We start from the raw sequence: 114,008 nt of genomic DNA, 5'->3' as shown, positions 1-114,008 counted from the left end.
CAGTCAGCATAGGGGAAAATATCCCCCTTAACCTACTTGGCCATCTGAGCATCTCAGACCACTAAATCAGCCAGTTTACACTCCAGTATTTACCAGCTGTGCAAGGATGCTCACCATCAAGAAAAGCGTTCCACTGTTACACTGCAAAAGAGGAAAATCAACTATTCTAGCAAAATCAGGTGAACATGGAAAGAAGCTTAAAGTAGACAGCTGAAACTCTCAAGGAATTAAAGACAGCCATGATGTCACACTAATGGTATTTGCATGAAAATACTGAAATACACTGTCAGGACCTGAAAAATAGCGTCTCTGGCATTGTAATATCATAACACTATCTCAGGGGGCTGACATGCTGCAGTTTCAGGGAGAAAAGAGCTGCTTACAGAATAAAAACAATTTATTCCCAGAGATTGTGTTTGTCACAGAGCTTCTAAAACAAGAGTGTCCCAGTGATCATTACCATGGCTGCAAGTAAATATTATCCTTTACTTTCTCAGGTTAACTCTGTCTTACCTTCTTCATTCTCCCTAAAAGTATCAGTGTGCCCTTCCTTTATAAGAAGTTAATTGGATTTTTCAATAGTGCTGAAGCACTGTCAATCACGAAGAAGAAAACAGCACTTCCTATAGCGAATGCAACATTTAAAAACTATTAGTCAAGAGTGTTTCACTTGCAAATTTCTCCAGAAAATACCCTCATCCTCATATATTCAAGAAAGAGACATAGCTGGTGGGAGATGAGTCAGCAGAGAAAGAAAATACTCCAGTATCTGCTGGACACAATTAAAAGCTTCCCAAAACATCACAAAACAGATGTGAGAGTTCTGAAGGTCCTGGTTTCTCTCTCATACGTATTTTTTGCTGCAGCACTAAACTTGGGTAACTCGTCAGTAGAAAAATATTCTGAGCTGAGACATCATAAGCAGCAAAGCTAAGAAACCTGCGTGCCCTACCACACATCCCTGAAACTGCCTTTCACATCGCTCCATTCCTCCCGTTGGTCCAAGTGGGCAATTGGAGCACCTGGAATCCCGTCACCAGGGGTTTTGTCTCCCAAGGCTCAATTTTTACAAGCATCTTTTGAATCCAGCCGGAAAAATAAGAAAAACATACCACTTGACCAAAAGGATTTTTAAAAGTACTAAATTATCAAAGTGGGTTCCTAAATAACTTTACAACTATGTGTCCTTTCTATTCCTGCATCTTGCCCGAGCGCTAGCCAAACAACAGCTTCTTTGCACTACTTTATGTGCTACAAAAACAACATTAAAACCAGAAGTTTAAAGAAGAGGATTTTAAGTAATAAACCACACCAGCCTGACTTGAAGGAGCAGGTACCTGAGCACCTTGCGTTCTGTGAGCGTACTGGAGCAATGGAAACACAGATTTCCTACCCTGCAAATCCAACCAGTGGGATGCTCTCTGTTGCAGTGCCCCCTCCACCCACACCTCACCCACTCTGCAGAAGGAAGTAGCAACTGCACTCACTAAAGAGAAAAACCTTCTCAGGGTGACTTCAGATATTCAAGGGGGATTTATTTGACATGGTCTATCATGGGAAAGTTTAGTTTTCTTCCATATTACACAAAGTTAAGAAATACACACTTATAATTTGACATGAAGAAATATAAAACGTATCTAAATTCACTAAGCTGCCAAGACTAGGGAAATTTTAAAAATAATTTTGCTACAACTTTAAATGACAGAAATAGAGTATTTGCTTTTGTCTTAATTCACAAGGAAATAAACAACTGCAATCCAGTTTGCTGAATTACCACGGCAGTGCTTTTTCAAGACAAACTAACTGTGCTCAGACAACACAAGCTGATTTTTCAAGTAACTTCTTGCTACATCATTTTGGTGATAAAACAAGCCATTAGAGAATTGTTTTTGTCTTGCTTTCCTTTAGTATCTTGTCAGGAAAAAAAAAAACAACACTACGACCTGTTTGCCACAAAAAGGGCACTGAAAAATGTCATTTGCCTTAATATGCTAAACTGCTGATCTAAATCCTTTGTAAACAACTGGTCAAATGCATAAATTACGTCTTTATGTTCAAGCGGCATTTTGTTTTTATGGATAATGTCAATAAAGCAAAGCCAAAGGGGCAGACACGTGCCCTGATGGTGAAGTATGAACTGAAAAAAGGGAAAAAAATATTATTAGGATTTCTGTCAGGCATACTGCAATGTAATTGATATTCTGTTGAGGAAGCTTTCAAATCTCATACTGCGTCCTTTATTATGCTCTTCAAATCCACCTGAATGACCTTAAGCTGATATCACTACCCGAGGGATTCAGCTTCTTTGCAAATGCAGCTGCTTGTTCAGTAACTAAGTGCTAGTTACAACTAAAAATGTATAAAAATAGCTTAAAAAGGAGTAAATAAAAATTTCTGACATAATAGCCTAGGGAAATACTGAACAGATTTTTATTCAAATTGGTTATTAGCTCTAGGTATCCAAATAGCAGTGTTGCTGCACAGAAAAATCTGTCCTTTAGTTTTAAATTTGTTATTACTTCACAAGGCAGAACACCACATGTAAGGGGACACAACGCAAGTGCAAACCTGTAAGTGTCTGCACTGATTTAAAACTCCTTCATCTGTGTTGTGATGATGTTTTTTTCACTTTGGTGTGAGGAATTATCTTCATTGATGTAAGCGAGGTTTGTAAAGATTGTATGATGAATTTAATGATAATTCTAAACCAAGCTAGGTATTCTTAAGGAACAGCTCAAGTACTGAGACCATCCTTTCTCACAGAATTTATTTTGACCTGCATTAGAAACTACCACTTAATGATCACAAGTGCTGTGCAATCAAAAGAATCACAGAAAATGCACCTGGAAAAAAATTTTAGCGGTTATCTAGTCCACCTAAGTGTGTCAAGACAAAAATAAAAAAGGTATACTTGTCCTAACAATAGTGTGTTTTGCTTTTCTTGAAAATGATGGACTTCATAATCTCAGGAGATAATCTGTTCTAGTAAGAATATATTTGTAGGTTCACAGGCAATACACACAAAAAAAACCCCAAAACAAAAGCTTTTCAAGATGTTTTCTTGCTAAATGGATTTTATCGCTTTTGTAAGGGATGTGGCATTAGCTATTAGTGTCACCAGTGAGAACTAGCAATACAGCCACCAGCTTTGCTACAAATTTCCGATATGACCATGAACAAGCCTCCTTTTTGGTGAGACTATGTAGACTGAGTTCTGCAGGAAAAATACTCAATACACATACACAAAACACTGTTGGATCTCCAACTCATGTAGAATCTCTATTCTTTACTGTTGTACAGTTAAAGAAGAGAAATGTTTCATTTTCAAAAGAGATACAGATATGCATATAAGGCACTTGATTGCCATCGAGAAGTTTGATGAACAGGGAAGGGGAAACATAACTACAATGTAAATCACAACTAACAATAATTGCTTTTGCAATTGTGTTTGCTCTGCAGCAATGACACAAAGATCATTTCATAGTTAATGCATCTATCACATGCTGATATCCACCAATGTACAGTTATAAAGAAGGCTGCAAACAAGTAAGTATAGTCAAGAGTGAGGGCGAAATGACTTCCAAATACGGAAGACTAACATATTGAGAGGCTGACTGAGGAACGTACAGCGAAGTTCCAGAGAAGACAATAAACAAGCTAATTTCACAGTGATTCATGTCCTGCTTAAGAACACGGCACAATCCAGTATTATGTTTGATACAGCAACAAGTATGGCAGACACTTACGACCAAGGCATCAGCTAAATTAGTGAAACATACCAATGACCTAATTGTTGCCATAACAATACAGGCATGATGTCAGCCTGGCTCTAGTGGTAAACCAGTGACTAATCTCACACTTGGTCTCTACAGAAACAGGACTCAACTATATCCCACAGTTACAAATACAATAACATCCCTAAAACGTACAAAAGCTATGAGGGGTAAAAAAGCTTATGCTGGCATAAACAGTGAAATTCCACTGAGCAATGTCACTGGACTACCACATGCTGGCATTGTAGTCCAACACAATTAACAAAACCAAAATATCCACCTGACTTTGACAGTATTTACATAAGCAACACCATATTCTTGTAACATAGACTTAGGGACATCGCTGCAGGGCCAGTAACTTGATAGGAAGGTTCAAAGTTGGAATGTCCATAAAAGTGTACTAGTCATTGAAGCAAAGCCTTACGACATACCAAGGATTTTACTCAAACCAGAATATATTAAATAACTAGTATTTCAGAAAAAAATCATTCTTTGCACAAACTATTTTTTCTTTCACTTACATTACAAATAACTCCCCTCCACCCACACTCCTCAGCTAAGGATGAAACATGTCATCAATTTTACAGATGAGTAAACTGAATCACATGGATGACAAGTTTGACTTGTTTCTTAAAGATGCAGATTTAAATAAAAAATTCTTTCTCTGAAATAAATGGACCTTCACTAGCACAGAAGTAGGGTAAGTGAGAAAATAATGGGTTTTTTTGTATTTTTTATCTTGATTATCATGGCAGTGGCAGGGTCAGTTACAGGATGAAGTTTTCATTTCTTTTTTCTGTCTGAAACAGATGTTCCCTCTGGAGAATTCGCCCTCAGACAGACAAATGAGAATCACAGCCCTTTCCTGTGCAAGGCAAAGCATCGAAAATTACACAGGTGTCAAGATACTTGTTGAACTCACACAACTCAAACATTCTGACATCTAAATTCACATATTTCCTCTGAGCATGCTTAAGAGAGAAATGTCATTCTCCTGCCCAGCAGATGTGGAAAACTTTAAAAAAAAAAACACCAAACCTTGGGCTACTGAAAGAAAAAACAGAGATTGTGCTGCACTGTACCAATGCTATTGTTTGTCAGCCTTAAGCAATAAAGTATCATGGGCATAAACATGCCATGGAAAGTTCCCAAGGAAAACCAGTCTGGTCTCTTAATGGTAGGAGAGAATATCAGGGAGGAGAACTATGAGCTCAATAATTAAAGCTGAGCATAGGCTTTTGTTTAAGACAGACGTTTCAAAGCTAAGCCCACATACTGCATCACGTACCTCCAAATTTCAGTCACATTGCAAAGATACCCCTGCCAGTTTTAAACTGCTTTGTTCAAGTACTGGTGCAGCTGCATCAGCACAAAGCTCAACACAGGTTTATTCATCCTGAAACACAGGCCCAACCTCAGGCTTTACTAAAAACTAGGCACACATTGTTGTAAGAGAAGTTGCACGCATGTGAAGCCATTAAATCAAAGTATTCCTGAGACTGGAACACACAGGAAAAAAACCCAACCTGAGAGCATGTGAACTTTACTGGCAAAAGAAACCCCATTATTCTTATTTTTCCTCCTATTCACTATGAGTACGCCTGTTTACTATTGAGCTGGAAATATCACTGAAGAAATGAAACTTCACAGTTTTTGAAAATTTTAAAACCCAGCCTGGGAACGCAATTGAACCTTTGTAGAAAGCAATACAACTTCTCTGGCTTCAGTGGAACTACAGAAGCTTATGTTTAGAGCCGAAAATAGTCCACTATAGTTTCTGCCCTTGGAAAGTGCTGTGCTGTGTTCACTTCAGAGGAGTTGCGTGTTTTAAGCAGGCACTTCAAATTTATTTGCAGTCAAGATGGTGGAAAATGACCATATTCATTTAGATAGTGATCAGTTCTATTGCTAAGACTGACAGAAGTCTTATTCTCTTTTTTGCTAAGCCCCTTTTATTTTAGAGGAAGCTGAGGATGTTACAGCTGCAGTTACATGAATGTCACAGGTTGTTTTGGATCCCAGCAATACAGCGATGGTCACTTCAGATCATTTATTCACTCAGAGAATTTCTACGCTTCATGTGACAGAAGGTAATACTTGATGGCTCAGTGGATGATCATAAATGTTGGTAGTACAAATAAATACACCTAATAATACTATGCTGCACATGACAGGCACATATGTTTCCTCCTACAATTCAGTTAGCCTTATTGCTAGCGTGAAGTATAAAGACAGGGGTAAAACCATTCACTCTCTTTTGACAGAAAAGCAAAATAAACAGTACATTCTACAAAGGCAGATTAACTCTTTTTTACTCATGACCTCTTAAAAGAATATCTATACTCAATAAGGTGTATTTTTTTTAACTTTAAAAGACTGCTCAGATATGAATGCTCCATTTATTATCAAAAGCATTGCTTACTATGATCCTATCTTCCTGCATGGAGGCATTAAAATGCAGTTCAAAATCCAGTTGGTTTCTATTCAGTGGTCTTTTTGCACTCTATGAAACAGATGCAAACTTCATCTGCTTACAGGAAGCTCAGTGTACAGGTAACTGAAAAGAGTTCTGAAAACACATATAAGGACAAATGCTATTTAGAAAAAGGATTACAATATGACATAAGACAGTAGTTGTTCTCATGACTGTTACATAATTCTGTATGGCTTTGAAACATCATTAACAAAGGAATTGTGCCTAAGGCAGTGGTCTACGTTTGCAAATAAAACCGGCTGTCAACACTGGCAGTTATACCCACTGCTGTCAATTCAATATTCAATAAGGAATACCAAAGAAACCTCTAGTGAACATCTAAATAAACTACCATGTTAGACAGTGTATCGGGGGCAGGGGAGGGGGAGAGGCTGGATGATGCTGGCGTTGAGCAAGGATAGAAACAACAGAATAGTGAATCCTCAGGTACCAAACCACACCGAGCACATGCTTCAGCCAACGTGTGTACCTGTGGAGTGGCATCTCCAAGCCACTCAGCTGTCAAGAGAAAAGGTAAAGAAACAAGACATTAAAAGGTTTACAGAGCTGAAGACAAGCAGTTAAAATTTCACCTGTGTATGAACTGGAGGCTGGTGCCACCTTTGGGTATTGGGATGCTCAAGAAGGAAAGAGAAATAAATTGTTGACTGAAGCCTTTACATGAATAAAATGCACTTGCAATAAATTGATGCTGCAGTATTCCCTCTCAAGGCATTTTGACAGGCTGCAGTAAGCATAGGTACACTCTGAGGTGGAATGCCCCTTGCATAAGCTAAAAATTAAGAGGTTTTTTGTTTGGTTTGGTTTAGTTTTTTTTCCAGAATATCTTCTGAGTCATAGGAGAACACTAAATTTTTTGGATGCTTTATAACTTAGAAAACAAAATAAATTTATAGATACTGAAGGCGTGGATAATAACCATAAGGCATAGGTCATACGCTCCAAATTGAGCACAATCAGTCAAAACTTTTAATGAGATTTGCTCCACACTTCAGTGTAATCAAGATACAGAGGTTTTGTTCTCACAAATTTTGGCATGGTGCCTTTTAAGATAAAGCAAGACCTTTTTATGCTCATCTGTAAGAGGTACTTATTGCAATTATTACATTACTACATTTAAGATAATAAGTATGATGTGAAGACTGCAGACCACTGTAAAAATCCATCAAATACATTGCAAAATTAATGATTAAACTGTTGAAATGCTAGACTGAAACAAACGCCCAGTAATGAATTGTTACTGACAGAAACTTTGCTTTTCACAACTCAAGTTTTCATCAGACAGATTATTCTAAATAACAAGAGCAAGATTTCTCATCTCTGAAAGCAAAGCTCCATTCTCTTATTGAAAGGTTAACTCTGAAAGCATTTGTGTGGGTGGGCAAAGCAAATTTTCATTTGATAAAATTTGATATTCTTTGTAGAAACACATAATTCTATTTAGCGAAAGAGAGAGAGGCATCCAAGCCTCCGTGATCACGTACTTTCCCTTGAATAAAATAAGGAATAAAACAAACACAACATAAAACATAGCAAACATAAGCTGGATTTGATTCAATTTTATGTTTTGGGTAAATCAGTCCTTCCCTGCCCAATCTTTCTAGCATTACCATCCAGAATGAAGAATATGGGAGAAAACTGCCTGTGTGGTATCACTAAACAGTAACTGGAAGTGGCTCTTCCTTCACAGGGCACTCATGATAAATACGAAAACAAAATATGCATTTCAGTGGTATTGGGACAGGAAATACCCCACTAAAGTTTTGTGACTGTATAATTACAAACCTAAATTTAAAAAAATAAGTTGTTGTTCTTCTTGACAGTTGTTGGACTTGGTTTCCAGTGAAGAATTCTCGCAGAATTGCATTTACTTTATCATGTTGCTAACGCATACAGGCAGACTTGTAGGACGAGCCCCTGTGCTTGGATTGCTTTGCTTGCCCTTCAACAGCTTGCAGTGCTGCTGAAATACACTCCCTGCACAAGCATGTTGCCGATGAGCTCACTCCCTGGCGGGTCACAGCAATCTCTTGTGCATATGGCTGTGAAGCTAAGGCATAATTTATTCTAATACTTAGAACATAAAGTTAACACATCAAAGCAGAACCGGACAGGGATCCTTTCCACACCTTCCTATGCCACACCTTAATTGTCTTAAGAAAGTGAATGATGCATAATGTGGTTCATTTCCTTTCCTTCTTCCCTTCACCCAAGCTGAACGTGTTATTTCTAGAATTCTTGCATATTAAAGCAGCCATAAGTGAGAGAAATTATGCAAACTTAAAAAAATTAAATTTGAAGTAACGAAGAACTCATCAAACTCTGTCATGTCGTCTAAATGAGCCTTCTTCAAAAGCACAGCCATCTTCCCAGTCCTTCAAGGGATGAAGGAGGATGCGACTGAGTCATTCTCCAAACCATTTGTGCCTTCTTGGGTAAAAGAATAATACCTAGTAGAATCTGCTAATAGCCAGCAAATCACTAAATGCAAGGCGTCAGCTTGACCAGTATTACCAAGGTACAGAGTTTTAAAGTGATCTTATTCTATAACACTTGGCACTAAATAAATAAATGCAGTAATAGGAACAGTTTCAGCAGAGTACCACTCACTATTGCAGAGTGCAATGTTTCTATGAAAAAAGAGATCTCCTCCAGTTTCTAACTGAATTATATGCTCTTCTTAGGCTGGGAAATAAGACATCATAAACCAAAATCGACCTGTATATATTAAAGCAAAATTGGACAGTTTTCAGGTTAACTCAAATCACAATCCAGATTTTTTTTTTAAAAAAGTGTTTATTACAAGCTGCAAGCAGTGTTTTTGTCTCACTGGGCAATATCTGTCCAGAGGACTGTATGGTTCTCATTTATTATTAAAATGAAACTGACCATCTAATTGGCTCTAGACTTAAAGCGGAGCAAAATAAAAACCAAAGACTGGCACTTTTCTGAAGCAATAAAATGGAGGGGGAAAAAATAATCAGAGGTTATTATCTAAAAGACTCCTCCTCTCCATTCTTTCAAATACAGAGATTATTGAAGGAGTTATCCAAGTTGCTGGAACTTGGGGAAGATATACTACTAAAACTATAACTACTAGAAAATTAATATTGTAATAATATTTTTGAAGGGCTAGTGGAATGACCTGAGACATGAATGGATTAATCTGACATTAGTGCAAACTAAACTAGAAGATGTGAAAGAGCTAAAGGGTATTAGCACCTCAAATAGCAGTCACACAATGTCACAGAAATGGCACCAAATGCAGCAGGTGTACTCCTTGATTCAAAAGTCCTATTACAAACCAAACACACCATCATATCCTTAGACTTTTGAAAAGCACTGGACCTAGTACCACCTGACATTTTTGTTAAAACAGAATGATGGTAGTGATTTGTATTTTAGCAGAAAAGAAACACAAAGCTAAATGGTTAGGTAAAGTCACTGCAGAATAAATGCATACATTTAAATTGGGGGGTAATTAGACACTGAGACAACCTAGCTAAAGGCAAGACAGAGTCATTGTCGTTTGACATGTTTCATATGGAAATGAGATCCCTGGAGCTGGAACTGCAGAGCTGTGGGCAGCTCAGGCAAACACACTACCCGTACTCTTCTCCTCAGTGTAGAAAACAATGTAGTTTGAGTATGTCCGCTCACGGCAGCTGCATCAGAGTAACATGGAGAGATTTCTTGCTTTCTCTCTTGGTTTGAGCATTATTTTACAGTAAGATATGTCTGGCAAAAGGCTGATATAAACTTTGGATCCCAAAAGAGAAATATGATTTAATAATTAATGCAGAAATCCTAACCCAATTAATTTTGTTGTTGAGTCTGTACAACATGTTGATGATGTAAGAACTACTATAAATAAAATAAGGTCAGATAATTAGGGGATTCCAAACTGGGATTCAGATACTCCACTGGGGTAGGGTAAAAAGTCCACGTGAGAGAGAATTAGATTTAGATAAGGCTGAAGTATTCTTGTATGATTAGAAGGAGAAATATTACTGACTATAGTGTTAGCATGAGAAAAAGATTCAACAGATCAAAGGAAACTGAAGCTCAGTCAAAGTCCTTGCCATATATACAGAGCCAGAGAGGGCTACTTGAAATTTGGACCAGCAACCAGCAAAACTACCATAAAAAAACTGTTTATAGAAAATAATCACAGAACAATTGCTCATGTCTCTGTTCAGCAAAAATACAATTTTTTGATATGAAGATTTTGGAACTTAAGTATGCAGAAGGCTTAGAATTGTTTTTCATCAAAGGTGTAAAATATTGAAAAATTAAAAGACCATCAATGGCTCTGTTATAAGAACATGAGAGATGCAAGAATAAGCTTTAATGATAATATAGAATTTGAAGCCACCACAAAAACAGAGTGCTGGGTATCATACGTGATGGATCAGACGACCCTCAGAATTTCAATAACAGAGATGAAATGAAATCCAGTACTACTCAGTGAAGGGTCATGCATCTGTAGATGAATCAAAAATAATTATGCTATCAATCAGAAGACATTTCTAAATTTGAAGAATGACAACAAAGGAAGGATTTGAATGCAATAGTTGATCTCATGAAGACTATAAACTGTCAGTACAACAGGACTTAAAAAGTAAAATGTGATCTTTTGAAGTATCAGAAGAAGTATTTCCAGTAAAAGATCAGTATTACCAAGCATTAATTTAATACTGGCAACAGCCCTAACAACCCATGCTGAGAAAAAGATTAATTTGCTATGTAGGAAGTGCAGAGAAAAGCTACAGATTGACCCGGGGAACAGAGAACATACTACATGACATGAGAGAAGAAAAGCTTGGCTTGTTTATAGGGATAAAATAAGGACTTGAGGAGGTCATAAATGTTTTTTATAAGTATGCTATTAGAGAAATGGACACAAACGCCATGTACACTAGTAAAGTAGACAGTTCCAAAGCATTAGCTTGACCATTGCCCTGCTGCTTAACTACCTGAGCAGTGTAAACACAGTTAATAAAAATCAGTAAATAGGAAGCGTCATTCTCATTTAAAAACTTTCATTATGCTCAAATTAAAAAGGTACATGTGAAGCAACCTTAGTACTAATTTTCTTAGCTAAAGAAATCAAGTCTTGGCAATAGTATTCCAAGGGTGGTGACAGGAAGGGGCAGAGAGGAGGAAAATATCCATGAAGCCATTGGTTGCCTTATTCAAACTTTTCCTTCTCCTCCTCGAGCAAGTAAGAAAACTTTGAACTATCACAACTAATTTTTTTAGAAACTCTCCAACTACCCCTTGGTTTCCATTTCTTTGACCCATTGTGATTAAGATTTAGTGAGATATAATTTGCTGTACAAAACAATGAGCCAAATTTAACTTGGAAGTAACACCAGGGACCAGTGTCCGTCACCAAAAAAAAAAAAAAAATCAGTAAGAATCAGTGTTTCATGACACTTGAGTGTCATTGAAGGAGAAAAGCATAAAACCAGGTGGGTTTTTTTATTTAGTCCTAACTGTCAAGTAAAAGCCACAGCTGATGGATCATTACACGCTCACAACTCATAATTAATTTACCCAGGATACACCAACAATGTTTTTGAAAAGACTCAACTTTTGTTGTCTACACTGGCACTACACTATCAGATACATCTGAGAACGCTTCCCTGCATCTGTCAAAAGTAGCAATAATAAATAAATAAATAAATAAATATGTATTAAATATGTAAAACTACTAGTGTCATGAGCCTTACTGCCAAGATGCAAGCAAGATGACAGATTATAATTTGTAAACTGTGACTTTATGCCCTGTGGTCAAGCACTCTCTGAGAGTATTCCCAGTGTTGGTGTGTAAACATGTTTATTCTGTAAACACATATTCTTGCCTACGTGAATCCCACAGGTGTATCCATACATTCTTTAATACAGCTTTACAAATGCTCTGGCTGCTCCCAGGATTTACACGTAAATCTTTCTTATTTAAATGGCTTGTTAAAATTAAGATTTACACCAGAAATGGAAGAAGGTTTTTTTTGTTTGTTTTTTAATTGCAAAAATTAAAATGAAAAAGGCCTGCTAAAACAAAAAGTTTGTTCTTGTTCTGACCCTGCAAAACCTTTTATATTCTTAATGTCAGAAAGAAAAATAAAAACCAAGTCAATTTGATCATCTTCACGTTTTGACTATGAAATACTTCTCCAGAAATTGTCTAATTACTGGCTGCTCAATTAACACAACTAACACACAGAAAGACAACTATATCACATATATACTATTAGTTATGCACGAGTACTGGAACAACATAATTAGCCCAGAACAGAACAACCTTGGATCACACTGTTTGCATTACATATGATGTTTTCTGCATATACCTGATCACGTGTCAGTGTAAAACAGATCACACCAAAGCCACAGGACCCTCAATCTTTTTTTCATGACAATGAAATAGCACAAAATATCCCATCCAGAGACTGCAGGTACAGAAGAACTTCTATCTGCGAGTTACTAGACTGTACTAAGAATAATACTCTGCTTATCACCCTACGGAACAACTGATACAAGCCCCACGCAACCCAAACGCATTTCAGTCTCACCTAACGATATACCCATGAAATTAATAAGTACAGGCACAGCATGACAAGTGGCTTCTATCACCCAAGCTTTCTACTAGCTTTTCTGACTCAATGAGAATGTAAATTGAGGTAAATTCTGCCCTTTTTAATGAGAACAAATCAGATACCAGGAGATGTTCTGAACAAGCAAGCTCATTAAAGACCTGAGCTCTACCTGCACGGACATTTCTGCAACCCGCCAACACTGCACCTCTGCCATTTTGTTCAAGGACAAAGCTGATTTGCATCATTTGAGATACACACAGACGGATTGCAATAGCAGAGACAATTATCCATGCTCACAACATTAGCCAGTGCAGCCAAGAGATATCAGATTTAAAATAACCATTTTCACTGCCTAACCCTTGTCTAAGACACGTTGCACCAACACGTATGCAGTGCTCTAACCATGGGCTAAACTGTTGCCACAGCTGCAAGCAAGCTACAGCACTTTTGACAGCTCTCGTTCACCTTCTACTCAGAAATGTGTTGTTGCTCCCTTACTCTCCAGGGGAAGGCTGGGAGAGCTCCGTCACCTTTAGAAGGTTACAGTGACACCTGAATGAAGCGGAATGACAGGAAGGGAGGATGACTTCCCCTCTTTCTCCCAATTTCTGTGTTCTGAGTACTATAGTTTTGTTTTTCATCATCCTTCTTACTCAGTTCCTTTTTACTCTTGTTGCTAATCAGACATCTCCACTGATGAAGGACCCTCTAAATCTTCACGTTTTCTTCATGCAATAAAGTTGAAAGAAGGCTTGCATGCCCTGTTCAAAGGGAGTCCTATTACTGTCTTAAAACTATTTTAAAACTTTAAGCTAGCATTTCTTTCAACACTTAAGCATGGAGAACAAGATTAGATATGTATTCACTCTCTGATAAAAAGACATAGCAAAGGATTTATTACATCACTAGTTCATCTTGCAAGCTCTGCTTACAGCAGATGCTGACCCTTGCAGTCATAAATTCAACCCAACAACAGAATAGCAACTCAACTTTCTTTTTAATCAGACAGAGGAAAGTATCATTTCACTGGCATGCTGCTGGCTTGACAATTACTGAAGGAGCAGTTACCCAGTTGCTGAAAGTCCGAAGACTCTCTGGCTCCCCTCTTAATGGGGACTATGCGACATGAAAGAAAAAGAAGCCAAATTAAACAATGACATCTACCTCCCACTTTTATGCAAGGAACGTGATAATCTTCACAAGACTTCCTATTTATAACCTCCTAACTACCACGCAACCCCAAATATGCTACACACTATGCAACAGAACTTCACAGAAACCAGGGCCTGTGCCCTAAAGCACATACACTTTTCCAGCTGCATTGGCTAATATAAAAAGATTTTACCTCTACCTACAAATTTTATCTTCTTTATAGTCATGCAGCATATTTTGTATGCTGTTAACTATTTAGTTTGCCCCCAACATCAATATGTATCAGTCATCCTTTTGGCACATGAATTCACTCACACAACTTTTCTCATCACTGTTCAGGTTAAAAATCTAGCCTTGAAATTAAATTGAAAGTCTTATTTTTGCTAACCTTCCACCCTAATTACTCAAACCAGTGATGACTGTTAATGTTGCACAGCTCCACAAACCAGATCTATTTAATGAGTCACACAACTTCCTTTTTACATTTAAGGATTCTCAACAATTGACACACACACTCATCCACAATCCATTTTACATCCAGTAAAGAGCAGATGACTGCATGTAACTTCCCAAGAGCCTCCTCCTCTGAAGGAGAAAGTGCAGCTTGATAATAAGCCACCTCCGTATTTTATTCCAACAATGAAAGTTGGCAGGCGTGGGGGAACTGCTTAAGTTTGTGGTCACAAGCTGACAAACATTGGAGTGCTAATTCGGAGCAGCTCCTTGCATCCTGGATGCTAGCCTGCCCTAGCCAGAGTAACTTTTTGGGAGCGCTCCCCTGGTACAGAGGTAGTTAGCAAGCTGTTCATAAGGTGAAATGATACAGAGAGCAGACTAATCAAGAAAACCGTCTTTTTCCCAGCCAAAACCAACTCCTTGATCTGGTTCACTGTGTAGCCACATGAACAGAGGAAGAAACAGAGGGTGGAAACAAATAGTCATGTCTGCTTCAGCCAGCTTAAACAGTACTATATTTGATCATCAAACAAGAAATAAACAAACACCTGAACTAATAGTTGAAAAAACAAAAAAGGGAAAAGCAAATATCTTCTCCAGAATTGGTGAAAATTTATTTTGTGCAAGGGTCCTGCACCAGTTCACTATACTGGTGGAGTCTAAATATTGTTTGAGGGCATACTTGCACAAAGATTCATTTCATTTTTAATAGACAAGCTATGAATAGAAAAGCACAGAATGTAAATAAACTGGTCAGGTAATGGAGCTTGAAGACGTTCCCTCACATTTTAAATTCACCTTAACTACAGAAACAAAATTCATCAATGATGCCTGGCATCAGGTGAAGGCAGCTAGCCCATCAAAACAAATTTGTTACAGAAATGTTGCTGTGTTTCACATTAGACATGAAGTGCTGTTGACCAGGTTTAATTGCTACATTGACATAATAGAGGCTAAATGAAGGAGCTGAAGGACACAGGCAAGGTGAGAAACTCTCTCTCTACATAGCTAGAGGACTTTATCACATATTCTACATAAAGCACAACACAAAAAGGTCTTATGGTAGTTTTAAAGTCAAGTATGGAAACAGCAGACTTAACAGGCAACTCTATAGTGTAACAGAAGGGAAAGAATATAGGGTGCTCTTCTCCCCACTTAAGCCTCATCTCACTGCTTTCTACCACCGGGTGGAATTCCACAGCAACATCAGCCCACCCAAGAGAGCTGCTGCTGTCCCACCCTCAATCTTGCTCCCTTTCTGCAGTCCTGCCCCTTCCCCTGCCCCGGCACTATGGCTGGCACAGTCACACGCTGACCTAGTTCAGGGCACTGAGCAAAACCTAACCCTGCTGAAAGAGAATCCCTTTGTCGCTGTTTCAGCTTCTTAGAACAGCTTGCTGCTCAGCTGAAAAAACATCACAGCCAGCACATGAGAGTAAATGAGACAGTGGCAGCCCTGAGTAAGCTCAGCGCAAGCTAACAGGGACCAGCAGCCTTAGAAAGGATGTGTTTGTTAGTAAGATGTAGGTTTGGAGGTCTGCCAGCAGGCATATCACTCAGGGCTCTGCCCAACAACGCTTTAGTACCTCAGATTAAAGGAAGATTTATGTCAAGAAGAACATGCTAAGCACAGGTGATGGAAAATCAGAAAAACTCCTGATTTTCTTCACTCATTTTTTTTTTAAATGCCAATACGACTCACAGCTCAGAAGTTATTTCAGCAGAAAAATAGTCAGAAATAGCATTTTTGGAAAATAAAGCAATGTAGCTAAGAATTAAACCCACAAATTGACTAAACCAGCTGTTTTGCCTTTGCCTCTCAGTTCTGCCTGTACTTAATACTTATCACACCTTCTCATGGTAGACGCCAATTCAAAGAAAAGCTGCGCTATATTCTAACAGTAATTACAATAACCACCACTGTAAAATTAGTGTAAATCCTACCAGTGGAACAGACTAACAGAAGTGGGAGTTGCAATACCTTTGAAAAAAGTTAAAGACCCAAGAGGGATTTGGTTGCAATAGCATGGCTTGCAGCTGAAAGCAGCACTGAGAGATCAGAAACGCAGCTGAGAACAAGGGTGCTGGTAGAATACTTGTGGAATGACTGAACAGTCCCAGATCCACTTAAAAGCATTTTACTCAAAGCAAAAGAAACCAAAACATGAGCAGAACCTCACAGCAAGGAAAACAACAAGGTTTAAATAATGAAATTATATACAACAGGTCTGGTCTCCCTTTTGTACCATTCCTTTTCCAAATGAATGGTTCAAAAAAACTTGACTACTCCTCTATAGGTTAGATTCTACTCCATTAAAGGCAATGTAACATCTTTCTGGCTCTACTTTCAAAACCACTTGACTTTGATAATTTTCAAACTAAACTGTAACCCAGCAAGAATGTTAACTTTGTCTATGCAAATGAAGATGTGTAACTAGCAGAGAGCAATATTTTACCACACTTACAAGACACAAACGTGTTGTTATTCCAGTCATATCATAAAAGTGAAGGCCAGAAAAACAATAAGGTCTTTGGAGGGATGATGCTACAGACAATTAACGGAAAGAGATAAAGGACATCATAAAAAGCCGACAAAACTTGCTGCTTTAAGGGAAGCAGTCACTTACTAATGGCAAAGAATTAAGATCAATGCAACTAGGAGAATGCTGACCTGGTTCCTTAATAGAAAAGTTTGTCTCAAAAAGAGTTCTTCCTGCCCAGCGTTTCACCGTGCAAGATCATTACAGTACCAAGCACCCTTTTTCCACTCCCAGATCATGAGAAAAGAACTCTTCATTAACTCCTGTGAAGAGTAAAAATTTATGCGTCTGTACGGAGCCCCTTCTTCTTCGCCTGGTGTGTTGACAGCTCCCCCTTCTGTTCCAATCGACATCAACCATCTTTCAGAGCATACACATCCTGTTAGTAAAAAACTGGCGTATCTGCTAAGAAAGGGCAATCTGTATTATGCTCCATGCCCCTTAATATATGCAGGTTAAAATACCATGCCCACATTTTATAAGAGAAATACTGAGAAACCTGATGACGAACATCACAAACCATAATCCATTCCCAGAAGCACTATTTCTTCTATTAAAAGCTCTTTCAATTATGGCACCTAGTAGTGTTTTAGTACAAAAAATACTTCCTCTTTGTCCTCATTAACGTTCATATTTAAGTCTGCTTTCAAAAAATTTTATATTTCATATGAAACAGTATAAAAAGAATCCAAGAAGTCGGTAATAGACACAAAGAATCACCACTCTCAGCTAAGTGCTCCAAAATGCCATTGGTGATACAAATTAGTTACCATCTTGCAGTGCATTTATGTTGAAGCTATGTTACTATCCCAGTAGGTTACTTAGTTTGGCACTACAGCCCCAAAATCAGAGGACCCTCCAATGGGTTCCTCAAGCAGAAAAGTGAACTAAAACCAAGCTTTGCAGTTTGCTCAGCATGTGCTTCAGTAGTCTACTACACACAATACCACCATCAGCTGACAAAACCTCACTGGCCTAAGCTTTTTCAGGTATTTGCAGAAAAAACACAACTATGTACCTTCAAGAAAGGACTGGGAACTGAGGATTTAAAACTTCAGCTTGCACCTCTTCAGTGGACTGAACACCTGAGAGAAGGGGATTTGGGACAAACCCCAGTTGACAGCTCTTCCTCTCAGCTAGCTCTGGGCATGTTTCTCGTGCAGCTGCAGATTTCTCGGGGTGCCAGGTGAAGACAGTTGCTGTTCCCTGTGGGTAGTCTTTAAAAGACAGGGCAGCAGGCCACACTGGCAGTCTTGGACCTCAGTCCATCGCTGTTTCTAGCCTGTATGTCTAAGACAAACACCCTGAGTCCCCGTTACTAGACACTGTATCAGAGAAAGTACGATGGAAGAACTGCACTTTGTGCTCAATTGGTAAGGCAGTCCTTACATATCACCCTAAGGAGGAAGCCCTAAGGGCCTCCTCTGAAGGTATGGCCTTAGGCTTTTTGACAGTTCATCCCAGAATTTAGCCCAGCTATTTAAAAATAATAGCTAAGGAATAACAAAACCTCTCTACTGAGTGCAAGGGAGATACCCACGTGAGGGGTAGCACTGTTCCTTTTACTAGGAAACTTCACGTTCATCCACGATCAACCAGGGGCTGACCCCACCAGCTCGCTTCGGCCCATCTTCAAGGCCTGACGGCTTCCACCACGACGCCAGGGAGCCCGGCCCTCCCTGGGCCACAGAGCAGCCTAGAGGCCCTCCCTCCTCTGAGGAGAGAGTCCGGGAGCCGCGCAGGGCGGTCGGCAAGCGGGTATTTTTCAGCCAGCGGGCTGAGATGAAACAGGGAACCTCTAACGCCTCAGCGACCGCCGGACCCCCCACAGCGCACGCGCCGTAACGGCTGCCGGGGAAACGGGCACGCAGCGCCCTGCGCATGCGCGGCGTCTCGCAGCCCGACCCTGAGCGCCATTGCGTCAGACGCAGCCTCGACCTGGGGCGGGGCGTGAGGCGGGGCCGGGGGGGGGTAACGGCGCGATTTTTCAAAATGGAGGCGCCGGGGGAGGGGAGCGGCCGCCGGGCCCGGGAGCGAGCGGGCCTGGGCCGGCGGCGGAGGGCGCCGTGATGGGGAGCGGCGGCCCCGAGGAGAAACCATAGCGGGACGCGGGGAGAGCGGCCGGCGCCATGGCGACCTGCATCGGCGAGAAAATAGAGGTGGGGAGGCCGGCCGCCCCGCCATTTGTCCCGAGAGGCCAGGCGGGGGCTTGTCCCTCTCTGGCTTGTGGGAGGCGGCTGTGGGGCGACGGGCGCGGCTCCACCCAGGGAGCTGGCCCTGGGGAGCTGCCCCGGGGCCGGGCTGTGGAGAGCCCCAGGCGCTCCGTGGTGGCGGGGCGGGCTGCGGTCGCTGCCATAGCAGCGGGAGCCGGGGGCGGGTGTCTGTCGTCCACCCTGGAGCGGCGGGAGAGAGGGCGGGAAGGTGGCGGCGCCGAGCCGCCCCGGGGCGGCGGCAAGTGCCAGTGCGAACTGGCCGCTGGGGGGGGAGGACGATGCCGAGCCGCCGAGCCCCGGAGAGCTCCGTCCAGGTAACCCCCCCGGGGGCGCCTGAGCTTGGCATCGGCGGTGTAGAGCCCACCGTCTCTTGAAGGGAGGGGGGATCTGTATCAGGAGAGAGGCTTCAAAGCCTGAGCTGGGTCTGACGGCCATGGTTTGTTGTTGTGTTGCAGGATTTCAAGGTGGGGAACCTCCTGGGGAAGGGCTCCTTCGCCGGGGTCTACAGAGCAGTATCCCTGAAAACCGGTCTGGAAGTGGCTATCAAAATGGTAAGGAAGTCACAGTCTTCTGAGAGACTGAACAAGCAAATTGCAACAGGTTGGGGTTATGTGGTTGCCTGGATTGCTTGTTTGTATGTAACTGATATTTAGATTAGGATTCGATCCTACAGTACATCCAAATAGACTGTATTGATAATTAATAGAAATGTTTACAGGGCTATTAAAACAACTTAATCTCAAATGTTCAACATTGTCCATCTAATCAGCCCTGTAATTCTAATTCAGAAACTTGTGACCACAAAATCCATGTGGCTGGAGAGGTCATGGGAAAAAATGCCTTGAAAAATTTCCCTCACTGCCAAGACAAAATTTGTGAAGGAAACTCGCACATCACAGGTGTTTTCCCAAATTCACTTATCTATAGTACTTTTATTTATCCACCTTTCTAGTATTAACTATATGTAGTATATTTGCCTGGTAAAATCAGAATCAGGTTTGACTGATTAAGTGTTTCAGAAAACTTTCTAATTAGTGTTGATAATGTTAAACTTGTCTACTTTCAGGCAGTTGTGTGTTCTTCCACTTATCAATGATATTTGTTCATTAAAAGCATATAGTAGGTTAAACTATGTGAAAACTTGCTTATATTTCAAAGTCTTCAGGCAAACGTGCATTGAAGATCTAGAATTTCACGTTCACTTGAAACTAACTTGTACATAATCAATGTTACAGTGCTTGAAAAATATTTTGTGATCCATTTACAGATAGATAAAAAAGCCATGCACAAAGTTGGAATGGTTCAGAGGGTTCAAAATGAGGTGAAAATACATTGTCAGCTAAAGCATCCATCTATACTTGAGGTAAGAATTGTGTTTTTGTAGAGGAATGTATGTGTGACTTGCTGTGTAGTCTACAAAAGGTATTTTAATTTTTTCATTGTTTTATGTTCTAGCTTTATAATTATTTTGAAGATAGCAACTACGTGTACTTGATACTTGAGATGTGTCACAATGGTGAAATGAGCAGATACATAAAGAACAGAAAGAAGCCCTTTTCAGAAGAAGAAGGTGAGCTTCATTTCTGTGTAGCTGTCTTTATACTAATGTTTTGGCTTATTCAATAAATATTTAATTCTAGTGAAAGGATATTTAAAACTGCTAGCACTCTGAACCAGTTTGTATAGCTTAAAATCTTCTGATAAGTGATAATCTAGAGACTAATTACTATTGCACATGTTCACTTGAATTTCTGTATCCTTTTGTTTCTGCTTATGCCATTTTACAGTAGTTTGTGCTATTTGGGGCTTAAAAAATAGACAGTGAACTTAGAAGGTAGAGGTATATTGAAAGCAGAATTTACTTTTGTATGTAAAATTATGTTGAAGTATAGGTCAAGACTGGGAAGTTCCACGGAAGAAGACTGGCAGCTTCATATCCACAGATCTGCTTGCTTTGTGTTGCATTTCTTCGCCTCAGTATTACTGTATTACGTGTCACCAATTAGAAAGTCTTCTAGATGAGTTTGCCGTATGTAGTATTCTTGGAAATATTTACTGTGTTCCAAGGTGTGTGGAAATGAAGATAATACAGGTAACGGTGTTGCTGAAGGGCTGAGTTACCAAGGAAATATCCAATTTGACAATCCATCTAGAATTTTTGAAGGATTGGCAACTGGGACAAAATTCTACTATGGTTCTACTTCTGTTTCTTATGGAAAGCACTGAAAAATTCCATCTTTCCTTGAGAGCTCACTGTAAGAGTAATTCTAAAACTCTTGAATTGGCTACGTTATTCTTCTGAATAGTGTTTTGAGAAAGAAGTCTTGAAAAAAAATTAATTGCACTTATAAATTTACTAAGGTTTCATTTTCTTACAGTTGAGAGTGAGAACATGGACCACCGAAAGCCCAACTAGAATAGTGCAATTAAAAAAAAAATAAATTAAAAAGTAAAGACAGCAAAGCAAGCTGCTTTGTAATGTTTGAGGGCACAGCCAAACAAGCTGTTCAGGTTTCGGTTGATCTGGATTCAGTGGTTAGTGCCTTTACTGCTTCCAGACTTACCATGCTGGTCATTGCTTGTACAGTTCTTCCAGTTTACCAGCTTTTCTATCAATTTCTAATCTAATTCTGTGAAACTATTATAACATGGATTTTTTGGAACCTATATCACAGGACTGGCTTAAAGGGGTACAGCTATACAGGCATCATCTGTGTTTAGTTCAGATCTGCTCCAGAAAAATAGTTCATCGGATGGTACCTTAGTTCTAAAAGCTGATAAACCACTGAACTGGATAAAGAAGCCTCTTCCTTTGAGGAGTAGTTTCTACTAACATTTATTACTCGTCAGTCTTTGTCCTCTGATAAGAAAGAAGGAGGATTGTAAATTGTTTGCTCTAGAGAGAATCATTCTAAAAATTACTGTAATTCCAGCATCATAATAAATGATGCTGTTTCAGCCTGGATGAGGTTTTGTTATTCCTGCTGTAAGCTAAAACTCTTGAATATTCCCTGAGTTTCTAATATAATAGAACAGAAAGATTATCCCAGTATCGTGAACTTAGAAGTTTTTGAGAAATTGAAATTCTACTAGCCATGTCAGTTTGCTAATGATAAAACAGATACAGTCCAAATTGTTGCCTGGACTCTATAATCTGCACGTTAGTGAAGCTGCTTGATTTTGTGTATTTGCTGTTTCTGAAAGTGTGGAGCAACTTCACTTTTAAAATCCTTAAGAATCTAATTTTATAAAGTTTAGGCCAATTAAAAATATCTCCAGTCCTGTTTACGTTTTTCTGTTAGCAAAGAAAGAAATCTGATTAATGCATTTACAGAGTGTCTTTTATGAACTGTCTTAGAACATAGTTATACCATATTGCTTAAAGCAAAAAGCAGAAAATTGTCTCATTAGTATGACACTTAAACATCCTTGTAACATCTTTGTTATTTTAAAAAAAAAAAAGGCAAGACCAATAGCAGACTTCAAAAAGTCGTTATTTTCAGAGATACAGTTTCAGTTATGTGACTAAACCATCTGGTTTTGTGTTTTGACAGCCCGACACTTCTTGCATCAAATTATCACGGGTATGCTGTACCTTCATTCTCATGGAATATTGCACCGGGACCTCACCCTTTCTAATATCTTACTCACCAATAACATGAATGTCAAGATTGCTGATTTTGGACTAGCAACTCAGCTGAAAATGCCTCATGAAAAGCATTACACCATGTGTGGAACTCCGAATTACATTTCTCCAGAGATAGCCACAAGGAGTCCACATGGACTTGAATCTGATGTGTGGTCTTTGGGCTGTATGTTTTACACTCTTCTTATTGGAAAGCCACCTTTTGACACTGACACAGTCAAGAACACGCTGAATAAAGTAGTATTAGCAGATTATGAAATGCCAGCCTTTTTATCAAAAGAGGCACAAGACCTTATACATAGGTTACTTCGCAAAAATCCAGCAGATCGTTTGAGTCTTTCCTCTGTGTTGGATCATCCTTTTATGTCCAGGTGTAGCTCTGCTCGGAGTAAGGATTCAGGAACTTCAGAAGATTCCATGGACAGTGGAAATGCTACCATCTCTACAACCTTCACAGGCTCTTCCAGCATCAGTACCAGTGGTTCCTTGAAGGAAAAGAAGAAGCTGTTAGTTGGACAGCCACTCCCAAATAAAATTACTTTTTTTCCTAAAACGAAGAATTCCGGTGATGCTTCATCCGTAGATGGAAGCGGTTCTTTTCCTCAGTGGGGAATTCAGGGAAAAGAAGTTGGCATAACTTGCAGGGGAAGAGCCATGCAAGTTGCTGAAGAGAGACCGCATTCACGCTACCTCCGAAGAGCCCACTCTTCAGATAGGTCTGGCACATCCCATAGTCAGACTCAAGGCATGCTGAATGTTGTTGAGAGATGTCACTCTATGGAACTGCTTTCTAAGCCTAAAGTAGGAACACGGGAAAATACAGAATACTTTTCACCTGCCAACAGCTATACCGATATAGGAGAAATATTTAAGGAGAAGACTTCTAGTAGTTCTGGTTCTTTTGAAGGGCAAATATCTCCACCTGTGAAAGATCAACCACAGTAAGAATTAGTTTTTATTATGACAAAATTTACAGCTGCCTTATATGTTAAATGCATGACTTGTCCTGTAACTAAACTGTCAGAAGTATCTACACTTCTAGCTTGAATACCAAATAGGAGAGGGTGATAGTTGAAGCTGTTGCTATGTAGAGGTTTGTCTCCCTGCTGTTCCTATCTTAAAGTTCATAGATGCAGTGCCTCAGCTAGCTGGATCGTAGCTTTTATTTATCCCGGTAATACTTCATTATTCACTTATTTCCATGCGCAGCAAGTTAAGTATTTCCCTGCAGTAACTGTAGCAGAGCACCTTGTTAATTGCTCTTTGTAGAAGAGACAGATTAGTGTAGAAGGCATTCTGAGTGTGAATACTAACGTTTTTACTTGCTGCTCTGTTTTTGTTTTTGGTTTTTTTCTGTTATGCTTAGATAAGGTAAAGGAAAAGAAACAAATGAAATACAAGATTAGGTGATGGATTATAAAACTGGTGTACCAGAAAGGAAAATAACATTCAAAGATAACTGTCTGAAGCTTAGTTCTGTCCTTAGTTGTAGTTTCTGGGTGAAAATCCTGCCTTTTAATACATTGATAGACTTCCCCAGCAGATACAAACGAGCTCAGGTGTTACAACTACAAGTGATGCTAGGATGTTTTCTCTGTTGTTGAAGGCCTCATCTTTGCCCTCTGTGCACTGCTAGGCAACAAGAGCCTGCCTTTGTGATAAATTTAGTGTAAGCTCAGAAGTTTGCTTTTTTTTTTTCCATCAGTGGAATAACAAAGAGTGCTTTCCTATTTTGATATAAGGACTATTGCATATCTTGGTTCTTGCATTTCTCTCTACATTAAGAAATGCCAACTTTGTGTGATGGCTTCATATGTTCTTTTTGCAAATTAGTTCAGGGAAAATGCAAAGGAGCACTTTGCCCTGTAAAAAAAGTACATTGAGTAAGAAGGTTTTTCTTGACTATTCACAAGTGTTTGACATAAGTCTCTGTCCAGCAAGTTAAATGGGCAAGCGCATTCTTCCTAGCTTGAGAAATGTTTGATGAATCAAAAAAGAAATTATTTATGCAATTGATAACATAATGCTTATTTGTATTCCCCATAACTTCATAAAGATACGCTGAATGTAAATGTGACAGAATATTAATAAATATGGGGATTAACTGAATGGTTACCATTTTTTGTATGGTTTTACATAGGAGAGACTCTTACATCTATAGTTAGCCTGCACAACAATCTTAAATGCAAAGCTGTAAGACCTAAATTAGATGCTTATATGCTGTTGGGGTTTTTTTTGGTGATAACTGAGTCCTTGCCAATGCTAAAGTAGGGATCATTGCAAAAAGAAAGTACAGACAGGTGCAGGCTACCTCACAGGAGCTTAGTGTGAATTTACAACAGATCAGTGATTCTGCTGTAACTATTTTTGTGTGTGTTCTTTATTGTTCAACACGTGGATTATAGCTTGAGTTCATCTCTGACTACATACATGTCATTGTCTAAAAAGCTGGTAAAAAAAAATCTTATAATCTTTGGGATTGACTATATTTATGCAAACTCATATTATTTTAGGTGGTAAGATTGCCTACGTATTTCAGCTGCATGTTTGGTATGCTGAATGAGGTACACTGGGGTCATGGGTTCCCATCCCTGTGCCTTCTCTGAGGTTGTTTCCTGTACTGTAAATTAAGAACTAGGTGTAAGAACAGCTACTGCTGGCTGCATTATCAATGGCTTTTTTTCTTCATGTATGTCAGTTACAAGAGCCTAATAGTGAGTGCTAACAGTCTTAAATTTGTGCTAAAATTAGTAATAATTTTTCATTCCAGTTGGAAACAGTATTTTATCTTTTATGCTTTATCCAGTGAACGTTCCCTGTGAAAAAAGAAGCATGTTCTATGCTGTCTAGAGCTGCAAAATGCCGCCTGCATTTCTTACATGTGTTCTAAAAGTGTTGTGGTTTCTGCAGCTGTAACATCATAACTTCTGTTGATTAAGTGTCTTTGATGTAATCTTGATTACGTGTGTAACTTTTATTTTGCAGCTTGAATTATCTCTGCCCAATGAAGCCCCAGGTTGGTTTGCTAGAGCAGAAGTCCCAGGCTGAAACAATGCAGCAGTGGCTTGGAAGCATGCAAACAAATGGTGTGTTATGAATCAGTTGTGTGTTTTTGCACTCAAGTTGGAGTAATGACTTGTAACAATTTCTGTGGGTTTTTCTGTATTTTATTTCTTTAAACATGTGATAGAAGTTTATGGCCAAGTAACTGTGGTACCAGAGTATAATGCTGGCATCCTAAATAACAGCAACTGGATGTTAACAGAGGCTACTGTAAACAGACTTTTTTTTTCTGAATGAAAAGCATGGGAGACCCTAAACTGAGTTGTCACCGAAAAAAATTGACAGGTATTGACAGGTATTGACAGGTATTGACAGGTATTGACAGGGGCAAAATTATTTGTGGTATCACTAATCTGTAGAATCATTCTTAAGCAAGAAATATCCCATTGAAAACATTGTTTTGTTTTCTCTCTTGGACTAAAATGTAACACTTTAGTTTCCTGAGGTAGGAATTAATTTCAGAAGATTTTGTAGGTAGTGTTTCTCTTAAGCTTCTGGGTCAGTATAATGAACTGTATGCAACTGACTTCATAAGAATGAAGAAATCGTACATTGAATTTGAATTCTCAGCTTCCTAAAATGAGGTCATTCTGTTCTTTTAGTATGTTAGCAAAAAAAAAAAAAGAGAAAAACACAATTATAGAACCTGCCATAATTATTCAGTTGTGACCTGAAATGTCTAAATGTAAATACATGACAAAAGGTTGGCAGGTGACTCAAAAGCCCTGTTAATTTAATTGAGCAAATACACCTTAAGAGAAAATGGGACCTTGGTGAATGAGAAAGATAATAAGGCTGCAGAAGGAGGGGTGGAGGAAAGGATAAAAGACACAGAAGGGAAGGAGGTGTTCTTTGTCATGCATCGTGTTACATCATTTACAAATAATGTAATTTAATCATAAAACTAAATCACAAATCCATTCTGGCCTTTTTTGTTTTGGTATTGCTGGACTCCTTCCCTTCCTGTCTATAGGGAATTGGAATCCTATGACACATGATCTGAATAATCCTATTTAATTTTTGGTCCCTTCTCAACTGTTCTGCAACATGGCAGGAGGAGTGCAATACGACTGTGGGTTGAGGTGAAAGTTGATCAAGGGCTTAAATATCAAAACTAGGGAAGCAGTTATAGGCAGTTTTAATATAAAAAAATAGGTTTTTGTCTTTTAACAAGTGACTGGAAATAAAACAAGGGTTTGGGAGCGTGCATTTAACTATTGAGTACTAAAACCTATGGTTGATGCTAAAACACCAGTTAGATAAGCTGGAACTTAAATGAAACTTGCTTCTAGTGGTTATCTGAGTGGCAAGTAAACTGTGTTTCAACAAGTTAAACTATTTCTTGTAAACTTTTGTTTGAAATCTCAGTATTTTATTTATAAATGGCTTTGCAAAATGAATTGATATATGTTGAGACTGAAGGCCATCATAACTGAAATCTAGTAACAGTTTATTTTTAAATAGCACTGTAATTTTGTTAGCACTGATATTGATTGCTACTAAAGTCATAGCCTAATAATTTGCACTGAGGATTAAAGAAATCCTATTCTCCACTTAAATAAGCCTTCCAAGATGATATTTTTAAAAGCTTTTAAATGCATAATAGCTTTTTTTCTTCTGACTGTGACTCTGAATCTACAACGTACCTTTATGATGTTTTCAGTTCCACTGAGACCACCTGCAGATCTAACTGGCAACAATAATGCACACGGGGGCTTTCGGTATCATCTGGATGTGCAGCAAAATGCATCAAGAAATGCATGGAACACCCTAAAAGATATAAGGAATCATGATACATCTGTTGACTGTCCACGTTCTTTAAACCAGAGAAACCCAAAGAAATACAACCCTGGAGTTCTCTGCAAATCTGAGAAAATTCAACCATCATCTTCTACATGTGGCCTTTGGTCAACTTCAGAACAAAACCAAATGTGGAGCAAAGAACCACCAGCACATCAGAAACCTACACTGCGAAGTTTAGTGTCGCCTCTCAACGCTCACAGGCTAAAACCCATCAGGCAAAAAACAAAAAATGCAGTGGTATGTATCAGTTCCTAAAACAGAAACAAATGAAGTATTAAATACAGTGTGACTAGCTGTTAAAATTCACTTGGTAAACTAGAAGCATTTGTTTTTAGAAAACTTAATCTATAATAATTTAAAGTTATATTAGCAAGATGCATCTTAGTTTTTGTATGTGGAATACTCATGGTCACTTCCTGCAAATAGTGATGTGGCATTGCTTTTAGTTTACAATTGAAGAAAGTGTAGGTAGACATAACAAATATTAAGTGTATATATAGTTCCTACAGTTCTAAAACTATGTACTGCTTAGCTGTACTGTTACATTTAAGATTTTAACTGTCAAACACATCAGACACATTTACAGATTAGATAAATAAGTGGATTAGAAACTAAAACAATCTTGCTCTCAAGTGAAAACTTGACTCTTTTTCCTATAGTGCTACTTTTTCCCTGTCTTGTGGGTGGGAAAGCAAAACAAACTCCGTTAATCCTTACTGATCACATAGATTTTCTGGGTGGCTTGTTCCTGGTATCACCCTTCTGCCTTTTGTTCCATTTCTTATAGTCTCGCTTACCCTGCTGCTTTCCCCCTGTCCCCGCAATTTGTTTTTTTTTTAAAAAAAGAACATAATAGGGCTGACCTGTCTGATTGAGAAGCCACGCCCTCACTGACCAAGCTTATAACCTTCAGTCATGTTGGAGTGTTTTGTTTCAATAGCACTAATAGCAAGAGTTACGGTAAGAAGCATTTATAAGTTTGCAGTGCATTTGAGGAAGAAGAAAACCATTTTTTTTTAAAAGCATTTTTGTAAAAAATGGTATCTTACCTTGCCAAGAAGTAAAAGTCTTTTTGTTTAACTTGTATATTTCATATATTTTAGGTGAGCATTCTAGATACTGGGGAAGTGTGTATGGAGTTTCTAAAAGAACACCATTCACAAGAACTTGTGAAAGAAGTTCTGAGAATATCTTGTGATGGAAATGTGGTATGTCTTCAATTTCTTCACTGTTCTCTAAAGAGTTTAGAGTATTCTGTTCTTTCAGAGTTGTTTTTTTTTTTTTTATTTTCAGTTAAGTGATTATTTGTTTGGAAATGCAATGTTTGCATATGCACAGCTGTAAACTCCTTTTCTTGTGCCCCATAGTGCAGCCATACAAATATAGGTAGCAAGCAATTATTGGACTTGACTTTTGCAATAGGTGAAGTATTGCTGGAAAACTGCTGCTGTTAAATAGCTACTTAAAGTAATAATAGACCGTTCATGGTAAAGTATGATAATTAATTAAGCTGCGACTTATTTCCATAGTTGTTAAAAGTAGGGAGTGCTGTAGTAAGTTGCAACTGTAAACGCAGGTTTTTTCCTTTTTGTAGATTGCAGTTTATCATCCAAATGAAGGAAGAGGTTTCCTTCTTGATGACAGACCTCCTCCTCCTCCTGAAGACATCTGTATGTATAACTTTGACAACTTGCCAGGTAACCTGAAATTTATTTTAAAATTATGATGACTAATGTGACTTTTTTTTTAGGTGAATCTAGTTGGAGCGTCTTTAGCCACTACTTTTACAATCATTGTGAAGATAAAACTCCTTTCAGAATAAAATTCAAACTGCAGTTCAACTGGGTTCAACTGAAGTTCAACTTCAAACTGGGTTTACAGTGTAAGACGAGAAAGTGTAAATCCACAGGTTTTAATTAATTTTGTATGGAAGTTATAAGAATTCACTTACCCCTTTACAATGTAGTGTACTAAAATTAAAGCTTTCATAACTTTCTCCTCGTTCCTATTGGAAGCTGTTTAAATATGAGTGAAAGAATTATCAAGTCATTTTTAAAACAACAGCTTTACTTTGTGCTTCCTAACACTCATAACTTGGGGAGGAAGGGGAAAAAATATATATTTAAAAGCATTGACAGAGTATTTAACGTAGACAGCTAAAGAACAAATATAAGCTAACTATAAGTTCCTAAGAGACAAGCAGGCTTTGCTACTAATTAGAGATCAGAGACAGGTTTTACCTGAAGCCAGCTTGAGCATGGTATCTAGTTAAATGGTATATGCAGCACTTAACTATGTTGTTTAGGTTCTGAAATACGTTAATTGAAGCTATTGAAGATACTCACTTTTCTGAAAGTTGGTAGAAATAAGTCAGTTTCTTTGCACATACTTCTGTAAGGTAGTTAAATATTACTCGCAACTTCCAACTATCAAATACATATTTTAAATTATTTCTCTCCAAGCTGGTGCACGGTGTTTAATCTAATGACTTTTTGATACAAGATTTTAAAATATTCTTTTCCAGAAAAGTACTGGAAAAAATACCAGTATGCAGCCAAGTTTGTGCAGTTGGTAAGAACAAAAACCCCCAAAGTTACGTTCTATACAAGATATGCCAAGTGCATGTTGATGGAAAATTCACCCACTGCGGATGTTGAAGTTTGTTTTTATGACGGTATGTATTCACTTTTGCAATTATGCAAATAGTTATATCATGCTATTAAAGCTGCACTAAAATATTGCCAAACATCAAACAAGGAACACTTCAGGTTGAAGAAAATAGTAGAAACTTTTTTGCCGCTCTGCCTTTATTCTAGCACTTGCAGATCAGTTTATTATTTAATAATTCCTTACTGATATCTTCTTCAGGGGGTACATGTTGCAAAGGTGTTATTTAAATTATGCCTTGTTTTTATGCATAAGCTCTTCTTTGCATCTACATTTGTTAGTTAACCTACTTAGTGAAAGATGCATCCCTACTCCAATCATCCCTACATCCAAGAACACTCACTGCAGGAAGCAGTTTTCTGCCTTTTCCAATTCTGCCCTTCATAAACTACTCTGTGCTAATGATTGCTTTCTCACTATAGACTACTGTCCACTAATTTGATTTGCTGCATGCATAGATATACCCCAACAAAACTTATGACAAAAAAAAAAAGACGACTTAACAGCTCTGTGATTCAGTGTTGAGCTGCTATTGAAAGAATGGGCATATTTTTTTCTTTTTTAAAACCATATTCGAATACTCATAGAGCCTACTGAACCAATTTTTGGCAATACAGTTAGAGATGTTAATTTTATCTCAGATTAACGTTCTTAAAATATGTAATAAATGCATTATTCAGGCCATTTAAGTAGTGATCTTTGGCCACAGAGGGCATTCCGTTAACATCATAGTCCCAATTTAAGTGGCTTTTTATTTCTGGTAGACATATAGCTCATGCAAGAGTGGTTTTATTCTTGCAGTAATTAAGTCAGTGAGATGCACTTTAGTAGAGTAGAATGTAATGGCAGAAATATCTATTTTATAGATGCTGGTATTTTATACAATTCATGCTACAAATCTTCACATTTTTTACAGGAGCAAAGATACACAAGACGGCTGGTATAACTCGAGTGATTGAAAAATCAGGGAAATCCTTCACTTTGAAAGGAGAAAGCGAAGCAGGTTTGAAGAAGGAAATACAAGCTTATATGGATCATGCAAATGAGGTAAACTGTTTCATATAGACCTTTTCCAGCGCAAAGCAACTTTCTGAAAATTCAGTTTCTCTTTCACAAATGTGCTTCTGATGTTGCTTTTCATATTTTTCATTACACTAATAAGGAGGGATGATTGTGTGGTTTTTGGATAAGTGTTTTTTGGAAGAGCAAATATCAATGTAAAGGTAAGAGTAACAATGCCTCGCAATGAAGTCTGTTAGAGGAAATTCTTACTAGTGTGTAAAGCAGGTTTGCCTGTCTGGTGGAAGGATTAAACAGAACAGATGAAGCCGCTTTATACAATTTTAAAAAAAGGTGTTTAACTGGCCTGCCTGCTGTGCTTTCCATCTCTCTTTTTTTTTTTTCATGTCACCCAATTAGCAGTCACAAGAGTAATTTTTTTTTTTTTGTCTATGATCTTAGGAAACAGTAAAAATAGTACAGATTTCCTAATCAGTCTTCCTTATGTTCTGTTATTTTCCGGAATAGAATTCCGGGATCTTCTAGTCCCCCATGTAGCCCTGCTAGAAGGGGAGGAGATGTGATTATTAAGAGCGTAATTTCAGATGTGCTGAAGCTACGAGGGAGTCTTGCTGTAGTCCTGCTTTTGAATCACCTCCATGGCACATGAGTGCAGCTATTATTGCTATTCAGTAACATTGAAAAAAAGCATTTCCTTGTGTAGTCTCACCTGCCAGCTAAACATGTATGAAATAGAGTTCTCAATTAAAAACTTTAACAAGTTCCTTCTAATTCCAGGGACATCGTATATGCCTTGCACTGGAATCTGCTGTTTTGGAAGAAGAAAAAAGGAGTGAAAGTGTTCCATTTTTTCCAATAATTGTTGGAAGGTAATATTTTTCACTTGAAAATACTTTTGCACTTGAATGTTCACACTAAGCAGTCTTATGCAGCTAATGTTTGCAGAGCCAGGGTTGTTTAACAGATGCTTATAGTCATTAGCAAGATAAATAGTAACTTAATAGCATGTATGAACACCTTATTTTGGACCTGCAAAGCCCCCTTTGATACTAAGACAACATACACCTGTGGATTTAGACTAAACCAGGCTAACAGTTTGCATGTGTAAAACCAATTCTGCAGAATGCCAGTGCCATCAAGTGCTTTGTACAGTCTGTGGTAAACTGAAGGAAAAGCTACCTCTCCTCACTTGTCTTCTTTCTCCTTACTACTTCTTCCCTTTTGGATGGACTGTTTCCCAATTTGTTTCATTATTTTTCCAGAAAACCCGGCAATACTGAATCGCCACAGGCTGTAGCACCTCTGTTGTTGGACAATACCAACTGTTTGAAAGAAGTTACGGTGCTGGATAGAAATACAGCTGCCAGTTCTACTCCAGTTCAAACTCCAAACTCTACTCCTCCTGTAAGTACACAAGAACGTACAGTGGAGACTGCTGTCCAGTAGGAATTCAAATATTGCTGTTTTATTTCAACTAATGGGATTACATTTGTATGGACGTAGACTTTTATTAGCCATTTGTGAGCTTGACTTCAACTAACTTTTGGTGTCTGGATTTAAGATCACCTGAAAAATCAAAATCCTTCAAAACTTTACCATGAATGACTCCTTGGAACATAGTTTGAAAATTCCTTGCTTGTGTTATACAGCAGAGTCTTCAGCTTGTTTTGGAGAGCTCTGTGTGCCCTCAGGCCTGTGTATCAAATGGTAATCACAAAGGATATTAGCACTTGAGGCTACTGTTTTGAAATAATCAAGGGTTCGTGTGTATTTAAAAAAAAAAAAAGTGTAAGTGTAGATATACTTATGTCTAGCCAACAAGGTTTTGTGTGCAACTTCATCTAGTTCATTTAAAAGACCCCCCCAAGCTTTAATTGCTACATTACAACCATTCCCAGCTTCCCCAGCTGACTGAATTATACTGGGGTCTTGGCACACTGAGTTTGTATCATCTTAACTCTGTTGAATTTATGTGGGTCTGCATCTGTTCTTTGATTGCGGAGCACGTGTCCTTAGTGCAGAATCTGCCAGTTTTCACTTGACTGAAATGAACCTGGCAACGAAAATTCCTCAGTGCTTCAGTACTGGTGTTGACTTTTACACTGCCTTAAGGTTGCCCATCAGCGGAGTTCAAACTCAAGGGTTCAGCATTCAAACCTATTCCTTGTTTGCCAAACAGCAAACACTTAGGTCTTTCTAAGGCTTTCACTGTTTGCTTTCTCTTCTGAAGTATGTGTTTCTAAGCAAAATAACACAATAGCTGGTTGCCTTTCCATGTTACTCTTGACTCTTTTTATCAGTTTCTTTATACCTGAACTGGATCTGTATATCCTGAGATACAGCTTGTTGTTTCTTTCAGGTTCCTGTAATTATCTGGATCCTGATCTCTTTCCTGACCAAGCTCTCCTATTTCACAGACATCCCCTGACTGGCATCTTTTCATTGAACCCTGAATCTTAAATACCTCTAAGCACACCACCACCTCATCTGTCATCTCTGTGACTATGGGAGGAGGTATCCGAGTAGTAGAACTTGTATAGAAGCAGACCTGTTCCTCCTAGACAGTAGTGGTAGTGGTGTCCTAATGGTCTCCAATGTTTGATATTCTGCTACTCTTAATTCACCACTTGATCAGACTCCCTTTGTGCTGTGTAATTCTTCTAGTTATGCTTAATATTCTAGTTTCCAATTAATAGCAATGTCCATATTTTTGTAAAATATTAGCCCAGTGGTCATCTGAATGAGGGCTGATTTATAATCTAATGTGCGCTGAATGTTTTTCCTGAAGATGGACAGGGGTTTCTGACAGTCAGTAAGGAAAAATGGGGTTTAAGTAGAAAAAGTCCGCTTAGGGAAAGCAATTCCTTTGTGAGTACAGGGAAGCGGTAGAAAAACTGTCATGGTACTGAGAAAGTCATACAAAATCCTGTGGGGTCTTTATGATGTAATGCTGTTAAATGAAGTATATAGGCTAAATCTGTCTGTATGTATGAAAAGATTAAAACAAGTGGTAATCGACCACTGTAGTTGGTATATAATCAGTTGGATTAATACTAAGGCTGCTAATACTGTGCATTTCTGGGTTTTAGGTGGTGTCGTATGAAAAGTCTACGTTTGTGACTAACACTGCTGAAGCTACTTGCTCCTCTGTTCATCAAAAGGAATGCAGTCCAAATTCAGCCCAACTTTTAAAATCTGTCTTTGTGAAAAATGTTGGTTGGGCTTCTCAGGTGAGGAATGCTGATAAAGGAGGGAAGTCTGTTCTTTTTTTTTGCCATTAATCACTTAAAAAGATGTATCTCAAGTTTAACTTTAACCTTGATTTGTGAAGAATGCATTCAGTTGTGCTCTGCTGCAGTGTAAATCTGAAAAATGGTACGTGGAAAGAGCCTTCCAAGTAAGTGTCTTAAATAAATACCATGGTCAACTATGTAAGCAGAAGCTGACAAAATAATAGTTCAGCATTTCAGTTCTCACAATTTCCCCGTTTTTATTATTGCCGATTTCAGTGTCTTCTGTCACTTAAATTTGACTCTAGTAGAAAATGGAAGCTGTTAAGCTTCCGTCTGTTCACTGACATAGATGTAAAGGTGTCGTGACGAAGTGCCTTTAACAGCTATGTACCAGATTTGTACAGGAAGACTGAGTCTGCCTACACAACAGGAAAAGCTGTTTCCTTACGAAGAAAGTTTTCCCCTGCTTTTCTGTGGGACCAGCTTTAGAATTAAAAAATGGTTCTCTGCAATCCAGATAAAGTAAGCTTCCTGTCCTAACAGAAAAAAGTTTGCTTTATATATGAACTTCAAAATGTATACAGCTGTGAACTCTGACAAACAGGCCTCCTATTCTATGTTTGGTCCTATTTAAAATGTCTGTAGGAGTCGTTAAGCTAAAGGTACTTATTTAACTCTTGTTGAAAAAGATGACTGAAGCTGAGTATCTGAAACCTCAGGAAACCTGTACTTGAGACTGCCTGAGACTACTTACTCCAAAGTAGAATGCATTCTATCTTTATCTTTAAAAGACTGACCAAGGTACCTAAGTCACTTCAGCAATTCTGAATAACTTTCAGCTTCAATAATTAGAAAAAAATTTAGGTATGTAATATTGTATTTTATGTGCTGAAGCCATAATGCACCTTCTCTCATTAGCTGACCAGTGGAGCAGTATGGGTTCAGTTTAATGATGGATCCCAACTGGTAGCCCAGGCAGGTGTTTCTTCTATCACTTACACATCTCCAGATGGCCAGACAACGAGGTGAGTCTATTACTGCTAGAAAAATCTGGTTTACTGTCAGGTGAACTTTATAGCTGATGTTCATTTTGTTTTGTAAATATTTTAAACTTCGCTTTTCAATCACTTCTCAGTTGATTAACTTATATAAGCTTAATAAACAGAGAAACACCGACAGCTTTGAACTCTGGATAACAAAGGAATAAAAAAAACTGGGAATCCATCTGCTTAGTCTCCGGAATAAGCCACTATTCATGTATAGTACTTAAAAAAGGGAGGGGGAGAAAAATAAGGCTTTATTTCCCCCCTCCCCCAAGATACTGCTAGATTAGGGGGATAGCATGTCAACACTGATGCATAGACCTGACCTGCTCAGGTGAAGTTTTGCATATCTCTTGGACAGTGGGTGCTTTTCATACAAATATAGCTGCTCAGTAACATGCTGCTTCTGTGCAAAGCTTGAGACAGTAATATTCAGTCTGTTCAGATGTTATTGCAGCTTTAAACATTGTTTAGGTATTTGCTTAATCCGAAACACTTTTTTCAGTTAAATATATATAGGGAAGGGGGGGGCTAGATTTCAGCCATCAAACTCCAATTAATGTGTCTAGACGTACTTAACATCTACTTGACTTAGTGGTTTACCTATTTACAGGCAAGTTTTGAAATAATTATACTGTCCTGAAATAAAACAAATTATTTCAAGCATCTGAATTTTTCTGCTTATTTGCCTTTCTAGGTATGGAGAAAACGATAAGTTGCCGGAATACATCAAAGAGAAGCTGCACTGTCTGTCTTCTATTCTTGTGATGTTCACCAATCCAGCTGCTCCCCACTGATTAAAGCAAAGCAGGTGTTAGGACACAAGAGCTTAATAAACTCACTGTCTTTCAAGTGATGTGACTGATCTTACTCTGCTTATGCAGAAATTCTTCCAAAAGCTGGTAAAAAAGGAAGAAAAAAAAAAAGGAATGGAAGGGTTGCTCTGTTTATGTGTAGCAAATTGCTTGTAAAGTGTCATACAAAACAAGTTTTTCGTCAAAATGATGGATAAACTTGCTCAAGCAAAACTTTGAGCAGTTTAGTTCTAGCGAGCATCAACTTTTTGGAAATAATCTGAATCTGTTGGTTTTTTTTTTTTCTTCCCCCACTGCTTTCTCAGTGCCAACAATCAAGGAAAATGCATCTGTGCTGTTGAAGGTTTTGTATTTGTAAATAACTTATATTTTTACATCTTATAAGTAATATATGTAAATATGTATATGTTTTATAACTTTTGTTTTTATTTTTTGTAGCAGCAGCTTTAACTTCCCTGCACAAGCATTTTATACCAAAAAAAAATAAATGCAGTGGTAATTGTCCAGATTTATTTATTTGTTTCATGTTCAAGTGATGGTTTATTGAGAGCCCTTTGCTCTTAGTAAGTTGAGCTTAATGTATAACAGGAGCTGACTGATACCTTAGAGCATCGTATGTTGGGAGCTTGTGGAGAAACAGTGCAAAACTGCTGCACAAAGTTAACTTGAGATGCTTTTACCTTGTCTTACACATTGTGAATCACGCGTAGCACTAATAGTAGCTTACTTTTTTCTTTTTTAAGCATTTTGCTGTAAGTGTGTTAACATTCCTGAGGGTGCTTATAATGATACTTAAGGAAATATTCCAACTTCATTATAAGGTAGAAGAAAGGCTTAAGTTGGGTGGAAGAGTGGGGGGGAGGGTGAAGAGCTTCAAAGGAGCTGAAGGTGGCTTGCAGATAGGGGCTAGGCACCATAAACGTGAGCTGTAACACCCTCAGGAAACAGATGTTCCAATACAGCTTTTTCAAACCTGCAGCCTCAGCTTAGGGGTGAAATAGTCTTAACTTCAAGTCAGTTCTCCTTATTCATCTTGTCTCTAACAGAGACAATCTTGATTATTTTGTCATGTCGAAATCAAGGAAATAGCTTGCAAATAAAGAATTTGGCTGTAGGAATATCAAGAAAGATATACAAGTAGCACTAAAAAAAAAAAACAACCCTGAAATGATTCTTCAAAATGTATTTTTTAACAGCTCTTTCAGTCAAGAAGTGTACCTTCTCATGTTGTACCTTCATATGGAGATGGAATTGACTGCATGGTAAAATAACTATATTACAAGTCTTTGATAAACCAAGTAGTACGCAGAGCTCTTCTACAGCCTCTAAGGTTTTTTTTTTTACTATAGCTGTAGATACAAACATAAATACAGCTTTCTTAAAAGAAACATTTTGGTTTAGTACTTTAATCTTGAATCAACTGACTTTTAAAGTAGGAAGTCAACCTTGATAAGATGTGGGTCAGCGCTGCATGTTCAAAAGTTGCATTATCAGACACATTGATTATCTTCACTTCTGACATGATATAACCTAGTTTGATGGGTGAGCTAAACATACAAATAGTTGAAGAAAGCCTAAGAGGGAGACAGTAGAGGGCAGAGAGGCATAAATGCTTCGAAAGAAGAATGGCCTAGCTTGTAAGGAACAGTCTGACTTCAGTGCAGTTACATTCCAACATTGCTAACTGGAATAAAAAGGAAAACCGGAAGCCCTGCTTGTGAATACAAGAACGTTTTGTAAGAATGAGAGGATGACGATCCGTAACAAGCAAGCCATAGCTTAAACCACAGGTAACCTGGGAAAATAAGGAATGGCCAAGGAATTCCAAACCTTGCTTATTTTAATTATGTAATAGTTTTAATTCTTACACACATATTAAAGTGCATGGGCTACCCCTTTTTTAGGGTTATTCTGTATTTTACAGGTATTCAGTGCAGAATGGGAGACTTGAATCTAGTTTTATTCTTAACCCTTTAAATATGTTACAGCTAAAATAATCCCTCCGAGTACCCAAACATTCTCTCACTCTTAAATCCGAAGTTAGCTAGCCTGAAGAACAACAGTAACACAAATCCTACAACATACATATTTTCAGCACAGACTGAGTTGTAGAACGCAAAATCCTAACCATGTTAGCCATTTTGAAAACTCTTGCATTTCTCATGTTTCAAGTAACACCAATTGCTCATGACCAAAGTAACTCTTGGTTGCTGTAACTCTAAGCATTTCACCTTGGAGCCTGTTTTCACCACTAAAACACAGTGTTTCTGTTACTATTTATTATGAATTAGCATATAAAAGAAATGTTTATAGAAGTGAAGTCCTTTCTTATAACATTTTGTGATTCCACCACAGGAAAGCCCAAGAGAGAATAAAACCTCTATATATCCTTCAATCGGTATTGAAAAAATAATCTTTTAATTCAGTAGTCTTTTAGTGTTTGAACAATTGATTACATAGGAATACTTAATAACATTTAATAAATTCAGTAAGCATCAAATATTAGACACATTAAGCAGCAGCTCCAACTCTCATATTGGAGTTATTCCAGATTTTTTTTCTCCAGTAGTATTGAAACAGATAAAACAAACCCGTACAGATGAGCTTAGGCCCCGTTATGAAGGAAAATTATTTGACTCTTTTAAAATAAACCCTGAATGTTTCAAACATTGTAAATTCCTGGTTCTCGTACCATATTAGAAAAAATAAGTCAACAAATAATAGTCGACACCCAAGGAGCCAGTTTTTTCCTTTTTACTTAATTAACACTGGTTGCTCAGCCTTCTCACAAATGACAAGAGTGTAAACTATCATGCCTAGTATTTCCTTCTTGTAGTAAAGTTAAGAAAAGCTTGTAACTCAACACTGTGCAGGTTATCTTTCTTGCTACAGAAAGGCATTCAGCAAAACGGTAGAAGAAAAATTGCACGTACCATTCACTGTAGTTCAAGTAACAGCCACTGCGGCTGTGATTTTCAATGGCTCTTAACTGACTTAAATACCCAAATTCCACACAAACTGTTTGTGACATAGGCACCTACCTTCCTCTACAATTCTGTCACATTTCAGTTGAAATCCTGGAGAAGATGTACCGATACGTAACAGTTTCCAAAGTGAGACATGTTGTATTAACCAGTGCTTACAAGCTAGCAAACTGAACACCCGAACATTCACTTAGGTAGTGATGTTTCCATACAAAGTGCATGCAGATCAACTAATCTTGTAGTTACAAAAGAGTTACTAATCCTGATTCACAGAATCAAGATAAATATTTCTTTTACTTCTTTCTGGAAAGGATGCACATAACCTGTGACCTTCACAGCTGCATTTAGTACACAGGCGCATCATTTAAACTGTACACACTTCGAATGTGCCACTGTATTGATGTAACTTGTTCACATCCCTTCCTCCACTGCCAGAAAGGCAGAATACAAAAGCTCTGTTGCAGCAGGTGTAACTGTATACTAAGATATGATCAAGTTATGTGTTCTCTCAATGTGTAAGTACAGGTCTAGAGCTTTTAGTATACAGCCAATAAGGTCAGTGGTTAGGTACTCCTCATTAAAAAGTAGTAATAAACTAAAGTGTTCTTTCTGGTTGGTTTTACTTTTTTTTTTTAAATACATATTTAACAATTCTCTTCTTGCATCCTTCCATATCTGACAGAAAATGCAATTAGTCTCTTATATACTATCTCCAAGAGTAAGAGAGAGACTACAACTACTCCACAGATTAAGCTAAATGCCCAGCGTGGTCCCAGGTGAGTGTATATTTGGCTCACAAAAACAGGCCCAAGTATTCGTGCTCCACTTCCAGAGGCGGTTAACCATCCCATGTAGACACCCTACAGAAGATCAAAAGTTAGTGATACAGGAATTATTTGGCTAGCCAATCATTCCCATCAATTATCCTAATTAGAAAATTCGGAAGTGTTTAAGCGATTGCTTATCTTTCTTAACTCATTAAGGTACTGAGTACTTTGTTTCCAAGAGTACTGCTCAGCTTCTCTAAGCACTAATTTGAACGCTCCACTGAGCTACATACTCCATAGCTTTCTAATGAAAAGGCATTCTGGCCCAAAGCACTTAGTCTTTTACAGCAAAATATAACACGGAAAAAATGAGAGAAGTGTTGAAAAAGGAAGAAAATCTTTGTTAAGTGGTAATATCAGCTTGCTATGTGTTTCACCACTGTAAAGTGTCCATAACTGGAGGTACGCATCACATTTGGAGTCTTTATATAATATATTTAGTAAGAGGAACACGATTCCATACTGATATTGCAAATATATAATTGGTTGTCACAAAAATGACTCTTCCAGAACAGTTGTGAAAGTCACGAGCTTTGGGCTTAGTTGTTCAGAAATTTTCATGCTGTAAAATTTGCCATAAATTGTAGTACAAGCCTTGCTTTCTAATTCCTCTAGGGATTTGCCTTGCGTTTTAAAAAAGATTAGAGTTCCTGGAAACTTCTGCCCCAGTTGAAACATACTATTATTTGGATGATGACAAAAGGAATTTTAGCTAGGTCCCTCATTCTAATAAAGAGGGTACAAGTCCTGGAGAGCAAATGAAATCAACCATTTAGGCATCATGCTCACCTGAGGCTTTGGTCCTAGAATTTTTGAGTATAAAGTGTAGGACATGACATTGCAAACTGGATAGCCCAATCCTATTAGTATGTCGGAGCTGATGTACTGGGCCAGGTAGATCATGGGAGTATTCAGGCACCAGGACTGTGTGATGGGGCAGCCTACGGGTTCCACTGTGTGGTTGGACGGAAGCTGCAGGGCTTCCAAACTCCAGAAAGGCATTAACATTTCAGTGGAAGTTGTTCTGGGAATGGAGTTATTCTTTATTTCTGTAAAAACAAGTTATATATGCTGTTAAGAAAAAAAATACAATAAAAAGCTTTCAATAAAACATTATAATGATATTTTAGTATGACTTCCATTATACCTTGCCACTGGATATTTGGTAGTTTTTTCCCCCAAGGCAGTAAGATAAAGAATCCAACCAAGACAATCAGTAAGCCTCCATGGAGTATGGCACGCTCACCAGTCCTATCAAACAATGACATTACAATTACATATATAATTTAATTAAAGTAAAATTTATGAAGGTGCTAATGACATAGCCCATTAGTTTGTGGAAAAGATGCCTGACCAAAAGACCTACAACAAAAATTGCAAAATCACAGTAACTGAAAACCTGTTTTTCTTGTGATTCAAAGGTAAAAGACAGACTAGGAAGGGGGGTATTTTAACAGAATAAGGAACCACCACAGCATCATGCCTGTGTCAAATTTTAAGTACTTCATTGTCATAGTAAACACATGCTTATTAACAAGTAAAAGATTTAAGTAATGAAGATTTGACCTTGCCATAAAGCTTTTCCCATTTAGCTAATATGAGTAACAAAATTCTGATAAAGTCCGAAAACTTACTTTTTAGATAGCATTTTAACCACCATGAACACAATAACCGATTCAATGCCAACCACGCTAAGGATTATTCCATTATAAAAAACAGCTTCTTTCCTGGTCCAGGAATACATATCCATCGTCAACGGAGTAGCTATACTAAATGGACAGAGAAAATTACATCAGTTACAAAAATGCTTCTTCTATACAGTCGTTTCCATACATACCTTGTCCCAAACATCAAACATAGTTGTAGAGAAGCCTTTCGTCCTGACAGGGTAGTTATAAACTAATCCTATCATACATCATTTATTAAAACTAAATCCACTAGACAAAATTCACAACTGTATTACACCAGCCATGCTCTGAAACATCATTAATCTATTTCCAATAGTTAATGAAAATATGATGGAGTTAAAGCAAAGCAAGAGTAATAGAAAAAAAATCAGGCCCTGTGAGTGTAATATAAACATTTAATACTGTTTCAGTTTTAGCAACCAACCAGTCTCTAGGAACTCAGTTTTCTAAAAATAATGCAATTAAGAGAGAAACATATTGTTAAAATAAATTTTAGCTACGTTAGAGCTCAAAAAACTTACAAAATAAACCTTATATCCTCAAAGTATTTTATAAATTGAAAAAGTGAAGTATAGTTCAGTCTGAGGTAACATTGTTACGTTTTACTGATTTTCTTGCACACAGAAAATTTGTGACTGAGTAACTCTTTATGTAAAAGAAACAGTCATGTAAAATAGTGTATTTAAGAATACAATTGCACCAACTATATCAATCAACTGTTTTAATCATTACTGAAAGAAGAGCATCACTGGAGCTTTTGGAGCTAATCAGAATCACAGTAAGAAATTACACAAGATTAAAATTAAAAGTATAGAACAAGGTACTCAACTGAAGACATAGTTTTCTCTGAAGATTTTAGGTAGCCTAAAGTTAGCCTATTCTTTTTTTTTTTAACACTGAAAAAGTTGAGGGTATGGGTTTGCATCCATTCAAAAGCTTTTACATTAGTGTTTCATATACCACTAACTATATGCTGCATATGTTTAGCTATTACCGACCTTAAATTCATTAATCTCTATCAGTATACATCAATTTCATTGCATATGATCTTGGACTTCCATTTATGAAGAGTACGGTTAAAAAAACAAGTGCATCAGAAAAGCCTTTACCTGCACACCGAGTCTAACTACATTACATGTCTAAGCATTTTGAGAGAAAATAGAGAAACTTACGTTTCAAAGACAGCAAACACAAATAAGATGACAAAGAAAAGAAAATTGATTGCTACCACAGCAACATGGTCAACGTTTCCTTCTGCGTCCTGATCCAGACCACCACTTTCTGCAACAAAACAAAAGAATAATCCAAACTGCAAACTGAGCTTTTTTTACACCACTTTTTTAGAAATTACAAGCAGTAATGATTTCCTGACTCTGTTAAGTATTTAACAGGCAGGCTGGTGGGTGGCTGGGCAGTTATATTTTGACAATCTAAGAATAATCTTTTTAAATCAAAATGAAGTTGTTGAAACTTCAATTCCTCTGACAATGAGGGAAAATTATTTCCAAATTCGTTATACCATCTGTTGTCCCACTGTAATATTGAGACTGACAAGTCCTGAGTGACAGCAAAATAAGCAAACTTTGTTAAATATCCTAACAAAAGAAACCAAAACACTTTCTGTTCCTCTTGCAAGGTCAAAAGTACACAATAGAATACTCTTCCTCTAACCCGGGCACAGCGTTTTCATACACAAAACACCCATGTGTGGTGAGCACATACGGCTCCCTTTTATAACAGAAAATTAATACAATACTGAAACCAGTGACTTCCATAGATTTTAAGAGATTTACGATGACCTTGCATATACTTTTTATTCTTCAACTGAAAGGGATACTCACATACTTTAAAAATTTGATCTGCATAGAAAATGGGTATATATTGGACATAAGCTGTTGCATTGTATGTGGCAATTACTGTACTGTAGTCTCACCAACCAAATTTACTTATACAACATACACCTTTTAATAAGATGCTGTATGTGAAAGCTGATACGCAATAACAATATTACTAAGCATGATACAGAACAAAAAAGAAGTGTGACTGCAGAGTAGAAGTTAAGGGAGATTTCTTTATGTCCATATTTGCTTTATCTTGTCTCTGGGAAGAGATAGTTCCAGGGTGAAAATCTGGAAGGATCCATACAGTATTTTTGTTTTCTTTGCTACCAGACAGCGCTATGGACACATATGGACACAACATGGACGTGAAGCAATTTCCGGACCAGTTAGAAAGAGATGTAGCCTATTTTCTACATTGAGCTCCCAACACATCAGACTTTGGAATACTTCTAAATGCTTGTATGTCGTACTTCAAAATTATAATCACAGAATAAGTATTCAAGAAAACATAGGTACCTTCTCCTTCAGAATTGATACTTTTGCATTGCCGTCCCATGTCATCCACTCGATGCTCTCTAGAAATTTAGAACTGCTTTCATTAATCCACACATTTATTTGATCTACTATTTAGTCAAGTTTCTATTAAAATAATTCTAAATGGCATAATCTTATATTTTAATTATTCCCAGCTCCTTTAAACATCATCTGTGTAGTCTACATTTGACTGCAGTGAACGCCACCATATTCAGGAAAGGAAATATTATTGCGGGGGAATATCACATATCTGTGTGCATCTCTCGGATCACTGCCACAAATGGGATAATAACGCATAAAAATCCCCTCTTGAGACTCTTAAATGAAAGACACAAGACAGAGAGAACCGTAGAGACAAGCTAACCGTACTTCTCTTTAGAGAAAAAACATAGTCAGAAACCATCAAAATTGAAAATATATCAAGGCTAAGCTAATAATCTAACAGTTCTAAGTTTTTTCATCGGTTTACATTCTAGCCGTAACATCACTAAGATAATTTAAGAGCATAATGAAAAAGATATGTATCAAGGAAGGCAGAAACCCTGAAAAATAAATAACAGCTTATAGTTTCAGCGCTCCAGATTTCAGGCTTATTACACCTCCTTCAGAGCAGCATATTATTTGTTACACCCACAAAACCAAGGTAGAACATTTCTCTTTTTCGCCTTGACTACCTGAATATGGCAAAGATGAGAACAATATTAATAACTCCTAAGAGAGCTCCAAATAAAACTGGTGCCGTATACATATTCAGCTGAAGACGAATTAATTTCCATGTTATTCCTTCTTCTCCAATAAGTGTAAAACATGTCTGAAAAACTTAAAAACATAAACGCTTTAAGAAAATCTTGAGAATCATTAAGAAAATATTAGAACACATATAGAAAAAACATATAAAACTAGATAAACAAAAAGTTGTCCTAATTGCTAAGTGAAATTTAACTATTATACTTGTCAAACCTTTTAAATTTTGAGAATCCTATTCTAAATGAACTGATGGATACCAGTGGGATCTCAACTAGCCAGAAAACTACTTTGTTACATACAAATACGCTGTATAAATAACATCACGACACTTAAAGAACTGGAACTGAATTCTTAGTGTACCAATGGTTAATTTTCTTGGCCATGTGCAGACAGCTGATTTACTCTTTTTCCTCTTCTTCCTACATGGAAAACCTTGGTCCTGGGACTGGACTATCCCTCCTGCTAAGGGGAAGCTAGAGAGAAAAGAAGTTGTGGGGGGTTTTTTAATTAAAATTTAAATTGGTGCAGAGCAAAAGATTGTGAGATCAGGTCATTTGTTTACTACTGTCAGGAAACAGACTGAGAGGCCTATCAAATTAGGACAGGGAATTATCTAAATTTATACTCTATGCAAATCACACAAAGAATGCAGAGTTGTGTTTTTTTTTGCTGTAGGCCCTTTAATGCTCTATCAACAGCACTAGTAATAATCAACTAGAGAAAAAACTCTCAGCCCTAAATGTTCACCTCATTATATTGCCATACACAGAGCACTTCATCTCTACTAATTGGATAACCTTAATCTCCAACTATAGAAGACAAGTAATCAGTAGAGGCTGCTTAGAACAAAATTGCTGGTGTCTCTTTCCAACACAAGGCAAGTTTAATGCATTTCTCCCATGAAGCAGATACAGCATCTCAGGAGCCACAGTTATGCCTGATCTAACAAACACACGTTGAGCTATTTGCTCCCTTAGCTCTCTGGAATACTTGTGCTATATCTTAAAATTTCTGCCAATATGAAGATCTTGTGATCATCACTACAAGATCAGAAAGATCTGTTGGATGTGATTTTCTACAATATGTGAGGCAAGTTGAAATTTTCAGTCATTTCAGAAAGGCGGAATGTTTGCCTGAGTACAGTAATGTTAAATTCCCTTATCCATCAATAAAGCGCAATTGGTCATAGACTATTTAGTGGCTACTGGTACAAGAGAGCATCTTGGAACTTGTTTTTTTCCTGCAGCCAGCAATCCAAACCAGCTAATTTTTAACTACAAACAATTAGAATTTCTTCCGACTAGAACATTTAATTTATAATGGCATACACAAGCATATACAAGTGGATCCCATTTATTCAATTTTGATACCACTGACAATGGCTATGCCTTAAAATTCCCAACATACAGTTGCTGAGGATTCCTACTTCCAGTGCCCAATTTCATCCTAAAAACCATTACAGAAGTGAGAAAAGAAGATATGCTTTACCCGGTCCTAATATGAAGCCAACTGCTTGGCAGGCACTGGTATTGGCCATGGCACTTGTTCTTTCTGTAAGAGAAGTGGCACCTGCAATATACGATCGAACTACAGCCACGTTTCCTTAAAAAAAAAACAAAACCAAGAAAGTGTTCATGTAAAGACCAAGTTACATTCTTAAATTGTCCAGTGCCATTTATTTTAGGGGGGGGTTCTTTCTTATTTTGCAAGAAAATAAAACTCAGTACTTGCTCTAGTATTTATACACAACTGCACAATTACACAATTTTATTATAAACTAGTATTGGCCGACGCTGCTTTGTTAAGTAAAAAGTTATCATTCACATAATGGTAAATCTGGTACTAAAATATCATGTTAACTATCTTACACAAGACATAGAATTTAATAATTTCCAGAAATGTAAATTCTGCTGTGGTTACCTGCTCCAAATCCTACAAGAGCACGTGCAGTCAGCATGTAGTATTTGTTGTGTGAATGAGGTAAATGGACGTAGGCATAAAGACAATTAGCAGCTACTGAAATAGTAGTTGAAACAACGAGAGGTTCTCTCCTTGGCCTGTAATTGGACCACAAGCCAAACAGGGGAGAGGCAACCATTTGGCCAATGCTATATGAAGCTATAATCCAGCCCAAGAAACTCGCATCTGCTGTCGGATCAATCTGCAGAAACAAATTAATCAGTTCTATGAGTAAAGTATTATAGTATTTTATAATACCAACAAAACCATTTTAGAATCAGTTTCTGAAATACCTAAGACTCTGCACTGTAATTCCGAGGGTATATGGCACTATACAATGCAGTGTCAAACCTAAGCTATCGCTAAACAAGTTAGTGTATCTGCATGGCATTATGTGGTGTTTAATATAAATACACCACTCTGGGTCTCAGAAGCAGTTGTTTTCACACAATACTTTGTATGGGGCAATAAACCTTGGCTAACTCTCTCCAGCAATGCACCAAACCAATAAAAAGTACTTTGCTTCTGAGACTGGAAATGGCTCGCTTGCAGCAAACTCGAATAGTTTTCATACAGCACTGCTGATGTTATAGGTTATAAACATAACTTGTATACAGTTTACATACCAGGAGCAAGGAGTCACCTAAGTCATCTCTGCACATGCCTGAGTCTGTCCTGATTTACAAGGCTAATGACACGTTTTCTTTTCTTCTCCAAGAATTCAGCACCAGCCTCAATTTTAACAATACCTCCAGGACCCTGCCCAGGACATGTTCTTCCACAGTTGCATTTGAAACTGCCTTCTACAATTCCAGGAGCAGTAAAACCCTAGCACAGATTAATTTAAAGTTTTAGACACATTTTATGCCACTTCTAGCAAGAATGCAACAAAGAGGGGAAAAAACCCAAACAAATTCAAAACACTATCCAGTAACACAGTCAATTTCCTGTTAAAAATATCAAGATGACCTACATGCAACAATGTGACATTTACAGAATAACCTCTACCTTCAGGTTCCTTTTTTTTTTTCTCCAAAATGCAGACAAGCCTTGTGTATTACATTTTAACACTACAAATTCATTCAGATAAAAAAATTTCTACTGATTCACTGTTCAAGAAAACAGTGAAATTATATTGTAAAATCAAATATTTCTGCGTTATGATGTACCTTTATCTAGTCAGGAAATCCACTGACAGGTTATACAGGAAATAATGAAAGCTGTCCAAGTGGATGTCAAAATAAAAGCCTCTTAAAACCACACACTTCCCTTTACTGTTTGTTTTCCTAAATAAAAATCTCAGGTTTTGTATTACGTACTTTCTGAGCAGGAGTTTCTTGTTCTTATTAATTAAACCCCCCCCATATTTACAAACCTTTTGGAGATATGGCCACACAGACATAATTACAATTGAGAAACCTGCAATGTAGTAAAAACATAACTGAAGTTACTTCATTTGCCTTGTTTATCAGTAATTTGCTTTAATGAAACAGTTATTAGAAGGTCATTCTTCTGCCACTCAGTGTATTACAGTGTAAAACTGCGCATCAGTCTGTCACCTGAAAAAAAATACGTTATATGTTTTTTTGAGGAGTGATAATTCCTCCTAACAGGAGGAACTATTTTTAAAAGGACAGTTTATAGGTGCGTACACACTAAACAAAAAAAAAACCCTCCCATGAAAAGAATGCTGATGCGCCAAGCAAACTGCAAGGGATTTTTCCTCCCAATGGAAAGACAACAAGGTCCACAGAGTAAAAAGAATTTCTTGATATACTGACATATTTGTATTAATGTATCAAATAAATTTCAATTCATCAGATTAAAAAAAAAAAATCACTTAAGTATGCTATGATTTTCAAGATAATTTCTAGGCCCATAGAAAATCACCAGAAGTCAAAAAACAACAGAATTCTTGTTTCCAGGGGCAGTTATCTAGGAATGAAACTGCAGTACAGATGCAAAATCGTACCCCTTAAGAACTCAGCACCAGTTCTATTTTCATTCCCTAGAAGTTTCACTTTGGATGATATAAGTGTGACCTCTGTTTTATTTGGTTCTGAGCAATAACCTTACTCTGCAACCACCTTTTACCCTCAACTATTACAAAGCCATAAAACAAAGATTTAAGTAGTATGTCATTCAAACAGAGTATTAGTTAACTTATCTTATTAAATGTAACTTTCTGTTTGATTTGCTAGTCATATCTTCTCTTTTGAAGAATCAGAAAATGCATCTTTTTAAGGTTATAAAACAATAGCAGCATTACAGGAGCTATGGAGTTGAAATCTAGAAAACCCTACAATTTTCAAACCAAAATATATTCATTAAGTAAATAACATTGAACTCCACCTGTGTTTACTCACCTACACTACTGAGAAACATGGTAAGATACATAATCCAGATGGATCGCCACCTGCTCTTATAATGCTCTTGTGTTTCCACAACATCCCTGTTTTTGAACCAAAAGTCAAGAGAGAAAGAAATCATTATCAGATTCTCTTCTAGTTGTTCCCATAGGACACTGAAAACATTTTTCACAAACCTCTCAATACAACTGTGTAAATTGTTATGCAACAACGGACTTCCACACAGCAAAGAATACAAAGAATTTATTTTATATGCAAGCTAATTTTTCACTGAAAAATACTATATTGGCAAATCAAGAAACTAATAGAAATGCTGTCAGGTACCATTGGATTCAAATGTTACACAAAGAGATCTTTATTTAGAGAGATCTTAAATTCTGCAATCTCTTTGTATAGACACTTTGGAGCAGGCAGGTATCACGTAAAGGATTTAAGAAGTACATATTAAACCATAAAACCCCAGACATCTTCTCAGAATTGTGACTTTAAAGCAAAAAAACCCAAACCTCAACAACTACTGATTATACTGAAAGGTATGGCCAGTCTATTCTTACCCATTGTAACTGTACAATGTAAAAAGATGTGTGTAAAATATATTGCTGAAAATTGTAAGGGCTGCAAAAAAATTTAAAATAGAAGTTACAAACTTTGTGAGCCGGAAGTTATTTTTCTAATATTCATAAGAACCTTCCGAGACCCACGTACTTTTTCAGAAGCGAGAACATTTCAGGGTACACCTCTTTTGGTTTTGAAGTATTCTAAATAAGATAATCTCTATTCAAAAGAGGCAGACATAGGTTATATATGCCTGAACATAGTTTATAAACATTGTTTATATAGCTCATACCTAGACTTAGGCATATGTGCAATTTTAAAGCTAATATAACTATTCCACAGCATGATTTGTACATTTATTTCTTCAGAAATGTTCATACCAGTGAAGTGTCTTGGTTCAACAAAATGATGCGTCTAAATGTACTTTGTAACCTTATTGCCCATCGCGCATAGGAAAAAGCCTGTCAGGCTCTTGTATATGCTATGTGTATGCTATGTTTGGTTACTTTCAAGATTTTAGTTAAATCAAGCGGTATGCTTCAGGCAGAACACTTCAGCAAAGACGGCGGCAGCCACCCCTGCACACTGAAGACACTGTTGCTTTCCTGACAGAAGGAAAGAAACAAGTGATCAAGTGCTGCTTGCACAAGAAGAGTCCTACTAAAGACCAGACTTCAGCATCACGATAATGGAATTTTATGCATTTTAGAAAGTTCCCGACCGTTTTTGTTTTTTTCTTTTTTTTCTTTTTTTTTTTACAAAGGAATGCATCCCCAGCCGGCGCCAGCTCCCGGGAGGCCACCAGCGCGGCCGGGGAAGGCGGCCGGGTCTGTCACCCCTCGTCCGGGTCCCCAGGCGGGCGGTTTCCCTCAGGCTTGGGCTTCCCTCGCGGGGTAAAGCACACGCGCAGGGGGGAAGAGGGACTCGTCGCCCACGGGTGGTTCCTCTTGACACTCGTGGGGGTGTCGCCTCAGCCGCCCCTCCCGGCGCTGTGAGGGACGGGAGACGGCCGTTGGCGCAGCGCAGCGTAAGGAATCGCCTCAGAAAGGAGGGGGGGTGGGGGGACGCGAAGGAACCGAGCCCCTACCTGCTCTCCTCCTCCGCCTCTCCGCCACTCAACAAAGGCTCCTGTCCCTCAGCAGACACCTCCGGACTGGAAACCGCGGCCGCCATACCTCAGCCGCTCCCGAGCACCGTCGTGCCGGGATCCACCCCGGCTCCGGTCCCGCCCCGCCCCCGCCCCGCCCTCCGCACTCGGCGGCCGGGTCCGCCCGCAAACGGCAGCCTGAGCCGCCCCAGGTCACGTGCTAGGGGGCGGGGACAGTCACCGCCCCGCCGAGCGCCTGCGTACGTGCGCCCGCCCGCGCGTGCGGCCGGTCCCGCCCTTCCTCTCAGCCTTCCCGCCCGCCCGCCCGAAAGGTGTCTCAGCGCCGGGCCCGACGGGTGAGTGACCTTCGCGACGGCCGAGGCGGGCTCCCCTCGCCCCGCGGCGGGCTCCCGACCCCTCTCCTGCCGCGAGGACGGGCTGGGTGTCACCCCCGTGGGGGCTGAGGGGGCGCGGGCGTTGGGCGAGGGCGCCTCCCGCCTCCCCCCGCGGCCGCGCTGGGGAGCGCTTGGGTCCCCCTCCTGGGGCTCGGTGGCCTGAGGGGGTTTCCGTAAGCCGCCGGTGAGGTTTTTGTGTGCGTGTGTCATCTGCAGCCTGGGGTCGGCAGGGCGCCGTCTGTGGAGCCCTGCACTTTGGACCAGGCAGCGCTCGGGTTAGGCTTCCCATCCGCTGATAACCAAACAGGGAGCGAGAGGAGAGGCCGGTAGGCAGCCGCTCGGTGTAGCGAAACTTCTGGCTTAGGCCCCTTTGTTTATCCGCAGGCTCCTCTGTGGGTGAAATTACTGTGGGGCTTGTTTCTGACTTATTACGGTGACTTCTTTGTGATTATTTTAAGTCATCTTTTTTCTATTGGAGGGAAAAGGAAAAAAAAAAAAGCATGACCTGACATTAATTGGAAGAGAGTTTTTTTTAAAAAGTAATAGGGCAGGGAAGTTAAGGTATCAGTCTTCTAAAACAGATACACTGTCTTGGCTTTTTCAGGCTTTAACTTCTCGGTGGGAGCTGTTCCGTATTCATGCCCCATCCCTGGAAATGTTCAAAGCCAGGTTTTGAGCAGCCTGGTCTAGTTGGAGGTGTCCCTGCCTATGGCAGGGGGGTTGGAACTAGGTGATCTTTAAGGTCCCTTCCAATTCTAACGTTCTATGTATAGAAGCAGTAGACCCGGCCTTTAATAAAACCTTTATGTACTTTCCAGCGGTGTTTTTCTTGTAACTGAAGCTGCACACACTGGATAAAAATGAATAGCTGACCTCTTGCATGTTGGATTTTGGATGAATTTTTGTATCTGTTACTATGAAAAAAGTGTACAAATAAAAAATGTATAGTTAGTATACATTATGAGGGTTCTGGAAGCAAAGAGAAGCACTGTTCCCAGAGCGAAAGCCTAGTTATAATTTATCTGTAGGTTTTCTTGTTGTCTCCTCTGGAAAACACTATTTTAAAATGTAGGGTTTTTTATTTAGTGGACCACTTAATGTGCCTTTGTATCTGTTACAGTTTCTATTCACAGCTTACAATTATGTAAAGCTTATCCTGTTAGCAATATACTAATTGAATATTCATAACACAGGTACTATTTCTTGGGCTACACAACTATGCAGCATCTTCATCAGGTCACTGCTTCCAGCTGACCTGTTTTACAAAGGGATCATTATGTGATGTGTGTGGTATCAAGTGGTGGAAATCCAGTTGCATTCCAAAGCAAGCTCTGCTGATTCTTTTCTCAAGGTCAAACTCTCACTGCTAAAATGCAGTCTTTATTTCTACCGTGAAGTTATAAAACTTCAGCCTACGACAGCTGGATTTGCCTTTTCTGATAGTCAAAGTATTTGTAATTGTCTTTCCACGTGGACATTGATGGGCAGTGACTGAAGCGTGTCCTACCCTTTTGTTACTAAGATAAAATGGGAGGATGACCCCAGTTTTATCTCAGTAATATTTCTGTGAAGTTCTATACAACATACTTCACACACTTAGAATACTTTTCTGTTTTAGTGTTTCCTGTACACTTTCCAGTAGTGGTTTAATCTTGAATCTGATTAATTGAAACATCCTGAATTACTTTAGAGTCTTTATTCAATCAATGAAATAGAATACAGGATGAGACAACCCTTTCACCTCAATCAATGTTGCATTTAAGTATAATGTACTTGTCTAGAAACTTGTTTTGGCATTCCCTTAGTGCAACGGAGAGAACTCATCAGGCCAGCCTTTGAACTGATAGCAAAACGAACATCTTAATGTTTTCTCTCTATCTTTTTTTTGTTTTTTAATAATTAAAAAAAAACCCCACCAAAAAAACCAAACAACCAAACAAAACACGCAAGGCTGCCTTGTTAAGCATCAAAACATTTGTAAAAGTGTTTTTCTTTTTTCTATATATTGATTCTTAAGTATTGGCTTCTTAGGAGTGCAAAGGAATGTATTTATTAATCTGACCACAATTTTAACTTGTTATATTCAGACAAATTTATTTTAAGAATGACCATATTAAAATGTGGAAGAATAACTGAATTTTGGATTAAAATGAAAAAAAAAATTAAATTACACTCTTTTAGAGTGTTATGAAGTTATTTAGACCATTTAGTATTGAGGGATCTGCAAATACTAGAAAATAGTTGAAGGTAACTTACTGACCAAGTATATGATTATTAAATTTGTTGTTTTCTTAGGTGTACACAGATCCTGGACATTTTTTAATTGAATAACCTGTATCATACTGACCAAGAAACCAGATTTGCGTTGTGTTCTCTCTTTTTTTTTTTTTTTCTTCCTTCCTCATTGGAAGAGCACAGTAGTGGCTCCCTGTTTACTTCAGTAAGTATTGTTTTGAAAATAATACTCAGCTTTCCTAAAACATTGTTGCCTTTGGCTATATTTGAGCTAGTATATTTGCTGAAAGAAAAATTATACTGGTAAGGATTTTGATGGCATGATTTCTTCCCTGAAGGGAGTGGGAGCATAATTTTCAAAACTGTAAGAAATTAATTGGCAAAAATTGCAAAGAAATGGAAAAAAAAATGGAAAGAAATGGGAGAAAATTGGAAAGAAAGATAAGATACTTGTTTACTTCTTTGGAATAAAATATTGTGGCTTTTCATTAATACAGATACCAGAATAAGAACCTACTTTGTGTTACAATCAATGAACTTGCCACTCATGTTAACCCCTTTAAATGCCTTATTTTTACCTGTTCTTTTTTCTAGATGTCAGTTTGCTGCTAATGGGTGTGAGTAAATTAGATGTCTTGTACAGAAAGCTTCTCCTCACTAAACTTTTCATCAGAGGATGGGGAAAGCCAGAGGATCTGAAAAGGTGACTTTTTTAAAAAAAAAAAACCAGCATAAACAGTACTTTATATTAAAAGAAAAATGCAACCCGTGAAGTACCAACAATTGTTACTATCTTGTATTTTTAAAAAGTCTTAAAGTTTGTTTTGTTCAGGAAATCATGTGTTTCCATACCAAGGGAGGAGCTGGATTTAAAACAAATCTTAAAGGGATTTGCTAAGTGTTTGTGTTTAAAGAGGCTCTTCTTGAGAGAATGTATGTGTCCAATGTTTTTCACTTACGCATGTATGATAACATACTTCAAGCAGCATCTCTGAAAAGTGTTTTCTAAAAACAAAACTTGCTGAACTTTTGCATAGGAATAGTTCTGTTTAACATTAAAGAGGTTCTTGCTAGCTTTCTGTAGCTTCTTAGTAATAATGAGCTTTAAAAGTGTAAGATGTAATCAGAAGTTTCTCTCATAGCCCAAAGTAGTAAACTCCTTCTTTTTAGATGTCTTGAAAATAAAAAAAAAACATGGAAGTACCTCTCGATTTTTAAATATTTGCTGACTTTATTAATAATTGTTAAAAGTAACACTTGGAACTTATGCACTTGCCTTTCTTAAGTTTAAAAATTAAGTGACCAAATATGTATATTGTGCATTATGTTGTATTTAAATAGGAAATGATAAATCTGCATTTAATAAGATAATTCTTATGTATTTGAAAAAAATCAATAAAGAAAACTTTTTTAAAAATACTGGAATAAAATTTTGTTCACTGTGGATAGCAGTGGAGTTATGTGGGGGGTTGTGTTTATTTTTAAGTCCAAGTGAAACATTGGTTAGCTTCATAACATCTAATCTTAAAATGGCACTTGGATTGCTTTGTATGTCTTGTCTTCAGTTGATTCTTCTCTCAAGTAGCAGACTTTCCTGCAAAATGAGAATGTTGGATTTGTAAAATGTTTAGTTTACTTTTGTTGGAAAAAGCAAAAAATGTGCATTTTGTTTTGATTGCAGCATTTCTGTATTCTGTTACATGTGTGTGTATCTGAAATGGGACATTTCAATGTTATCAAACCCTCTCTGAAAAACTTTTAGGTTCTTGGTGAGACGTGGTGAACTTTTACTTACCGTTTCCCCCCCAATGCAAGTGCTATATAGGGGAACTTCTGACTAATTCTGCTTTTAGCTATTGCAATACTAGGCAAGGTTTTTCTCTTGCATGGGGTCTGCAAGGGTAATCATACTTATGTCAAACAGCTATAAAGAAGCATTGCTGGTAGTAATAACGGTATCAGCTATGGCTTTTTTTCATAGTGAGAGAAGAAACCTCTCACATGAGATCAAAAGCTGGGGGGGAAACATGAGGCAGGCTTGCTGCTCTGAAAAGTGGAAGAAGAATGAGTTCTATGTATTGCCCCTGTATGGGAAGAAGGTGGGCTGTTCCCCAGCTGTCTGGCTTCACCTGGGTGAAGAAGGAAGAATACCACCTCCTCCCGACTCCTCATGCTGTCTAGTGGAGGGAGGAACTACCACTCCCTAGTATGCATGCCCTGTTGTGCTAGAAACAATGTCAGCGTTAACTTTTTTTTTTAAAAATCACAGTGAAGCTCCATTAGAAGAAATTATTAAATTTGTTAGACTTCAAGCGTTAACTGAGATTTACTGATGTTACACACTACCCTGCCTAGATGTAATCCGAAGTTTTATGTGCATACCCTTGATGTGATGACTGTTGATATCCTAGTGCTTTATCCTCAACTCATTAGCAAGAGTTGAGTTCCTCAACGCATGCGAGATTTAGCTTTCCGTATCCTCCTAACTGCAGAGCAAATACATAAATGCAGTGTTTTTAGAGGATTTTAGGATCTCTTCATTAGCTTAACCTCCACACTTAATGTCTCATACCTTTACCCTTATTTTTTTCATAAGTACTTAATATGCCTGCTGTTCTGTATAAGAAAAGGAAAGGCTACATAGTAGAGCTATTTTTAATATGCTGGTAAACTGGATTTTCTTTCCATCCATTTGGTTTAGTTTTCTCTGGTGTTGGGAAGATGAACAGATCATTTCTGTTATACTGTTGTTTTGTACTTCGCACCCAAATCTGTTGTTTTAGTTGGTCAGGAAACATTGTTGTATGTATTTACAACCATAAGAACGAACAAGTTATTTTTAGCATAGAGTGTTTAAGGTTGGGAGGGCCATCTCGAGGGTATCTAGTCCAAATCCCATTTGAAACAAAGCTGACTTCTTAGTTGATTCAAGTCGCTTGGCACCTCATCCATTTGGGGTTTGCAAGTCCCTTGAGGATGGAGATTATTGGTAGTTTCCCTGGGTAATCTTTTCTGGTACTTAAGACTGTGAAAAAGAAAAGAAAACAAAACAACTTCCATTGTGTTCCAGTAGGAATTTCTTATTTTGCAACAGGCAACCATTGCCACTTGTCCTCTCACTGTGTACCTCTGAGAAAAGTCTTTTTCATTTTCTCTGTAAGGCTCTGGAGCCCATTTTAAGTAGCAGAAGAAAGTAACTAGATTTGTTCCTTACTTCCTGTTCCCTGGGCAATGCAAACCCTGTTCACTTGACCTGTTGGCTGCTGCCTTGCTAAACGCAAAGGGTCTTCCATTGGTCTTCCTGGCTGCGAGGGCGTGCCGCTAACTCGTGTTTAGTTTGCTCTCTACCTGAAACCCCATGCCTTTTCCTGCTACCTATCTGGGAAATTCCCAGCCTGTATTGTTGCCCGGGGCTGTTCTGTCCTAGGTGCAAGATTTTACAGCTTTATTTTTGAGCTTTAGGGTGTTTGTTGGCCTGTTCTTCAGCTTATCCAGGTTGCTCTGAATGGTAACCCTACCTTCCAGCTATCAGCGTCACCCTCCAGTTTGTGTTGTTCATGAACATCCCGAAGTGCTGGAAGTAACTTGTTTCCGGCTAGACTTCAGGTCATTCGCAACTATGCTTTGATGTTGGCAGTCCAGCCTGTTTTTCACCTGTTCAGTCTGTGTTGCCCCAATGTGGCTACAAGGATCTTTAAGTGTAGGAGATCGCTATGTCTTAATTTGACCCTGAAAAATTACATAGGTTTTCAGCATACCAGGTGTAAAATACTATTGAAGAGCTGTGCAATTGCAGGCAATGTACTTGAGCCCCCTTTTTTTTGTTTGTTTTTTTTAAACTTAAAAATATTCTTATATACCTACCCTATGGTAGCCTCATTAATCTGTAAATGTAAAGCTGGATTCATAACTTTTATTTTCTTTGTGGCTTACTTTAGCTCCTGAAATTTTATATATATATCTTCTCTTTTTTTTTAGATTAAAAGTTGAATCTTCTCTACTTGTTTCCTTTCAACAGAATATTTGAATTCAGAAAGCTTATTGGAAACAGGGAAAAATGCCAGACGCTGGTTTCGAAAGATTACCCAGTGTTCATTGACAAGGTACTTAAAAGAAAAAGACAATGCAGTTAAACTAAATTTATTTTCCTGAAGGTGAAATTAACTTAGTACTTGCCAGACTGCTTTTATAGGATAGAAGAATTGAATCTTGATGTCATCTGAATCTACGTTTTCCTGATGTCTGATGTTATCACAGTATGACTTGCTGCTGGGATGGGAACCGGGGACCCGAGTTAGGGACTACGTAGTGATTGGGTGGTGAATCCACCTCTGACAATATTCAGTTAGCTTTTGCTGATCAGCAGTTTTTAACAAGTGGCGTTAACTGACTTCACTGGTGTTCCCAGTTGCTCTGTATCAAGAAAAGGACGTTAGAATTTATCTGTGAGGGGAGTGAGGCTGTAGAGGCAAAAGAAATCAATGTAATGTGAGTTCTCAAATGTTCTTGATTGAAAAAAGGAGGCCCCGTGCTTCCCAGTGAGATGTGCAGATAGAAGGAATCACTGCCCTGAAGATTTTTCAATCTAGAAAGTGTGAATAAGGGATCAGAAATGAAGAGTAGTTCTAAAAAAGGAATGTGCTGGTGGTCAATGCTGTGGCAAGCTAAATGCTGTAGCAGTTTGCTAGTTTGAACAATTTGCTGTGGATAGAATTAGGAGGCAATGGCAAAAAATGTGAAATGGGGTTGGAAGGGATGGGATAATGAGTGGTCACATGGGCTCCTAGTGCGCAATGGAAGGAAACGGAGCAAAAAAAAAAAAGCGGTGGCTGTACAGATATTGATTTATTTTTTCCCCAGTAATACAATAGTTGGGTAGCTGGGATGTCAGATCTTAAAGCTCAAAAAAATGCTTGAAACTTAGTATGTGGTATGGAAGTTATTTAAGTGGGACAAATATTACACTTTATTCCTTGATTCATTTAATAAAAGCAAAGTTTGAAGCCAATGTCTTGCCTGTGTTGATAATGTGTGTATCCTTGTATTTGAAGTAGACCTCGGGTTTGTTTTGTTTTGTTTTTTCTAAGTGCATTTTTATCCTATAACAAATACTTCTATTTTAAGAGATTGGCTTTCAGAGCAAGTTAAACACTGAAATGAAATATGCTGCTATCGTCCCATTCTCTCTATAGGTTGAAGAGCAATCTGACTGTAAAATCCTTGAGGGGCACTTCATTTCCCCAATGGCTCATTATGTCCCAGGTATCCTGCCAGTCGAATCTCTTGTAGCAAGGTAAGAGAAACCAAATGGTATTTCTTTTCTGAAACTAGTACTGCAGAGAAATGAGAACGGTCTATAATATTTTTATTGTGAAACTAATGTATTGAAATAATTATCTGTAAAATTTTGATCTCAAAAGTGAAAATAAGTGTTATTCATATGATAGTTTAATTCGTGTGCAAATAAGTTAAAAAAAAAAATAAAAGTCCCCTAGCAAAGTATGTCCTTTGCTAGGGGACTTTCTTTTTTTTTGAGTGTAGAAATCATATTGCACAAAACCCAGTTGTTTGGTTTTTTAATTATTTGTTTGGCTTTTTTCCAAATGAGCAGGGTGCTGGAAATTAAGTTGTTGTTTGGTTTATATGTAGCAGGAGAAGCTGTTTATATGAAAGCAGCATGTTATATTGTATTTGAAGGAACCATTCCAGCCTTCCATTTACATCGAATACAAAAATATTGTATGTGTCCTGAAGTAGTAAGTTCATTTAATTGAAGCAAAAGAATCCGGTGCCTTTCTTACTTGTCAAGCAAAAAAAAAAAATTCCTCACAGAAACCTAGACAATCCTAAATAGTCATGGCATTTTTGCTAGTTTTACACTAACTCTGCTTTGCAGTTGAGGAGTAGTTTTGGAAAGAGAGTATAACTTCTGTTTGCTTTTAGTTTTGAGGTAAACTTTCATGATGGAATCTTTTTTTCCAAGCTTTGTGTAATATCTTAAAAATAAAAGTTTGTCTGCTCAAATTGATACTAGCATTGTCAATGTTATCAATATTACTGGTTGGTGCTTTTATGTGTACTTAAACATGTAACACTAAGGAATGTCAGAAAAACTTTGATAGTCAAAATATCAGTTCTCTTCCACCTCTCAGTTGGTTAGAGAAAGAAACTGTCTCTTAGCATTATTGGACTAATTAGTACCATACTGGAAAATATAGCGTACTAATTGTTTCCTTATCTATGTTCTCTTACAGTTTGTAGTCAAGTTATGCTAACTGTTACATTGAACAGGATTGTTACAGCTTTGAAATGCTCTACACATTTCCCTTAAGATTATTGTGGGAATATTTTTTTCCACTGTGTAACACTGTTGTACGTAACAGTGCTCCATCTTGTGGGGAAAATACTAGTAGCTTCGAAGTGATTTGTTTTTTTTCCCCAAGTAGTTAGTCTGTAAGTAACTTGAGTAGCAGCAGAAGACATCAAGTGATTGATGTTCGGTGTATAGAATAGTTTCATGGTTTGTTTGTTTGGTTTTTGATATTATTTTCTTTTAATTTAAATATATCGCTCTTCTTAATCTTCAGTTTCAGCTGTTGTTTCCTCAGGAGAAAAATAGCAATGCTGCCTAGCAGCGGTAGTTATTCTTGCTTAGGCTGCTTTTCATCTGAAGTTCCATTTCTCCACTATGCAAAATTTAAATTATGTTGATGAGGTAGTGGTCTTTTTTAGGAACATGATCTTTCGGCTTGGCTCCTTTTCTTGTTTGGCATTTATTCTGTCCTACTTTCAGATTCCTTTCTTTGCTAGATGTGTTTATGAAAAATGATATTGCAGAATCACTGGCAGTTTGCCTGCATGGGTTACGAAAATACTTTATTCTGTGTTTTGGGTTTTGGTTTTTTTTTTGTAATTTAAATTAATTTCTCTGGCATGGCTTGTAAATAGATATACTTACTTTGTTAAAATAGGTGTGTGTTTGTCATAGATTTCAGTTTATCATACCCAGAAGATGGAATAGCAAGCACAGACCTGTGTGCATTCATTTAGCAGGCACTGGAGATCACGTGAGTATGTAAAATGTAAAACTGGTTGTTATCAAGAAATTAAATAATCAGATTTTATCTTAATATATGTTTCTACATCTTCTCTTTAGCACTTCTGGAGGAGACGCACGTTAATGGCACGCCCAATGATTAAAGAAGCCTGTATGGCTTCCCTGTTGCTAGAAAATCCTTATTATATCCTTGTGTGGAAAGCAAGATACTCATTCTTGACGTTCTCTCCAGAAGGTAGAAAACTTATCACACTGGTATAATATGTACTTTGTGGATCACTTTCCAGTGGGTTTTTCAGTGGATAGAAGCAAAGAGCAAAGTATGACCATTGCATAAAACACAATGTGGAACACAGTTAATATAATATGCTACTTTTACACCAAGTATTGCTTTTCTGATTTTTTTGAAAATGTCTTCTGCAGCTTCTTACTGTAGTCATTAGAGTAAAAGTTCCGATATGAATCTGTGTACTGATGAAAGTACCGATAGGATTTTTTTTTAGTGATGACAGAGTGAAAACTATGCATTTGTTCTACATTATACTGTGTGACTTCTGAATGTATTAATGACAGAAAAGAAAGTTGCCTCTCCTGTCTTTCCTTCTCAAATGCAACCCTTTGATACCTCAGGTGCTTTTGAGAAACTTAACATTTAAGATTTATTTTTTTAAAAAAAAGTTAAGTTCTGTCCTGTCAACAACTTATCAGTAACATCTATAACACTGTTATCCCGTTTTATTAAATATGCTCTCTGGTTAGACTTTTTTCCTACCTGATAAAAGTAAAATCTTACGTTGCAAAGTACATCATCAAACTACATTTAACTTGATTTAAGTCCTGTTAAACATTTGAAATTTAAGTTCCAAATTTTAATTAATCAGTATGGTATTGATGTATATGATTTATTTTATTTTACTTTATTTTTTATTTTAATTGCTAGTTTTTATATAGAAATTTTTTACTTTCTTTAACTTGATTCTTCTACATGGCTGTAGAAAACCTAAGGATCAATTGTAAGTATTGCCGTTACATTTATGGATACTGTCTTTTTGAAATACTGCTTTTATTTTTTCTTTCCTCAAGAAGCTCAAACTAGTGTAAACTTTGATAGCTTATTAAGAAAAAAAAATCTCAAGCATGGACCACTTGTAACCTGCTAATGTGAAATTGTCTACCTTTTGGTAGGCTGCTTTGTCATTTTTTGCATGAAGAGATCACAGTGATCAGGAAAGTCTGCAAAAGATGAACTTGCAGTATAGAGTGAGATGAATGTGAATGTAAGCAAGTATCAGTTTATTTTCCTAATTCACAACTGTGCATGTACAAAAGCTGCAATTGTACTTCAGTCAACTCTGAATAATCTTTGTTCAGATAGTGTACTTTCCTGTTATAATTGCCAAGAGTTTGCTTTTCCAAGATATTTTAAGGGGACCGCAGTCAGACATGTAAATAAATCTGGTGTTTCTTGTTTGTTAGTCAGCAAAAACTACAATATTCAGTATTTTACAAGACTTGGCTCCCTCAGTTGGTTTCTTAAAGGTGAATTTAGAAGCCTAATTAGGCAGTCCTGGTTTTCTGCTTTTCAGATTTTCCAAACCCCTGGAGTATAAACAGAATTCACCAGGCTGTCTGTCTGAGGCAAAGCTGTGGTTTCAGTTTACCAATATTTCTTAAAGTCCAAATATGAGTTGGTGTTTTAATCCTTTTTAAACATAACTTGTGTATTTAACATGAATAAAGGATGCATAGAAAGTGATTGATTAAATTCTTAAACTTGCCCATTTTATTTGGACTTCTCCAGGAGCACTGTCTCACACTACAGAATCTTAGATTTTTCTAGATTTTATTCAGATTTCATCATTTGGATTTCCTAAATGAAGAAAATTTTAATTAAAAAAATAGTTTCTAGTTTTTCTTCAGAGCAGATGCTGAATTTTGTTTACTTTGACATAAGAACCGCTTTTTTAAAAAAAGCTATTACATTTACTAAGGTGATTGTTGTAAAATTGTTTTTTGATAGGAAAACCGCTTAAACATATATATATTTACTATTGCATTTAGAAGTGCAAGATTATAGGAAAGTGATAGGAGAGAGTGTGTGCTGGAATATACCCATTGGTGGGGTTTTTTTTCCAGTTATTGAGGATCTGATGCAGAAGAATACATTAAATATTTTGGCAAGGATATTTCTAACTCCGTTCTCAGTTGCCTAGCTTGACAGCTTAGTGTATGTATGATATAGAGAAGGATTCTTTAAAAGGGAAGTGCTCAGTCTAATACCCCAGCTGTAATTTTTGCTCTTCGATACGAGGTTACAAACCAGCAGCAGTGGTTTTAGTCAATATGCTAGTAACAGTGTTTAATAAATATAGCAGCTGGAGAGGGCTGAGGATTCTCTCATAACAAAGCTGTAGGAAAGAATTACATTAGCTTATAAATACTGGCCTGTGGCAGCTATGTTCATTTCTCTGTAGCTGGCACAGTAAGCTTTGTCCTTGTGCTTCAGAGCGTCTCAAATGTGACTGTACACTGTCAGAAGAGGCCAGTAGCCTTTTGTAACCTGACTGTGTGATACTGAAAATACACAGTCCTCCGTCCCAAATTAGAGATGTATTAATTGCTCTGTAAAATACGTTTTTTTTTCCCTTTTTGAGAGTCCCTCTGATGGTTCAGCTGAATAGCTGTCTATTTTTTTTGTGTTTCTCCTGTGTTTTAATGCTTTGTAGTACACTACATGAATTTCTCAGTACAGTGACAAACTTCCCACTTTACAATTTCAGTCTTACAGTGACACTGATGAGTGCTTCCAAAGCTGACATACTGATTGCTCTTCAAATGTTGTGTGCAATTTTTCAATGATGTAAAACAGGTAAATAAGAAAAAAAAAATAAAGAATTGTTTCTGCAAACTAGATAGTGTGTGCCTAGGACTGTATCACTTTGATTCTATTTCTCAAAGATCCATTATAACTATACAGGACAGAAGATTACTGCGAATGAGATTCTAATGTTGTTAATATCTAGAAGACCAGGCTGTCAGTGGTATTACACTAAAGCTTAGCAGGTGTTGTTCCTAGTACTCATTTAGATGAAAAAGTACAAGTGCCAGAGAATCTGGACTTGTTTTTTCTCCTGTTGAATCAACAGAAGTTCAGCTCCAAAATTCTCGGGGAATGTGATCAGGCATTGTATAAAAGTATGTATAGAATGATGAGAAATGTGAAAATCTAATCTTAGAAAATAAATGCTATATTTTCCTTTTCTGGGGAGAAAAGACGGTCATGTTTAAAAAATGTCTCGGACCTGTTTGTGATGGGAGGAGCTCTTGTTCTAGAATCGGCAGCTCTTTTGCACTGGCTAGAGAGAGAAGGCTATGGACCACTAGGGATGACTGGAATATCCATGGGAGGACATGTAAGCTTTTATATTTCCTCTTCAGTAATTTTTGTTTTAACTTCTCATTTGATCATTTAGCGTACAGAAGCAATTTGTTTTATAGTATTCCTCTCAGAAGTACTTTAAAATAAACATTTAGAGTCATGAGAAACAAATTGTTGGCAATTCTCATGTTCTGTGGTGCTGAATTAGTATATTCCTCAATAAGTACTGACAAATCATAGAGCCCTTTGTCAGCCAGCTCCTGACAGGCTTGATATGAATATAACCTTCTCATATAATTATGATTTTTTTTTTACAAGAGAGAGGGGGGAGGTAAATATTTTCTGAAAGAAGGTCTGTACTGATCAATTGCTTTTTCTCCCTCTTTTCTTCCATTCTTCTTGCTTAAACTTTTGCGTTTGAATGCATTGTGTGAAACGCCTCTTCTTTGTAGGCATGTTGTAATTGAGGTGGCTTTTGGTGTCAGTTTTGTTCTCAACTCATCTTTTTTCCCCGATCGTTGGTATCGATTAGAGAAAATTTTGTGATGAGGTGGGTAGGATTTTGTGTATGATACTGTGCATATTTAAACTAAAACAGCAGTGTATTAGTAAGATGCTTGAAAGACTAGTACAAAGTTAAAATATTACTGCTTGTGGTCTGTGAGACATAGGTACAAAGCTTATTAAAACAACATACCTCTATTTTGCTGATCCTTGTTTGTTTGTTGTTAGGAGGGAAGTAAATAATGTTGGTAATGGTAGTGGCTACTAAATGGAAATAATTTTCCACCAAAGCACAATTTTGTAACTCTAAATGTTGGAAATGTACAAATCACCTTTGATTTACATAAACATCACCCTGTTGAAACAACAACTTTTGTCTTAAACATGTCTTCCCTGTCTTATTTATAAGTTGGATTGGAATTCTCAAACTGGTACATGCACCACTAACCATGCAGGACACTTCAAATGCTGTGCAAATGCTATGGGAATAACTGAGTACTGTATCCTATATCAATGGTGATACACAGCATGGGTATAGAGTGAGGCAGGATCTGAGAGAGTAAGTTTAGAAACGCCTTTGAAATTTTTTTTCTTAGTCTAAGAATATAAGGTTTTGGCTAGTCCTGATTTACAGGACTTCTGGTACAATTTAAAACCAGAGAAATAAATCATATTTTATGTTGATCATCTTTAGCATGTGTTTTACAACAGAAGGTAGGTAGCGTTAATTCAGTTCTACTGATGGGGAGAGGCGGAATTAAAAAGGCACAAGTCAGACTTTCTAGCTATCAGAACGTAGATATGTTCTTGTAACTTTTCATTAATAAAAAAGAATTGGAATAGAATTATAGCTCAGTTGTCTAAATCCATTTATTAGAACATCTGACATAGACATGGTGTATTTTGTATTAGGGGATTTACACTGTTATTCAGTTTAGAGCAGTAAAATAAAACTTGTCAAGAACATATCATATAGGGAACTTCTGTATGTTAAGATTCTTTGCTTACTTTGGTTGTTTTTTTTTTTTCTGGGATAAGCACAATATTCACAAAAATGTATTCTGAGAACTGATGTAAAAGTAATAATTTAAACTTTAATGGACAGAAAAAAGTCCACGGAATGTGCTGAATTACTTCTCTTCCACATTTTGTTTCCAGATACAAATTTTAAAAGTATAGAATTTTAAATAGTCCTTCCATAAATTGCCTTGAAATAAGCTTGCAAGAGCCTGATGAAAAGGCTTTATAGATGTTTTTCATGGTTTTAAACAACTAAAAAGGTCAGAATAAATATTCCATTGGCGATTCTTATAACAAAAAATCCATTCAGCCTTGAAATTAGTCCTAAAATATATCTAGCTGCCACAGTGCTTAACTACTTTGACACTGCATATTGTTCAATGCTGTATAAACAAATAAATTGAAGGTGTGAGAGTTCTTTCTCCCATATTGTGAATTCAGTATTAAAATATGTACTAAGTGCCTTTGATTCTAGATGGCTTCACTGGCAGTGACAAACTGGCCTAAACCATTGCCACTGATTCCGTGTCTTTCCTGGTCAACAGCTTCTGCAGTCTTTACTACGGTAATTAACATATATTTTTGTTAATAATCTAGAATGTAATCGGTTATGTACGTTAAAAGGTTTGGGTTGGGCACGTTCACCTTTTCAGTTAGGGCATTTCATCGCCCTTCAACCTCTATTAGTGACTAGTGGCAAAACCCACCCTTCCTGCTCAGGATATACAACACGTGATAAGGAAGGTAGCTTTGAGCTACTTCAGTGGGTCATGTACCAAATTAGAAGCTGGGGCTGGTTTGTGGGACAGCAGTTAGAGTCCTGGCCTGAATGTGGGAAGGTGAGGGAGTAAACCGTGAAAAAATGTTTTCTTCTGCTCAAAGCCTGGCTTAAATAGTTATGTGGTAATGCTGCTACTACCATGAGGGTTACCTGTTTTCACTCCTGCTGCCGGAGTAAGTGAATGAATAGACTGGCTTTCACACTCATCATTGGTTTAACCTGGTCTAAATGTGTGTAAACCCTAAGTTTTCTGCTTTTTTTTTTTGTGGTTCTTCTTGTTTGTTTTTTAAAGGGAGGTGGGTTTCCATGTCCTATGTTACCATATATGCTTATGCTTTGATTCCAATAATTTTAAGGGTTATCTGGAAACTTGGGCAGAAGTCCACTGGAAAAATCGAGTCACAGAGAGGAACAGATCAATTTTCTCTGTGTATCGTTATTTTAGATTGATCTCTGGGTTTTACTTATGTACTGGATGCTTGTGTTTATAATCTCAGGGTGTGTTGAGCAAGGCAGTGAATTGGAGAGAGCTAGAGAAGCAGTATTTTACGCAAACTGTTTATGAAGAAGAAATCATTCAAATGCTTGAATACTGTGGTGTAAGTATAGTTTATTTTCCCTATTTGCTAATATTTACATGTGCAAATCTAACAAATAATGTAACTTCTTTTTACTTCCATTAAAAGTAGATGATTGTTAGCTAAAACATGCTTGCCTCTTGTTTCCTTATGCTTTTGATAAATTTCATCTTTGAAGGAAAACCTTCTGAAAAACAGAAGCTAATATTTTGTTGTATAATGTGTGCTAAGTATATCCCTTGCTGCAAGCTTTTTCCGCTGAGATTACACACTTAGTGTAATCTGGAACATAAAATGGTTTCAATGAAAACATTGTAGATAATGTTTCCCAGTAACTGGCTTTATAGTCTGGAAAGCCAATAGCCTGGTATGTGAATATAAAAACATGATTTATTGCCCTTTGAAGCAATTGCTTCCAAATACTCAATGCTGTAGAATATTTTTAATATGTAGCAACATTAAGTTACGTTTCTAGTTTGCTTAGAGTGTTAGATCTCTCTATTTCTTTTTCTATGTGTAGTGCTCCCTCAGCTTTAGACTTTTATTGCACAGGCAGTTAAGATATACGTGAGGTAGACCTTTTGTAATTAGCTCCTTGCTTCTTATGAAATATAATTTATTGTCTGCATTTTTTCTTCCGTCTTGACTTTTTTTGACTAGGGTTGAAAGACTCTTCCCGAAGGGAATTTCATTGCCTCACCACTCTTTTAGATTGGAGTGATAACTTTTTGAGAGTTGCTTATATGTTGCAACACCGTCTTCTAGACAGTTCTCATAAATAACTTTTTTCCTAAGACTCTGTACTTTGTGACAATCCTTTTTCAAGTATCTTACAACAGGAGAAGAGGGGCTAGGGTGGAGATAGTTACTGGAGCGCTTGCCATTTTTAAGTAAAATACGCTCCAGGAATGCTGATGGAGCAGACAAAAGTCTTCAAGGCTAAGTTCTGGGTCCTGCGCTTGGGTCACAACAACCCCATGCCGTGTTACAAGCTTGGGAAAGAGTGGCTGGAGAGCTGCCTGGTGGAAAAGGACCTGGGGGTGCTGGTTGACTGCCAGCTGAATATGAGCCAGCAGTGTGCCCAGGTGGCCAAGGCAGCCAACAGCATCCTGACTTGTGTAGTATGGCCAGCAGGACTAAGGAAATATTTGTCCCCTTGCACTCGGCCTCTCACTACAAGAAAGACATTGAGGTCTGAAGTGTGTCCAAAGAAGGTCAATGACACTGGTGAGGAGTCTAGAGCACAAGTCTTATGAGGAATGGCTGAGGGAGCTGGGGTTGTTTAGCCTGGAGAAAAGGAAGCTGAGGGGAGATCTTATTACTCTCTACAACTATCTTAAAGGAGGTAGTAGTGAGGTGGGGGTCGGTCTCTTCTCCCAAGTAACAGGCGATAGGACAAGAGGAAATGGCCTCAAGTTGCGCCAGGGCAGGTTTAGACTGGATATTAGGAAAAATTTCTTCACAGAAGGGGGTTGTCAAGCATTGGAACAGGCTGCCCAGGGAAGTGGTTGAGACACCATCCCTGGAGGTATTTAAAAGACAGGTTGGTGTGGTGCTGAGGGACATGGCTTAGTGGTTACTTGGTAGTGCTAGGTTAACAGTTGTACTTGATGATCTTAAAGGTCTTTTCCAACCTAAATGATTCTATGATTCTGAAATGAGAAGAAGAAACGTTTCAAAATGTTCATCTTGTGTCTTCCTAGTGTTTAGAGACCATAGATTTTTCAGACCTAGACCTAACATTAGACCTGGACACATATGTTTATTGCTATTGTCTGTCTGTCTTCAAGTCTATGAAAAATTGCTGTAAGCGTTAATTTTTTAATACTTTGCCAAAAAGACATGGCTGCTCTTTTGAGAGTAGAAAAAAAAATAATCTGAGAAATGCATAGCTTTTATGAGTTATTTGCCCAGAAATTTAAGCTTAAATGACTGCAATTATAAATTCAGAGTTTAATACAGAATTAAAAACAGACAAATGTTTGTATCATAAGCTACCATACATAAGTACTTCCTGCATTTTTAAAGCTGACAGAAACGTAGAATTAAATTGTCAAGAGGTTATGATGATTAGGATTTAATTGAGTGACATGCAGGCTGAAAATAACAAGTTGTGTGAGCAGTGCTGTTTGTATCTTCTTCTTTTCCTTTTTTTTTTTTTTTTAGCATTGAGTTGATCTTAAAAATAAGATTACCCGATTGTTTTAAAGGAGAAACCCTTAATAAATGACCTGTTATCTTTGTTTAGACGGATTCTTTCAAGATGGGACAAGACTTTGTTAAAAACTTCCCTGACAGTGTGGACAGTTTGGAGGATGTGGCTGTGACTTCCAGAATGTTTGACCTTGATTCCTCATACAAGACTGTATCTAAAGAAGGCGTTCACAGCTTTACCACAAGTAAAAGTACTTTAAGTGCCTCATCAGAAAGACTCTTAATACAAGATGCTCCTAATATGCAGTGTATAAATCAAACATTTTCAACCAGTAGCAATAGCAATAATAACTTAACCAGCCAACAAGAACACAGGATAAATAAAAGAAGAAAGAGTGACACTTTACAGAGAGAATCCTTAAGGTTCATGAAAGGAGTAATGGATGAATGTACCCACGTAGCTAACTTCTCAGGTACGTATTTATTTGTTTTAATGTGCAGTTTGGAAAACTGAACAAAATACGATGGAAGGAAAGGTATTTTCTTCATTCTACATTGTATAAACCTGCTGGCACCTTAGCTGAAGTATGAAAACATCTTGAGTGTTATTCACTAGCATCTATGTACCACTCCATTTGCTAGTTGTTTTTCTGTTTCTTCTTAATGGCCAACCAATGATGAAATGAATTAAAAATTTGCCTTTCGGTATCTTTGCTCATTTTTTTTCTCTGCCTTGCTGTGGCTATTTTCAGTTATGAGTTAGTGCAAATTTGTATTATTTAAAAGAACAAAACATCTGTGTGATGTGAGTAATATCTAGATCTAATTAATCTGCTAATAGGTTTTTCAAGTAGGTTCAAGTTAATCTCATAGCAGAAATCTGATATTGACTTCAGATAGGAAGTAGCCTACGTAGCTGAGAACTGAGCTTGAATGATACTTTTGGACAAGTGTGACCAGTAAAAATGCACAGAGGTCCTTCTGGGACGATGCAGTCTGGTGAATATAGTGTTTCTCAACACAGGCATAGCATACACAGGGAGCTGTAGCCCAGCGAGCCTTCAGTCTGATGAACCTGGGTTTCTTGGTGTCTAGGACAAATCCCTTTCAATGGCCCGCTTGCAGGCAATGCAAACAAGTGATTTCTTCCTGGAGCCGATTGGAAGGGTTTTGCTGGAGTGGGGGCTCGGAATTGCTTTTGCGGCAGACCTTTCAGACAAAATAGTTCAACTCTGCATGTATGCACTGAGGTCTCTCAACATGTCCTACAACATACTTTGACTTCAGACAGGTTTCTGACAGAGTTGTGTCTGAATGTCAAAACATTCTTGACATTGAGACCCTGTACCACCTCATTTTTTAATTCTGGCATTCAGTTTTCCACTGGTAAATGCTAAAGAAATATCCAAAGATTTCTATACTAGCATAGATTTCTTGACTAGGACAGTGTCCCAGATCACTGCTAGCCAGGGATGTTCTGTGACAAATACCAGTGAAGTGCTTTCCTTAAAGCTTTAAAAGTTTTTTTCAGTATACGGAAAAAACCCTGTAAGCTTTCATCTAAGTACAGACACTCTTACGTATCTAGACACTTATCCAGGTATCACTTAGCTAAAGCATTGACCTTTCTTGAAACTTAAGAGGATCTGTGATCCTAATGCACTTGCGATGTAGACCTTTGTGTCAGCTGTCTCCCAGGTCTCTTTGTGGTCTGGGAGACATTGCATCCCCTGCTAGGCTGTCCTTGGAGTACGTCTAGAGAGGAGCTTCAGAAAATCTGCCTGACGTTCAGATTTCATGGAAAGTTGAATGGAAGACTAGAATCTATCTAGAAATAGCATTTTTACAACAGAAATCTCAGATGACGTGTTTCTGTTTCTTACCTTAGGTTAAATCAATTTTGATCTGTTTTTCTTTAGTTCCAGTTGACCCAAGTTTAATCATAGTTGTACAAGCTAAAGAAGATGCATATATTCCTCGAACTGGGGTGCGCAGTCTTCAAGAAATCTGGCCTGGATGTGAAATTAGGTATCTGGATGGAGGTCATGTCAGTGCCTACCTCTTCAAACAAGGGCTCTTTAGGTAAGGTAAACAGGAAAGTTTCAAAAATAGTTGAGAGCTTAAAAGCATCATTTTGAGACAGATAATTTTTCTTCTAAAAGCAAGTCTGTAATTACTCTAAAGCAACAAATACCAAATACTGCTTTGAAGAACAAGTTATCAGACCTGAAATAACTTAAATAGAATGTCAGCATTTCCATTTTATGAGCAAAGATGAGGTGCAATATAGCTTGGATCATTCAGTAAGCCAATGGCAAGAGAATGATCCTTCTCACTCTTGTTTTCCTATAAAAGCTTTCAGTTAGTTTGCTCACTGGACACTAGAAGATATTTTTTTAAGCAGTGACCCTTTATGTTGTATTGTGCAGCTGTTGTCTTTTTGCTGTCTTCTGAGAATTAAAACACCAGCATAATTGAAGATAAGAATTAAAATATAAGCTTTCCTGCAAATGAGTTGTACTTGCATGAAGTCTTGCCTTAGTAATATGAGGTGTTGACTTTCTGAAGACAGTTACATAACTGCAGTTCCTTAGTTTTAAAAAGTTAAATGCTTGTGCTGATAATTTTAAAATATAAGGAATTAGTAAGACTGTATATCCCATTTAGGAAGTCTCAGCAACAACAAAAAAGGAATAGCGATGTACTGGGTCAAGCAATGCTAACCACTAGCTTATTGCTATTTAAAACTTCAGCCATATTTTATGATAGTTGCTCAAAAATTATAAATTAAGCATGTCTCTTTGACCCATTTCCTGACATGGTTGAGTAGAAAATTCCTAATCCATTAAAATTTACACTTGTCTTAAAGTTGGTAAACAGTCCCACTCATTCCTGAAACATAAATATATTACTGGATTGAAGTGAGAGATCCCAGAAATAAGTGAAGCAGAAAAGACTACCTAATATCACATTTTTATTGAATGCTCTTTTGAAATTGTGATGATAATTTTGTAAATACATTTGTAAATATATGGAAATATGCCATTTGTAGCTGCCCTTTTGCAAATTATACAAATTATCTTTGTTTCTTTTTTTTTTTGTTTCAGACAAGCGATTTATGATGCATTTGACCGCTTCCTTCAGAAATACGCAGTTTAAAAATCTTCATAATGCATTAAAACTGATCTCATTTGTACTTCTGCTTACTGGAATTCATATTTGGAAAACAAGCCTCTTGCAACATTGAGTAGATGGTCACTGACTTTCTGTTGTAGGTAACAATTACCAAAATGGTAAAGTACCATCATTACCTTCATTTCAACCAAGTGCCATTCTGACACACTTGCTTCAGCTTTACCTGTGAAAAAAACAACGGCAGCATTTGTTAGTGCATGAATGGCTCATGTACTTCATTTTTAATCACCTTGTATATTCTTTTATTTCTGAATAAATTCTGAATTGTGTGTCAGTTGAAAACAGACCAATCTAAGTATTGAAAGAATATAAAATTTGCTGTAGGGCTAAGATGCTGTCAAGTGTTTAGTGTACTTCTACGTTGTTCCAGGTACTTTGATTTCCTCTTGCTTCCCTCTCCCCTTGCTGTTCCTATTGTGTTGTACTATGGCTTTGCCAGCACTAGGCCTCTTGTGTTTGTCACTGATTTTCTCTATTATGAGTTGACAATGAACTATAATAGAAGGGGCAGCATCAAATCTTTCAAAAAGAGACTTTCAAAATTCAATAAAGAGCGAGACACAGACATTTTCATTCAATGTGTCCATGAGATTTTTCTGCCACTGAATTAACCATGCAGTTCCAGAAGAATCATGTAGCAATTCATTGATCAGTTTCACAAAACTGGAGAAGTAAAGATGGAGTGTTTAGTAATTAATTGTTTACATGCATTCAGTTGGATAACAAAATCTGTTTCTTCTAGATTTTACTCTTATAGAATGCTAGAGGAAATAAAAATATAATAATTTTTCTTTAGAAGCAGTGGCACAAAGAGTCTGATTCTAAGCAGTTAAATCAACAGCAGATTTTATGGTGCTATAAAGACCTGTTGAAATATTTCAACAGAGGTCCTTTTTAAAGTGCATTCAGTGCTGATATGCAAAATACAGTTTCACTGTGTAATATTAAAAATGTACGTGAGACTAAGGGTTATCAAAACAGTTAGGTTAGCTCCCTATTTTTCAACACTGTTTTTTTAATTGGATGGAAAATAAAAAAAATTAGGATTATGAATGCATGTAAGAAAATCCAAAGTCTGTTGTTTCCTCTTTGGGGATCAAAAATGCCAATAAATTACAGTAGAATAAATTGTTATCATGCATCAGCTGTATATCGTATCTGTCCACATGTTATTTTGTGGTAATCTCTTGTAACATTCTTTTAAAGCTAATTTGCAGAGAAGTTGAAAACTGAAACACTTCAGTATTAATTTTAGCATAGTAATGACTAGAGATACCCAGAAACAAACAGAAAAATCTATCAATTTCTTGGAATATGGGATTTCTACACCTTTCAAATCATTCACTGATCTCTGTGGTTAGCATAATGGTTTTGAATCGGCAGAGTATGAAGCAAAAAAAGCTCAGTTTATATAAATATATTCTCTTGAATTTTAGTCTGGCAGACAGGACTAGTAGCTGGGAAGAAATCATGGTTCACTTGAAAATCAGGTAAGTTCAGGTAAAACCGAAGTGCAACAGTTTGTAATAACCCAAATTATTTAACATACACATTTACTGAAAACGCAAAAGAAGTTATATTCTGTTGGAAGTTAAATTGCTTGTTTCAAGTGGTTTTTCATCATTTCTTCAGACAATGTTGTATTTATATCTATTGTGAGCAAGTGTGAAGCACATTTAAATATAGTGAAACACTGAATGTTGGAAGGTTTGAAATCAAATATAAGTGAGCTTAGAAATTTAAAATTGAAGGCTTGAATACTATACTAAAAGATTTATGAGGTCTACATTTTACAAGCTCATTCATCAACTAAGAGTGTTTTACAAGACCACTGTCTGCTGTTCACCAACTTTTTTAGATCTCACATTTTAAATGTATTTGTGTGCTTTATTGTGTCCTGTTGCAGGTCTGAGAAAGGGAGATAACTGGTGGCAAGGGAAAGGGCTTGAATAAATGGAAGAGAGAAAAGACAGATTTTGTAAGGCGGGGAGTAAGCACAAAAAAAAAATCAACTTCTCTAGGCTACAAAGTATAACATGCCAAAGTAAATATTTTCAAAGCGCACAATACTAGGAATTACACAGCTGATGGGAACTTGACATCCTGAGGTTAGTGTTCTGCTGGTATTACTAACAAGGTTTAACTTGCCAAAAGGGCATACTATTCACAGAAGCAGATTCCTGCTAATGTAACTCCTGTTTGTGAGAGTGGCTTTCAGGACAAGTAGTGAAAGACTGGTCTCTGATGAGACTGAGAAATCACACTTTGCTATATAACTAAAATAACGTTGCCAAATATGAAAGCCCAGTAAGAAGCATTTTAACAAATTTCTCAAGTTGGAATAACAAAAAGGAAAAATGAGCTATGTGGTCTATTTTTGCCAGTTATCAGACAGAGGAAGCTATTAGCTGGTCTATGAAAGGGGGAAATCTTGATGTGTAAATGTTTTTAACCTTTGGAAAACTGACTTTTTAAACAAGATTTTAAGGCTAAATCCTAAGAAAGTGTTACTAATAATCCATTTTGATGTTAAATGAGAATGTGATTTTAATCCAGCAATTGCATGAGAAAAATATTGGAATAAGGTTCTTGCACTAAATTCAAATAGCAGGTAAGCCATTCTGTATGTCTTAAATGTAGTGTAAAACTGGCCTTGGTCATTTTTTGGTTTTAATGTTTTTCAATAAAAATAATAAATAAAAAACAAAACAGAATGGGTGTGAGGTTTTGTTTTTTTTTTCTTGTTAACAGGAGTTCAAAATGCATCTCACTGTCATCCTGTACTCCTTTTTTTTTTTCCTTCTAGTACTGTAGCACAAGAAGAGTAGTTAATCTACAATATAAGATAAAAGCTTCACATAACAAACAGTGATACTGCTTGCATGTTTTTCTACATGCAGTACCTAATAAAGAAAATAAGCTTGTATGACCTAATTAAGATACCATTGTGATTCCAGTTTTATATTTTTTTTTTCAGTGGCTGCATTGTGCTAGAATTTCCCCGGACTTATTTAAAATCCCTTCTACTTTTAAAAGGGTCTAAAATCTGTACAATTTCTTCCTGCTCGCTGCTGTGTTCCAAGCAAAGGTGTGTCGTACTGTAATAAACTTGGAGTGTATTGCAGGACTGTCCAGCTGTAATTGGAAAAAATCACCCTTGCTGTTGATTGTTGCTCTTGCGAGGTGGGAAAGCGGTGGTAGAGTTTTTGGAGTGTTGCCTCTGGGAGAAGAGGAGGCCGTTTCATCGTCTGTAGCAGTCTGTCCTACGGATGGGAATATCACACGCTAGCTGAAAGGCTGCTTTGAACAGATAGCTCTAAATATTACTGGTGGGTGCATGTTTGAGTCTTGATGGTGTTTATATGCACCAAAAAAAAGTTGCTTTTGTCTACATTTGAAAGGAACAGCTCAGGACAGAGCGCGAGGTTAGGTCTGGTGTGTTATCCCTGAGTAACCCAGGTAATTTTTATTTTTGTAGTGTTTTATTTCCCTGTTTCTCTAAGTGCTGATCACCATCTAGAACAGAATTATGGTCGAATGGAGCTTTTCCACCAAGTCCAAAAAACACCCTCCTCAAAAGTGCTCAACAATTTCTTTAGCGAGGATAGATCTCTTCTCTTGTATTAATCTAGAAAATCTGCAAAAAGATGCTATTATATGAAGGAATGGAGTCTTGCTGCTTTGTCTTGATGGAATGTCGTATGCATGTGTATAGATACTCTTTAAATAGTGGATTAGACAGTAAAAATCCTTGGGTCCTCCTATTTTTGCTTGGTAGCTGCTAATATTTTGAGGCAGTTTGTTTATTTATCTTAATTGCTTCTGTCTTGTGTTGCTTTTTTTAAAATGTTGATCTTAATTACAGTTGGTTGGGCAGGGAAGTTTCTTTATCTTAAGCTGTCAGGTTCTCTGTCGGCTCGGCTGTAATGATAAGTTAGAGTATCGAAAGGAGGTTCCTATAGTCTGTAGGCATGCAATTCCTCATGAAAAACTATTAGATGAGTAAAACGCTACTATATTACGCAATCCTGTAGTTTGCAGTCTTTCCCGGTATGCTTGGATGCTTCTACACAAGATAAAACATAAGCTTTAAAATTTCAAGTAGTTCGTAACAATTGTTATATACAAATACGAGTATTTTAAATACTGTGCTCTCAAAGGAAAAAGTACTGTGAGTTTTCCCGAGGAAGTTCTGACTCACCCTGCTGGAAAGTAACAAAAGGGACAATGCAAAGTGGACAAAGAGTTTCTGAGTGGAGAAAATTTGAGGGACAAATGAGTCTTAGGCAACTGTAAAAGCTTTTTATATACTCTTCAGGCCCAGTCCATCCAATCAAAGGCACAGTAAGCCTTCTACTACTGTAAAGTTAGCAAAACAACTATGTACAAAAATTTCTCAAGCTGCCGCCTTACTGGTCAACTTTACTGTTTTTTTTTGCCTCCCCCCCACCCCTGCCGAGTTAATTCTTAATCAGTTTCCTGCTTTTTTCCTGGTCTGTTCAGGTTCCCGCACTGCAGCGTTGCAATGTTCCCGAAGTCCCAGCCGGCCTCCCTGTCTGCTTCCTTATCTTCTAGCGGTTGTAAGAGAAAAAGAGGAAACGGGAGGTTAATCCCCTTCTGACCAGTGATTTAGGTAGGGCCTCTGTACTTTCATATCCCTCTAACCTCTGCTTAACTTCTTTATTTGGTTTCGGAAACCAAGTAAAAGATGTGAAAATGGTTTTGAATGGGTAGTGTGACTGATACGTCTGTTTTCAGGAACGTAGATAGAAACATATACAGATATTGCCTTTTTCCCCTGTCAAAATTATTCACTAAGAATGCTTTCCTCCATTTCAAATTCATTTGTCACTGCAATATGCAATTGGTGTGTCCTTGATTAGTAAATTTATGGCAAAAAAATCAAGTTCTTAGTCGCGAAGAAAAATGCTTCCAAGAGTTTGAAGATTTGCTTTAATTTTAATCGTTCTACCTTTTTTTCTCTTTCTTGGTAGAAATTTAAAATGAAGAAAGAATACATGTGTCACTTTTTGTACAAAAAGTGCTTAGAAGCAGTATTATTTTTTTTTTCCATTTATGAAAAGAGAAACTCCTCCCTTATTACCAATGTTCGGAGCTTTAAGTCTGCAATTACAGAAACGTGCATTAAAGTACCGGTGTGGTTTGGTTATAGCAGCATAACAATCGTGGTAGATGTTTTAATTTCAAGCCTTGACCGCAAAAGGTCAATTATTTCCAAATACGTTGAACAAAGCTGTGAGCACTGGGGGGAGGGGGACGTGTTCTTCTTTGAGGTAGACCTTGGCCTCCACCAGGTGATGTGATCTCATCACACCTGACTTGGTGACACTTGGCTTGGGCGGGAGGCATCCAGAGCCACTTCTGGGGACAGTTGAAGTGCTGTAGACAGTGGCCTCTGTTCTTCTGAGCTGCTACTGGACCTACAGATCCAGAATAATCCTAGAAATGCCTCGGTGCCTGAAGAGGAGTGAGCTGCGGTGGGTGTTTGGTGGGTTTTTGGTGGGTTTGTGGGTTTTTTCTGATTGAGGTAAACCTGCATACAATCTCATTAAAGCAAAGAATAATGTTACCCCAGACAACTGGAAATGTGGTTACTTGTGACACTATTTTAAAAAACATTTTACTAGCTTTATAAAAGCCTATTTAAGAGTTTACTTAGTTTGTTAAAGAGATGGCTATTTTTTTGGAAGACATTTTATAAAGTAAAACAGGGACAAGCCCTACATCTGTCGCTTGAGAGACTGAACGCAAGAAACGGGAGAGGAAAGGGTGTCTCAAGGTGTGACCAGGGAGGGAGCACTGGGAGGCTGCCACGAGGGAAAGGGGTGATGAATTTCAGGCTGTGGTGGCTTTCCTTGCTCTGTGACCACAGTGCTTCTGGGATAACGCAGCAGCAGAAGTGGGGGTAGAATCTCCTAACAAACCCAACAAGTGTACGAGTGCATGTGTGCTAGGTGATTTCTGGGGGATCTTTGGTGGAAAGTAGGAAGGTGGAGGAGATGTGGTGTGATAGTGAAGGTACCTGTCTGTCGTGATGCTTAAATGATGGGCGATTCCCTTGCTCCTCAGACCCCGGTGGGTTCTCACGTCCCCCTTGAAGACGTTCTCCAGGCTGTGCTGGATGTGCTGAACCAGAGAAGTCCACTCCCCTTCAGCCACACGTGTTCATCCTCATTTTGAGGCCCTTGTTGTATTGAATGAGTACAGGAATAGATGAAAATAAATTAAATATAAATCTCCAGTAAGCATTGCTTGAGAAGCTTAAACCATCTTTAATTGGATGTGTCAGTAATAGAGAGCAGCACCTTGTGCTCTCCCGCCCCCTTCACCTGCCTTTCAGTTTCACACAAAGTAGCCTTGATAGTAAAAATAAAAATGAAAAATTCACCGATTCTAACGAGATTTTCAAAACTGAGCCGTACCCTCACTTTTACAGCAGCTGCCGGGCGATTTATTTATTATTTTTTTTAGCAGCAGTTCTGTGTCTTTGCGGTTGCGGGGCTGAGCTCGGCACTTGGCACCGTCTTTTAATTTTTCTTTTTAATAAATACAAGCTCAGAGCGGGCTACGTCACTTAACAAGGGTGCTTATAAAGAAATCATAAAGCTTGTATTTCACAGGCGCGTTACTTAAGTATATGCTTAAGAGAAGGGGGGGGGGAAGGCGCGGAAAGCGGAGGGGGGGTGTGCTCGCGCCGCCATGCTCGCGCGCGGCCGCCGTGAGGTCATAACGCACGGGGTGCCCTCCCCCGCCCTCCCCAAGCCCCGCCCCTCCGTTACGGCGGCCGCCGCCCGCGCGCACCCCCCCCCGGCTCCCTCCACGCGGGCCGGGCCGAGCGAGGCCGGCGGCGGCCGTTCTCTGTCCCTCGCTTCCCCCCTCACGGCAGGTCGGCTGAGGGGAAGGAGGGAGAGGAGGAGCCAGCGGCGCTGCGGGCCCGGCCGGCGGAGCTGACAGGGGAGAGCCCCGGCCGGCGGGGCGGCGCTGAGGGGAGGGAGGCGGCCCACCCCCCCCTCCTCCGCCTCGGCTCCCCCGCAGCGGGCGGCAGGGCATGTCCGCGGCGCAGGTGTCGGCGGCGCCCGCCGAGCTGAGGGCGGCGGAGAGCGGCGGCCCGGCGGTCACCCGGCCCCGGGAGTTGGAGGAGGCCGCAGAGGAGGGCGGCCGGCAGCGGCGGGCGGCGGCGGTGGAAGCCCCGCCGCCCAAGGAGAACCCCTGGACGAGGCGCAGAGCCGCGGGCGACAGCCCCTCGCCGCCCGCCGCCGACGGGCAGGTCGTCCCGCAGGACCCAGGTGCGGCGGCCGGGCCGGGCCCGGGGAAGGTTGTGTGTGGGGGGGGTGGCAGGCCGGGTGCCGGCTGGCGTGTGTGTGGGGCGTTCTGGGGTGTGGGGGGGGAAGGTTGTTTTGCGGTTTTTATTTGAAAAACGAAAGGCAGCTGTTTGTCTCCGGACGGGCACGGGCCGGCCGGCGGTGCGGCTCCGCGGGAGCCCAGCCGGGCGCTCCGGCTTTTGACATACATGGGCAGAGGAGGGAAGCGAGAGAGGGGAGGCGGGGGGGGTCTGGCCACCGCCCGGCTCTGGGCCGGAGCGGGGGGGACACGGGGACAGGATTGGGGTCGCCGGGAGTTGCAAAGGGTCACCCCCGGCCTGGGGAATGGGGGTTGGTGGCCTCCGGCGGGCACCGCATGGCGCTGGGCTCTGGTACTGGCAAACAGGGCCGGTGAGCTGCTTGCTTCGCTTTGCTTTTCTTGAGAAATATCGCCGAATCCCGTTCGCTTTACCGCAGGTCGTCTTTGCCTAATTACATAGTAAGGCCCTCTGTATGATCCGTTACTGGGTTGTGCTTTCCAGAAGGTTTGGATTGGGGAGGCTTTAAATGTTAACAGAAGTTGTCAGTTTGCTTGCTCTCAAGATTCAAACTGTTTATGTGGAAAGAGCCAGAGTGAGAGTAGCTGTGGTATAATTTTCTGGCCTTTAATCACTACTAAGATAAAGCTGCTTTATAGGCTCCCTACCAACTAAACAGGCAGGTAACTTTACAAAGTTGGCCATTGAAGACCTGACTCGAAATTGCTAGGCTTTAAGCTTAGGCTAGCAAAGCGTTCCTAGAAGCGAGCAGCTTCTTGGAGTATTGTTCTTGGCTGGAAGTAAACTGCTGACCTCAAAATACGTATTTCAGCCTGTGTTTTCTGAGAATTTCAATCTCAGCGCTTGCTCCTGAAGGCACCTGACAAACCTTTTCGTGATCTCACAGTCACTTTTATCCTTGAATTAAATACGTGCTTCCCTCACAAAGAGAAATATGTAATTTATAGTTTCAAGTATACAGGTCATGCAAGCAGAGAGGTTCTCCAGACCACAAAATCTCTACTTAGCTGAAGATCAAACCTTTTGGCGACATATATAGTCACCATTATCATCCCGACTGTTTTATTTGCATGTACTGATGCACTCGTAAATAGCTATTTATGCATAGTCTCTACAACCTGGCTTGCTGGGCAGCAGCTTGTGGTCTTGTCCCTACATGAAAGAGAACTTGTCACTCATTTGGCTTGTGGCGGCAGTAATAATAATGGTACATCAAAAGCACTGGGAAAACTTCCTTTGTTGCATTAGCACCTCGTGCTTCACCTTCTGTAAAGTTTACTTTTCCACTTAAGATAAAACACACAAATAGTTGTTGAAAGAAGGAGAAGAGAGAAAGGAGGTGGTGAGTTCATACGCTGTGGACGTTTAATGCTTAATTTAATGATTTCAGAGAACTTTAAATTCTTTTTCTTCTGTGTAAAAGTTGTGCTTACCCTTTATCAAATTAATATTAAACTGAGTAGTTGCATCAGAATATCTTTTTTCAGTGGCAAATATATAATTTAGTAAATATGGTAAATATTTGGTAAAAACACTACCGCTGTTGCTGGTAGTGGCATCGGTGAAGAACACTTACCGGGGTGCGTGTTTTGGTTTGGCCACCACCAAAAGCACCACTGAAGGTGTCACCACTCTTGTCAAAGATGAAGCAGCTGATCTTTCCTGTCTCTTTGAAGGAAGGAATTACTGTGTGCCTCTGTCTGCAACAAGGGATGCATTTGGAAGCAACTAATTGCATGCTGGCAAAGCAAAATCACTCACACTAGGCCCTTATGAATGTAGTAGTATGGAAATTAGTCATGTGAAATAATAAGTAGATGAGCAGAAACACTACTGGGATGGAATGTAAAACTATCCGTAAAGAGGATAATAAAACGTGGAAGAATCTTGCATCAAAGTAGCGACTGAATCCTGTTCGACTTGTTGATCCTGGCTTAATTCGTTGAAAGTTTCCCGAGATGTGCACGTATGGTGTGTTCAGTGATAGTTACACACTTGAGAAAATTGACCCCAGTCTGTCATCTTTTGACTTTCAGTTTAGCGAGGTGTTAGTTTGTAATAGAGGCAAACCTGACTCTTACTGAAGGGAACTGTTAACGTCACCCAACACTAGAAGAAAAAAAGTAATGTAAAAGGCTTAAAAATCTTGGTGAAAGAATTTGATCAAAGTGTTGTTACTATGACCTATTATTTTTTTGTCTCAGATATGTTGGTAGGTTTTAATCATGTTATAGTAAACCAGCACCTAACGTAAACATATTTTAATTTTTCATGGTATGTTTGTTACCACAGTTCATTGTTTCCGACCAAGCCTTTTATTAAACTTGTCTTTTAAACAGAATAATTTCAGAACTATACAGCTACTTTTACATCCTAATCTGCATTTAACTCATGGAAAAAGACTGGTAGTATGAAATTGCTAGTGAAGTTAATAGGCTTCTGTCTAATCCCGGTGGTGGTGAACATGGGGAGTTAGCTTTAGCGTAGGCCGCCAAATGATGAAAGGTGATTCTGCAGTGTGTCTTCCTCCCCTCGCCTTCCCTCGTAGCGCCCAGCCAATATCTTGCAGCAAGTCTGCAGTTCTTCAAGCTGAAGCTCTATGAGTAAGAGGAGAGAAACGGTTGCAAGGGAATAAACCCTGTATAATCCTGTAGATAATTTTTTACAAGGTAACAAGATAAGCGTTCTTTGAAATTGGGCTGACAAGATGTGTCCATGTGGAAGCTGCAGAACAACCCAGCGTTAGTCCCATTTTCCTTGACTTTCCTCTGAGTCTTTTTTTTTTCCTCAGCTACCCCCTAGAGCTGGGCGCTCACAGAAGAGGCTAGTCGTTGAAATAAAATTATTACAAAAGTTCTCCCACCTCTTCATTTGATGAAACCTAAAGTGCAGCCCTTTTTTGTAAGCTCGCAAAGGGGAATCTAGTTCTCTAGTGTGTGTGCGATTTGCATAGCTGATGTGGGTCTCTAATGATTCATTAGATAATTATTCAAAAATTGTTCATGAAACTTATGAATATATTCAATGAAGGAAAATACCTGTGCTGTTTAAGTGGTGGAAGTAGGTTTGCTTCCTAGCATGCTTGGATGATGCAGTTAATTAAAATGACTGCACACTTCACTCTTATATTGTTCTCAGTTTGTCTTTCTTCATTGCGTTTATTTCTGGGCATCAAAGAATGGCTTTTATCTGATTGATATTTTGGTAGCAGAACCAGTTCTCTGTAGTGCTATTGTGTAAATTAATTTACTTTAGTCTGTTAGCAAGCAGGTTGTAAAAGTACAGTTTAGTAAAGGTATACTGTGTTACTAGGAGTAGTAAGCTTTTGATTAGTAAATGATCTAATTATAAATTTTTTTTTTGTTTATCTAGGGCAGATATTATCACTAGTTCTTATGAACACTGAGTGTTTGAATAGCAGCTTTTAAAAACGAAGAATTATCAGAAAGTACAACATTGACAATTACGCCATCCCTGAAGAGATTAAAAACATTATCTCTACAAACCTGCTCTCTGTATTTTACTTGTATATAACCACATGTGTAATTTCCTATGGTAGGTTTTGTTTGTTTGTTTGTTTCTAAGCTGGAGACCTGTTATGAGAGACAAATTCACCCTGCTGCCCAGAGTCTAAGACATGGTACTGGCTTGCTGTGCTCTAGCACATTAGACCATGAAAGCTTTTGTAGAAATTGAGTCACACGTTGCAGAAGCTATGAAGCAGCTAAGAAAAAAAAATGAGATGAGAAATGAAGTGCAAGGAAAACAAACAGTATAATGATTAATCAATCATGTATTGGTTGTTTTTTTTCCCCTATTGCTTGTTGTATTGAAAAACATTTTGAACATAAATAGGTGGACGGATGCAGGTGTCATAACTCACTGCCTTGGTTAGTTGTTCAAATAGTGTGAAGAAGGTCAATCTAATGTAGTTTTGCTATAAAATGCTAAAACTATTGTAGTAAAGAATGTTAGCATAATTACTGTTTCTTTTATTTCCCAGAATCTTGGATGTAAATCCATGCTCCAGATTTAAATTATTGTATACTCCAACAGATTGTTTTCTCACATTTGCAAGACTTTCACACTTATCTATTAAAACAATAGATTTAAGTAGAGCTTACCTTGTTTAAAAATGGATTATACTGTGAAGTTTCAAACTGCGCATCGAAAGGAAAACATTGTACGAGTTCAACAAACATGTTCCACTGAAGTTTTGACGAGCTGTTCTGCTGGGTGATTTCAGACACCTCCTGAAGCACTTTTGGCATTTATGCGATGTTGTACCATCACTGAAGGAAATACATGTGTAGTCCAAGTAAAAATAGAACTTGAATATTGTCTAGAAATCCTTGCAACATAAACTGCGTTTGTATTAAAATTAGAACATGTTCCACCTTTTATTAATAGGTTTTGCTTTCAGAAGAAATTAGCAATACCATCCCTCCCCTTCTGTCAGAACAAATTACTTGCTGACTAGTTACTTGCAGAACTTTGAAGCATCCATTCTGAAGTACCACTACTGAAAACATTATTTTCCTTGTAATCAGCGGTACTTTAGGGATGCATCTTTATGTACAAACTTTGCTTCTCTTAATCGCTGTACAGCATCCAGTCTGCTTTTCCTTTTCTGTTGCTGTTGTCCCAGAGGATTGCTGCTGCTGCAGTGGTTCCAAAGTTCATCTTTCATTTTTCAGAACTGTTGTCCCATGTATCTTGAGGTACTGCACTTGGCACGTTTGCACGTCCATGTCTTTCTGCAGAAAATACCGTGTGTTAGGATGCGGTGTATTAAGAGACTTGGAAGAACCATAATAAAAATGGCTTTGAAGGCTGATTTCGGTTTTCATGCAGATGGCATCTTTGCTGGATGGAGTTCAGAGATTGAAAGATGATCATTGGCAATTAAACTTCCTCATTGTTGGTTTAATTTTTTTCTCACCCCATCAAAACTCACCTGAAACCCAGCAAGTAAAGTAATTGAAGATAACTGAATTATTTGTCAACGCAGCGTGCCGTTACTAAACAGGTTACCTTGTATCATATGACTGAATAAATCATTTTAATACAGTTAGGTTGGAATTAACAATAAGTGAAATAGTTTCTTTGCAAGGGCTGGTTGGATTCTGATGGAGCAATGTACTAAAGATGCCATTTCTGGGTATTCAGCACTGTTATGTGACGTTGAAACCAACCACTGGGGTAATGTTAAGTGTAGAGCTTTTATCTAAATGCACTCTACAGTCAGTTTTGCCTGAGCAGTGGCTCTAGGCCTGTTCATAACAGCATAACAAATGTGACCTGGGTAGAACTTCTAACTCATCTGACGTTTTGTTCTTTTATTCTCCTACCCTCAATATTATTTTTTTCCTTCCCCTTTATCTTCCCTTTCATGCTTTGCGCTAAAATCCAACTCTCACATGATAAGCCCCAGAAAGCCCGTCGGGAAAGATCAGTTAAATTTGGTTTTCAGCATGGCTCTTTTGGGAGGGCCAGAAACTCTGTGCAGTTGTTTTGGGGTAGGGAGGTACAGAGCATGGTGAGATCTCGGGCCTTTGAGTTCAGAAAGGGCATCGTCAGCTAGGTGGTGTGTTGCCTAATATTAATTTTCTTTTCATTTAGTGTGCAAATGCACCTTCCAAGTCTTGGGATTACTACACGCAGATAAGAGAGATTCCTTAAAACGAGTTGGGTCTCATTCTGCTTGCTGCAGATGGCCTCTCCTGCTGCCTGGAATAATATCCCATGATTAAGATAGTGCAGCGACATTGAGTCTTTTATTTTTGAATCCCTTGCTACACCCTGGTGACACACAGGGTAGAAGTTCTGGCGGAGCAGTCCTTCAGCACCAATATAAGTGCTGGGAGATGGAAAAAGGGCTTCAGTAAGGTAATTGAACAGCTAGAGAGAGAGGTGTGTTTACAGACTACTGGAGGACAAATGCTATGGCCAGTCGGTTTACCTTTAGAGATAATTGGTAGTTTTGTTGGAGAAAATTACAAATTTGTTTGCTACTCCACCCCTACAGCTGTTTGTCTTGTTTTGTAAAGGGCAATTAGTTTACTGTTGAATGACAAGTAAAAATTAGGATTGCCCAGTCACTGTGTGTTTCTGAAAGCTCTCAGTCTAAAGTTAATTGAGGCTGAATAACAAGAAAGATGCAGTTTGGGGGTGTGTGTTTTGTCTTTGTTTTAAAAAGCGGATCTGTAGGAGAGGAAAAAAACCTGCTGGTAAATGGTGTGGCAAAGGTCACAGGCCCATCAAGGTTCACTGAATTCATATGTCTTTTGTGATGTGTAGGTTGTATATAGCAGTATTAATACAATTGACAGTGGAACATGCAGTATACATTAGTTTATGTTTCTAACGTTTACAGTATATTCCAGGAAGCAGACAGAGGGGGTTTTCAGAGTGACTGGGGCAGGAGGGTGGGGTTCCCAGTGTGAAGCTGCGATAAGGAAGATTAGTCACTGGATGTGAAAGAGATAAGGGTTGAGGAGGTGATGTTATCCCTGTATGAAATAATAATCCACTAGTGATTTCAGTCATGGTCAATGCTTCCAGCTTGTCTTGCAATAAAATACTGAATAAGAAGTTTCAAGGAAAGGTTGTGACTACTTCTCTACAGCGAAAATACGCATTGGGAGAACAGAACCAGGGTTTAATAGAAGTTAAGAGGTGGTTTCCTCTGTCTCAATTCTAATCTCCAAGAAAAATTGCCTGATACTACTGTTGTTTTTTTCCCCACCCTAAATTCCCAATGCAAAAAGTAGAACACAATTGAGATGGGTAGGGAAAAATTGCAAATAAGAAAATCAGATTCATATACAGAAGGGTAATTGCGGATGTATTAAAAGGCACAGTAAGTTTCAATAGACTTTTTTTTTTTTCAATGTAGGTTACTGATCCTAGATCATTAGGCCCAATAATGTTGCCATATATGAAAGAGAGAGTTATTTCTAATTGGTTTATTGCAGATATTACTGGTAGAAGTATATTGGAATCTTGCTGAGGAGATCAGGTGGGAGCATTATTATAAAGTTTAGGTCCTGACTCGGGATGGTTCTAAAAACATAAGAGTGTCAGCTTCGTTGCAAATACTCATATTTATCATAAATATACCCATTGTGGAATTTGTGCATTAAAATTTATTAGTCTCAATGTGGTTTTTATAGTCATTTTTGCTTTTCACCTTTCCTTACTTTTTTTTTTCCACTGCTTTGGCTTGATTCTGAGCAATATGGCTGAATTTTATTTGGCATTTGAGTAATTGCTTATAAAAGGAAATTGCTAGGAATTTGTGAATAAGTAATTGCTTCTATGTTGTTTTTTTTTTAATGCTTGTATGATGATAGATTTTGTAAATTAATTCTGTCTTATAGCATCTAATAGGATAACATTTTTACTATGTTTCAGGGACTCATTTTCTTTGCAGCTACTTAGGTTAAAATACCAGCATTTTGAGATAGTCTTGACCTTATAGCTGTGCAAATGCTTAAATACTGTGTTATACAGTATCCTGTACACCTGGTTTTCAAGATTATTTCAACTCAATAGGAATGGGAGTTTTTCAATGTCATGTACTGTTAGTTACTTTATGGAAGTGTTCATTGACTTTGATACCAAGACCTCAAAAAAACTTTGGTGTAGTATGATAGATAGTTAAACAGAGTTGTTAGAATATACCTTCCTTCCTCTTTTAAAGCACAGTCTTATTCTTCACCTGAAAATATTTTTCTTCCTTTTCAGAACTACAAAATTCCGCTAAAGTTATAAAAGCAGCAAAACCCAGGACGAGGAAATACAGCAAGGTTTGTATTTGTCAGAAGGACATTTAGCTCTGAGTTACTAGGCCAATTGTGTTAGAAGTCCCAGTTAATCTAACCTGTTAATCTGAACTGGCATTTAGCTCAGCTGATAATATGGTAGGAAAATGAAATTATTTCAAAGGAGTATTTCTGGCTGTAAATACTCAATAGGGTAAATAGCTGATATTACTAAAACAAAAAGACAGCGAGGTATTTTGAAGTTACAACCAGAAGTGTCATGTTTTGCCTTGGGTAATGGTTAATTTTGAAGACAGACAAAAGTAAAAAAGGAAGGGAAATTTAAAACTGAAAGGGATGCTAAAGTGGTGTATGTATGAGGGATAAGGAAAGACACTTTTGTTTAAAAAAGCAGTGGGCTTATATGAAAATGTGAAGGGGCTGCAAAGAAACAACATCACTTGAGCACAAGTGATGCTAGATGGGTTTGGAAAATCCTTTTTCCTTTATGTGCTTTTATAAAATTATCATTATGACAACAGGAGACACTGAATCCTTTTATTGAAAAATTAAGTTTCTAAAATTTTGTACAGCCACCCCTTTTTAGGTTAGATAATACCTGTCCTCAAGGGTCTTCTAAAAGCTAAAAGACTTTTAAGCAGTAGATACCTTTAAATCACATAGAAAGCTATGTGTAAGACACCATTTAATCAGACAACTTTTATGTGTGTTCAAAAGTCATAAGCCCTCTTGGTTGTTCTTTTTTTTTATAATAGAATGTAGAAAATTTTACTTGCCTGCTCTTTTTGGTTTCTTCGTGAAGGCATTCTTTAGACAGTTATACTAAGTGCAAGCTAAGAGGTATTGGACCTTGGTTTGCATGTAACTGCAATGAATAATTGTTTCTACAATTGATCGTATTCCATTTTCAAAAGATGTGTGTTTGTTTTCTGTTGTATTTCTCAGTTTTTAAAAATTGCTACTTCTGACAGTTCTGCTCAAAGCAGTAGTCTGCCCATCTGAGTCATGACTGACATCTTCCATATATTAAAAAGGACTAAATCTAGGAAGTAGTATAAACTGTTTGCCATCTTTTCAGGCTGGCGATTTTGGTGATATCACAAACTGGCCAACACCAAGCGAAATAGCAAACAATGAAGTAAGTATCCTTTGTCATCTTCAGTATTATTTTTTTAAAAAACATATTGACTTCTCTGCTTAATACTGTTCCCCCCAGAATGTGCTTTGGGTGTTGTACGGTTTCAGCAGAATTTTTGTCTGAAATAATTCAGCAGAAATAATTCCGGTTACTGGTCCGTACTTAACTGTCTGCACTGGTACTGGAATTTCAGAACCCTTCACAAGCCCACACACATACACTCCATTTATCGTTAGTGGTGTGCCATCAACATGTAGGTAAAAATGTGCCATATTTACTGCACCATTTAAAAAGTTGTATTTCTCTTTTCTACTTGTTGGGAAGTTTATGCAAACATGAGAAGGCCTTTGGGGTTGTGAACTTGCTGCCCTCCCTCAGAATGCTTTGTGCAGGCTGTCTTTGGACAACTTAGTTATCCTTGCCCTATTCCTCCGATATATTTTACCCTTGCTGGATCTTAAGTTAACATCTGTTCCATCAAATTATCTTCCTTTCACTTTATCTCAAGTGATAAGTGCATAATGTATCTTAAACCTCTTTTATGCTATTTAAAAGAAGAACAGAACACAGATTACTGCAAGCTATGAGGTGCCATTTCACTTTTTGCGTTAGTTCTGCAGCACCCCTGTGATGCTTTTACTGTGTTCTTGGTGAGGGGAACCAGAAGATGTGTGTTCAACAACATGCATTGTGTAATTGAAAGTGTCCAAATGAAAACTGAAAAAGACTATTAACGTAGTTAATTAATTAATTAAAAGAATTAATTAAATAATTAATAGCTTCTACCATCTCTCTGGGCAACCTGTGCCAGTGTTTCACCACCCTCATTGTGAAAAATTTCTTCCTTAGATCTAGTCTGAATCTGCCCTCTTCCAGCTTAAAGCTGTTACCCCTTGTTCTGTCTCCAAGGCCCTGCTAAAAAGTCTGTCCCCGTCTTTCCTGTAGGCCTCCTTTAAGTACTGAAAGGCTGCAATAAGGTCTCCCCAGTGCCTTCTCTTCTCCAGGCTGAACAACCCCAACTCTCTCAGCCTATCCTCGTAGGAGAGGTCCTCCAGCCCTCTGATCATTTTTGTGGCCCTCGTCTGGACCTGCTCCAACAGGTCCATGTCCTTCTTCTGTTGGGGGTCCCAGAGCTAGACGCAGTACTCCAGGTGGGATCTGACCAGAGTGGAGTAGAGGGGCAGAATTACCTCCCTCAACCCGCTGGACATGCTTCTTTGATGCAGCCCAGGATGCGGTTGGTTTTCTGGGCTGCGAGCGCATATTGCCGGCTCATCTCCAGCTTTTCATCCACCAGTACCCCCAAGTCCTTTTCCACAGGGCTGCTCTCAATCCCTTCATCCCCCAGCCTGTATTGATACCAGGGAAAAACAAAGCTTTCCACTATTTGGTAAAATGCTGTTCATTTTACCTTCTTTGAAACGTTATTCTGTGGGATTTCCAAGAAGTGATGATCTGCAGGATGCTGGAGCTACTCAAAGGCACAGAGTTCCCAGTAAATGCCATATTCTGATGTGGGAAGAAATAAATCTGTAATCATATACCTCCGCATTCTCTGATCTTTGGTTCATGTTCTGGTTTAGTGGAACAGAATTGTCAGAGTTAAGACCTACGGCCCCTTATAGTTTACATGAACATTTGTCATGCTGTTGAGATTGCACAGCGTCACGGGAATTTCTGATTTACTGTTCGGTATTCTGTAAGCACGGCTTTTTAAAGGTAATCAGTCTGAACAGTAGGTACTGGTGAGTAATATTTCTTTCTTTCCTGTAAAATAAATTTCAGTTCTCAGGTATTGAAACATGATTGTGCAGTCCACTGTTCTACATCTTCAGTTAAAAACCAAACGAACAAAACCTTTCTCTTTATAGTCTTGCCAAGTTAGCAGAAAATAGAATGATTTAAAATGAGACTTTACAAACAGCACAGTTCTTAAAACTCACCCTACTGAAAAGGTTGAGAACAGGTAATACTGAAGGAATTTTAATAGGTAAAGGGAATTTATACTTTTGCTATCAGCAGCTGTACTGTCAGAAATAATTACCAGTATCTCTTGCAGTGTAAGACTGTAAGTCACAATAAGAAGCCAACAAATAGAAGAGAAAAGGAGGAGAAATCTGATCAAAAAAGCAATAATGGAATCAAGGACAACCCGGAGGCAAAGCCAGATGGTCCAGGAGATAATATTAGTGAAGATGAAGCTCAAACTAATAACCAAAGGAAAAAAGGTCAGTCTGGGCGGTATGTATAATGCAGTAAGTCACCATTGATACAGTTACATTAATTCCAGTTGAATGACTTGATGAAACTTTTTGTGTTTTGCATTTTCTAGATGATAACAGGATATATTGTTTTCTGCTAGAAAGTTTAAAACAGGCTTTCTATTCAGGTTTTGGAGTGTCCTGTTTAGTCAAATAGGAATTCTGGGGAAAAAGCAGTTTGTGTCCTACTGATGGTCCATGGAGCTCTGACAGTTTCTGGAAAATTTTGGCATGGCTGTACAAACCATTACTGTCTCTCACATCATTATTTCAGTAACTTGATAGTACTATGTGAATTTAACTTCATATATATGTGTGTGTTACTATACATACTAACATTTTAATTTTTCATGTTTTACTATTAGCTTACGCTTTGAAGTGATCACTTGAAAACTAAACCAGGTTATTCATTTCCTTTTGATCCAATCTGTTATGTTAAAAATAAGTAGCAAATGTGTATCTCATTTGGTCATTAGACTTGAGTCGGCTGGAGAAACAGCTGAGAGAGTTTTAAGATACTGCTGACATCAGCTGGTTTTTTTTCTTGCTTCCCTGATGATATTTCTTCAGATCCTAAAGACCTTTGTTTGGTTAATCTTCCTATGTATATGTTAAAAATCCAAATCCTTTATTGCTTTTGATTTTTTCAGTCTAAGTGGAAATTTGAAGCAAAGCATTCCACACGTACAGCCTATTCCCCTGCTCCCCCCCCAGTGTGGATAATGCATTTTATGTATTTGCTTATATTTCTTGTCTACAAAGGTATAAAGTCCACAATACCAATCAAATATAGAACAGCCAATATTATCATTAAATAAATGGTTAGTGGATATTTTAGGCCAGCTTACAGCAAAATACAGCTTTGCTAATGATTTTTGATGTACATGAATGAACTTGCTCTGAATACACCTCAAGGTAAAAATACAGTACCACAGCTAAATTCTCAGGAAAATCTTTATGGTTTGTGTCTGAAGTCTGTATTTCAGTGGTTAACTTGATGTGTTATTTTTTACCTTTAAGTTTCATCTTATGTAGCTATAAATTCCTGGTAATGGAGCATACATCTAAAAATTCATTAAATGAAAAAGTTTACCTTCATTTCCTATATTTAAAACTTAGATAAGGTTGCCTTACAGTTTGGAAAATTCCTGTTGACATTTATTATTGTTTAGTCATTCGTCGTATCTTAAAATTTCAATGTTAAGCTTCTCCCAGTACTTAACCCTTGAAATTAACTGTTACTAGTTCTACAAGAAGAATTCTATAGAATCTTTTTCAGGAGCTGAAACCCCAAGTAGTACTATAATTAAGAGTAATATATTAACTTTTCAAGGTAACAAGCAGAAATGGGTGCCACTTCACTTGGATGACGTAAGGTCAGACAGTCAAGAAAGACCAGGCTCTCGAACTAGCTCGAGATTTCTGCTGGAAACAAACAAGCTAATACCTCATAACAACAGACGGAATGAGACAAGAAGTAAGTAGTTCTCAATCTCTGGGTCTTCCTATTTGTGGCAAATAAAGTATAATACCACTTGAGCAGGCATTAGATTGGCAGTTTATGTTGGAAACTTGACTTTGCCGATAACTAAGTAAAACCTAATGTTAATATTTGCCAATAACCAGCAAAAAAAAAAATTGCACTGTAGTTTAACAGATTTTAAATTGGAAAGTTTGTTTAAAACCTTACTATCAGATTTTTTTTTTAACCTCTTCACAAATTGATCAGAATTCTGATGTCTCAATCACTGGCTGTGATGAGTGACTGAGTTTGGAAACAGTCTATCTTCACAGCATGTGCTGGTCCTCTGAATCAGAGCAGCATATATTTTTCTCTTCACTGCTCTGTACAGAGTCTTGGGCCACAGCTTTATGATGCAGAAAGTTTGGAGATATTCTCATAAGGTGGTTGCTTTGTTCTGCTTGGCTGCTATTCCCGCAGCTGCTTGCTAGCAGAGCAATTGCTTGTGGACCTACACTTTGAACTCTGCTTTGGCAATTCTACTGATGTTTTTTTCCTTTAAGTTGGACCAATGCCCTCAGTTCCCTGACCTATTTCTCAGCACAGCCATGCAAAAAGTTGTACTAGCACAACAGAGGGAGAAATGCACCGCAGCTGGTACTGCTTCTGCTTGTCAGGTGTTCTGAATACAGCTTGTCAGATGGCAGAAATCTTAGGCTGAGAGTAACTCCTGGGTTTATGTATTTGCATTTAAGTTTTAAAATCGCAAGGTACATTAACAATTTAAATGTTTGCTCATTATAATAAGTGCTGGACGCTACTAAGATGGGATTTGTTTATGAAGTCATTTTAGGAACGTGGATATAAGGGTTTGATCTGGATGCCTGAGGGATGGTCAGGGGGAAGATTTTTACTAGCGTATCGCTTTCTTCAGCAATTATTTCTCAGGATGGTCAAATGACCAGAAACTTGTAGCATGAACTCTACTTCAAGGCTCTCGTGATTCAAGACCAGTTTCAATATCAGAGAACATAAAACATGTCTTGCTCTTCAGGGATGTTGGCTATTTAAATTAAACACTTTTTTCAGGCTTAAATAAAATGCTAGCTCATTAAGATGTTATTTGTGGGACTTTTGCATGTGTCTGAGCCACATGTACTCTCAGAGTGCAAAAATGAAACTGATTTGGGGAAATACTTCCAGTAATGTCTACGCATTTGGGATTTCTAAGGTTGAGGGTAGCAGGTGTGAAGGCTAGAGTCTGAATTCCCAGTGAGACACACACATACAGATTACGATATTCATAAATTCAGAGTCTTATTTGACAGAAAATAAAGTACAGGAACTTGAATGTATGAGCATGCATATTTTATTGAAGGGTTCACTTAAAATGGTTGCTAGTAAAACGAGAACAAAGAATCATATCTTTAGTCAGTCCTTTGTTAAATTTAGCAACTCTCAATTCGATCAAGTAGGGGCTTTATCCCCAGGCGTTCATCTGACAAAGAGGTCCCCTGGTATCCGCAAGACTATCCAATTGCAACTTAAAGAAACTTTAAGCAAAGGTGGCTGACTGAAGACTGAAGTCTCCGAGAGTGTTAGGAAAAGAGAAAGAAAGGGCTTCAAGAGTAAAGTGAGAATTACACCTGTTCTTAAGTTTTGTGGTGAGTGGAGCCAAGGTTCCCTGGGGTCTGGTTTGGACCTGCTTGCTTTCCTTTCTTCTTCTGCTTCTCTCTTGCTCTCTTTTGCTATGTGCAGACCACATATTTATATGAAAACCTTACATAGATTCTTACAGAGTTGTCTTAGATTTGCGTGTGTTACCAAAAAGGGGTCCTTAACTTCAAAGCTCAGTCTGGGATGAGACCAGCAGAGGATAAACGATTGCTGTTACACGGGCAGTCAGGGCAGCGTTTGATGGCTGCTTCTGGGAACAAAAGGGTGGCTCCAGAGAGCCATTGCTGTGGAAATCCCACCCCAAGCAGGATCAAGAGCTAAAAAGTCTTCCTAGCGCTGTCTAGGTACTGGAATTTGCCCACAGGAGGAGACTGTATTATCATGCCTGGAAGGAGAATTGCATGATCGTTCCTTCCCCTCCCAAGCCGGCTGTAGGTATTGTGATCCCAGAGCTGGCACCAGAGTGTCGGGTTGCTTCAGAAGCATTTGAGATTGAATGCCAGTCAAGCCCCTTCACTCTATTGCTAACAGCTTCTGGCCACTTGGGTATGGCCAGGCAAACCTTACTATTTCACCCTTGCAGCTTCACATTTGACCTCCTGCTTCAGCCAGCATGACTGAACCGGTGGATTGCCTGGGTGCAAGCCAGGAACTCTGTTACAAGGGACTTTTTGGGACTGTGATATTTAATTATGATTGCAAGTATTATGCTTTTTTCTCTTAAAGATTGGCGGCGTGATAGAGAAAAGAGAGATGACCACGACGAAGTGTGCAGCGTGAGGAGTGAGGGTGGCAGTGTTCGAGGATTCTCCAGAGGCAGAGGAAGAGGTAGAGGCAGAGGAAGAGGACGAGGCAGAGGAAACCCTAGAAGTATGCAAAGTAGATGCTTAGCAAAAAATTTAAAAATTATGTTTATAATGCTATTGTTTGCACATCAATTAAGGCTTGTCTCAAAAAACATATCCTGTAACTTAATATAATTAAGTAGCTTGAGTCTTTTTAAAATCAGATGCTGAAAACCAACAGTAAAATAGCAGTGTGTATCATGCCTTAAAATGCTTTTGTGCTGGACTTAATATTTTTTCATCATCTTTCTTTTATGTTCTCCTTTATTTTGAAGTGAACTTTGAATATTCAGTTGGTTATCAAGAACTGTATGGTGAAGGAACTGACCAAGTATTTCAGCCTGAGTTTAATGCTAGTGTGATGTATTACTATGGTGATGGAACAGGAGTGCAGATGTATTCTGTGGATGAAGCACTTCTCAAAGAATATATAAGACATCAAATGTAAGTAGATTGTTTAATGTACAAATCTTTTTAGACATCTAGTTAAGATAAAATAACTCACTTCAATCAGCGTTTAATCCTGATTATCCATATAAAGATGGAGATTAAGGCATTTCAGTTTAACTTTTTGATTTGACCATTACCAGTGCCAGTTGGAATTTGTTCACTAGGGGGGTGGAAAAACTTGAGTGATGGGGAGGAATTTTAAGGAAGTGGTGCTGCATCTTGTACTGTAGTCTGGCTCTAACTTGTATACCTGCTTTATTTATGGTACATAGCCCTCTTTTTATGTTGTCACGTAATGGAGATATGGATGTCTCTGAGCTTGTGCTTTTGAGTACTGTTGTTCTGTTTGCCTATAAAGCTCTTCTTGGGTGATGTAGCTAGACACTTCCCTTATTTGCTCTTAATTTCACTTTGAGAAGTCTTGTTAGTTTTATGTTTTCAGAGTGTTTCATCTGAAACATTTAACTGAAAGAGAGTAGTTTTGCAATTATACTTGATTTTTCAATAATCTGAATGTTTACTTTCTCGTGTACACCATTAGGCAATGAGAAACCATCTGGAAGACTGATTATCACCAGGAGACAAGTCAGAAAGGGCCTGGAAACCACTAGTTCATTTTAAAGAGACAGTTTCCACCACTGGCAGATATTTCATCTTCTGTACTTGCAACGGCATTTTTCTGTGATGCCTTTGTGGTGGTTTTTGATTGCCCTTGTATTCCGTAAAGCAACTTGCTTATTTTATTCTTGCTTCTTTTGTTACAGTTGACGCAAAAAGGAAGAAAAAAGCCTCTTTAAGGGCAGAAAGTATCTGGCATGTGGCTATCAACTTCAAAACTTCTATTGCAGTCTTTTTTGTTACTCTTGCTGCCAGGCCCCTATGAGACCTGACAGTGGACATGTACCCCCATGTCAGGATAATCGGCCTGCACTGTCCTCAGACAAGTGAGGGAGGAGCACAGACACTCCACTGTTGGCCAGATTTCTGGGCATGCAGTGTAGAATCCAGACCTTCTAAGGTAGGACATGATGATGTCCCCATCTGCTGAGAAAAATGTCAGTTACAGCATTGGTCACATCTGACTTCTGGTTATATTTGTATTTTATTTTAGCAACAAGAGGTTGGCAGGTGTCAATAGAAGACATGGCATGGCTGGCTAACCAGAGCCACTGGTTGCTTGTCTGATACGAACTCCTAAGGCAGTTTGATTATGGAGTTTGCCTCTGTGAGAGAAAGGGAGATTCTTGAGCAGGTTTAGAACATAACTTCACTATTTTTATGCTCCTTAAACAAACAAACAAACAAACAACGTGGTGTTTTTCTTATCCATTCACTTCTTTTATCACATTAAAAATGATGGGAAACAAATTTTATTCATCAGTTGCCAATTATTAGCTTCTAATTGGTTTTGTCTGCCTTTCATAAATAAGTTATAAAATATTAAAGTGACTATGCTAAAGAAAGAAGTATATACAGAATAAGGCTACATAGGACTGTTAGGTCTCAGAGTTCCTTATGGAGGGTAGAGTAAGTCAGGATATGTTAGAGAAGTGAGATTGGTTTGAATCCTAGTGAACTGATGAATTTTCAAACAGTTTACCTGCTTAATAGGGAAAAATCTTCGAGACTGTGTCCAATGGAGTTGATGTGTAATTACAGTAAGAAATACACTGCTATCAAGCAGTTTATGCTTGTCCCAAGAACAAGATTGATGTACAAGAGAAATATTTGTATTACATACAAAAATATCTTTAGCGTTTTTAATTACAGGCTGAAGTTGTCAGCCTGAAAATTTTCAACGCTTAGCAACTCCTCAGTCTGCAACATGCAGTAGAACTCTAAAGTCCTCTTTCTTTAAGAAATAAATAAATAAAAGTTCAGACATGCATCCAAGTCTGCATCAATTCAAGAATAAGCAAAGGGACTCTGTGGAAAATGAAAACAAAAGCTGAAGGGGATGTGTGTGTTTAGGTTTGTCCCTCTGCTTGGAGCAAACTTGTGCGTTGTCTTCACTTATCATTAATGGTCTTTCACATTCCTTTTTCTAGAGTGATGGACATCAAGTGAGGCAGTTTGAGTCAAGTTCAGTCATTGTCCATTTCTGCTTGTGGAATTTTTAACTAGGTGAATCGTTACAAGATTTTACCTTTACTGTATGACTGTAAAGGTAACATTAGTAAAATGTTGATATATGGCTTTTGTGCTTGCTTGTCTTCTAGATTGGGAGGGGAAAAGTAGCAGTTCAGAACAGTAAATAGGATATTCTTGAAAGAAACCTTCTTTTTGTGCACAGTTGCTTCACGGATCAGTTTACTTAGCTCTGAGTAAGAGCTTAATTCTGCGAAAGTCTTATTCTCTTCTCTTTGTTTGCTCTGATTTAATGGCGATGTTTTCATTTGTCGTATGTCTTGTTGTCCAACTTTGAGACTTTATATTCATTCTGTCTTGGAGCTGAGTGTTTCATGTAGAGAGCTTTTGCTTCGAATTTCTTTAGCTACCAAAAATTAGAGAAAGAAATGGTACCAAGCTTCTCCTTGGGTCAATGATGGCATTAGAGTCCTCTCCTCTGGGTAACTTTGGCCTTGATCCCAACTTCAGTGGAGACATGTAGTATTTTATATTTTATGGAAATTAGAATTAACTTTATTTACATTTGCATGTGTGGTTTTTTTCTCAGCTTTGTAATGCTCTGTTGTTTTATTTTTGCACTACCTCTATCTTTGTGTCATAGACTTTTAATTGCTCTCCATTAAATATTTCACTACCTACATTTTCCTGAACCTGATGAGGAGTAGTATTCCTTGGATATAATATGCAAAATCATGGTATGATGTGTAAACTCTGTGAAAGGCCAAGATTCTAGTCGTCATTATTAAATTGGGGTTTTTTCCATTCTTTTATCATAGGATGTTTTCTCATTCCCTTGCTTTGTGTGACAGATCATGATTTGAATTCCTTACTTGTTCTCTTCACTAAGTATAAAACGCCTTGACACGCTGATCATTTCATAAAACAGTCTCATTGTTTAAGAAGATTTGTCTTTCTGCTATTTCTTTGTCCCTTGTCTCTCTTGTTCTGTGGTATTGTCAGATTCCCGAAATGGTCCTTGTCCCTCTTCTCTTTACCCACTAAACGTCATCTCTTCTTTTAGACCTTACCTTTCTCCACGAACTGTTGTGCCTTTTGGTACAGTTTCCTGACAAATACAACATCATTATTTTTGTTTTCTCATCTTCCCACAAGCATGCTTGAAGTAATGATTCAGAGTACATATATGTGCCTCAACACTCAGATAGGATACTTAAACCTTCTAATGTACTGGAAACTGGGAAAAAAGATACAGTTCAGGATGAAGGTGCACTGGTACTGCTGTGTGGGAAATAACTTATGCCCTGACTGTAAGCAGTAGTTGTCCTTCATCTCTGTGGAGGCTAAGAGAATGTTGTTTCCTTCTGGTCATGTAAGTAATAAGGGAGGGGATGGGTGAAAGAAAAATAGAGCATAGTTTTTCCTTATGCAGTTCATATATGCAAATGTAACAAGGCTTTGATTTATACCCCTATGTGCTGTACTGCATCATAAGTCCTTAACATGTCGAGCATTCATGCTGTTCTGTAAGCCTTGCTTATAATGATACACCTGTCAAAGGAACAATTTTGTTGACGACGAAGTATGCTCTGTATTTAATGGAAGACTTTAACAAGGAATCTCTAAGTTGCTATTTTAGGATTTTCTTTAACCTACAGCAGGCTCATGTTTGTATATTTCCTTCTTCAGTGAGTATTATTTCAGCACAGAAAACTTGGAAAGAGACTTTTTTCTGAGGAGAAAGATGGACCAACAAGGATTTCTGCCTGTTTCATTGATTGCTAGCTTCCGTCGCATGCAAGCTCTGACTACGAATGCTGCACTCATTTTGGAGGTAAAATAATTCAGAAGTACATTTGTAGAAAGTTGCTTGGTTAATTTTGTACTGCCATTTAGAGTCAGTGCTGTAAAGTTAAGAAAGATTTCTGTTTGCAAAGACAAGGTTTTTTATAAAGAGGCTATAAGTGGCGAAGTTTGTAAGTTGTTTTTTTTTTATATAGTGCTAGATATGTAAAGTTTTTAAAGTTATAATATGCTTGTCACACAGGCCCTAAAGGACAGTACAGAAGTTGAAACTGTGGATCAGAGGATAAGAAAAAGGGTTGATCCAGAAAAGTGGCCAATTCCAACTCCATGCAGTCTCCCACCAACTGACTTTTCTCAGCTCATCAATTGTCCAGAATTCATACCAGGCCAAATTTTTGGCTCACATACTGGTAAAGGATTTCTTTTATAGAAACATAAGTTCGGGACTGTCTATCTAGCTTAGGAAGTTTGCCCCTTGATACCTATTTCATAATAGAAGTTGTACATTTGGTAACGTTTTATTCAGCTGATACGCCTGTCAGCCTTGCAGTTGCCAAGTCACATGGCTGGCATGGCTGATGTGAAGTGGATAAAAATGTCTTTTATGTGTCAGGGCTGTCACCGTTCTCCAGAATCTAGTATGATCGACTACAGTCCTGTAGCAGTAGTAGTAGAAGTAGTAATAGTAATCCTAAATTAGTCATAAAGCTTGCTTCGTGTTGGCAGCTGCTGAAAGTTAACTCTATTTGGTGCATCCGGGTTTTGGATGGGGTTCTCATTCTCATTATTAATAGGGAGATGGCTTTGTTTGCTGACAAACCCTTGGCAAGGAAATCTTTCACTAAAATGTTGGCTGGAATTAAATGAGAAGAACAAAGACTGAGTTAGGCACCTGTCCATAGAGCTAGAGGATGGTGTGGAGAAAACATGTCCCTAATGCTGCTGCTCTTTTTTTCTGAATAACACTTCTTTTTCTCTCTGACTGTTAGAAACTTTCCACGTAAATAAGTTGCTAGAATCAATCTTTTCCTAAAATGCTGAGTGAACTGTGAAAAGCTATCTCCTAAAAATGAAAACAAATTCTGCTGATCAGTGTTATGTTTGACCAGAGAGTTAGAAAAATGGTCGCTGCAATTAAAGACTATCGAAACAATTAAAACAACAGCAAAACAAAACCAAAACAACTCACGACAGGAACTGAACTACTGTTTTCTACTGCTAGAGTCTGCACCGAGTTCTCCAAGAATGGGAAGCCCGCTGAGTCCAAAGGAAAACACTGAAACAAGTAATTTTCAGGCAATGTCTAAAGGATTGTCTACAAGTTTGCCTGATTTGGACTCTGAACCTTGGATAGAAGTGAAGAAGAGGCATCGAGCATCCACGGTCAAACTAAAGGTAAAATCAAAAGCCTTCAAGTAATGTTTAAATAAACAAATTTAAAACCTGTCAACTTTCAGATTGTACTGTAAAACAAGATTTTTCCCGTCTTCCCGTACGTGGTGCTTGATAATGCGATACAGTTAGCAGGCATACTTTTCACTCTACCAGACCTAGAATGCAATAAGTGCATTTAAAATCCTGATCCAGAGCTCACTGAAATAAAAATGAAATACTCTTTGGTTTGTTTTTTTTCCTGCTGAGGGATAGTTGTACCTGTTGGTTATTAAAAAATGTATTGTAATGTGCATTGAGAATTGTTCTAAAAGCTTATGGCAGAATTATTTAGAACAGTAATTTACTTAATAAACATCTGAAAGTGGTTGTGTTGTTTCTAACTCCTGTACATTCATTTATTGAAAATGTTTTATCACATTCTGTTTGTCTCCCATTTGGATAATTACTATACAATTAAAATATAAAATGCATTACCTTTTCCAACTTAGGAAAGTGTTCCTATACCTGATCAAACATCAGATCAACAACATCAACCACCCCCACCTTCAGAGGAACAAGAACAAGAAGAACTTGATTTTTTGTTTGACGAAGAGATGGAACAAATTCAAGGCCGGAAGAATAAATTTACTGATTGGTCAGACAGCGATTCCGATTATGAAATTGATGATCAGGATGTCAACAAGATTTTGATTGTAACACAGACACCACCATATATAAGAAAACATCCTGGTGGAGATCGTACTGGCAACCATGTATGCCGGGCAAAGATTACATCAGAACTTGCTAAAGTTATTAACGATGGCTTATACTACTATGAACAGGATTTGTGGATGTTGCAGAGTGAAAATGACACTATGACGAAGGTAACTCGCTTCATTTTTGACCTGAAAACTATGCCTGTCCTAACAGTTCCAAAATTAATTCTAGCTGTCTGCTATGTAATTGTAAAACGCTACACTTTTTTGAAAGAAAAGTGATAGTAGTTCAATTTACAGATCTATTCTCTTTATTTCGCTTTATTTTGATAATATTGTAAACAGTTGAAAGCAAAACCAGCAAGGTTTTCTTGTCAGAGTTTTGACCAAAAACATGGAATGAATGCTTTTTAGAACTATTTTTAACATTTTGGAGATGGATCAACTTTTCCAGTGTTTTCTTGTTCTATGAATAGCTTCTTTCATAACATTTCCAAACCCCTACCAGAGGGGAAGAGGGGCACACTTCTGAGATGAGATAATAAAAGAGGAAGGTAATACAGTCGTTTTAAAGTATTTTTATATTAAGATTCTGATTGCCTTGTAGCTTGTTAGAACGATAGCTCTGTGAGCAAATGAAACTTGGGATGGCACACCTTATTTTATTATAGAAACCCTTTTATTTCCTAGCCTGTACATGGGCCCTTGTCCTTGAGGCTTTCAGAACTTTGCAAGGAGATTGTCAACTTAGTGATTTTTAAAAAAAAAAAAATTATTATTTTTTAAAATATACTAAGCAGCTGTAAAATTGCCGATGAGTTGAACTCCAGCACTGCTTAGGCAGAGGTCAATACGTAACACTGCAGTCTTGTCGCTACTCTTGGTTTATCAAGAAACCCCCTTCTTTTGTGCGAGTGAGCCCAGTGGCAGGTCTGCAGGCGATCCCACAGTATCACCAGCAGATATTACGTCTACAGAAATTCAAACTTACCTAAACACTAAGTGGTGAGGGGAAGGAACTTCATCTGTGCATATGGGCAAAGGGGGGCGTGGGGAAGTAGCTTAGAGGACAAATGGAGCGTGTAGGTACAAAAAAGAGCTGACAAAGAAATGAATGTTGAGAATAAGAGCAAGAAATAAAGGTAGAATTCAGAATGTGGAGTTTTTATTACAAAGGAAATGGACCGAGAAAACCAGCAAACTGGAAGAGGACAGTGAGAAATAGCACACAGCAAGAAAAGATATTTTCTTTTTTGTGAATGTTATGTTTCTGACAATGATTTAAACAAGATTTTTTCACACACACACGTCCCACCCCACCTTCAGCTGAGTAGAGGCATGAGTGATTTGAGATCCTGCTACCCATCTTGGGAAATCCCATACTTTTGCAGTTTCAGCTACCATTAAAAAAAAAAAAAAGATTAAAAAAAAGCTGAACACAATATTTACAAATATTGGCTTTTCTTTATATGTAGTGTGAGGAAGGGAGCAGGGACTCTTCTGCTATCCTAAATTGCTAGGACCTTCCTTGGCACACTTACTGCAGAAGAAAAACAGGGTTTTTTTAAGCTTGGTGAGGGGCAGGATCTTAGTCATTTCTGTTTCTCATTTGTCTGTGAAAAGTCACATGTAAATGGCCTTACCTGCCTCCATTCGCCCATTTGTTGGCGTAACTGTTTCTTTTAGCCTAGTGCAGTGTGAGCTGCGTTCCGTTATATACGGTGTTTATGGCAACTTTTTAATAACATGTGCTAGGGACTCCTTCCATCTTTGTTAAAAGAAATCTGTACTGGCTGTGTATAGGTAGTTGTGTGTCAATTCTGGCTTGCTTGTTTTCTCTTCTGTGAAATTCACCTGTTTCTTAGGGTGATATCCATCACTGTGCTTTGCATTTACAATTTGCTTTCTCTAATTCAGCAAGAGATTGAGAACTTTAAGAAGCTAAATCTCATTAGTAAGGAAGAATTTGATAATCTTGCACCAGAACCAATTGCTGACCCAACCCAAGAAGTTCTTCCAGGACCTCCAGGGTTACGGAAAGGTAGGTAATACATATTTGTTTTTAGAATCTCTGTAATAAACAACAATTTTCTAGGTGTGTTAACTCTTTCTGCCTGTGTAATATTTTAGTTTTGGTTCAGTCAGCAGCCTGAGGGGCTTTTTCTTTGCTAATTTTTCAAGTTGTCAGCTGTTCATCAGTAGTGTGGTTTCCATGGAATTAGAAGAAGCCAGTACTCGTACTTTTCAGGATATATATGAGCATCAGTAGCCAGTGTTGTATTTCATTGTCACCGTATACCAACACCAGGTGCTTTTTGTGTAACTTGGCATTTACAATGTGTAAAGTTAATAGCTAGCGATGTTGTGAAACATTTTCTAGAAACCAATATTTTTATGGGAAACGGGGATAGAACAAAGTGAGATTAGAAGAATTTCCTACTTGTATCATAACCTTGCTGAGCAGTCACAATGTCCAAATTTTATCTTTTGAGGTATTTCTGATGTGTAGTAGTAGTGTTAACATTTACTAGGATACATGCTAATAGCATTTTTATAGTTGAAGAAAACCACCTCACTAAAAGCATCACCTCACCAAAAAGCAAGAACGTGGTTATGCTTTCACCAATGTTTATTTTCCATTACTTTGCTAGTGTAGACAGACAAGAACAAGCAGGTAAGAAAGAAGTGGGTTTAAATTTTCTAGCAAGGACATGCTTGAGACATTATTTCATAGTTTTGAGGAGTTAGTGCTGCTTGTATACCAAGTGCTTTTGTTATAATTTGATTATCCTTTGGGGATGATTTAGTTCACTTGAAATGAAACAGGCCTTTGAGATACTAGATACCAGGGGAGCTTAGGCTTTGAAATCCTGAGTTTCTTTTGAACATGAATGTTTTCTCCTTCCTGCCTACGATTTAGCAGAGGAGGTGGCTTGTAATTTGTCAAGGATTGAAGTACCTCCAGCAGCAGCAATAGCTCGATCACTGCCAACAGCAGTTCCGGATTCCCCCTGCGTTCATCCTGGCTTCACCCCACGAACACCTCGCACCCCGAGGCTACAGGATCCCAACAAAACACCCAGGTTCTACCCTGTTGTTAAAGAAGCCCGGTCCATTGATGTAAAGGTAAACGGAAAGATATAATTTTTTTTTTTTTTTAACCAGAAAAAGCCTAGAAAACTCATGTCTGTGCATACAACTTAAAAAGAATGAAAAGGCAAAAAATAAAACACTTCTGCTTTTTAATTGTTTTATCTTCAAAATATTTACCATATTCATTCTTTTTTATTCCTACAAAATGGTTTCTGAGTTTTGTCTGTACCATTTAAGTCCTTGCTGAAAAAGTGTAATGTCTGAAGATTTTTAATTTGTTACATAAGACTGATCTTTAGGTTATGAACCTGGAGTGTGATAGATAGAATATAAAATTTTTAGAACTTTGTTTTAAGAGTGAGAGAATGAGTGAAATCAAATTAGGGAAATAAATACTTCATTTACTTTCTTAGACTCCAAGAAAAAGAAAAACGCGACACAGTACAAATCCTCCCTTAGAGTGCCACGTTGGTTGGGTGATGGATTCCAGAGACCACAGGCCAAGAACTTCCTCTGTGAGGTAAACTTTTTTTTTTTGTAGAAGATTTGTTTGCAGTGTCATTAGTTCTCACTGCTAATAGAGAAACAGGCTGTGATCAAAGACAATTTATAAATACAGTGGAAGCAAGAAAAGAGTGATTAAGAAAGATAAAAACAGAATACAAGGCTATCTGCAAGTAAGCTGGCTAAACTGACTATGTTCACAGCATCGTTGATCCATGATATAGTAGCAGTAATATTACTTGAAGTACTGATGTTCACTTCAGTGATTTTGCCTTTGAGTGTCATTTAAAACCAGGCATTACAGTAATGTTTAATTATCATCATCCAAAACTGCCTGATTTTTGACATACTTGCACGGAATCTGATTTTTCTTGAGCTGCAGCGGAAAACAGATGACTGGGACCCCAAGCATGCATTGTAGCGGTCATCAGGTGACTGTACTATTCTGACAGCTCTTGTGTAGATTAGGGTGGTTGAAAACTGATTTAGAAAAGCACTGTTTATAGGACAGAAATATATAAATACATTTGGGGTTTTTTTCTCTTCAGCAGTTCCAATGCTTCGCCTTCAGAAGGAGCTCCAATAGCAGGAAGTTATGGGTGTACCCCGAATTCTCTTCCAAAATTTCAGCATCCTTCTCATGAACTGTTAAAGGAAAATGGCTTTACTCAACAGGTGTACCACAAATATCGTCGAAGGTGTCTAATGGGTAAGGTGCTAAATGTCCTTCCTCAAAATTTAGGTAGAAGTTACCACATGTCATCTCATACCAGTTTTCTCCACATTGTTCCTCATCCTCAATTTTTCTTGGGAAAGTAAAATTTATTCGATGCTTCTATTTTATGAACTCTGCTTTCCATTTAACTTTACATCCCCTGACAAAAAAATTACCCTCAAATTTAAACTTAAGTTACTGGAAGATCTTGTGTGTGTATTACTAATGGAAAAGCACTTGAAAATATTCTGCTGAGAAATTTGAAATAGCTTTTTTTTTCCTCCTCCTTTCTTTTTTCTTCCAGAGAGGAAACGGTTGGGAATTGGCCAGTCCCAAGAAATGAACACACTTTTTCGTTTCTGGTCCTTTTTTCTGAGAGATCACTTTAACAAGAAAATGTATGAAGAATTCAAACAACTTGCTCTAGATGATGCAAAAGAACACTACAGGTATTTGTTTTTTCCTGGAATTTAATAACTGTTGAGGCCTCGCCTTTCGTTTTAATGACTGTGAAGTTTACGTATATCTGAAGTAAACATTTTTAGTATTGGCTTTGACTGTTTTTAAATCTTTAAAATAGCAGTCTGTATGAGTTATTTTAATACCAAAAATTTGTTTGTATGTATTTGTGCATTGCAGTTAAATAGTTAAACGTGCAGCATTTCCTGATGCGTAATAGGTCCTGAATTCTACAAAATCCTGTAACTTGTTGACTGTAACAAGTTAGCTCCGTACTTACTAATACTCAGAAGATTCTTCCTTCCATATGTGAAGACATTCTTAACCTCGTTCAACTTGTTCAAACTGCTTCTTGCTTTCTAAAAAGGCGGCTGTTCAGCCTGGAGAAGAGAAGGCTCTGGGGAGACCTTATAGCCCTTTCCAGTATCTGAAGGGTGCCTACAGGAAAGATGGGGAGGGACTTTTTACAAGGGCATGTCGTCATAGGACTAGGGGTAATGGCTTCAGACTGGAAGAGGGTAGATTTAGATCAGGTATCTGGAAGAAATTTTTCACTGTGAGGGTGGTGAGACATGAACGGGTTGCCCAGGGAAGTTGCCCCATCCCTGGAGGTGTTCAAGGCCAGGTTGGATGGGGCTTTGAGCAGCCTGGTCTAGTGGGAGGTGTCCCTGCCCAAGGCAGGGGGGTTGGAACTAGATGGTCTTTAAGGTCCCTTCCAACCCGAACCATCCTAGGATTTTTCTATCAGGAGAAACTTCAGAAGGCTCTAAAGGGGACTAAGGTGGCAGCAGATGAATGCAGAGCAGGAGGAGGTCCCACATATCTAGAGGCTGAAGGCAGCTCTGGTGACAGGGCTGCAGCCAAAGCCAGAGTGTGACTAAATACTAGGCCAGAAGCCCTGGCGCTGGGGTGTGTGGGAGCTGAAAGAAGACTGGGTCCTGCCCTGCACATCGAGTTGCCCACCGATAGGGGGTTAGGCTGACTTTCGGTCCGACCCGCTGTGTCTGGTTTTATGTTGAAACTGTTTGTTTGTGTATACAAATATACTGAAAACGTGAAAGCATTTGTCTTCATCTTGTATGTGTGTATGGTGTCTGTAGTTTATCAGTTCAAACTGTGGGACAAAGCTGGTTTTCCCAAGTCAGTTTTGATTATTTGTGAAGATGTTTCAGAACAATAGAGCGATAAAAATTGATGTGAAAAAGAAGTGTTTTTTACGAGAAGGGTGAAATGAGATTATGCCACTTACTTAAATGCAAGGAAAAACTGAAAACTTGCATCCTTCTGAGGAATGAGGAGCGTATGGATAAGATTTTCGTACCTCTCTGTTCCGTTACAGGTACGGATTGGAATGCTTGTTTAGATTTTACAGCTATGGCCTAGAAAAGAAATTCAGGCAAGAAATATTCAAGGATTTCCAAGAAGAAACAAAGAGAGACTACGAAGCTGGTAATTTATCTTAGGCCAGTCACTGCTCACACCGGGGTAACCGGAGATTGGGTTGGGAGATAATCCCAATTCCTTGGCGCTGACTTGTTAACTAACCCAAAAGCAGCTTTTCTTTACGTTCCATTTATCTTACCTTTCTGTTAAACATCTAGTTACCGGTGAATAATTAAGTTTTTAATTAAATCTGACCTTTGTAAATTGGTAAAATTATCTTTTTCCATTATTAGGTCAGCTATATGGACTGGAAAAATTTTGGGCTTATCTAAAATACTCTCAGCACAAGACTCCAGCCATTGACCCCAAACTGCAAGAATACCTTAGTAAATTTAAGAGACTGGAGGACTTCAGAGTGGATGTAAGTTTCAATACCTATTTTAAATAAATATTTGGTGTACAAGTATTTTTACTGCTAGGTAAACTGAGAACAGTACTCCCATTCACAAAAAGGCAGCTTTACAAATCCTGTCAGTGACTAGAAAAAGCATGCTTAAGCAAATTAAATTCAAATTAAAAATGCAGTTTTATTCTAGACATTCTTTTTTTGAACCATAGTATGGTGTTGAGGTGTGGTGGCTAAAAATGTAAGAAGCGTTGATCCATTTTAATTCTGTAATGAAATAAATAGCAAAAAATAGCTTATTTGTCATCTGGTAAGACTGATAACTTTCTATACTATTTAAGAATTTGGCAAATGAATTCATGCCCAACCAGCATTCCTTAGTGAACTGTGACAAGCTTTGTCCTTACTGAGGCTTTATATGCCAAATTCAGTGTATCCTTCCTGTAGAACACTGAATTCTTATGCTGTGTGATTCCAGAGTGTAGTGCTGCCGTGCTGTTCATAACTGGGCTATGGTGAACTACGTTACCACCATCCTCTAAAATCCCCCATTTCCTAGGAGCTGTGGCAATTATATAATGCTGTAAGACTGTTTAAAGTCCTTAATGTGTCACTTCTAGCCAGGAAACCTTCAGAATACCATCAGTGAGTTGTGAATAACTAAGATTACTAGGACTAAGTAAGGGCCTAATGATGGAATGTTCTGTCTTTCTTTGATCTGTATTTAAGTATATGAAGTGTAAGTATTTTGAAGTATATGAAAAGGCAAATACCTGGCCTTACAGAAAAACATTTAACGGGTTGCCAATGTTTATTTTCAGCCTCCTATTAGTGAAGAATCTGGCAGAAAGAGACCGGTCGCTGCAACAGGTGAGGATTCAGGTCATCGCAGACATCAGCCTAATTCTTCTAAAACACTTCTTGCCGCTAAATCCACGGCTGCCTGTCAGTCCCAGGCACTGGGAAATGTCACCGGTGGGAACACTGTGCAAGCGTCTGTAGGCCATAACAACGCTGCCACAAAATCTATAGAAAGCGATGTACCAGAAAAATAGACTTAAGACAAGCTTGCACCCTTGAGAATCAACTTTTACGTCACACTTCTAATCTGGAGACCTTCAAGGCGAGCCAATCTAACACGTGATTAAAAAAATGTATGGGAAGACAGAGGATTGGATTCTCTTTTTCACAGGATTTAGTTCCAAAACACTTACCCTAGGAGAGTTGCTCTTGGTTTTGGGATCATCGGAAGGATCCTAGGGAAGATTCTTTGGCTTCAGTATTGCTTTCCTCAAGCTTTTGTTTACAAAGAACTGCATTCCTGGCATATGCAAAAAATACTTTGGGGATGCCTTACATTTCAGCTCCTATTTCTTAAAAAAGGTATGATATACCCATGTTACTTACTGTGCTGTCTTTACCCGGATTTTCCCATTATTTGTATTTTACCAAAGCAAAAAAGATTTACGTTATATGTAGAATTTTAAATGGAAAGGAAGGATCTATGAGATTGGTTTGCTCTTGAATCTAACTATTAAAAAGTATGTTTTAGTGCAAAAGCACGCTCAAGAATGTGCAGCTATATATGAAACTGCATTTCTGGATTCTATTTAAAGACATAGTTTATATTTTTCAGGGTCTCCATAGTTAGTATTTTATTAAGTATGGAGTTTGAGTGGACATAACTGGGATAGTTTTGCAGGTATTTCCTTCAGTACTGGTTCTTACTAACTGAAGCATCAGAAAAACACGGGAAAATGGATCTGTTAATTTCGTAGTGTCGTAAATTAACATGCAGTATCTACAGTTTGTGCAGGGTGTTAAAATAGCAAACTATTCAAATTATTCTTGGCTTGAGAGGTGTCTTCATTTGAATTCTCATGATTATGAAGTACTCTAACAGGAGAGGCATAATTAAAAAAAATAAATTATCCATATTTCAAGTAATAAAAGTGAGTTTGGAGGGAAACAAAGTATTCCTTGTAAATTTTACTTTTTGCTTTATTTTGCAATATCTGAATGAAGTTCTGCATAGAATTGTGCTAGCTAAGCCTAAATAATTTCAAACGGGTCTAACTAGAATTTCACTGAATGTAAGTTATTCAAATACAAATCCATTTCTGTAGCTGAAAGATGAGGATGTTTATATCCTGTAATTTCTTATTAACTTCATTACTTTGTTTTTAAAGACTCAAAAAGAACGGAGTGGGTCACTTCTCTCTTCCAAGGGTAGGTGAGAAGGATTTCCGCTTTTTGTTAGTCAACTGCAGAAGAGACTTCAGTTAACTTTTCAAGTTAAAAAGTTGTATCTAGCACAAATGCCTTAATCCATGAAGGTGTCCTGGCTGACTGCACGGCCGCATGGGGCGTTTCAAACTTGTATCTGATCTCAGAGTTTATAAAAAGTCCATTAATATTTTCAGTCATTGTCTTGTGAATCTCAGTGAAACAAATGAGGAATGTTTGCACTGTAAAGGAGTCTATAATTAGCAGTGGCCTTCCCAATAGTTAATACAATTTCAGTACAAAATTGAGCCTTTTGTAAGTGGCCTGTCCTAAATGAATTTAAATGAACACATACCAATATTTAAAGTAATATCTTATAAATATGCTGAAGTGACACATCTCAATCCTGTGTTTGATCCATGCCTTTTGCTATAAAGAAAATGATGCGAATGTAAATTTGGATTGAAATTGTATATACAAGTAAGAGATTTAAGATATTTCCTTTCACTTTTTCATTGGAAAATGTGCAGATTAAGCTTTTAGTGTGTGTAATTTTGTGATATCTTGACAAATTTTATAAAAACAACAACAAAAAACCCTAACAGTGTTGTATATCAACTTTTTTTTTTTTTTCCTCCGAAGTGTGAAGAAAAACAACTTGAAAGAGTGTAAGGCTGTAGCTGTGCCTGGGAATTTCTGTTGCCTCTGGTGCACTAAGGTATTGGGGGAACCCGCTAAAGCGGTTTCTTAGAATGTGAGATACTGTCGAGTTCAATAGCGATTTATTTTGTTCATGTGACTGGGTATTTGTCAAAGAAGAATAGGGCAGGTGAATGGTAAATATGGCTGACAGCACAGAGTGAATATGTTACTGCTGCCTTACTCTTGGCCTCCTTGGGGTACTTGCTCAGTGTCCCCTTATTTAGGTGGACAAAAACCCACGCAAGTCCGTCCCCAGTTCTGGCTGCCCCATTTCACTTCCCCAGGCTCAAATCTTCCCTTGCAGATAGGTGGAGAAAATGATACATTACTGCTGTTTGCACACTGAACTGAGAACAAAACCCTTGAATTTTAGAATAAACCCCAAAGGCTCTGCTGGCTCAGCAGCTTGTTTCTCTATACGGCTTAAAGTGGTTATCGCCTTTTGATAACGGGTGTGCCTGTTGCAGAGCCAGAAATTTGTCTCTGAACACCCATGCGTGTGTCCAGCATCCTTTCTGATGCCTTTTAGGTCCATTTAAACCAACCCTCAGTTTGTCTTTCCAACAGTAGGCTATTACTGAACACTTACGAAGTCTTAGACCTTTCCTTGTATAAAAATTCTCCCCTGTGCTTATTAAAGAATTTTGGTTAGGCTTCTCTTCATTTCTCCTGTTGAGAAATGACTGTACAAATATTTCTAAACCCCTGAATTCTTTAGTCATGCTCAAGATACTGGATTCTAAAGGCTTTTTAGAAGGGAAGAGTTGAGGTGGCTCTTGTTTTTGATGGAGACCCGATAATGTTTTGCTCTGAGGAGCCTGCGCAGGGGCCAGAGCCAGCCAAGAGAAAGGGAGTTTATATACAAACAGTAATTGAATGCTGGTGGTCAAGTGACAAATCCAGACTTGTCACCGGAACTCCACACCTCCAAAGGGCTTTATTTTTTAGATGCTTACAGAGTGTATGCTTGAAGGCTTTGCCCAGTTACCTAGAAAATGTGACAGATCAGTAAAAATAATGATCGTCACAAAAAAAACCCCAAGATGTAAACTTTGTAACCAGAATGGGGACAATTCCATTTGTTGATGGATTTGGCAGGAAGGTTGCAATACCAGACTCGACGGCTGTGAAACACCTTAAAGTTGCTGCCTTCTGGTAGAGGAAGAAATACACAAAACCGCAACAATCCCCAAAGAAAAAGGGTGAGGAACAGTTTGGGTTTGTTTTTTTTAAGTTTTCAGGTAAGCAGCCCTTCACCTGCATTTGACCCAGCCTTGGCACACATGTTCTACCAAAAGCAAGTTTAAAATGCAACCTGTTAATACCTGTTAGTAAACATTCACCTTTAACCATAAATTAGAAGCCAGTGGAAGGGTTTGCCAGTAACATTCATACTTAATTATTTGGTTTCCATATTTAAGTAAGCCTTCGAGGCCAGGGCTACATTATTACTAATGTTAAGTAGGAAAAGGAGTAAATAGCCAAATCTAGGGTTGCCATTGCATCATTCATTCATGCCTGAGAAAGCAGTCAGAGGACAGCGGGGTTTTTCCCTGCAGCATGGGAATGGGAGAGAACCGAGACTGCAGGCAGGACTCCAAGGGCACAGAACTTCATCACAAACCGACTCTCAGCTTCATCACTGAACTTCAGCAACGCTTCAGAGACGGGTTGCTGAATTAGTGAGTTATACATCATGAAAAACTGCACAGCTTTGTCCTAAAAAAAATAAAACCCACCCCAAAGCAGAGCCAGGAAGACCATTATATTCAGAGCACTAGGTCTTGATCAATATTTTGTACTATTCTACGCAACAATGTGTGTATTTCCTGGAGGAAATAAACCCCCACAAACTTTCACTGTAGAGAAAACAATTACCGAAGAGACTCAAAGCACAAGTAAGGTTTAACTATTCCTTGACCTTTACAATGAAGGCAGTAAAATCAAACTGATTCTGCAGGAAAAAATAAATAAATTAGAAAATAGCTTAGAAGTGAAACAAGATCAGAAGCAGAGCGTCAAACTGATTTTATGTGCCGTGTCCAACTCTGAAGGACAGAAAATTTGAATCTTAGCCAAAGAAAAGTAGCTCTAGCTCATTAAAAAGATACACCCAAGTACAAGCACATAAAAGGATAATTCTGCAGTCCTTAGTGGAAATTCAAGATGTTCGGATCAAGTAACAGCATCAAGAAGGTTTAGAAATAGATTTCCTGCCATAATAAAGCATTTTTGGGAAGCAGTGTATAAATGAGGCAGAAGCGTCAAAACAAATGACTACTCAAACTAGCTTAACACTAAGTCTAGCCTGGGAAAACAAGCGATATATTAAACTGGAAATATATTTTGTTTCTAAAGATGGTAAGAAATATTCCCTTCAAGCCCCTTATGTTGCTTAAACAAAATTTAACACGTTATCAGTATCAACCTGCCTGTCATTTTAGTTAATAGTGAATTTTGTGTCAATAGCGATTGATGCAAATGTGACAAGGATGAACGCCTCCATAAAATTATTATATTAATTGCGCTGGTTTTGATGGATCTGCTGTTATCCTAAATTATTCTCTGTGTGTCAACTTTTTATAAAAATGAAAGCTAGTGTGCTTTAAATAATTTATTTTTAGGTTGTCAGCTGTAAATCACTAGTGACTTTGTATGTAGGATGAACGAGGCTAATTTAGATCCACTAGACATCAAAATACAGGATTAAGTCTATGCAACACACTGCTGCCATAGGATGACAGTTTTGTATTCTTCACAGTTAAACTGCTTCAAAGCAAATCTCATCCTTTACCCAGCTTGCTGTCCAACTGATCCTGAATCATAAAGATTTGAGTGTTGTTCTTTTAAAATAATTTAAAAAAAAAAAGGCAAAAGAAAACAAAACTTCACGTAACTTCATTGTGATTTTTACAACAAGGAAACTTGGGTTAGGGAGTCACGGCATGTGCAAAACTACCCTTTTTTCTCCAGTAAAAAGTTTCTACATAAAACAGATAAAAGCATGATAGACTGCTGACACTACAGCTGTGCCAGATGTAGCCATGCAAATAGCTGTAATGAGCGAAGAGCAGAGGTAACTCACAGCAAATACCAGGAACCCCCAGCCCTGACTTCATACAGCAGAAG

The 114,008-nt window shown here is 38.2% G+C and overlaps 4 protein-coding genes across 17 annotated transcripts; 3 read left to right on the top strand and 1 right to left on the bottom strand.

Moving 5' to 3' along the window:
• Positions 1 to 19,024: 19,024 nt before the first annotated feature.
• PLK4 (polo like kinase 4) lies at positions 19,025 to 36,850 on the top strand. 2 transcript variants are annotated; one of them, XM_063335906.1, is made up of 16 exons: positions 19,025 to 19,173; positions 19,683 to 19,778; positions 20,495 to 20,590; positions 20,683 to 20,797; positions 22,782 to 23,814; positions 25,859 to 25,959; positions 27,600 to 27,976; positions 28,843 to 28,947; positions 29,334 to 29,436; positions 30,264 to 30,413; positions 31,323 to 31,453; positions 32,204 to 32,295; positions 32,689 to 32,830; positions 34,516 to 34,656; positions 35,578 to 35,684; positions 36,400 to 36,850. In XM_063335906.1, exons 1-16 carry the CDS (start codon positions 19,144 to 19,146, stop codon positions 36,497 to 36,499), a joined length of 2,919 nt encoding a protein of 972 aa, XP_063191976.1. In that variant the 5' UTR covers positions 19,025 to 19,143; the 3' UTR covers positions 36,500 to 36,850. The 2 variants fall into 2 exon arrangements, with proteins under 2 accessions (XP_063191976.1, XP_063191974.1); XM_063335904.1 differs by lacking the exon at positions 19,025 to 19,173 and adding an exon at positions 19,411 to 19,541.
• Positions 36,851 to 38,405: 1,555 nt separating this feature from the next.
• Positions 38,406 to 51,242, bottom strand: MFSD8 (major facilitator superfamily domain containing 8). Of its 2 annotated transcripts, none has more exons than XM_063336386.1 (12): positions 51,109 to 51,242; positions 49,464 to 49,549; positions 48,473 to 48,516; positions 47,059 to 47,299; positions 46,627 to 46,740; positions 45,066 to 45,210; positions 44,374 to 44,432; positions 43,189 to 43,297; positions 41,963 to 42,097; positions 41,476 to 41,579; positions 41,118 to 41,377; positions 38,406 to 40,361 (listed from the first exon to the last, which is right to left on the bottom strand). In XM_063336386.1, exons 1-12 carry the CDS (start codon positions 51,192 to 51,194, stop codon positions 40,146 to 40,148), a joined length of 1,599 nt encoding a protein of 532 aa, XP_063192456.1. In that variant the 5' UTR covers positions 51,195 to 51,242; the 3' UTR covers positions 38,406 to 40,145. The 2 variants fall into 2 exon arrangements, with proteins under 2 accessions (XP_063192456.1, XP_063192458.1); XM_063336388.1 differs by lacking the exon at positions 51,109 to 51,242 and adding an exon at positions 47,724 to 47,925 and having other exon boundaries at positions 49,464 to 49,552.
• Positions 51,243 to 51,344: 102 nt separating this feature from the next.
• On the top strand, positions 51,345 to 75,120 carry ABHD18 (abhydrolase domain containing 18). Of its 9 annotated transcripts, none has more exons than XM_063335932.1 (14): positions 51,345 to 51,464; positions 53,799 to 53,943; positions 54,333 to 54,441; positions 57,757 to 57,841; positions 58,931 to 59,031; positions 60,727 to 60,805; positions 60,895 to 60,981; positions 61,783 to 61,808; positions 64,070 to 64,208; positions 66,174 to 66,263; positions 66,977 to 67,078; positions 69,306 to 69,684; positions 71,131 to 71,293; positions 72,319 to 75,120. In XM_063335932.1, the coding sequence occupies exons 3-14, from the start codon at positions 54,350 to 54,352 to the stop codon at positions 72,368 to 72,370; spliced, it is 1,395 nt and encodes a 464-aa protein (XP_063192002.1). In that variant the 5' UTR covers positions 51,345 to 51,464; positions 53,799 to 53,943; positions 54,333 to 54,349; the 3' UTR covers positions 72,371 to 75,120. The 9 variants fall into 9 exon arrangements, with proteins under 9 accessions (XP_063192002.1, XP_063192005.1, XP_063192003.1 ...); XM_063335933.1 differs by lacking the exon at positions 51,345 to 51,464 and adding an exon at positions 51,480 to 51,687; XM_063335934.1 differs by lacking the exon at positions 51,345 to 51,464 and adding an exon at positions 51,712 to 51,829.
• Positions 75,121 to 79,208: 4,088 nt separating this feature from the next.
• On the top strand, positions 79,209 to 110,794 carry LARP1B (La ribonucleoprotein 1B). Of its 4 annotated transcripts, none has more exons than XM_063336770.1 (19): positions 79,209 to 79,713; positions 87,537 to 87,598; positions 88,653 to 88,712; positions 90,772 to 90,940; positions 92,307 to 92,450; positions 94,839 to 94,982; positions 95,233 to 95,401; positions 99,185 to 99,329; positions 99,543 to 99,711; positions 100,524 to 100,696; positions 101,185 to 101,559; positions 103,309 to 103,432; positions 104,315 to 104,517; positions 104,898 to 105,004; positions 105,537 to 105,697; positions 106,008 to 106,152; positions 107,502 to 107,611; positions 107,839 to 107,966; positions 108,773 to 110,794. In XM_063336770.1, the coding sequence occupies exons 1-19, from the start codon at positions 79,476 to 79,478 to the stop codon at positions 109,004 to 109,006; spliced, it is 3,060 nt and encodes a 1,019-aa protein (XP_063192840.1). In that variant the 5' UTR covers positions 79,209 to 79,475; the 3' UTR covers positions 109,007 to 110,794. The 4 variants fall into 4 exon arrangements, with proteins under 4 accessions (XP_063192840.1, XP_063192841.1, XP_063192839.1 ...); XM_063336771.1 differs by having other exon boundaries at positions 104,312 to 104,517; positions 105,540 to 105,697; XM_063336769.1 differs by having other exon boundaries at positions 104,312 to 104,517; positions 108,773 to 110,793.
• Positions 110,795 to 114,008: the final 3,214 nt, after the last annotated feature.

Source organism: Chroicocephalus ridibundus, chromosome 5, assembly GCF_963924245.1.
Source record: "Chroicocephalus ridibundus chromosome 5, bChrRid1.1, whole genome shotgun sequence".
NCBI lineage: Eukaryota > Metazoa > Chordata > Aves > Charadriiformes > Laridae > Chroicocephalus > Chroicocephalus ridibundus.
Note: the sequence above shows the minus strand (reverse complement) of the source record. Positions and strands in the feature narration are given on the sequence as shown.

Coding starts and splice junctions, on each gene's coding strand:
- PLK4 (XM_063335904.1), top strand. CDS start 19,506: ATGCCGAGCCGCCGAGCCCCGGAGAGCTCCGTCCAG. Junction 20,798..22,781: donor GCCCTTTTCAGAAGAAGAAG/GTGAGCTTCATT, acceptor GTGTTTTGACAG/CCCGACACTTCTTGCATCAA. Junction 25,960..27,599: donor TGGAAGCATGCAAACAAATG/GTGTGTTATGAA, acceptor TGATGTTTTCAG/TTCCACTGAGACCACCTGCA.
- MFSD8 (XM_063336386.1), bottom strand. CDS start 51,194: ATGGCGGCCGCGGTTTCCAGTCCGGAGGTGTCTGCTGAGGGACAGGAG. Junction 49,550..51,108: donor GAGGCGGAGGAGGAGAGCAG/GTAGGGGCTCGG, acceptor GTTCAAAAACAG/GGATGTTGTGGAAACACAAG. Junction 42,098..43,188: donor GTGTTTGCTGTCTTTGAAAC/GTAAGTTTCTCT, acceptor CTGTCCATTTAG/TATAGCTACTCCGTTGACGA.
- ABHD18 (XM_063335932.1), top strand. CDS start 54,350: ATGGGTGTGAGTAAATTAGATGTCTTGTACAGAAAGCTTCTCCTCACT. Junction 66,264..66,976: donor CTTCTGCAGTCTTTACTACG/GTAATTAACATA, acceptor TTATAATCTCAG/GGTGTGTTGAGCAAGGCAGT. Junction 67,079..69,305: donor AAATGCTTGAATACTGTGGT/GTAAGTATAGTT, acceptor ATCTTTGTTTAG/ACGGATTCTTTCAAGATGGG.
- LARP1B (XM_063336769.1), top strand. CDS start 79,476: ATGTCCGCGGCGCAGGTGTCGGCGGCGCCCGCCGAGCTGAGGGCGGCG. Junction 92,451..94,838: donor CAGACGGAATGAGACAAGAA/GTAAGTAGTTCT, acceptor TTTCTCTTAAAG/ATTGGCGGCGTGATAGAGAA. Junction 106,153..107,501: donor GATGCAAAAGAACACTACAG/GTATTTGTTTTT, acceptor GTTCCGTTACAG/GTACGGATTGGAATGCTTGT.